Here is a 140,270-nt window from a genome sequence, read left to right on the forward strand (position 1 = left end):
GTAGAATTTATTTTGTATTAAGAGTTTAAGTTGTTGATTCAAGATTCCATCATTTTATTAGTTTAATTTTTACTTTGTTTCTTCTTCTCAAATAGTTTGGCTTCTGTTATTGACGTCGAGCTATGCCACTCATGGTTTCGTGAAACCGAAGTACAAATTTATCTACATTAGGTATCAATTAGTATAAATTGAGCACTATAGTACATTAATCGAGTATTTGAATGTACGAAACCATTTTTTGGATGCAAAAAGATCGGTCTAGAAAGCCCCAAATTTCCATGACGATGTAAAATAATGCCTATTTATATAAATGTGTACTTTAAATTGGATATTTTATATCTAATACAGTTTGTTTTTCAGATTGAATTTTTTTGATTATTTATTAATGTTGATTATATTTTTTTAGTTAATATATGGTTGGTAATATTATGATTATAATGGCGGCGTTAATTTGTTATATAAAATCTAATGGTGGTTAGGTATGTTTTTGTTGGTATTTGTTGATGTAATACTAATATAAATTAACACAACGTCGTTGATTATAAATAATTTAAAACATGAAAAAAAAAATAGTTACAAAGAGTCCAAGATTGAATATAACTATTAGTTATAATAACTTGGGCTACTTTGGAATGTGCACTCATTCATTTTTTGGAGTTTAAAATGTGAAGAAAACCAAGTACAAATAATTCAAGTTTGGGTATAACTATTAGAACTTGTAGCACATTTTCCATTATTTTGAATATACTCTATAATTAATTGAGCACTAAATACAATAGATCGAGTATTATTTTAGAAGTGCTCCATTTATGCTAGTATATGCTCAATTTATTATAAAAATACTCATTTTCAGGCATAAATGTATCTAGTTCTAGGGGTGGAGCATATGTAGGATTGTTCACCATGGCACGAGCATTATTTGACATTTTTATTATGAAATCTTTACGACAAAATGCATGGTGCATTGTAGATTAATGCCTATTTGTGAAGTTCATACTGGGAAAGTTTAAAATGATGTTGGGGTTTTTAGGAGAATTGACCTTTGTTTTTATCTATCAAAAAAAAACCGCTACATGAATTATTATCGACACAAAATTATGTTAATTTCGGCATAATATATCGTAAATTCAGTATAATTTGTCCACAATTAAGTACATAACTTTGATATTTGAGCATAAATTATTAGGAGTACCCAAGTCGTTTGGATTTAAAATCCCATGAAAACTTGAAAAATGAGATTTAGGAAAACAACATCTTACAATGATTATATTTATTAGATAAAATGAACTACATATACTATTATTGACACAAATATGTTATTCAAGCATAATATATCGCAACTGCATTATTATTTGTTTGAACTTGGACAAATTACTTGGATATTTGAGCATTAAATCGGAATCACATCCAAGTCATCTTGATCCAACAAAAATAAGATGATTTTTTGGTTATCCAGCATAAAATCGGAGTCACATCTAAGTCATCTCGTTTCAACATTATTTTTGGTTATAAAATATGAAGAGACCATATCAATAAATAAGATCAATGACGTCACAACATTGATTGACCAATAATCACAAGTGCTTCAATCTTATAGTTTTGAGACATTTCTCAAGCAATTTATCAATAATGAATTGACGAATATAGTTCAGATTCCAGAAGAAAAAACCAACTAAACTTGATCTTTTTTTTTTTCAAGTTTCAATTTAATGATCGACATGGAGCAAATACATTAATGAAACATATCTAGTACTATTTCCAAATTTTTAAAAACCAATACCGCAATCTACGCAACTTATTGAATAATTAAAAATATATAACTCGTAGCTCTAATACAGATGTATAAATGCAATTTGTTCAACCATGCTTTAGTTATTAACTAAAATAATTAATACATATAGCAATCTTGTGAATTTAAAGGATGAAACCCACAACCAATTAAGATAATTATCGAATCAACAAATTCTCACAAGCTTATAAATCCCAAAACCTCATATGTTATTTTAATGGTTATAATTCACATAAAGTTAGAAATCAGCTATTTATTTTTATTTTTTATTTTTTGCGAGCTTAAGCTCCACTCAATTCAAGCTGGCTCAAATTCCACACGAATATGTATAGCTGAGACAAGCTAACTACCTCCATTATCATACATGTCTGAAAAAAATAACCTAACAAGGGAAATTAAACCAACAAAAAAATCTGAAGTTCTAGAGGTGCAATAAGTGGGAAAAAATGAAAATGAAACTTGAGTGAAGATGGAAAAAATATTGGCAAGTGGAGATGACTGTGGCGGAGAAGCGCCTGTAATTTTTTTTGACCTTTGTACAACGAGCTTGAAGAATAAAGAGGACAAGAAATATAAATTGTTTAATTTAATTTGAAAAATGGAAAAAGGGCATTTTAAACTTCTAACATAGGGACTGTAAACGAAGTTCAATTTGGATTTAGGTATTTTAGAACAATTCACCCTTAAAAAAATATCTAAATAAGTTCAATTTTTTAAAGTGTTATTATTTAAAATAATAAAATTTTATCAAAAAGACAAAAGTGGTTTAGTTTTAGATAAATGATGAAAATTAATTTTGTCTCAATTTTTTAATAATAGTAGAAGCAGCAACCTAAAATTTAGGAAGTCTAGCTTTTGAAACAAATACTTATTAAAACATTTTGTGTAATAATTTTTAAGAAAAACTCTTCATTTTTTTAAAAAAAAAATATTTTTAGTTTATTGTCTTATTCAACTAAACAGACTCTACTTTCCACAATTTTTATATCATATTCAAAAATTTGTTTTTTCCATAATCTTGTGTGAAACAAACAAGACTATATATATTGTACGGAAAGTCTAATTGTTTTTTATATGAACATATATCATAGATGATAAATAAAGAGAATAAAAAATACACTAGACATACCCAGGGATCACAAAATCAGTGTTCAAAAACCATAATCGAAGAAAATGGTTATATAAAAAAATAGATATATCCGAAGAATGAAATCCAAATATTGGGAGACAAAATATGAACATCATCCAGCAGCAAGCGTTCGATGAACATGAATCAAAATCTTCCGAAAGCATAAAATGAGAAAAAATGACTTCTTTAATCAAACGTTGTGGGTCTCGATTTGGTCGTACATAACAACTCATTCGAAATGACTCAAAACAAAAGCATAAAATTAGAAAAAAAATGATGAAATTACAGAAAGAATCCATTAACAACATCAAATTTAATTATGTTGCTATGAACTTGATTTACGTTTTTTACAATGAAGATTGATGAACATATGGAATATGTCGAGGACTTGGCTACTGGAACTTAGAATTGAAATAAAGAGACTTCAAATTGACATAAAATTCTGCAGAGTTTTGCTGTATTTTTTTGTTGTCTCATTTTGTCGATCTTCTTTCCTCTTTTTTGTCACTTTCTGCATGTCAGTTTTAAGTATTTTACAATACTATTAATTATTTTGGATATCTATATAATTTTAAAAAAAAAAATTGAGGTGGGCTATAGTCCATCACAGCTCTACTGTAGATCCGTTTTTTGACCCAATTCAATTCATGAAAAAAATATTATTTTACATGTTAAAGTATTATTTTCTGTTTTAAATATGGATCACTTTCATCGGCCTCGTGAAAATATATTCGTGAGATCCTCTAAGAAGAGACTTACTCAATGTAAAATAACTATTGCTTTCTTTTTATGGTTTATTAATCAATCCAATCATTTGAAGAAATTTTCCCAAACATAAAGATAATAGAACTTCGATTGATCCTTCTTGTTTGTTTTTTATATTCTAGCATTCAAATTGATCCCAACACAAAAAATGGTAAACCTCAAAGGAATAGATTAAACTACCTGAATTTTAATTCTTGGCCATAAATTTATAGCATATCTAATCCCTCTCATCTAAATAAATTCTTTTACAAATAAGAACAAAAACTAAATAACCTGTAGTTATAAGACAAAATGTATTTTCACGATGATTTAAAAAAAAAAAAGAAGTAAAAACTAGAATCAAATCATTATCAACCTTTTTATATAAACATGTCATAATAATGGATTCACTCACGAAATTAAGCAACAAAAACAAAAATTTTGTAACCAAGTACTGAATCTTCAAATTAATTATGTGCAACTGGAATAGATGTTCAATCTGATACCAAATCTACTGTGTATTAACCAAACTATATATGTATCCTAGATGAAATCTTGATGCAGAGGATGCTGACGAAGTAGAGAAAATTCAAATCTTCCATCTGTTTCTTCCCACCGGAGCCCAATCTCATCGTTCTTGCGCAACACACGCCTCCTAACAAAATCCTTCATCCAGCCATTCACGAGGACGTAACTATCCGTTATCCAGGTTTTCAGCAACAGAGTGTGCACGGTTCGTGTATCCACATCATACACGGTGATCTCCACCCCCCTCTTCTCATCGAAGTCCTCAATTTTCGGCAAAATATGATCCTTGACTAACTGTTTTCCGAGGAGAAGCCTCGACGAACCGTCCACGTCACTTTTCTTCAAGGTTTTCTTGATTCTCCAATAACCCTCATGATGATTAACGGGAAGATTGACGTGCGGCTGAACCACACTTCCTTGGGTATGTGGTGATATCACCGCTGGGATTGTCTCGTCCACCGCTATAGAATCAAGAGAAACAGATCCAGTCTCTCCTGTCGTCGTCGTCGTCGACGTCGTCTCGGTCATCCGAGTATCGATGGATACTCCGAATATTCTAATTGTTTTGTACTCTTGACCGGTGGAGGAAGAAGCAAAAAAGGGTCCGTAAGGTGTTGCTGAAGGAGTAGGTGACGACGAAGAGCCAGGGAAGAACGCCATGCACGCGCAAGTACTGTATTCACCAGTAATTAATATATCGTATATTATGTGTGCATATGGAGCATATATATAGAAGTGTATCCTGATCAATGTAGTTTGATAACTATCTGGAATAGGATTCATAAAAATTTCATTAATAATCCATTCGTTTCCTACTTTGAAATAAACCGATTATGATAATTTCGATCGAGAAGAGTGTCAGCCAATCAAGATTTTTTTTCCTACATAGATTTCTTTTGTGAATTTTAAATTGATTTTGAAAGTGTAAAAATGTTTGTATGTTTATATTTAATTGATTGGTTCCAAATTCTCTATGGTGTATTCAAAACGATATGGTAATAAATAATAAATCTCAATACTTATCAACTTGAGATTTTCATATCTAGAGAAGATTAATAAAATAAAACTCTTTTTTCCCTCCTTGATCACCCTTGATTAATATTCTTCAAAAAATAAAATCTAACTTTTGATTAAAACCATGTTAGTACGTTCGATTGACAAATTTTTAAATTTTAAATTTAAATTTTAAATTATATGATGATTATTGTAGAACTATTTTCAAATATGTGTATAAACTTCTAGTAAAAAGAATATTAAACTAAACTTCATTTTTCAAGATTGAAAAAAAAATGTTATGCATCCAATCCACCCCAACTTCAATGACCTTATCCTAATTCGATTATATTATAATATAGTTTATCGAAAGATCTAATTAATTATTTTACAAAATTAAACAAAAGATAGTAGATTTACAAATACGAACACATCAAAATATGAGAAATTAAATTACCTATAATTCCATCGGCCAAACTTGAGGCTGTATTTTAATGATCAGATCACATAGGCAAACCACAATTGAATTGATTGATCACTAAACTACAGCACCACAGGACGTTCAAAAATAGCAAGTAAAGCAGAGAATTTACAAGCATCTACTTCAATTCTTACCATCTTGGATGGCTTTATGGATAGCGCTGCCGAGCTTTTTGTGCTCGAGTTTCTTGGGTTGAACAGCCAAGTCCTCCGGTGTCACAGGTCGCCTATTGCCGAAGATAGCAAACACAAATAACACAACAACGGCACCAAGTGCTCCACGTCCACCGCCGAAGATTAATACAGCTAGTATTTTCATAGCACAATCACTTCTTGTCTTGTGAACTTTCATATCTTCTTCTCCCTTCTCCGTGAATGTCTCCGGATTCATCGGCTCTGAATGCATCCAATGGGGCATAGTTCTCGAAACAAAGCTCCACGAATATATATTACACTTTTGCGACGAATTCCCGCTCGACGAGCTTAATCCCAGAAGAACGTCCTCGTTTTTCCACATTCTTGACAAGTCAATATGATGGGAAAGCAAAGGGTCAACTGGCTTCTTGCCTCCCAATATTCTTCCCAATCGAACCTCTAATATTTTAGAACTTGCTTCGTGATCAATCCAAGATTGTAATTTTTATCCACTATTTAACTCCAACTCGATGGCTGAAACATTGCTCACTTTCACAGATGCAAAACTGTCAACATCAATCCCAACATGGTCATTATTCAAATCACCATACTTCTCATCCTTAAACGTATCGAATTCAACTGCAAGAAACTTCATTTTTTTCCTCCTCAAACATTCCCATTGAGCCACCATTAAAGACATTCAAAGGAAACCAAATTGGAACCATAATAAAAGCCAATCCATCCCCATATCCTCCAGACATGGAAAACTCAAAAGAAATTGAGAATGACACCATTTTTTAGGGTATCCCTCAACAAGATTAATGGGTTTTCGACAAATCATTCTACCTGCACTAAAAGCACCTGAACCAGAAATTTGAACCGACCTACCACCACTAACAGCCTTAGCATCACCATAAACAGCAATTAGTCGAGAGAAGTTTGTATCCGGACCAAAAATGTTTGCATCAAACGATTTATTTTGCTCTGTCGGAAAGGCTTTCCAGCAAAAATCCAATAAGAAGAAAGCCAACAAGTACCTAGACGAAGAAAATGAGGTCATTTCCAGTCAGATTCTTCAGTATAGCCTCTTTTTTTCCTTGATTTTACCTCGTGTCCTCTGAAGAACCCATGTACCCAGAAGTAAACTATATATTGCTGAAATGATTGATGAATTCTTCTGGACGGATTTAAGAGCATAGATTAAATCATGGGGAAATGGGTAAGCGAAGAAGGCGTGGTGCCGGTGGTGCTGCCTGGGAATGGCGAGAAAGTCGTGAAAATTAATACGAGTAGTATAATGTTTCTGCTGCACTTTGATTTGCTTTCTTCTGTGGTTGCTGACCGAGGGAATATAAAATGGGATTCTTTTGGATATGTCCTTTGTTTTCCGAATTTGCACTAATATTGTGTGTTTTAATTTCTGTAAAATAAGAAGTAAAACACATTGATTGCCAATGTCAATATCTTCCCAATATTTCATATTTTTTACTATTTTTTTGTGTGGCTAAGTAGAATTTATGATAAAAACAAGAAGAAACAGTGAGTTTAAAAAATGCAAGAGTTGCAGAAAAAGCACCAGATTCCTTGTTGGAATGACGCCCATGTCTTTGAACAGCGACCGTTTGGTGGCAGGAAACTTTGTGCGGACAAGGCAGCTGGACATGTGGCCTTTTTTCTTTCATTTTTATCCTTCGGCCTCAAACACAAAAATACTACATTTTTTTAGTTAAATATTTAAATAATTTTTGCAAATATTATTTTGATTTTTAAATATTATTTTGATTTTTCTTTTACAAAATTGTAACGAAGTTATATCTATAAACTATCATATCTCATTTACGTTGTGTCAGTCTCTTTCTGAGTTTCATGTTCAAACGATGAGAGAGTGGTAGATTTGATGCTACATGTGAAGCACTGTCCTCATATGATCTGGATGGACAAGATTCACACACATATGTGATTTAAAAAAAATTAGTGGACCTCATGTATGTGTGGCTAAATTTGAGCCCTTGATTCTATCATGGAGTAATATCCCTACATGTAAGATGGAATCAACTCGAGTTTAGATTTAAAAATTGTAACTTAAAAAAGGGTAAATTAACTTTAAATCCCCAAAAGATTTTATAACTTTGTCATCGGTCTTTATGTTAGGAAACTTGTGTTCCAACTCTCCGACATAATTGATTTATTCTTTTACACTTCCTAATGCTTATAAAAATACTATAATATCCTTCTTTATTTGTGTAAACCCAAGATAACGCCTTCTTTATTTTTTTTTTTTTTTTACTTTCCCTCCATTTTTAATGTATGCCTATAATATCTTCTTTTATCAAACACATTTATGTTGCTGGTTTTTTATAAATCAATCGAAAGAATTGTAAAATATATTAAAGTGGGAAGAAATATGACAATGATCAATGAAAAAATAAGAAAACTTGTTTGCATATTACATTTTGATTTTTGTTTAATTTGTAAAATAATTTGCGTTGTTATTTTGTCGCTTGAATGATGTTTGAATGATTTTTTTTCTTTTCCATTTTATGGGCATTTGTTTTTAAAACAGACAATAAATGAATTTGGTTCAATTTACTTTATTTTTATATAAAGTTTGAAAATTTACTTCTATATTGAAAAAATAATCATCGATGTGTTGTTCGGCTTTTCAGTTTGAGCTTCTTGATGAAATATTCTCTCTGATGAATTGACGATTTGTTCTTTTCGTTATTGGGCAAGCAAGCTTTTACCTTTTGGAAAAATGAAATTATGTTTCTAAATCTCGGATTTCTTCGTTCTTATATGTTCTTGATTAGTTCTTTGATCATATATCGTGGGATTTATCTATACTATACAGGGAGTTTTTCTTCCTCTATTCTAATAGTATTAGATCACGTCAGTCTCTAACATTTTCATGAAAGTTGACATATATGTTGATGATCCAATGGTTAATATTTGAACATATCATAATGAGAGAAATATTGTAGGTGTAGCATAGAATAATTTTATATAATAGTGTTATGAAATCTTGTTATCATTGTTGAGTTATCACAACAAAAGAAAATTCTTTTTAGATAGTGCTTGTAAAACCGATTTTCTTTTAACTTTGTTTTATTTTATATTAAGAGTTTAAGGTGTTGATTCAAGATTCCATCATTTTATTAGTTTAATAATTTTTACTTTGTTTATTCTTCTCAAATAGTTTGGATTCTGTTATTGACGTCGAGCTATGCCACTCATGGTTTCGTGAAACCGAAGTACAAATTTATCTACATTAGGTATCAATTACTATAAATTGAGCACTATAATACATTAATTGAGTATTTGAATGTACGAAACCATTTTATTGCAAATTCAATTAAAAACGGAGTATTGTTTTGTAAAATCAAATTACAAAATATCTAATTTAGATATCCATTAAAATGAACTGAGCAATAGTACACATAAATTAGGTATTTTAATGCATGAGCCCATTTGATTTCAATATTCAGTACAAAAAATATGGGTATTGTTTCATGGAATCAAAATATAAAAATATTTAATTTTGGTAATAATTAGAGTATATGAGGATTAGAACAAGTAAACTAGATATTCGAATTGATGAGATCGTATTTTACGCCAAGGTTCATCGAAATAGTTCCAAGAATGTATATAAATATATCTAATTAATTGGAGCTAATCATGTCTGGTTTTTTGGATGCAACAAGATCGGTCTAGATAGCCCCAAATTTCCATGATGATGTAAAATAATGCCTATTTATATAAATGTGTACTTTAAATTGGATATTTTATACCGAATACAGTTTGTTTTTCAGATTGATTGTTGATTGTATTTTTTAGTTAATATATGGTTGGTAATATTATGAATATAATGGTAGCGTTAATTTGTTATATAAAATCTAATAGTGGTTAGGTATGTTTTTGTTGGTATTTGTTGATGTAATACTAATATATATTTACACAACGTCATTGATTATAAATAATTTAAAACATGAAAAAAAAAATTAGTTACAAAGAATCCAAGATTGAGTATAACTATTAGTTATAATAACTTGGGCTACTTTGGATGTGCACATATTCATTTTTTGGAGTTTAAAATGTGAAGAAAACCAAGTACAAATAATTCAAGATTGGGTATAACTATTAGAACTTGTAGCACATTTTCCATTATTTTGAATATACTCTATAATTAATTGAGCACTAAAAACAATAGATCGAGTATTATTTTAAAAGTGCTCCATTTATGCTAGTATATGCTCAATTTATTATAAAAATACTCATTTTCAGGCATAAATGTATCTAGTTCTAGGGGTGGAGCATATGTAGGATTGTTCACCGTGGCACGAGCATTATTTGACATTTTTATTATGAAATCTTACGACAAAATGCATGGTGCATTGTAGATTAATGCCTATTTGTGAAGTTTATACTGGGGAAAGTTTAAAATGATGTTGGGGTTTTTAGGAGAATTGACCCTTAGCTTGTTTTTATATATCAAACAAAAAACGCTACATGAATTATTATCGACACAAAATTATGTTAATTTCGGCATAATATATCGTAAATTCAGTATAATTTGTCCACAATTAAGTACATAACTTTGATATTTGAGCATAAATTATTAGGAGTACCCAAGTCGTTTGGATTTAAAATCCCATGAAAACTTGAAAAATGAGATTTAGGAAAACAACATCTTACAATGATTATATTTATTAGATAAAATGAACTACATATACTATTATTGACACAAATATGTTATTCAAGCATAATATATCGCAACTGCATTATTATTTGTTTGAACTTGGACAAATTACTTGGATATTTGAGCATTAAATCGGAATCACATCCAAGTCATCTTGATCCAACAAAAATAAGATGATTTTTTGGTTATCCAGCATAAAATCGGAGTCACATCTAAGTCATCTCGTTTCAACATTATTTTTGGTTATAAAATATGAAGAGACCATATCAATAAATAAGATCAATGACGTCACAACATTGATTGACCAATAATCACAAGTGCTTCAATCTTATAGTTTTGAGACATTTCTCAAGCAATTTATCAATAATGAATTGACGAATATAGTTCAGATTCCAGAAGAAAAAACCAACTAAACTTGATCTTTTTTTTTTTCAAGTTTCAATTTAATGATCGACATGGAGCAAATACATTAATGAAACATATCTAGTACTATTTCCAAATTTTTAAAAACCAATACCGCAATCTACGCAACTTATTGAATAATTAAAAATATATAACTCGTAGCTCTAATACAGATGTATAAATGCAATTTGTTCAACCATGCTTTAGTTATTAACTAAAATAATTAATACATATAGCAATCTTGTGAATTTAAAGGATGAAACCCACAACCAATTAAGATAATTATCGAATCAACAAATTCTCACAAGCTTATAAATCCCAAAACCTCATATGTTATTTTAATGGTTATAATTCACATAAAGTTAGAAATCAGCTATTTATTTTTATTTTTTATTTTTTGCGAGCTTAAGCTCCACTCAATTCAAGCTGGCTCAAATTCCACACGAATATGTATAGCTGAGACAAGCTAACTACCTCCATTATCATACATGTCTGAAAAAAATAACCTAACAAGGGAAATTAAACCAACAAAAAAATCTGAAGTTCTAGAGGTGCAATAAGTGGGAAAAAATGAAAATGAAACTTGAGTGAAGATGGAAAAAATATTGGCAAGTGGAGATGACTGTGGCGGAGAAGCGCCTGTAATTTTTTTTGACCTTTGTACAACGAGCTTGAAGAATAAAGAGGACAAGAAATATAAATTGTTTAATTTAATTTGAAAAATGGAAAAAGGGCATTTTAAACTTCTAACATAGGGACTGTAAACGAAGTTCAATTTGGATTTAGGTATTTTAGAACAATTCACCCTTAAAAAAATATCTAAATAAGTTCAATTTTTTAAAGTGTTATTATTTAAAATAATAAAATTTTATCAAAAAGACAAAAGTGGTTTAGTTTTAGATAAATGATGAAAATTAATTTTGTCTCAATTTTTTAATAATAGTAGAAGCAGCAACCTAAAATTTAGGAAGTCTAGCTTTTGAAACAAATACTTATTAAAACATTTTGTGTAATAATTTTTAAGAAAAACTCTTCATTTTTTTAAAAAAAAAATATTTTTAGTTTATTGTCTTATTCAACTAAACAGACTCTACTTTCCACAATTTTTATATCATATTCAAAAATTTGTTTTTTCCATAATCTTGTGTGAAACAAACAAGACTATATATATTGTACGGAAAGTCTAATTGTTTTTTATATGAACATATATCATAGATGATAAATAAAGAGAATAAAAAATACACTAGACATACCCAGGGATCACAAAATCAGTGTTCAAAAACCATAATCGAAGAAAATGGTTATATAAAAAAATAGATATATCCGAAGAATGAAATCCAAATATTGGGAGACAAAATATGAACATCATCCAGCAGCAAGCGTTCGATGAACATGAATCAAAATCTTCCGAAAGCATAAAATGAGAAAAAATGACTTCTTTAATCAAACGTTGTGGGTCTCGATTTGGTCGTACATAACAACTCATTCGAAATGACTCAAAACAAAAGCATAAAATTAGAAAAAAAATGATGAAATTACAGAAAGAATCCATTAACAACATCAAATTTAATTATGTTGCTATGAACTTGATTTACGTTTTTTACAATGAAGATTGATGAACATATGGAATATGTCGAGGACTTGGCTACTGGAACTTAGAATTGAAATAAAGAGACTTCAAATTGACATAAAATTCTGCAGAGTTTTGCTGTATTTTTTTGTTGTCTCATTTTGTCGATCTTCTTTCCTCTTTTTTGTCACTTTCTGCATGTCAGTTTTAAGTATTTTACAATACTATTAATTATTTTGGATATCTATATAATTTAAAAAAAAAAAATTGAGGTGGGCTATAGTCCATCACAGCTCTACTGTAGATCCGTTTTTTGACCCAATTCAATTCATGAAAAAAATATTATTTTACATGTTAAAGTATTATTTTCTGTTTTAAATATGGATCACTTTCATCGGCCTCGTGAAAATATATTCGTGAGATCCTCTAAGAAGAGACTTACTCAATGTAAAATAACTATTGCTTTCTTTTTATGGTTTATTAATCAATCCAATCATTTGAAGAAATTTTCCCAAACATAAAGATAATAGAACTTCGATTGATCCTTCTTGTTTGTTTTTTATATTCTAGCATTCAAATTGATCCCAACACAAAAAATGGTAAACCTCAAAGGAATAGATTAAACTACCTGAATTTTAATTCTTGGCCATAAATTTATAGCATATCTAATCCCTCTCATCTAAATAAATTCTTTTACAAATAAGAACAAAAACTAAATAACCTGTAGTTATAAGACAAAATGTATTTTCACGATGATTTAAAAAAAAAAAAGAAGTAAAAACTAGAATCAAATCATTATCAACCTTTTTATATAAACATGTCATAATAATGGATTCACTCACGAAATTAAGCAACAAAAACAAAAATTTTGTAACCAAGTACTGAATCTTCAAATTAATTATGTGCAACTGGAATAGATGTTCAATCTGATACCAAATCTACTGTGTATTAACCAAACTATATATGTATCCTAGATGAAATCTTGATGCAGAGGATGCTGACGAAGTAGAGAAAATTCAAATCTTCCATCTGTTTCTTCCCACCGGAGCCCAATCTCATCGTTCTTGCGCAACACACGCCTCCTAACAAAATCCTTCATCCAGCCATTCACGAGGACGTAACTATCCGTTATCCAGGTTTTCAGCAACAGAGTGTGCACGGTTCGTGTATCCACATCATACACGGTGATCTCCACCCCCCTCTTCTCATCGAAGTCCTCAATATTCGGCAAAATATGATCCTTGACTAACTGTTTTCCGAGGAGAAGCCTCGACGAACCGTCCACGTCACTTTTCTTCAAGGTTTTCTTGATTCTCCAATAACCCTCATGATGATTAACGGGAAGATTGACGTGCGGCTGAACCACACTTCCTTGGGTATGTGGTGATATCACCGCGGGGATTGTCTCGTCCACCGCTATAGAATCAAGAGAAACAGATCCAGTCTCTCCTGTCGTCGTCGTCGTCGACGTCGTCTCGGTCATCCGAGTATCGATGGATACTCCGAATATTCTAATTGTTTTGTACTCTTGACCGGTGGAGGAAGAAGCAAAAAAGGGTCCGTAAGGTGTTGCTGAAGGAGTAGGTGACGACGAAGAGCCAGGGAAGAACGCCATGCACGCGCAAGTACTGTATTCACCAGTAATTAATATATCGTATATTATGTGTGCATATGGAGCATATATATAGAAGTGTATCCTGATCAATGTAGTTTGATAACTATCTAGAATAGGATTCATAAAAATTTCATTAATAATCCATTCGTTTCCTACTTTGAAATAAACCGATTATGATAATTTCGATCGAGAAGAGTGTCAGCCAATCAAGATTTTTTTCCTACATAGATTTCTTTTGTGAATTTTAAATTGATTTTGAAAGTGTAAAAATGTTTGTATGTTTATATTTAATTGATTGGTTCCAAATTCTCTATGGTGTATTCAAAACGATATGGTAATAAATAATAAATCTCAATACTTATCAACTTGAGATTTTCATATCTAGAGAAGATTAATAAAATAAAACCTTTTTTTCCTCCTTGATCACCCTTGATTAATATTCTTCAAAAAATAAAATCTAACTTTTGATTAAAACCATGTTAGTACGTTCGATTGACAAATATTTTAAATTTTAAATTTTAAATTTTAAATTTTATGATGATTATTGTAGAACTATTTTCAAATATGTGTATAAACTTCTAGTAAAAAGAATATTAAATAAACTTCATTTTTCAAGATTGAAAAAACAATGTTATGCATCCAATCCACCCCAACTTCAATGACCTTATCCTAATTCGATTATATTATAATATAGTTTATCGAAAGATCTAATTAATTATTTTACAAAATTAAACAAAAGATAGTAGATTTACAAATACGAACACATCAAAATATGAGAAATTAAATTACCTATAATTCCATCGGCCAAACTTGAGGCTGTATTTTAATGATCAGATCACATAGGCAAACCACAATTGAATTGATTGATCACTAAACTACAGCACCACAGGACGTTCAAAAATAGCAAGTAAAGCAGAGAATTTACAAGCATCTACTTCCATTCTTACCATCTTGGATGGCTTTATGGATAGCGCTGCCGAGCTTTTTGTGCTCGAGTTTCTTGGGTTGAACAGCCAAGTCCTCCGGTGTCACAGGTCGCCTATTGCCGAAGATAGCAAACACAAATAACACAACAACGGCACCAAGTGCTCCACATCCACCGCCGAAGATTAATGCAGCTAGTATTTTCATAGCACAATCACTTCTTGTCTTGTGAACTTTCATATCTTCTTCTCCCTTCTCCGTGAATGTCTCCGGATTCATCGGCTCTGAATGCATCCAATGGGGCATAGTTCTCGAAACAAAGCTCCACGAATATATATTACACTTTTGCGACGAATTCCCGCTCGACGAGCTTAATCCCAGAAGAACGTCCTCGTTTTTCCACATTCTTGACAAGTCAATATGATGGGAAAGCAAAGGGTCAACTGGCTTCTTGCCACCCAATATTCTTCCCAATGGAACCTCAAATATTTTAGAACTTGCTTCATAATCAATCCAAGATTGTAATTTTTCTCCACTATTTAACCCCAACTGGATGAGTGAAATTAGGGGTGTCAAAACCAAACCCAATCCACCAATTCGACACAGTTCAACCCGAAAAAATCAAGTTTGGGTTTGAGATTTTCCGGTTCGGGTCAAATCTGGTTGGACCCGATAACAGACTCGAAAAAAGATCAAATTGGGTGGGTTGACTTGAAAATTTTAATTTTTTTAAATATAATTATTAAATTTTGTTTATATTTTTATATATTATATTTTTGAAAAATATTTATTGCATATTTATATCATAAATTTTCATAATTTAATATTTATTTTGTAATTTTTTTTATTTTTTATACAATTGTTTATTTAATTCAGTAAAGATATTTTATTTTTTTACGATTAGAATTTTAAATTTAAATCATATATATAAGAGAAATTTTATTTTTTTGTTTAAATTAAAATATATTTTTTTTTGTTTTATTTAATTTAAAAAAAAATTGGGCTAGTTAAGTTGATCGGATTTGTCGAGTTCGTGTTCGAGTTGGGAGTTTTTGGGTTGGATCGGGATCGGGTTCGAGTTCGGGTCGTGTTGATCAATTTTTAGATAGTACTATGCATCAACCGATCATACTCACTCGAATTGACACTCGTTAAGATAAATATTGAAAAATAATTTTGTTTTCAATTTTTAAATAATAATAGAAACAGCCACCTAAAATTCAGGAAGTCTAGCTTTTGAAACAAATACTTTTTAAACAATTTTTGTAATAATTTTTTAGAAAAACTCTTTTTTTAAATATATATATATATATATAGACTCTACTTTCCACAATGTTTATATCATATTCAAAAATTTGTTTTTCCAATAATTTTGTGTGAAAACAAATAAGACTGGAATGTTGATATTTAAAATTTCTTATTATAATTTTTTTAAAAGTACAAATATGGTATTGTTCCATATTATAAAGATATAACCCTGCCTGACATCATCACGAATAAGCCTCCCTTTCTTTCTTTTATTCAATCACGTTTGATAATTGTTTATTTTTGTCTGTATTATTAATAAGATTTGAGCGGGGACTCGAGACTTACTTATCTAGAGCAAAAAAGAATACAAAAGAACAACTAAATCTACTTAAATAAATTAAAAAACTAAATTTCTTATTATAATTATGATTTCACATAGAAAAAGTAAAATTTTAGGAACTATAAAAAAAAAAGATAATTAGGAAGTGGACCAGTGGTCCGTGTGATATATGGCAATTCTCGTGATACCTTGGGAAAATCAGCGGAATGTTGGTCCCCGGCTTGTTATCTTTTTTTCGGATTGTTTCACCCTGCCCGTGCAGGCAGTGCACGGCCCGGATCACCCCACATGAGTGATCCGAGCCCACCTCCATGTAAAAAAAAATTTTTTTTGACTCGGAAAAATCCGAGCCGTTGGATCGATCATTGCGGGCACTGCCAACATGGGTAGGGTCGAGTAAATCCTTTTTTGAAAAGAAAAAAGTCATGTACATGGACATATCTCAGATAGCTTTTAATTCAAACTAGGCACTACCCTTAAAAATAAAAATAAAAATAAATATAGGTATTATCGATTTTTTAACGACAATAAAACCCATTGTCGTTAACTTTCAGTAAAATATCGAACTATTGTAATAGTCTGAAAATTATGATAATCAGATAAAATACGACGATCTCGTCTAATAATATGTTGACTGGGAATCAAACTTTCTGATTGGTTTGATTGATTTGGTAAGAGGTCAACATAACTTACCTTAATTAACGTGCTACATTTTTGTGTTTTACATGGAATTTTTTAGTTTTGTAAAAATCAGATTTAAATTATTATAATTATTATTTATAATTTATCATTTGCACGTGTAGATGGAAAGCGTCGGAAAAAAGATATTGGTGGACTCGGAGTAACAAGGCTACCGCTGTTGGGCCTTTTGGGCTTGAGATAATAGGGCAGGGGCCCTAATACCATCGTCGACTTATGTTTCTTGAATTCCTCTCGCACTTTTTTTTTTTTCCTAATCCTATCATATAACGTGTAAGTCGCTTAATAATCACCTAAATATTATATGTATTTTTTATTTTTATTTTTACAATTTTTATAATATTTTTTAGTTTCTGAAATAAGAATCTTTCCAATATTAGTAAATGTGAAGTTTTAAAGCTGTATTTCATATGTATAATGTATATATTTTTAATTTTTTGGTAATTGTAATTTATTTATTTAGAATATATTTTTAATAAACCGTGAGGAAAAAAAAAAAGAAAAAAAAGGACATACATGCCATGTTGTAGCCAATGTGGATTGGGTAAAAATGGGGCCTACTTTTGAATAAAATACTGACAGCCCATGTGAAAGCAGAAAGACACAGGTGGATAGGAGCACTGTTGGTAAAATATCCCCAAAATATGACTTTATCCGGTTTAACTATTTTTATTGTTTTATTAATTTGAAATATCATATAATGACTATGTTTTTTTTTGAAACGGATCTCGTGAATCTTTATCTGTGAGATAAGTCAATCATATAGATATTCACAATAAAAAGTAATACTCTTAACATAAAAAATAATATTTTTTGATGGATGACTCAAATAAGATATCTGTCTCACAAAATACGACCGTGAGATTGTCTTGAATAAATAAGTGATTTTAGCATTGATTTTCTATCATGAATGACCCAAATAAGATATTCGTCTCACAAAATACGACTCGTGAGACCGTCTCACACAAGTTTTTGTCTCACATAACTATGAATGATAAAGAGGGAAAAAAATGGTAGAATAAACTTGCTCATCGTTTTCAATTTTCACATAACATGGTATTTTCTATTATTTGTAATATATATACTATTATATAACAGTTGTACATTTCCTAATTACTCTTGAAGTAGGTCTTTGTTGAAACATTCACGTATCTAAACGTGTCAATTCGATCTATACTTAAAGTAAAATTAATATTTTTTAATGAATTGCATCGGATAAGAGATATGTCACATAAGATTGTACGGTGAGACAGTCTCATAGTATAGTCATTTTGGCAAAGACAAAAACTTGTGTGAGACGGTCTCACGGGTCGTATTTTGTGAAACAGATACCTTATTTGGGTTATCCATGAAAAAATATTATTTTTTATTGTGAATATCGGTAGGGTTAAACTGTCTCACAGATAAAGATTCGTGAGACCGTCTCACAAGATATCTATACTTCGGCAAAAACTTGTGTGTGACGGTCTCACTGGTCGTATTTTGTGAAACATATATCTTATTTGGATCATCCATGAAAAAATATTACTTTTTATGCTAAGAGTATTACTTTTTTTGTGAATATCGGTAGGGTTGACCCGTCTCACAAATAAATATTCGTGAGACCGTCTCACAAGATACATATTCAACCATTTTTGTGTGCCAATCACATCAAAATTTGTTCCTCTTCTTCCTCAAATTTTAACTCACATATTTTTTAAGTTAGTTCTCAAATGATAAAAATATCATCATTTTTTCTTTAACCTCCGTATCATTTTTTTTCCTAACTTCTTTCTCAAATTTCATTGATTATCAATTCTTATTTTAAATTATCTGACAATTTTTGTCACTTCATTTTTTAACTACCTAGAGAAAAAGACATAAAATTAAGCATTTTAAAAAAGTTTAAAAAATAACATCATCACCTCGCTTACATAAATTATGGTGATTATTTTACACGTATTCGAAATTCACTATTTATATTTAGTCAGCCCCCAACGAAAGGGGCATCATAATTCTTAATTATGACTTCCACCCACACAAAAGGTAGAAAAATCTCCCTCTGTTTTTTTTTTTTAAAAAAAATAAAAATAGAATGCCACATGACCACCAACTACGACATTGTTGCATCAATATTTATACATAGTATTTGGCGTGAAAATCAAAAGCACGCACAACTTTCTCAGTGCCTAATCTCACACTAATTACCTTATTGCATAAAGGCCTTTTTTATTTTCGGCATTGATTGCTCAAAGATTCACTATATGTGTTACCTCACATGTTTATCACTTAATAATTAGTAATTTATAATCTGTAAATACAAATTTGAAATTGCTCCTTCTATCCACACTTCATTCACTGACTCATTTATCAGTAGTAGGAGCTGGGTAATGTTACGCGAGACTTCACTAGGCTGGGTCGTTAGGTCTTCTCAAAGTTCTAACGTCAACGTAGGGTCGATCCTACCAATATTTGGGCCTGAGTCTAACTTTTAAAAAGAGACATCTGAATCATAATGTGTGTTCATGTTTTTTTTAGTTCCATATCAATTTTTAAATTAAATCAATACGATAAAGACAATATAAAAAATTAAATGAATAAAAATATCAAACATGTCCAGAATGATCACTAAAAAAAACAACCCGCCTAACAATTTTAGAGCTAAAAATACTAATCAAGTTGTTCAATAATTTCTTTTTCAATCGATAACATAGCCAATTCATTCAATCTTTCTTGTGACTTGGTTGATCGGAGAAAAGTTTTGATGAGCTTTAATTTTGAGAAACTTCGCTCTGCACTTGCTATTGTGATCGGGATAGTCAAAGATTTTATAAGCAATATGAGCATTTGAGATTCTAAATGCAATCATTATTCATATGAGTATCACATGAAAAGACGGTGATGATCAAGCGCAAACAATCTTTAGCCACATTAATAGCTTGCATGAATCTCTCACTTTTTACACAACTAAATAAGTGAGAAAGGCCATCTTACTCACCAACCGAATTCAACATCAAATATACATATCAGTTACAGCCAATCACCACACATTCTTGATACGCCGCCCCACATACACATTTTCAATCTTTCACTTTTGAATTTTGATCTTAGCTGGACCTGATATGGTGAAAGAATGGACTGATTCCATGGGGCCTTTAGGGTTTTCAATTTTTCATCTCGTTATACTTTATATATATTGATATTTGAAATTTTGAATACATATTTTAAGAAATAATTGGGATTTTCTATGTCTCAAGCAAAGTTTCATAGCAGGAGTTTTCATGATTTGAAAACTTCCTCGTGTATATATTACAAAATCAAAAACAAAACGAAATTCTCAAATCTTGAATCCCTGCCTCATAAAGAGTGAATTAATCATTAATTCGAAGGTAATTTATGATTGATTCTCTTTTTCTGATTTGTTCTGATTTTTATACTTGTCCTTAATCCGCCATGCTTCCCACCATTACTCCACCCCGATAAGAAAACTAGACTGGTTTGGTAAATCATACCAACAACTTATTGCCAGCTAGATTAATTCATCAACTCCTGACTTTGATTTCGAAGATGACCGATAATTTCTTAAAATTTTACGAGTGATTTTTTTAATAATAAAATTCATGTTTCGGCCACACTAATTATTCACAAACTGGATTTTTCCTTTCGCTTCCATAGATGTATATGTGGGGGCTATCTAGTATTATATATAATAATTTTTTTAAAAAATTTTGGGCCCCAAAAAAGGGCTGGACCTGAGTCATTTGACTCATTTGACTCCAAATAAGCACGGCCTGCGTCAACGTCGAAGGAACGAAAATATCTGTTCAACAAACAAGTTATGCACCTTTGAGTTCTGGGGGTGATCAATCCAAAATCATAATATTTAAAATCCAAAACTTGATGTCCTTTTAGTAAGTGAATTTGGCACGACTTACTTACACCAAACTAAATTTAGAGATATGACACCATTTTTATTTTTTTTAAGAAAATGATATTTATTTTAAATACACTTGAGAAATTTTATATTTTTTAAAAAATAATTAAGCAATGTTTTTTTACAAATTTTCAATCAGTTAATCGACAGTAGATCTCACGATGCGCAGAGTCTACTAGCAATGATAATATCTCAAGATAAGCGAGGAAATGATAATGGCAGTGTAACAGTAGATAAGAGCTCTCAAGACCAACGAAGAAAGATGAAACAAAAGAAAGGAAAACAGCCATTGAAAGTTGTAATTTCTCTGGTTTGTACATATAATCATGCATCTCTCTCTCTCACACAAACACACACACTGACACACACATCGATTAACGAACATGCCATGAACTAGTAACTAGTGTGTTCTTTCCTTGTTCAATCATTATTCTTCTTTTTCCCTTCTCAAATCCATCTCAGTTTTCAGCAGTTCCTCACATCACGACTGCTGTACTGTAACACTCTGTTTTTCCTCAGAAGATTCATTGGTTTTTTGGAAGGGAGTTCATTAATTCCAAGCAGAGAGACCGAATCTTGTTGAAAAGCATCCATGGGGGGTTTAAAGATTCAATCTTGGAGGCATTGATGCGGTACTTGAGTCTCTCAACACACACTCTTGCTACTAGGTTTGCAGAATTGCTAGTTTCGAGATGTCCCACTTGGATTTGGAATGCGGCGGTGGTGGAGTCGGTGCAAGAGGCGAAGCGGCGGAGGAAGAAGAGGGTGGCAGCATGTGTTTCTCCGACGCTGATGAAGAATCTTGCGACTCCCAATTCTATTCAACTGCAGACGGTGAAGGGTCATACGATGATTTTAGCATTGCGTGTGGCTCAGAATCGGGTGAGATTCTGAATGAAGATGATGGTTTGGAGAATGGGAGAAGTTCTGATTGTTCGGTGATTGTAGAAGATGGTGGGGTAAAGGAAATTAAAGTGCGTTTGGGGATGATCGATAGAGATTGTAGAATTTGCCATTTGAGCTTAGTGAGCAGCAGCCCTGGCTCTGGGGTCGCCATTGAGTTGGGTTGTTCTTGTAAGGATGATTTGGCTGCTGCTCATAAAAATTGCGCTGAAACTTGGTTCAAAATCAAAGGAAACAAGTGAGTAATCAATCCCATTCGCGCAATCTGTTTTTTTCTTTGCCTTTTATTTTGTTGACGTTTCTCCCATGTTTCTTTGATTCAAAGATTTGTGATTCTTGAAAAGAACCTATGAGATACTTTTTTTTTTTGTATTTTCTTGTAGAAACTTTCATCTAGAATTCGAATCATATCTTTATAATCCCGTTCATAATTTTCAGGACTTGCGAAATATGTAATTCAGTAGCTTGCAACGTCGTCGGGTTGAATGAGATCGAGGCAGCAGCAAATGAGAACATTGGCTCAGTTTTCGCAAGCATGGCCGCAGCAGCTCCAGCACCACCATCTGCCGGTGCTATAGAAACTCGGAGTTGCTTAAACGGCCACCGGTTCTTGAATTTTCTTCTCGCTTGTATGGTATTCGCATTTGTCATTTCTTGGCTCTTCCACTTTAACATTCCATCGTAGCCGCAGATTTTGTTCAAGATATGTGACTGTGATATGAATTTTAGAATGATACTTGATAAATACGTGCCACGATTTTTATTCCCGTAACACAAAATGTGAATTAAAATTTATGATTTATTGTTAATGGGTTAACTCAAAGCCACTTTTAACTTTAAGCACTCGGAGAAAGAGAATAAAAATGTCAAAAGTTATTTAGACACTCATGCTTGGTTTACTAATCAATCTTGTTTTTGTCACAACTTTCCTCGAAAAGATGTTTGTTTTGAAACCGTGGTCCGTGTTTGGATTGAAAACTGTGTGCTACACGAAATTAAAATCGATTATCTCAATAAATCGTGTATGTTTGATAACAAACGCAGCATTACATCCTTGTGCAACTGAAATCAACTAAATAAATGTCGTGTTCCTTTAAAATAAATACATAAATGTCGTGTGACCATTTCTTCACGTTAGATAGTAAATTTTATGTTTGATGTATTTGGGTCTGCAAAGGATCTGTTTGTTATTATATAGCTTTTTAAAACTAAAAAAGTTACGAGTTCGGATTGATAGAATTAAGAAATCGATAGCCTGGTAGCTTCTGCAAAGCATGTGATAAATCATATAGCACATATATGCATAACAAAAAGCAGTTCCAAAAAACGAGATTAAATGGTACTTAAATGATACAAAAAAAAGCAGCCGAGGCTTTTTATAACCTTGAACAAAAAAAGATGTTTCCAGCTTAAAAGGGTCTCTTTCATCTCCAATACAGAACTATAATGACTCGGGAGCCTATTCGAGGAGAGATCTAAAATTCAATTGATATAGCCACAGTTAAAAAAGAATATCAATGACATAAAATGCATTTCATTTCAAACATTATTCTCTCCCTGAATTTGTGATTCACATTCCACAGAAGATATGTTCCACACTGTCTATCATGTGACAAGATGAAGGTAGGACATGGTGCATGTGACTCTATAAATGCAATGAAATAGGATAATATAAGTAAGAGACAAGAAAAACAAATGAATACAAGGGTGATTACATGATTCATTAGCTTTCACCAATTTGGAATTGAAAGCATGACTTAACACAGACGATGAAGAAGAAAGTGATTGCCACCTAATAAAATAATTCTGAAACGTTATCAGACAAGGCAGAGAGGCAAGCTTTGAACCCTGCATGATCTAAAACACAGATCATTCAGAAATCGAGAAGAAATAACTACTGATTTCTGCATCACCAAATATCCATCTATACAAAAATACGATATTACTCAAAAAAAAAAAAAGATACCAAGGATAATAACTTATGCAAGTCCAGACGATTTTCCTTCAAATAAACTTGATATTAACTGTGAGAAAAAGTGTAGTTCCAAAAACGATAATAATGGGTTTGATCACTTGAACAATTGTCTATATTATGTGATCCCTTGTTTCATTCTTTAGATTCTTCCAACTGGTGAAGAGGGGCGGCATGTGGCATATTTTGCAGGGACTTGTCGTGAGAATGGGATAGTGGTGGTAGTGGTTGTGATATTTGGTTTACAGCTTCCAATAATGGCTTCTAGAATGTGTCCCGGGATATTTGTGTCTAAAATTTCAGAAAATTTTTGGCTTGTTAGCAGTGCTACACATGTAGCGAATGCCTCTAACAAAGGAATTGAGGAATCCAACTCAAGTGAGTAAAATCCATCGCTGAATGCTTCCAGGTTGAAAACAGGTTTGCTGTTTTGCTCTCTGCCCTGTAATAGCATAAGATCGGATAATTATGAATTGATATTTCATATTTGAAATATAAGAGGAAATTAGCAAAGCGAAGCATTAAAACGTTACCTGAACAAAAGGATTGACACGATCCGTGGTGGAACAAGACAATGATGATTCGAGAATCTTGCAGCCTTTTTTGTTGTGGATCGTAAGGACTCGTAGCTTGCAACCAACATCCCACCCTCCACAATCACAAGATCCACCAGATCTCCACCGACTAATTAAAGAAGATGGTGCACCTTTATCCGGCATTCCATGGACACCACCATGAAGGATGACTACTGCACTGTCAGTGTTTTCATCTTGGTACAATTTTTTGTTGTCATTTAACTCTCTGTCGTTAAGCTTTTGACATGAGTTTTGCAAAACAACAGCTGCCCTCTCTTTTCCAGGTAAAAATTTAGGTTCTTCCTCATCCACCTGCTCTTTGTCAACACCATATAGCACGCATTCTCTCACAGCACATACATCTGAACTCTTATCACGTGATTTAGGAAGATGAGTGCTTGAAATTTTCATGTGGCCGAGAATATTACATCCTAGGTTACATCTTTTACTCTTCGATCCTTGAATCCAAGTCATGTTCTTTTTTCTCATCTCATGAATAGAATAGAATGTATATACCATGCTGTGATCACTCTTTCCAAATGCTGGCAACTTCTTCACGACGGCAGCAAGCATGTTGTTGCTGCTATTCTCAACTACAAGTTTAAAGAAAGGGAGGCCATTCTTCAACGAGAGCTGCAGAAGACCCTTAGAAGATAACCCCTCGGACTTTCTATCCTGACACAATCCCCTTGTGGCCATAGTTCCATTTGGTGGCTGAACAATATTGGTAGGTTGAGATTCTTTTTTCTTTAGCAATGGGTCTAGCAACCTCCTCAAAGGGCTTGACCTACCCTTACTACTTGAATTTGCCTTATCTTTATCAATGCTATCTGCACCAGTGGTAACTTCCATCACCGGACCAGATATGACAGCAGTATACGTAGAACTCAGTCCTGGAACTGCAGAGTTCACCTTAAAACTAGAACTCCTGCTCATTTTTCCAAGTCCAAAGATGAACCGCGAAGTAGGGGACAGATGTCTTGCTTTAACAGTAGGCAGCTTAGCATCTGGTCTCTTTCGAGCCTCGAGTAAAAGCGAATGTTTTGCAGTTTTTTCATGTGTTATCAAAGCTTTAGCTCCAGATGGTATTGGGATGACAATTTCAGAAAATTCTCCAGGTTCCTGAGGAGAAAAGCAATTAGAAATTCTGTTTCCTATTGCTTCAGACAATTTTCCATCAAGAGACATCCTTGGTTCTGAAAACTGAAAACTTTCTGAGCAAGTCCTCTTCAGAAAATGTTTGGATACTAAGAGAAAATTTTGCATCTCCGCAGGGGAACCCATATAAGTATAGTTCGCTCCATCATCCATACTCTTCTCACTCATTTTCCACTGACCATTGATTGTATCATTTGATAAGAGTGAAATCCTATGTTTTCCCTGCTCTGAGGACCGAAGTTTCCGAAGTGTCCTTTCGGGAATAGTTTCTCTATTCATATCCTTCATCTTGACTTTGTCCAAATTTGGTTCCCAACAACTGTCATAACTCTCTACGTTATGATGAAATTTTTGGGGCCTATCAACAGAGCTCCTTTGGACACCTTGAAATTCTTGGCTAGGCATTTCCAGGTTTCCTGGCTGTCTGATGCCTTCAAAAGACTCTTCCCTACAACATGTGTCTTTTCTTTCCATCTTGAATGGATTGAGATGAGGACTTTGTGCTGGAAGCTGTTTTCTCTGTGGTGAACCAAAACGTGAATCGGTATCTAAACCAAGTGATGAGGGTTGCCTTCTAAGATTGGGACTCATTTTAGGTGGTCCACTTCCCATACAAATAGAGCCTGTGCTAGATGATGATGTTTTCTTGTGAATTCTTACAGGCATGCGTTCGTTGTACTTCCATTTCTCCAACCTTTTCCAGTCAAGAACGCCAAAATTTAATGCCTTCTCTTGAATGTTTTTCTCTTTCCCCACTTGCTGCAGAAAGCAAGGCACATTCGACATGTGCATGACAAGCTCATCATCATCATTATGCACCTTACTCCCAAGCATTGATTTTCGGTTATGAAACGGCTGACTAAATTTATGTTTGGCCTCCGGTGTGTCTTGAAAAGGTGAACCTTTTTCAGTCAAGCATGATGAAATCTTTCTATTAACAGCAATTATAGATTGTTCACGCGTTAAACTTCTCTGCTCTAAGCTTTGTGCCATTCGTATAAATGTTTCTACACTTCAAGGACTTCGTTTCCTGACATATTGCACCATATTACATCTCCACCGAGTTCCTAATAGTCCTTTCTGAAACTTGCAATCTTACCAGTGCTGTAGGAGTGATTGCTGATAAAGACAAATAATCAGTTCAGCAGTATAAAGCATGCAAAATCTATGCTAAATAAAAGTTACAAGATTTGATTTCCCAACGATCAAAGCCTTCAAGTTTCATGTAGGCTTGCCCATTTTAAAAACATGCTAATTACAACATGTCATTTCATCATAGAGAAGTGAAAAAAACAAACATCCAAATCTGTAATTTATTTATTGGATATGCTCTACACAATGTAGCAAATTCCTTCTTACTTTCATGAATTATCAGAAAGAACGCAGATTTTTTGACATTCAACCAAAGGGACTTTGCCATAGGCGTAGAAAAAGAAACCCACAATAAAAATTACATTTGAGATGCCGTATGGCCGGGAGGAGACTTCAATTGAATGTAGCCGTAAATCAATTTTCACTTTTTGTATAAAAGTACACCTTCCAACTACAGTAAGCAATCTAGAAACTTAATTGGCAGTAATCTTGTGCGTGTTACCATTTCTATGACTTACATTAGGAAATGGAAGAGAAGGGGGGGAGCCGACAATTTCCGTTTCCTTTACAAACATCAGTATCTAGGTCAGATATGGCTCAAGCTAAGCAGAGAAAGGAATCAACAAAATAATCGCACATCCACTTGATTTTATGAGTATTTCAAAGAGGGAAACAACTACCGACATTACCCACTTGATTCCATGAGCGCTTCAGAAAGCAAGGATCTTTAAAGAAAGATTTACATAACCTTGAGCAGGAATTTATGAGTTCCACGTTATATGTTGTGGCAGCAATTTAAGGATTATTCCAAAATCTAACTCAACAACCAAGTCGGCAAGCGTTTCGTGTCCAGAACAATAAAATCAAAGATCCAAACAGGCTGAGCCTCAAGAAGAGCAAAAAAGCACCAGAATGACCATGCATCAAAGCTACAATCGAGAGCAAGAATTGAAAATAACTTTAACGAAATCAAGAAGGATCGGTAAAACCAGTTCCAAAATCCTACCACGATGAACATCAACTTCCCCAAACAAGATTTCAAGATAAAGCGTTTCCGCAGTCGGTCGAAAAATACATATAAATGGGACTTACACTATAAGCAAAGAGAGGAATAGCAGAGTGAGAAAGCAAGAAATCCACTTGGGACTGCCTTGTATCCCCGCGAAATGATGTCTCACCGCAGCCAACATGAGAGACATTTCTTTTAATGAACAAATAAATAATGCTAATTATACAATTATATATATATTTAAAATTATTATCTATATTATATTATTGAGTATGAGATTTTTAAAATAACTATATTAGAAGACACAAAAATATTTAATTTCATAATTATATTTTTTATCCAATTAAAAATATTATCAAGTCACTCTATTACTTATTCAATATTATTTGAACAACTCTTCTAAAATAAAAATAATTCAGTATTAATAGTTCAGTATTATTCGATCAAATTAAAAATAATAATAATACATAGAAAGTCGTTTGCATATTTTATTAGTTATCATGATTATTTTAATAACCATATTCAGTAGCACCTATCAATAACCTTATATTTGATTTTCAAAATTTCACAAATTGTTTCCTATATTTTTCGCACCTAGCTTCATATACAACAAATCCTAACCTTAACTAAACAAGTATTTAAAAAAAAAATTATTTCGTAAAAAATATAAAATAATTTAAAAATAATATTATATAAGGATACATATAATACAACTAAATATTTATTTAATTTGGTTAATACGAGGTTATTCTTGTAATACTGGTCCAAAAAATATATCGACATTTATTATTATTTGGTGTTCCGTAAATAAAGAAAATAAATGTTTATTATTAAATTAAAACTAACAAGATATATGAAACGAGGTGGCAATAGACGGGTGGTCAAGATCAGCTGGTTGGGTGGTGCTGATACGTTACACCGCGGGGCCCATGTTTATTAGGTGGGCCGTTGGGTATTTGCTAGTGAGCCCATTCAGAGTATTAATACAGACTTTTTGTTGTTTCTACTGTGGACCTCGTTCTTTTGTCATTTCATATTTATCATCAATTTAAGAAATAAAACTAGAATTTCATTTTTTTTTCTCAAATAATATTTATTATCTTACTTTCTATACTAAAATAATTTTAATTTTTTCTATACTTGTAGAATTTATATAAAAAAATTGAATTTGATTCACATGAACACAAAATTACGCAATCCGTATTGTTTTATAGATGTATTTTTTAAAAAAATTAACCTCACGGTCGAAATTCTCAATCCGCTGCTGTATATTGTTACATTAACATTAAAAAAAATTGGTCTCTCATACCTTATTAGTTAATTTAATCATGATATACTTTTTAAAAAAAAAATTAAAAAAAAAGAGAGAAAAGAAAACCATTGATTAATTAGGGCATGTCCAACCTGCACCAAAAGGTGCAAGGGCATCTCTCCAACAGAAAAATAGCGCAGCTCCATGTCCCGGAGCTCTGCGCCAATTTGGCGCACAGTTCTATCTTTTTTTTATTTTTTTTAAATTATAAATATTAATATTAAAAATTATAAATATTATTTATATAATAATAACATATTATTTTAATAATTATATATTTTAAATAATAATATATTCAATAATATATTTAAAATAATTAAATAAATCAAATTAAAAAAATATTTTGAGAATATACTAGGAATATACTTTTTAGTGTAAGATTTGAAGTATATGAGTTGGAGATGAATGTTATATTTGGTGCAGAAATTACACTGTCTGCACCAAAATAGATTTATGGATTAGAGATACCTGATACTGATAGGAACTATAAATTTTGCGAATTTTTGTCCGAAGACGTTGGGTTCGAACATAAGGTGTACTCAATTATTGTAGCAAAATATTATTACATATTGCTATATTCAATGCTGGCCTCATATCTCATTAATGATGCTCATATATTAATACATCCCATTGAAGATTGTTGATATGATATGTGTTGTCAACTTTTCCATTCCATTTTCGTTTGCATATTAAAAACAAGTCATTTTCACATATAATTAATATTGTTTTTCAAATTTTATTATTTTATTCTTTTTAAACCGATGGAACTCATCCGATAACCATATAGTTAATACAATATGTTACAAACTATGCTAGTAAGATAAATTATATCGGATAAACTCTGTATAATAGAATTAGTCGAGAAAGTATTGAGATGAGGAATTGAACCCAGAGTTTTATTTTATTTGATAATATGTTTATCTAAGTTTGAATCCTTTTGTTTAGTGAAATATCTCTTAACCCATTATGCCTCATGCTTAAGAATAATGGATTCTTTTAATATTCGAGACAAATCTTAATTCATATGAAATTACCAATCTTAAATTTTTATAATAGAAGATGGATTAAAATTCGTTTTTCATAAAGGAAAAGGTTCAATATAATATATTTGGAACAAAAACATGAGTAGGAGTGACTGTGTGTTCTCATCTTTGTGCATGCACCCACTCGAGACATCGTATTAAAATTTAAATTTGTAAAAAATAAATTGCAAAGACTTCGTATTTATTTATGTATTTATTTTAAAATATTTAATATTACATATAAGTAAATTAATAATGATAAATTATTTTTATAACATATTAATTTTTACACAAATTTACTAATTTTTACATACCATTTAGAAAATGAGATTTAATAAATTGTTCAAAGTGAAGGATAAATAATATTGAAACACCAACTCAACATTATCTTTTGTCACGTCCATTCGAATAGATGGAAGTCTATCAAAAACTCTTTAATATGACAATAGATTAAAAGTGATGAGATTAGACAAATGGTAAATATATAAAACCACTTTCTTGCATACTCTCACATTCATGCTATAAATTTTCGATTAGTCGTCAAAAAAATAATAATATTTCTTTTAGCAAATTACATTTTACATTTCGATATACATTCTTAATCACATTTATATATATATATATATAAAATCACCAAATACTTTGGGTGGCTCCACCCTAAAAAAGAAGCAAAATTGGTCCAAAAGTCATCAATTGAGAGAGGCAAAAAGAAATAATAATAATAATAATAAATGGCAAAAACTTGTGTGAGACGGCGGATCTCTTATTTGGGTCATCCATGAAAAAATATTATTTTTATGCTAAGAGTATTATTTTTATTGTGAATATCGGTAGGGTTGACCTGTTTCACAGATAAAGATTTATGAAATCGTCTCACAAAAGACCTACTCATAATAAATTGTAGCACGCCTTGTTGCATGAAATGTGGCAATTATCACTTCACTTTACTTTTGAGGTTTTGTCCTTACTACAAACATATTCCAAACTTGCCATGATGCGTTCGTGTCTCATCACAACTTTTACTTTACTAGCAAAGTTTTTGGGCGATCTCTCACATATTTGCTAACGAATTTTGGGCATAAATTATAATGACACAATGGTATATCCAAAAAGTTAAAGGTTCTCGATGTGTATTACTTTATATTGATTAATGAAGGATGGGTTCATTATCGTTTTACTTTTATATAATATTTTTCTTTTAACAATTAGATATTGATCCGGTTAGTAATTATGGCATATAGCATTAGGTAAATGCAACATAATTCCAAAATAATTTATATTTATCACACACTTTCATCTTGTATTTACTGACCCAAACATCTATCGTCAATTCGTCGTAAATGAAAGTTCATATTTTCTCATAAAACTAATATCAGATACATTTAATGATTTCCTCGCGGAAAATCCAAAACGTAACTAATTCGTACTCTTGTTTGATTTGATATGGTTATACAATAACTATTAGGTTAGCTATGGATTTTATTTCCTTAAAAAACGATCGAGTCCCATTGTCGAAACCGTACCGTGTAATCTTCGAGCTCGATGAAGGCTGGACGTAGTTGTCTTGTTGCCTCCTTGAATAGTGGTCAGGCTTTTCTTTGGGCTTAATTTTATTATGGGCCTTGGTCGGGTGAGGCCCAATATTCCTGAAACAGGGGTGAATAATTTATGTGAATATATGCTCGTTATCTCAAAAAACAAACATATTGTACATCAAAACTTTAACGTGAGTCTCCCAGCACTTTCGGGAGATGTAGTCTTATATGGTTTGGCTCAATACTTTTTACCTAACTAGCGTTAATTGTAGGTTATTATATTAGCTCGAAGGTTTACACAATACGTACTGAAAAATACTATACAACAAGTTTCATCGTCATAAAAAATCAATACATGTTTACAGTTCAATATTATTAATACGTGTTTATAATCAGAAGAAGCATCACAGAGTCTGGATTCTAAGAATCTTCCTCCACCTTAAATTCCTCTCCCTATTAAACTAGACCTGTCTGAAAAAAAGAAGAAGATTATTCTTTCGCAGCAAAATACATGCAGAAATTCCAATTCTCGTCCCTTCAAAACCCAACTAAAGGTGAATAAAGTGGAGCATCGATTTGAGTTTTGTTCAGTGGCATCCCTTCATTCGTTCCTTTTCATTACCGATCCAACAAGTGCCTTCATAAAAGACACTTTGGGAGTCTTGTGAAACCGCCTTTTCTCATAAGCTTCATATTCTTGGAAACACGGAAGGAGAAATATGAGGATTTTGCACCCTTCTGAGTTCAGTTTCATTCGGGGGAGAATGGCGTACTTGCTGTCACAAATGACTCTTATGCTGAGAAATTTCATTCAAGAACATTTATGTGCTATCAATGAACTACGGTTCTGTATAATCTTGGAATTTTGGAGGCATAATTAACTCAGAAAATGAGGTGTCTTCCTGCGGTCTAAGTATCCGCTGGACCGAAACATGTACAAATTGGTCCACCTAATATTTTCGTTTCTAGTCTTGGCTGAAGAGAAATGGATAACATATGGTGCATTGAAGTTTAGATATGTGGTAAATCTTCTATTATTTTATCCATATAAAATTTGGTTATATATAATATTATTATTGAAATGCAGGTGAAGTTTGCTCACTTTTTTCAATTAATATTTGACAAGGGAAATAATACAAAACAAGTGACATTCCACCAAGCATTCATCGCCCATCTTTATTCGCATTCTAGTGCCATCAGCAGATGGCAGGCAAGCAGCCACTCGTACCCTTAAAACTTGTACCTTTGCTCCCATAATACCACCCGATTCCCAGACAAGATTCTTATCCTATCAAGTATCAGTACCAACCACACCACGTTCCCCAAATGATTCAAAAGAAACATTCTCATTCTTGTCACTCACTGTTTTCGTGGTTGGGATTCTCCCAAGAGGAAGATATTTGGTTGGTAGTCAGAATAGTCAGAATTCGGACAACGCATTCCAAGTTACATGTATAAAACACGCAACTTTGTCACCGTTGCTTTCAAATACACTTTTCAAACAATCTGATGCCACATAGTACCCAACCTACCTAACATTGGTCAAAAGTCATTGTACTCAAAAGGCATCAATTCTGGAATCTTTTACCAATCTCTGACAGAGCGTTTAAAGACTGGACACCATATGGAAGCATAGTCTTATAACTACGTCGGATTGGTGCAAGGCCCCCGCAAAATATTTGGCCCCACACCTTTTTTTTTTTGGCTAACAAAATGCCGGATTGCCCACGGGGTGTAGCACATCGTGGAGCATATCCAGTTATCCACATTCCACAATACCTTGAATGGAGAAGTAAAGGTTCATAGTAAGATACAGCTCAACGGGCTCGAAAAGCATGAAGTTACATATCTTTTACATTATATAGCACCCAAAAAAAAAGATACTAGCTACAATTACATAGGCTAATAATAGTGATGCCAAGGCATCACAAATGGAGGTAACAAAAGGCAGTCCTTAGCTACGGTCACTTTTTTCGTCTATAAATTAAACTGCTATGCTGCTGTGCTCGATGCCCTGCGTTTGTATCTCCCTACAAATAAATGGGGAATAAAGATTCTTAAACATATAATAAACGAAAAAAACTATTGATGATCTTCGAATGAACTAAATTGATTCACAATCTACACCAAAAGCACTAAGTCTGCTTGTACCTAAGTATATGTAAATTCACTTGTAATGGGACGAGCTCCTAGTAATAAAGAGAACCTGCCAAAAGAAAACAAATCTTAAAACATACTCATTGTTTGGTACCATATATAATTTAACGACGATGGATAACATACCCTGCCACCAGTTTCCTCTTGAAGCACCATCCGAGTCATCTTCTCCTCCATCTTTATTGAACTGAAAAAATGCCAAGGTATCATCAGTTCAATTCCAATTCATAAATCCAGACTCACGATAAATAAAACTGGAAATAAAATGTTAGCAGATGTTGTTCTATGTTATGACGCATAGAATAAAAGTTCTGATATCCAGTACTGATACATTGTATAAATAAGCTTCTTAAATGCCCATCAACAATTTTCCACCCTTTCCTGGGGAATTTGCATATCAACTTTACCTAAAGTAAAGTATTTATCCTGCTAGTAAATAGTGGTATAAGAAAAATGTTGATGGAAAGAGTCTCCTAAAGGAGGCCGCATAATTGTCCAATTTGCTGCAAAAACTATGAATGTGATGTTTCTTCGAATGAACTTTAAGCCTACTCACAGTAGTGAACACAGTGCTCTGGGCAGTCTGAGGTCGAGAATAAAGGTCTTGACCTCCATAGTAAATTGACGAGCTATAATGACAAGGATGCACATTTTCTCCCGGATAAAACGGACCCATATCCTTGCCTTCCGACCTCTGGAAGTTGCCTTCACCTTTTACAGCACTGCTTTCTGCAAAAGAAGCCCATGGTCATGCATAATACAAACTTGGATACACACTCACAACCGTCACGGAAGAATTACACCAAAGATTAAAGATTTAACTGTTTTTTCAGCATTCATGCAATATGTCAGATACAATTGACTCGAATTCAGCAGGGCCTAAAAGAATCTTGCCGCAACTACTAGACATATGCTGACTACAACTAAATATTCGACAAGATTCCAAATCGGATGGATGATACACATTTGGTATTCTAACGGTTTAACTCAAAACTCTTTAAAAAAAAAGCTTTATATCCCGGATGATACATACGTGGTATTCTAACGGTTTAACTCGCGATTCATTAAAAAAAATGCATCATATGCTTAACACAAATACAATCGGCTGTCGACAAATGGGAGCATAACAATGAAGCAATCACACATTCTATGTTGAAAAGCTATAATCTTCAAGAAATGAGGATCTTGGTTGAAACATACCAGAAACAGCAGTCTTGCTATTCCAACTCTGACTTCCAGAATCATGCTTCTTCTCTTTCTCCGGCATATGCAGAGAATCATTGCCTACGGCCTGAGGACACTATAAAAATTCAAAACAGATCTCAGTCACAACTTACAAGCACCGAGTTTGGAAAATTCCATATCACGAGGTGAGATACGCGTGTTTGTCATTGAAATATACATTGAACAACTATAATTTACAATTTTATATAGAATACATACACGGTAACTAGCACATGAATGATTGTCACCTGCCATAAAAGATTAATCCTCTATGGAGAACTCATTAAATTTTTTAGAAATTAAACACAAGATTACTTCAAGAGTCTAACGATCATGATTACGTTGAGATTTATGGCAATAAGAGGCAGCTTGATTGTTGCAGTTAAAACTTTCAATTCTGCTCTCTCTGAGTAAGAAAAGCTGAAATATATCAAATTTCTTCACACCCCTTCATGTCATCTACCGCAAAAACTGAATTTCGCTGCTCACAAAATTTCTTCGACATCCTAATAACCAGAAGAATCGATGCAACAACGTACGTATTTATCTTTCACAAACCAAAAAATGCTTCGACCAGCCGACACCGCAAGTGGAAATGTTATAATAACAGTCTACCACAGTACTAAACAACAAATCAAGAAATCCAATTACCTAAAACACAAGAACCCATATATTTATTGCAAATTATTCTCATTCTTTTCAAAAAAAAAGTCTTTTCTACCTTAGAGGCTGGCGCAAAAATTGACCCAAAAATCCCAGAAGATGAAGCAGCGACGTCAGAATCCTTCGACCCGAAAAGGTCAGAGGTGAATGAAGAACCCGATTTCTTCCCTCCCTCCATTTTTCACACTCTATAATCTCTCCGTCTCTTTCGCAATTAAATTTGCAGAACGAAAGTCTTGGGCTGGAACAGAGCCCTCTATGCGCGTATATATGCAAAACCCACCGTCAAAAAGTCCCGTAATCGAACGTAACCGCCGAATATTTCCCACAAACAAACAGAATCCTCGAAGTAAGAAAGCGAAATCAGATGGGGAAAAACGAAAAAAGAAAAACAAAACAGAGTAATTTACAGAACAATACCACGTGAATGAATTATCTCTGACGTCCGTATGGATTATCTCTGACGTAAATACACATACATTATAGTTTATATATCTCGGAGAGGAAACACAAATCGAAGTCGTAACCCATAATATTATTATCATAATCAAATATTACAATCGATATAAATATATTCTATAAATAATAAATATATACAATTATACATACAGCGTATTGTGTGTATCTTCTTGGTCGACGATCTCCATTCTTTCTCACACTTGCCAAGTGTTTTTTTCCTTAATTTTACCTCATTTTTTTTTAAAAAAACTAATCTTTTATCTGTCATCTTAAATATCTAACCCGATATTGGCAACAAATATCCATCTAATTTTTCGAATTTTAAAAAAGCTTCTTTTTTTTTTCGGTGGTTGTTTCGGTTAGTCGGCGCGATTTGGTGAGAGAGGCAACGTACAGAGAAATGCCACGTGGTAGAAAGGAGAGTATGTGTATGCGTAGGGCCCAGGATTTCAATCTCCAAGCCTTTCACTGCCACGAATACCTTAGTGGATAATACAACCCCCGTCGCTTTCTTTGAATACGGAAACCCTAATTTTGACCTTTGAATTCATCCCCCAACCCGATTTGGGAACTTGTTTGGATAAATAATCAGCTTGGGGTAACCACAAGCTGCTGCTGCTCCTATTACTATTACTTCCGGTGGGACCAAGTGTTCAACATTATAATCAAGAAAAATGGGGCTAATATTTTTACTTCAGCCCAACTCAATCTCGAATTCTACCTAAACTTTCGAAATACCTCAAGATTTTGAGAACCAAAAATAATTAACAGATCTCTAAACGCAGATTGATCATGAAGTGACTCGAACTAGTTTATGATCACGATCTCTTTCAACCGAAATCAATGAAGTCCCACATATATAGTCCTGATCCCTATCCATGTCTAATGTTGTCTTCCAAACAAAGCCTTAAGTAAACAATCACGTAGTATGTACAGAAGCTATTTAGTACTCTGACCATTTACTTGTTTGGCAGTTTATGTTTCGAAGGAAAAGGTCATCTTATCTTTTTATCCTGTCGGCCCAAACTCTTCGTCCTCAAACCAATTTAATTTTTATAATCATTCATCGAATCAAAATTATCATCAATTTTATATTAGATATATTTATGAGACCATCTCGTAAATCTTTATTTGTGAGACGGGTCAATCCTACCGATATTCACAATAAAAAGTAATATTCTTAGCATAAATAGTAATATTTTTTCATGTATGACACAAATACGAGATCCGTCTCATAAAATACGATCTGTGAGACCATCTCACACAAGTTTTTGTTAATTAATAAAGAGAGGATAAGAACCTTATCCTTTAGTTTGATATATCACTATTATTCATTTATGCAAGTAGCTAGACAATGTGTGAGGTTTTAAAAGTATACAAATTCTGACTTGACAACAAATATGGGCTTTGGATCGATTTCAAGAATTAAATTCCCATACGCTAAATTATGTAATCATACGCTAGACTAGAATTTGAATTCGGTTCACTGATTCATGATTTGTAAATCTATCATCAAACTATCTTCCGACGCACTAGATTATAGTTAATTTGGGTCTGTGACGACCCAAATTATATCAGTATTTGTATGATGTTCAATTTTTATTAAATAGTCGAGGATTACTATCGGATTAAACATGAATAGAAGGCTATGCAGGTCAAACTCGAATGTCGATTTCTTCCATCCGTTGCAATAGGTTCACCAAGTTGTCTTCCATACATATGTGCTCGAATCCCACAGATGAATAAAGAAAATGAAACATGGACACAGTGGCTGTTTGCCATGCATGTTGAGTACCAAAAACTTTCAAAGTTTCCGTTTAGTAATTTGTCATAAAATTTAAGTTTTGTTCTAGATTCGGGCAAGCGTTTGACTAAGAATTTCGGGAAAATTATATACGGATCGATGCCAAAAAATATGTATACATATTTTAAAAATTAAATTGAAGTCGTATTAATTTCATGATATATATATATATAAGATAAACTTTTTTTATAATAAAAAGAGAGAAATAATTAGAACGAAAATATGGAAGATTAATATGTATATATACATACATCATATATGAAATATTCATAAAGAGTAATTAGTGGTTTGGAAGAGGTTCCATCATCCCGTGGATAGGATTCAAAGGATGGATAATACAAGAGATTGGTCCTGTTCCTACAAATCATAGGGTAAGGCTATAGTTTCTTTCCTTTGATTCGATATATACATTCGGAAATTAAAAATTATCTTGGCAAGAAGAAACATATACCATAATCTATTCTCCACATACAAGACGTTTTCTTTACTCACATCATTTCATGTTGGAATGGAATTATATATTAATCGAATCGCGATTTATATATATGTATATATGTATGTATAATAACAAATATTACGATTAATATAATTATGCGACAATTATAAAAATGTTTGACGAGGTATTATTTTATCGTTTAATATATTTTCAATAATTCAATGTTTAATTTTTTGTTAGTTTGTTGATAGATAGATATATATCCGATGAGCCATGTTCAATGTATGGCAACGAAAGAGACCTCAAGATTGGATGGTAATATCAACTTGGTTCCAAAAAATGAATGTTGAAAATTCAAATTATATAAGATGCATCAACGTGTGGAAAACATCGTTAGAAGATTTTGGGAAATATGAGTTAGTCATTTAGGTTGTTTGGATAAATTTATTTGTCATATCACAAAAAGAAACATAACAAATTTTAGTTATTATAGTTTTTTTGTAATATATGCAACGGATGATGATCAAGCTGCATATATGTATCAAACTCAATTCTATTTTAAACAAAAGTTTTATCATTATTGATGATATCCCGGGATAGCCTGGGTTGTGCCTGGGTCATGGACGACCCTGGATACTGAATGGATGGCCAAAACTGGGGGGAATCAGCAGGAAGGGTTCATCATAAACCGGACAGGTGAACGCCCGAGACATCTCCTCCCCGGGATATCAGATGCCGGGGCTTTCATGAAAGTTCCCGTGAAATTTATACCCGAGGCTACTTCGATGAGAGCACCGCACTCGAGTGTACTAGTAAGATAGGATGAGGACGGCTGTTCCATCTCTGATACATATCCAAATGGTTGACAAAATCAGACAGGGAGGATGTGACTAGTGTGTGACTTGATGTGTCAGAATATAGGATGTGATCAGCCACCATGTTATAATTAGTAGGTAGTGCACAGAACGAGGTCATCATCATTTCTCATACAATAAATATCAGATTCCCTCTTTTCATTTAATTCATTCATAGATTAAATACACTAGCATTCATTACTCATTTATTGTTAACTCTTTCATTCATACTAAAAACACGACCATCATCTCGTTACATTGGTCATTGGTTGAATCTTTCCCTGACTTAAGCATAGGAGTGGTCACGCGGGACACACCTCCGGTGCCCATTCACTTGATTATCTTCTTATGCGCAGGTCATCATAGCTACTCGGGAAAGAAGTTTCCGGTTCGGACGCACGCTACTCACATTTCCTTCATTATCTTGATAGCAAATCCGATGGAGCAGCCGACTCAGCCCATCTATTTTACCCGGATTGCATCAATTATAATCTACAATAATTAACAAATCTTAAGTTGATAAATCTAAACTCAAGAGCGCCAATAGTATAAATATATAAAATATAGATATATATATTATTTATAGAGTTTTTAGTACCAAACTCTCTTATCCAAATATCGAAAATGCATAGTTTTCATGTGAAAATTAAATAGTATAGATAACTTTCGAAATAGTCTAAATGATCTGAAATATGACATATAAAAAATTAAGTTTTCTTTCCAACAAGTTAAGTAGGCAGGTCTCTGTGCATGGAGCCGGCGCGGGTGAGCAGTTGGCTTACGTCTCTGCATCTCTTTTTCAATCTTTCACAACCATTATGATAACGATACATGGATTTTATAAAATTTAATTTAATTATATTAAAATTTTATATAAAATAATATCTATTGATAAATATTAATATTAATTGAAAGGTAAAAATATAATCGAGAAATTTATGTTTGGAATGAATTAAATAATTATCAAGTAGAAAAAAGAGGAGATCGCGTGACGGAAATTTTTGACAAATAGAATGAGTTATCTAGACTGCGTACTCTTGAGTATGTAATACAAGTTTATAATTAATATGGATAATTTGTGTACATAAAAACATCATTTTACAAAAATCATAGCTTTACCAAAATATAAAATTTCAACTACAAATTCAGTATGTATATTTTATTTTTAGAATAATTTGATTCTGATTTATATATACAAATATTTTTGTATGTTATTTCTAGACACCACTAAATTTATTTTTGAAATATTTAGCTTAGTCTACGCGAATTAAATACAGAAAATGTGTCTCATAATTAATACAATAAAAATCGACATAATATTTCGACGACAATTCTTCACATGTTCTGTCAACGTTCAATTTGCGGCGTGTCTAAATGATATCTTCTTGTTTTGTCTTTTCTAAATTTTTTTATTATTATTTTTACGATTTTTTCTTTGACAAAAACTTGTGTGAGACGGTCTCACATGTGTATTTTGTGAGACAAATCTCTTATTTGGGTCATCCATGAAAAATTATTACTTTTTATATTAAGAGTAATACTTTTTACTGTGCATATCGGTAGAGTTGACCCGTCTTAAAGATAAAGATTCGTGAAACCATCTCACAAGAAACTTACTCTTTTTCTTTTGTTCACGAAATTAATATATACAAATGTGGAACGACCCAAATAAATACTTCATCTATTATTTAGTACTCCCGATGCGTATATATTTTCTAATTTGGATGCTAAAATAAATTTTTCGAAGAAAGCTTTCGTACGGGTCGTGATTTTTCTAAATATTATTTGAAAGAAAAATCCACAAATTCTATTTAAAATCACATCCACATTAAAATTATAAATAGGACTGCTATTTTTAAATATTTATCTATTCATACTACTTATTTTATTATTTTCACTTAAATACAGGGCTAAGTTGCCACAATACAGCCGGTGAGCTTACTTGATAAATGATGGAACTACTTATTTTTTTAAAAAAGGGATAAATTAACGCATACAGCTCGAATGTAGCATAAAACCACAATCAAGAATGTGGTGGTATCAGCACCAAGAATGACTTGATCTGGAGTAACATAATCTCGTGATATAGAAACTTTACTTCTCAATTAAATTATGAACTGACTGCATAAACGAACACAGCACAAGTTTACTGCATTTCTCATGCTATATCAATACACAACAGACGGTTTACAACCAAAAAGCGATAAAGACAAAGAAACGGAAAAGAAGAGAACACGGTGAGATATTCCCATGTAACAGGAAAAATCACTCAGTCAGAGCCTCAGGATCGAACAAGGGGCCCGTCATGCTGGAACTAGCATTACACAATCATATCAGAAGCTTCTCGATGGCATCCTGCATTATGCAATATCAATTAAGAAAATCACCATAGATGGGGTCTATTAGCAAACAGAAATTTAAAAAATATGGGAGTCGCTCACAAATTACATTACCGTTATTAATGCAAATTCTGAATATATCATATCAATAATCTATTAATAAACAGGAAAAAATAACCTTCAGTTGCTGTATTTGAGATTTCAATTGGCTGCCTTCGTTGCTGGTCACTGAACAAGCTATAACTGGTCTGGTAACTCCACATGCCCTACCAAGAGCTTGCTTTGATGGAACAAAAACATAAGGCACATTCTGCACTCAAAGACAAAAGATCAGATAACTTGTTTAGCCTCTGAAATACCACTCAACAAAACCAAAAAATATCAAACTTGGAGCAACACTCGAGGAGTATTTTTGTACTCAAACCCATCCCAAGTAACTCATACCTCATGCTAATTAAGTTTTGAAAGTTCCATTTAGTTATTTAATTTACATAATTAAGCATGCCAATCCATGTGATGCCTGCAGAATGATTTTTTATTCTTCAGATTTTCCATCAGAATTGACTTCAACTCATTAAATAGACCTGTGACCACATTAAAAGTAAACACTACGTTCCGATCCTTAGTTCCTTCAGTTTTAACTGCAATTGCATGGTTTTGGAAATGATTAACAAGTTTGAGAGATTGCTCACACAAAAAGGCTATGCTCGGGCTTCACGGGAGAACGGTAACTGTCAAGTCAAACTAACAGGTCCATTTTCAAAGTATATTCAAACAAAACTTTCAAAGTAGAAAAGTAACCTTGTCTTCAGCAAGAAGCGGAAGGTGAAGAAGAATTTCGAGAGGCTCAGTGTCAGCTGCCATAACAATGAACTCTGAAATTCCTCTGTTGAGAGTCTTAGTTGCTGCAACAAACACACACACATGCATTTCAGCATCGACATTATATCAACAAACAGAGCAATCAAATAACGATAGCATAAACAACCGTTTGGTGCACATTGGATTCCGCGAAGGACCCCGATGCGACTTAATGGGTCGTAGGAGTAAAAAATAACTTTTTAGATGGAATTAGAATAAGATTTGCTTTTCCCCTCCCCATAGAGAGGCCAGGTCTCTTCTTCTGAAGAAAATATTATTGCAGAAACACAGGGAAAACGTGTAAATTTCACCTTCATTAGCACCCTTCTTAAGTTGTTTGTAATTTGCAGCTTGTTGAACGAGGTCCATGATTGTGATGGTTAGCTGGGCATCTGCCAACGGATACGCTTTTGGATTCACAGCTTCTCCAGTCTAGACACACGCATAATAAATCAAATAGAAAAAAAAAATATTAACAACGAATAAGAAGTATAAATGAGTTCGGGAAAAATCAAAACTCTGGAGATGAGAGAGGAAATCACGAAAGAATTACCATGGTTGCTGAGTATTCTAAAGGGAAGGTTGCGGGAAGACACTGCACCAAAGAAATTAGGGCTTGTGGGGGCACTAATATGGGGATGGATTAGGGTTTAAATGGAGTGGCAACAAGATTGAAAATATTACAAATCCAACCCATGAGTTTACTCTAAGTAATTTGCATATTCCCCCAAGATATTTTTTCCTTCGTTTTAGTCCAAAAGCTTGCTTGTGCTTGTATTATGTACTTGAATTTGATTTTTCATTTATCAAAGTATTTATTTTAATAACATTTAATAAGTGGGTTTGGGTTATTTTTTTGGTACCAAGAAAAGTCAATAAAAATATATAAAATGATAAAATTATGATTAATTTGAGCGATAAAATATTGACATTAGACGATAGTTGATAAATAATTGACACCAAAATCCGATATTTAAAATAAAATATCATATTCAAAATTCAATTATAACAAAATTATTTTGTATTTCAAATAAAAAGGACTGAATTAGACATCGACATTTGTAGACGGAAGGTTGGGAAAGTTTCAAATGGACAAAGGGCATGGACTCAAAATTGTCAGATCCCGTTTAAGAAATGGAAATTAGAGCCCAAACTATTAAAACCCAACCTAGATCATAGGCCCATATTGTAAAAATCAAAGCCCAAATTAGACACGCCTCTAATTTTCAGCCAATCCCATCTCCATCTCCATCTCGGATTCTCAATGTACCTTGCAGGCTGGCACATACAGAGAGGAAGCTTTATTTCAGAGGTTTTGTGGTAGTTTACGGAAAAAATGTCAATTCTTCATCTTTATGGCTCCGTTTCAACACCGCTTCAATCTCTCTCATCTGCTAATTCGGTGGCGGGCGGATCGATGTCGGTACACGTGTTGTTCCTCAACACAAAAATCTCAAAACTTTCCCTCACTAGCCCGAGTAATATTCCATCGGAAATGATGACGATTAGGATGGGAGGTGGGCCAAGAACGTATCCAGGAGGGGTCACGAAGTGGCAGTGGAAGAGAATGCAGGCCAAGAAAGCCAAACAGCTGCTTCAGGCCCGTTTAGCCCGAGAGCGACAAATCTATGACATGAGAAAACGGGCAGAGCTGAAGGCGGCGGTTTCCGAACTCGAAAGACCGTGGGAGAGGATTGAGAAGCCTCCATCTTTGTTTTCCATCAGTGCTGACGAGCAGTTGAAGGTGCTGGCGGATAGGTTTCAGAAGCCTGGTGGGTTCGACTTGTGGTCTGACAGAGACGGCCCGGAATTGTTCAGGCCCGATAATGGGCTTCCGTCAACAAGGTTTTTCCCGAAAGGGGTTGTTCATAGTGTAAAACCTTACGGTAGAGTTGGGAAAAAAGGTGATGGGTTTGATGAATTAGGGAGCTTGAGCACAGAAGAAGATACAGGGACGAGTGGAGCTGATGGAAAGGCGAGTTTGCAGAGAAAAGGGATTTACAGGAATCCCAAGAGGAGGTCGCAAAGTGAATTCGAGAAAGGAAGCAATGGGGTTGATTTTGGGTCGCATTCTGAGAATGTTACACAAGAATATCAAAATACCAAAGTTTCGAAGGAAAGATATGGAAAGAAGGGCTATAGTAGAGAGCCTTTGCATGATTCAAAAATGAGATTTCAATCTAGCAGGCGCAGTGGTAGGCTGGATGCTAGTTCTGGTGATCCCCGCTGAAGATATATACACGGAAAGCGTGAAGATTCGAATTCAGGAGTGTATGGTACGAGCAAGCAAAATGACGGGAGCCATGGGTTTGAATTGGATGTCTAAGGTTGTGATAAATGTTTACTTGTGAAAAATGAAATCTTGATGCTGTAATTGAACTATGGTATATAAAAATTGGCTTTACGGGGATGGCAATTTCACCTTGCTCTAGATATCATTCGCCAATTTGTCGCCCCATTGTGTTAAGTATGTAATTTTTTTTACTGTTTTTCTTGGGATTCATGAACTGTAAAACGTTAGAGGTTGAGTGTGGAAGAAATATACCACTTGCAGGAGATATATGACTAAATAATTCCCATTTTCGTTGGATTGTTAAAACTTTGGCTGTCTCTAAGTTAATGCTGTAATGAATCCTTGTGCTGTGAATTGCCATTTTCTTTTAAGTTATTTAATTCTATTGGTTTAGTCTATTTAGTTGCTGCTTCTCATGACAACTGCAGATTTGGTCATTAGTATGGGTTGACAATCTTGGTCACGGTTTGGATCTCTCTCTTCGTTCTTGTTCTTTTCATTGTGTTGTATTCGGAAATCTTTTCACTCTGACCTCTCGTAGCGAGATAAACATAATGATTTATTGGTGTGCTATTCAAGCAGCAGAGACATAACTATGTTACAGTACTTGAACAATTTGCTGTGCTTTTGGTTCATCATTTTTTTGATTAATTTCGGAAAGGTCCTCAGCTTCAGAATTCTGCCAATTAAGGTCATAAGGTTCACCACAATCTGCTAAATGGTCATAGTTAAGAAATGGTGCGAAAATGCTCTTGTTAAGTTGGATGTTGTGAAGTCATGTTACTTTGTCATACCTTTTTAATCCATGTCTATGATATTCATTAGAACAAGAATTGATGCACCTATTTTCTCGCACTTACTCCGACGTGGTGAGGATGCTATTGTGCTTTCCTTTGGTAGAATCGACACATTTTATGAAATCTGTCATCTAAAACTTTTCATCTTGATGGTATTCCAGCTGGTTGCGGTTTGTAGTTTTACTTTTAATTTTTCGTGCGGCTTTGTTTGATTAATATAGGAAATCTGAGGCTGGAGTCAAAGATATATTTACGCTGGAATTAGCATGTCACATTTACATGAGTGGTGGCAGCACAAATGCATTTTTGTGGTTGATGGCACAAGAAGAGTCGAATACTATTATTCTCCTCTAAACTAAAATAAAGTTTATGTTCTTAATTTTGAAAATTATAAGTTTTATCCTCCTATCCTAGTGCATAAGGTGGGCGCGTAGATCGTATCATGGAAATAAAAGTCAATGGCTTCTGCACATGTGCCAAGTTGCATGACCAATGTCCATTTTCTTTGATAATGGCAGCATATATCATTTCTACGCATGCACATGCCTTTTATTTTGCAGGAATGGTTTCTTTCTTACGACGCTGTTGACTCTAGCTGATTTGAGACCTTGGTATCAGCATACCTTGTTTCTTGGATGTGATGGAATTCACTTTATCCCCATGCCCATCGTCCAAGAATAATGACAATACGAACCACATTTATACAACTCCACTCCAAGCTACTGGGTTCAAGGTAAATCAGCGCAGGTAAGAGATTGAAATACAAGGTCACGTCAAGCTAATGAATAGAAATTTTACATGAAGGGAAACAAGCCTCTTACTTTATCTAGGGTGTCCTTACCAGTACTTAATGTTTGACACTTGACAGAGAGTGAACAGACATCCTCACGGTAAACTGAATCCTCGTTGTGCTGATGATAGAAATACATGGTAATGGGAGGAGTTTAAGTACATTTTGAACGAGGAAATACTAGGGAAGTTTTTGCAATTAAGCCTACTTTAAGTGAAATTATCCTTTTCTGAATACTTTAATTCGGCTTTTGGTTAAACTATCAAGTTTAGGCTGTCTTCAGATTCTCTCTTCTATCTTATCTCGGAAAGATGGCATGCTCTATCTTGGGAGATCGAATTTACCCTATATAGATATCGATTGAATCAGATGTAAAGAAACCTGAAACGGGTCTGAGTTATCTTTCATTATTTGAGAGTTTTCCTATCGCTATATTATCTAAGAACTAAACACATAGGATCAGTTTCAGGGATGGCTCCACTCCAATTGAGACAAGGGACTGATCCACCCCGATATTAGTTTTGTATCGAAGAATCATTTGATCTTGCAAAAACCAGTTAGATCAATTTGACAAGTAGGGATAATCATCTTTAGTGTGAAATAAGAAATCTTGTACATTTTCCTCGAGCTCAAGTGCTTAACATTTGGATCATAGTTTTTAGGGAAAATACTAGTGTGAAGAAAAGACTTAAAAGTTGATTTTACAATAGGCAGGCAACAATTATTTGTCTTCATGTTCATACCCTTTGGCCAAAATCAGAAATTTGATATTTCGTGGGAAACGCCACCACTTTGGGTCGAAAGCTAGCACTATTTTAATCTTTATTGATATAGATTTTACCATTATAATTTTTAAATACATTACAAATCAAATCATCTACATGAAAAAACAAAAATCAATTTCATTTCAAAAATCAAATTATCTACATGAGAAAACAAAAATTTATCGAATTTCATTGAGTTAATTTAATATAGCTTGTTCTTTCCTATTAATTGTAGGAACTTCTCTATGATCCAAATTCAAAAAAAAAAAAAAAAATTATTACTAATATCCGATTCGAATCGACTCGCATGTATCTCCATTTACATGCAATATTATCTTTCTACTTAACTCGGTGCGTGATCGTGAAAAGTGATTTAACCCAAAGTGGAGATATTGAACGAACAAATTCTTTGACTTTTAATCGAAGAATCATGTTGAAACAATTATGAAAGTAGAATCTGAGGAATTCTACACTATCTCCTCAAATTTGCATTTATCACCCCTCTGAATAAGTTCAATTAGTATTTTAATAAATGGGATTCCTATGATCTTTGGGATCTTTTGGCAATTTAAGCAAATATCCACCACTAATCACTTACCAAAATAATTGGCCAATCACCAATTTATTATTAAATGGCATGAGAAGTAATAAGTTCTTTTAGGGTGGGATTACTTATATGATAAAATTTACAATTTTATGTGAAATTAAACGTGATGATTATCAATCAATCAGTGATTTGTAACTCGTTTAATACTAAGATCTCCAGTTTGGAACGTAAGGTCTAGACCCAAGTCTCTTATGTTTAAGATTTTTGTATACATGGAACAACTCAAGAAAAGTTTACTCCTACAATTTATGCGTAATAATTCATATTGGTCTTTTTTGTATATATATGCCAGTAATATAATATAATTCAACAAATATAATAATATTCAAGGGGGAAAAAATTTGACATGATGGTCCAACTATGCTTATATAGTGGAGTTGAATTGGTATCTACACGGACTTGTGAGGCCGAATTGGTGCCATATCACTGACTGAAACAAAGATATTCCATACTCTTAATAATCAACTCACCGACCATCCAGGGTTTTTTAAGTTTATTTATTTTTTTCAAACATAAAAAGTTTGCCATCTCGATTTGCTTTGAAATCACACAAGAGAATAATGCCGTTTGATTGAATTAACTTCTTAAAACTTCTATGATTCCATCGTCTTGATACTGTACGTCTCTCACCATCTCATGTCACAAGTCAAACGATATTTAATATGATTGTAAATCATATTTATCGACGAGACTAAAAATAGAAAACCAACATCATTTGACTTGGATTTTCCAAGTTCGTATGAGAAATAAGAATGCTTAGAACATGGATATGTACGAGTCACGAACTCTTGAGTACAAAGGTTACGAGCCAGCATCGCATCTTTGTGCTCATGATCTAGATTCTAGGGACGTGCTCCTCATCAAGGCCACTGTTAACGGTTTTATTTAAGGATTTTTAATTGTTGAACATACAAAAAATTACATGATTAGAATCACATCTTGAAGGGGTAAAAGGAAATGGGATGCTATTCCACGAGCAATCACTCTAGTGAAAGTGGAAGGAATCAAATAATTGACAAAAAGTTTTTTTTTTTTTTTTTTACAGTTTACCATCTTCTTAATCGTCATCACCTAACAACATTTCATGGCAATAATCCATAGAGCTAATAAAGAATGGTGGATTCTATTCGAACCCGACCCAATTTTACAAGGAAATAATTGTCCATTTTTCCTGAAACTCAAAATTAGAAAAATTTAAATCCTATATTATTTATCTAAAAAAAAAGTACTTTTAACTAGTTCTACGTGAATCAAGTCATTGTATTGATTAAATTTTTGGTATGCGGATGATTCTATGCATGTGTTGTAGCACCTTTATATATCAGAAAAACCAAGCCAAGTTGCCAACCCACCAAGAGCTAAGTTGGAGCACCAACTTGTGAAAACTAGACAAAAGAACTTCGATGGAGCAAGTAAAGAAACGGGGAACACAAAGAATGGATGAGGACAAATGGGTTCGTGATTCTTCAGTTGATCATAAAGGAAGAGCTCCTCTTCGAGCCTTCACCGGTTCGTGGACAGCTGCCCTTTTCATCATAGGTAAACAAATGAATCATGCGCATCAGACGCGTGTGACGTGCTGAATTTCTTGCTAATGAATATGTTTTCAACTCGACGAAACTAGAATGCTGATTACAGTACTTCAGTTTAACTTTATTTTCTGATGATTATGGAAAAAAATACGAGCAGGATATCTGTCATACTTCATGTTCGAAAATAATCGAGCTGCTATTATGCAATGTGGAGTGTTATCAACTCGTTTGCCACAAAGTAAATATTTATGAAGTGGGAAATTAGATCAAGTTAGAATCAGTGCTCCAATTTACCAAAAATATTACTAGCATTTTTCTGCATCACGCTTCAAGAATTAGTCCTTTTGTAACGTGATCCATGATTCTCCACTAACTCCATATTAGGCCAGAAGTAAAAATAACTTATTCTTGCATCCCTTACTGAGTTCCAGAAAACTTAAAAAATAAAGTTTGTGGAATTAGAATTCAGATATTGTGGAAATGTTAAAACGGAATCAGGTCAATAAATAATTAAAAAAAATAGATGAAAACCTTACCCATAAAATTATCGACAATCTTCATTTCATTAATGAAATTTCTGAGAAGATTTAGGGAAAATATGGACAAGGGCTACCAGTGTCTCATGTGCATACGCAGTAGCTTACAAGAAGCCCTTTGGAATTTCCTTTGCAGCCATCGAGTTTGGCGAAAGGTTGAGTTATTTTGGAATAGCAACAAGTTTAATCATGTACCTCACAAAAGTGATTCATCAAGACCTGAAAACAGCAGCAAAAAGTGTCAACTACTGGTCTGGTGTAACAACTATGATGCCTTTACTCGGAGGATTTTTAGCCGATGCTTACCTTGGCCGATTCTACACAGTTCTAGCCTCATCCATTGTCTATCTCCTGGTAACATGATCTTTTTTTCCTTCCAATACTATCGGAACAAAGTCTTTAAACATCTGATTTTCATTCAAAGAAACCTTGTATATATAGTATTGCCACTTTTTATGTAAAAGCAGGGGCTGCTTCTGTTGATGATGTCTCGAATAGTCCCCGATTTGAAGCCATGTGGAAAAGGATATTGTCAGAATCCTCGAAGAATCCACGAGGTGTTCTTCTTCCTAGCAATCTATTTGATCTCGATAGGCACTGGAGGACATAAGCCAGCATTGGAGAGCTTTGGAGCTGACCAGTTTGATGATGATCATCCTGAAGAAAGAAGGAAGAAAATGTCTTTTTTTAATTGGTGGAACATTGGCCTTTGTTGTGGTCTCCTATTAGGTGTAACAATTATAGTTTACATCCAAGATCACATGAGCTATGCTGCAGCTGATATAATTCTTACAGCTGTGTTGGCTTCCTCCACTGTTATATTTTGTACAGGCAGGCCATTTTATCGTTTTAGAAAGCCGACCGGAAGTCCCTTAACACCAATGCTACAAGTACTTGTAGCAGCCATCGGCAAGAGAAATCTTGCATATCCAGCAGAACCTGATCAACTGTACGAAGTTCCAAGATCAGAAAAGACACAAGGGAGGCTTCTTTTTCACACCAAAAAGCTCCAGTAAGAAATCTTATTCCAAAATCAATGAATTTAATAAAGGGGGTACGTTACTGAATATATAAGATCATAATCTTTACCAGGTTTCTTGATAGAGCTGCAATAATCGAACTCGTGCAAAATCCTGCAGAGAGTGAGCTAAAACCTTGGAGACTCGCAACTGTAACCAAAGTAGAGGAAATGAAGCTCATAGTCAACATGATCCCGATTTGGTTCACTACTCTGCCATTTGGTATCTGTGTAGCGCAAGCTGCTACATTCTTTATCAAACAAGGTTCAACATTGAATCGCAAAGTCACCCACAATTTTATGATCCCATCAGCCTCGATATATTCAATGACAGCGGTTGGGATGATGGTCTCTGTTGCAATCTACGACAAAATCCTAGTGCCCTTCTTGAGAAAATTAACGGGAAACGAGAGAGGGATTAGTATTCTCCAAAGGATTGGTTTTGGGATGATTTTCTCGGTTGTCACTATGGTGGTGGCGGCCTTGGTTGAGAGAAAGAGACTACACATAGTGGAGAAAAATCCACTCGAGGGTTCAGTTTCAATGAGCATTTTCTGGCTAGCACCGCAATTTCTTATAATCGGAATAGGTGATGGATACACCCTAGTGGGATTATAAGAGTACTTCTACGACCAAGTGCCTGATTCTATGAGAAGCTTAGGCATTGCATTTTACCTCAGCGTCATTGGTGTAGGAAACATTCTTAGCAGTCTTCTAATAACTTTAGTGGATCATTTAACAGACAAGGGTGGAAAAAGTTGGTTTGGCAAAGATTTGAATAGTAGCCGACTCGACTATTTTTACTGGTTTTTAGCCTGTGTTACGACTGTCAATCTAGGAGCCTATGCCTTTATTGCAAGACGGTATTCTTACAAGAATGCACAAAAAACAACAGCAGCCTCTGCTGATGGTCCTGTGGGTGATTACATGGTAACATAGGATTGAATTACATCTGTCTGATTATATCCCAAGTTTCATATCTACTACTTGAGAGTGCATCTAGATTGGTAGGTACTCTGGCTTGCACGATCTGCAAAACTGGTTCCTTTTTCCAACTGGGCCTGATTATCAATGTTCCCTGAAGATTTAAAATAACTACAACTCTCAAGAGTTCATGTTCCAATGTCCAAGATTTCAAGAGCAAATTCTACAGCAAAACATGTGAGTTTTATGACATTTCTTGAATTCAAAATATTGAATATGTAATTCAAAAAAAAAATTGAATATGCATGACTTAATGATCTGGAGATTAAAAGGACCGACTACAAGTTAATTAAATTGTAATCTAATTAAAGTAGGCCTAAGAAATATAAACCTAAATTAAATTCTTGTCTTCCTCTTTGTTAATTTTTCAAGATGATTTTTTCCCTATAAAAATATAATAGGAGGAATTTTGCTTGTATAAAAAATTGATTAATTTTCACACAGTTTTATATACGATCGATACATTAAATTTGAATAAGGACTTGTGGTGGACTGGTGCTTTGGCGGGCGTCGACTCATCAGATTAAATATTAATTAATTTTTTTAAAAACAAAATATTAAAGAACATGTCAATTTGTTTGAGAAATAACAATAGATTTATTTTTGTTTTAAACTGCATAAAATTAAAATAACAGGACAATTTTCTATACTGTCTCATAATACTATTTTTAAATTTTGATCCCTGAAAAGCCAAAAAAACTTGAAGAAAAAGGTGGCAGTTATTGCTAGTTCTAGATTTGAATTTCCATCTCATTTTCACTTTCCAATAGAGTTTGCACCACAGAAGCCATTGTTGGCCTCTTGTTTCTATCTTCGTCCACACAACGAACTCCTGTTTGAATCAGAATTGCTGCTTGTTTTCTGCTAAATTTGCCCTCCAATCTTGAATCCACGATGTTTTCGATCCAAGATGAGCTTCCTATCTCAATCTTTTTCCTTGTTACCCATGCAAAATTTGCGAGGGTGGATTCATTTTCATGTCCACCTTCATCTTCCACGATCCAATTTGACAGCCTGATCCCCCTGACCATTTCCAAGATCACCACTCCATATCCGAAGACGTCTACTTTTGCAGTGATGGGATGGTTCAGTGCCCATTCAGGAGCCATGTAGCCTTTTGTCCCCCGGATTCTGGTGAATTCTGAGCCAGGTCCTCCTCGTTGTGAGAGTTTTGCCAGGCCAAAATCTGCAATCTTTGGTAAAAATTCGGCGTCAAGAAGTATATTTTCAGGCTTCACGTCACAGTGTATGACCCATTCTAAACACTCGTGGTGGAGATAGGCCAACCCTTTTGCAGTGCCTAATGCCACTGCATATCTTTGTTTCCATCCGAGGAAATTCGAGTCGAAAAGATGCCTGTCGAGTGAGAGGTTTTCGACATATTCATAGACTAAAAGGCGTCGTCTCCTTTCAGAACAAAACCCCAGAGTTCTTACAAGATTCATGTGATTGATCTTTCCAATGGTGCTGATCTCTGCCCAGTATTCTTCTTGTCCTTGAAATACATCCCCTAACCTCTTTACTGCCACGACTCTTTCGTCTGATAGAACGCCCTTAAAAACAACTCCCGAGCCTCCTCTTCCCAACTCCTCCTTGAAATTTCCTGTTGCTTTCTTCAGCTCACTGTATCTGTAACATCTAAACTGACTGGATATCATGCGATATCCAGCCTCAACTGAGGCTGGAATCCCGTGTTTTCTGAATAAGAACCACCATCCTAGTACAACGAAAATTAGTTCAATTGTTCCAATAGCTATAGCAAAAGAGTAAATATACACCCATCTCACCCTTCTGTTGGCAAAATCATACATAGAGGGCGAACCCTCGAGAACAACTGCGTCACTAGACCCACAAGTCGTACTTGAGGCATGAAAAATATTGGGGTTTTTCGTCTGCAGTTTTCCAGGGATCTTGATGTATATACTTGCTGGGAAATCGGGAGAAGCGTATCCATTCAAAAGTGCACTCTTCACATAACAGTACCCTTGTCCCAATAGCCGATAACTGAACCCTAGACACCGAAAATCCTCTGAACAGAGTTGACTACACTGCTCAAATGTGACTGGAAATGTGGCATTCAAATCATAACCGTAGAAATCTGTATGAGGGATCTCCAAGAATTTCACCATTCGAGAATTCAACAGGCCTTCATCAAACATGGCCTTGCATCCGAAATTCCAATCTCTCGGATCTACCACCTTGAACCCGGGAGGACACACACACTTAGGTTCCGGTGCATAAACACATATGGCGTTTCTCCCACACACGCCTCTTACATTACAAGGTTCTATAAGAGCCTGCCATGTCACATCCCACAAGCCGGTCGAATTAACCAAGCTATAAACTCTTAAATTCCCATCATAATCCATTGTCAGCCTCCTTTTTACTCCATAACCAATATCAGAAGCATTAAACTGTAAAAGATCACTCGACAAAAACCTGCCCATATCATCTAAAACCACGATTCTGCTTCCGTTATAGTTAGTTCTACCGTTTGCGTAAATACTATTGTCAGGATTTGGCCAATAAGAGATAGATGTGTCAGGGACTATCATATATCAACCTCAAAACGTTATCGCTACCAAAATACAGATTAAAATAGCCCGTTTCATAACTACCATTTCTTAAAAGAGATGTTAATTTTGTAGTCTTGGTGAATCTTTGATACGGTAAAAGCGTATCAGTGGGAGAATCAAAACTTTGCCAGAGGATATCACCTTTAGGATTTGTCAAAACAAGATTCCCTGAATCAAGAAGCTGAGCTGCAGCAACATCAGTAGAAGTTGTATTGGTCTGCCACACGATGGTGTCATCGATGTCCGTCAAAACCATCGCCCCGTCTCGCCGAAACGTCACCCTTGAGCCTTTGCGGTTGACTGGTCTGTCCCGATTAGCCACCCAAATAACAGTTTTGTCCCTGGAGTTTGTGAACCAGATTGCAAGCCAGTAGGCATTGGTTCCGAGGCCGTAAAATCCACAAGTGAAGGAGTTGTCGGGGGAGGTGATAAAGTCTGATTCTTTTCCGACGGAAAGGGAATCACCTCTTTCCAAATATACATGCGATCTTGAAGTTGCAGAATGAATAAAGAGCAAGAAAAAGAGTAGGAATGGAAGACAGAGAGATTCAAGAATTGGGCCCTCCATTTTTCTGAAATGTGAAAATGGACGAGGGAAACAAGCGTAGAATAAGTCGTAGGTCGGCTCCATATTTGAGCATGTATTTAGAGAAGACGTTTGAATCCTTGCGGACCTGGACGATGGACCCGGCGGCTACCCAACCTGGTCTTGTATTAAATGATAGTGTAATTTTATGAAATATTATTTAATTTACTTCTAATATAATTTGCATGTTATTATATTTACTAAAGTTACAATGTTGACTATTATTGTATGATTATAAATATAATAGTTATTACAATCTCGTATAAATAAATGTAATAAAAAAATGTTGTAGGACAGTATTATTATTTTAATCGCCCAATAATTCCTTTCAGAGATATGACGGATACAAAAGTTGACTTGTAATGACAGTTATTTGATAGTAACTGAAAATTTTGACTACTACACTAAATTGAATATTTTAATTTTCTGTAAATTAAACACTCCGTTGACCCGATTAATCAATCACAGTTATCATCAAGAATATGACCGATCCGTCAATCGGGAATTATGCTCGATTGTTGTTCGCTAATAATCAATGATATAGTTGTGAGACATACACAAAAAACAAATACACCAATTTAAGTTTCTCCGGTACAAATTAAAATCTTGTTTTCAACACTTTTCGTGAAAGTATGATCCAAGAAAGCACTCGATAAAATACGAAAAACATCAGCATAATCCCAACATTAATCCACCTTGTATCCATATCCAGTCCTCTGCTCTTCAACACATCTCTGCCGGTGAGCAAACAATCCAACTTATCTCGATTACCTGTCCCAATTTTTGTCAAGAAACATGTGTTTCTTTTACTCCAATACTCATTAACAACAAGAGAATCCAAAGGGTAACGATAAAGGGAAACATAATACATAAACAACCAATACTTTGGAATGAACTCTTTAGGAATAAAATACCCAGAAAATAGAAAAAATGCACCAAGAACAGTGCCGATTAAAGAATTACCAGATATGAAATCTGGCGAAACAACACTTAGAAACAGCACAAGAGAGCTTGCCATGAGAACAATAAGCCAAACGGTGAACGTGAAAAACGCGAAAGCAGAAGCTGAAGGATTTAATCCCACAATCCAGTATAAAGGAACAGAAAACAGAATAGAAACTAAGAATAAAAAAGGGCAGAAAACTATTGTGTTGGCTATCAAGTATGATGAGATTTTGTATGCACCTCGAGATGCTTCTTTCATTAAAACATGCTGTTCTTGAAGGTAAATGGGTAAAGCTTCTATTGTGGAAGAAAGGAGAAAGCTGAGACTAAATGCAAAAAGGCCCAATACTTCTGCAACCCCTCCCCCTTCATTTTTCCTCACTTTTATATAAACACTGCCCAACCCAAACCCCCCTACAAGCGCTTGCATTGTGCGTGCCAACAGTAGTTGCTTTGTTCGGAAAATGATCTTCCAAAACCGTAGGCAGAGGACCGATATTTCTAATAACCACGAAAAAACAGACTCATTGACAGTCTGTTCGTTGGCAAGTTTTAGTTGCAACATTGAACAAGTGGAACGTTGTACAACTCTCTCTACTTGAGATGGAAGCTTTTTTGAGCATGATTCCTCAAGACTGGAGATGATTTCCATGGAGAACTCGAGAGGGTTTATCTGTGGTGGGATTTTGTATCCTAATCTTGTAATGGCTTGTTCAAGTTTCTCGAGGGAGCCGTTATGCACGACAGAACCATGTGAAAGAATCAAGAAATTAGGAATGAATTGCAAAATCCTGTAGCTTGGTTGATGAATAGCCAAGATTATGGTTCTTTGTTTGAACCTAGCTATCGAAGAAAGCAGCTCGATTACTTGAAGTGCCGAGCTGCTGTCCAGCCCTGAAGTTGGCTCATCCAGAAGTAATACAGGTGGATCATGGATCATGTCCACTCCAATGGACACCCTTTTCCTCTCCCCACCTGAAATCCCTCTATTTTCTTCATCTCCAACAAAACTATCTGCAACATGCATCAGCCCCAGTTCTTGTATCAGGCCTTCGATCCTCTCATTTCTCTCTCCAACACTCATTTCTTTGAGCCTAAACTTGGCGCTGAAAACAAGTGTTTCTTTGACCGTTAAAAGAGGGAGCAGAGTATCCTCTTGTGCCACAAATCCACATATTTTCCTCAGCTGGACTTGGCTCGTTATTGCATGATCATTTAGTGTAATGCTCTTAGGATCAAAATCTATGTTGTTTACTCTGCCAGAAACTATTCTTAGCAGTGTAGACTTACCAGTGCCACTAGGACCAACAATGGCTAGGATCTCAGAGCTTCTGGCTGTGAAAGAGACAGATTTAAGAATATGGAGTCTCTTCTCCTTCTTCACACCGTAAAAACGAAGACGAGAAATCGATGCATCTCTTGTTATAGCGTAGGATAGATTAGTTACATTGAGTGCGTAGACCATTGTGGATTGGTGGTGTTGGAACGGGGAGTAATTACAGGAGGAAGATTGGCTATTGGACTCGTCTGGTGATTCAGATGTTGAGAAGAGTACCACAGAGTCATTTTCAAGGCTCGACCTTGGAGCTTGAAAGCATTCTGCCATTTTCAGCGCAGTCAAGGTTTTGGATGCTGTCAGTTGGTCTACTTGATGGGAGTCTGGATCTATAAGGAAGACGCGGTTGAACTAACCTCGCTGGTTGGTGAAAAAACTTCCCGTTGTGGGTGAACAAAATTAGGTGAGAATGGAATTTGATTTATTTAAATCATAAAACATGGTGCAGATCGACCTAACTCACCAAATAGATGAACGATCCATTCTATATTACAAGATCTAGCGAACATAGGCCAAGGCTTTGCCGTTTAACTAGTCCGAAATATTTCAGCGAATATTGCTACCATCTTAATAAACCCAATATCAAGAATTTACGTCCGCAGCATATATTTCTAAGAGGCACCATATTTAAAAGTGTGCATCTCGCAAACTGTTGAATTACACGTGAATATTAACAACATTTACCCCCACATGTAAAATAATTCATCTAACGGAACCAAAGAATTACAAGATATAATTACAAAATAAAAAAAAAAAATCATGTATCATCACCAGTTTCCAATAGGTGTGGCTGATTCTCGGACTTGAAAAGTACCAATTTTTGAGACTGTGAAATGCTATGCCTGTGGTTGAGGACAGCAATGTAACTTTGTATACGATATCTATCTGTGTTTGTGAGAGAAAATGGAGGATTCATAATGAGGCAAGGTGCTTCTGCTACAAGAAATACAAGTAAATCCACTGCTTTTGAATAGATAGCCACAGCATTCTCTGTATTGCCCATATACTCCTCAACCTGCAAAACATGCACAGGGAAAATGATTTTGATTTTCGTCATGAATGGGTTTCAAATACTTTTAAGGAAAAGTTTCAAATCTCCGGAGAAATACTTTTCTTATGTCAAGAAGAAGAAACCTATGCAAAGGAAGACAAAATTGAACTTACTGCTCCACGTTTGCCCAAGGCAAGGGCAGACTGATAAATGAGCTCCATTGCATCTGGCATCTCCATATTACCTGAAATAAAGAAACGTTCATAGATACCACTGCACAATATACAACCATATGAAGCGATTACATATAAATATTTGCATGTAGAATAGGAAAATGTTGATGAAATAAAACCAAGTGTTGCATTTTAAACATGATTTCTAGAGGTTGACATCTTTGAGAATCAATCTGCAACTGTGAGCACAAGTACATGTCCAGCTTCATGTTCATAAAAAAAGAGTGCAGTGTCACTCTCTTTCACTTCCTTTTCGCATTACTTTTATTTCTAATATGAATACTTTTATTTTGGTAAGGGTGGTGTTCCTTTTTTTAAGTGTCCTTATAGTACTTGAAAATGTGGGTTGGCATCATTGTCATACCAGGCTTAACCACTTCTGCAAGTTCCTCGGCCATCCGAAGTTCCCCAAGAAATGCTTGCTCTATCTGAGCACAGATATCATCTGGCCTGTTACTGTTACTCATATCGAGACACTCTTGCGTATCTGGACTATGCCGCATCTTAGAGATGTCTTTGAGTTTTTTGGTCTCTTTGCTTGGACTTCCTTCAATAGCAGAAGCTGCATGAGTATGACAAACATGCAATGCTTGCTTCCATATGGCAAGAATTACAAGCTGAATTGAAAATGCTTCCAACTTCTTCCCTCCTCCAATCTGGAAAAAGACAAAGGCAGCATCAAGTAGGATAAATATCATATTAGGAACCCCCTGCTAAAGGAATCTCAAACTTCGACTGTTCATACAGTGCACATAATAGATTCATACCAATATTTGAACACTGGCAACAAGAGTTCAATAGGATTAAATCCAAGCTTTATCACCGAAGGGCATTTACAAGAATGAAATTCAACCAAACAAAGATAAAATAAGAAATATACAGCATACATTGGCAGCCGCCCAAGACACATTGACCACTACGTTTGTTATTTTGAATACCATTATTCTGAGAATGACAAATTTTCTAATCAAAGTAGCCCTATAAATGGATTATCGAGCTAAATCAAGTGACTAATTTCAGCAGCTAAACAAGTCAACACATCATTATTACTCACATACCATGGGTGTAAATACAACCTTCAGCTAATTATTATGTACTACCTTTTCAAAATTATTTCATTTCTTCGTGATCAACCATTTGGGGTTCAATGTTATGCAGCTAATGAAGCAATTAGCATCATGTAATGTTGTAGTACCTTTTTATTTGTCAGAAAAAATTAATAAAGAAGGATCCATCGAGAACCGAGGCATAGTCCAGATGACAAGAAAATTCCACTAGGTTTTAACAAATGGTTTGATTTTGAAAGACCAGGAATCGTTTTGAAAAAGAATTAGAGTGTGTAGTACAACAAAGTTAAACAGGATTAAGATACTAATTCTGGTAAAATGTTGAGGAACAATAAAAAAGAGCTGAGGCGAACCTCGTAGTAATGTTGCTTATGTGGAAAGCCCATAAAACCAGAAAAAGACTACCAAAATTATCGTTAGACAATCATACTAAAATATAAAAGCCTAAAAAGGTTGTTGAAGAGAAATTAGAAAAAACAAATCATGGAGCATCAAAGAAGGAATCAACATTTTAATCTGTGATGGGTCCATTGTTCATCTACAATCCATTGCAGAATTATCCAAGATCCTAAATGTTACCTTCTCATTTACTAACTCGGTGATGGCAGATGCACAACATTTCAATGACTTGATCCTAGTTGTGCAATGAGTTGACGACTGCTCTGAAGTGTCTGCTACATCCATTGATCCTTGTGAAGTGCCAGCAGTGGACATCCGATTATCTAGATTTCTGATGTACCCAACTCTACCAATTTCTGTAGCATTTATTGGCACTGGAGCACTTGTTGAGGAAGTCACATTTCCAGATTCAGGAGACGGACCCTCAGTTTTAAATGGTCGCTGAGTTGGCATGGAAGCACGTCCTGAAGACGATAGGTCCATTGGAGGGCCCGACACAAATACATAATCCCGGTCGATTGACTCCAATGAATCCATGACTGTTCCGTCAATTCAGATTAGATCACAACAATAAACATTTCCAAGCAAGACAAACATCGATCTAAGTACAAAAATGAAAGAAGAGGCACCTTTTGGATGGTTATCTAGTAATCCAAGATCTAGAGATTCTTTCAAGTTTCCTTCTGAAAGTCGCTGGCTGCCAAGACTGGAACTCAAAATTTCTGTTTGTTGTGGGACACTGCTATACTTGGAAGGCAAATCTGTTCTATTTTGGAGATTAGAAATTTCCCTCTGACCAGGTTTTGAATTGAGAGAAAACCCATGTATGGGTTTTATGGAAGGTCTCGTAAACGATGGACCTTGATCAGGGCCACTGGAATCACCATCTAAACTGAAGGGCAAGCAATCTTCTAGTGTGTTTCCTTCCGTATTCCTCTCAGCAACAGGGAGACCAGCAGTTACTCTTTGTGGTTGACTATTCATGCACACAACAAAGAAGAGCATTGTTTTAAACAAAAAAAGAACCACAATTTGCAGGATAATGAAATCTCTGTTCACCTGAACGATTCATCAGTCTCCCTTTGAGAAAGATAGTGATGGTTGAAAAATTCTTCAAATGTCAATCTCTCCACTGTGAGTAGAAATAGCAAACATTATTTTTAGTAGAGAACGATGGCTAAAAGAATCAAAGTTGCAGATCTGTTTAAAAAGAGGGTAAACAGACGGACAAATGTTAAAGGCGCATGAAGCAACATATGTTTTCGCGACAACCGTGACCACTATCATTATTTAAGGCACTACATCAAAGCAACTGTCTAGAACATGTTCTGAAGTTAAACAGCAAACTCATTAGAGCTTAATACAATTCGGTAGCTACTTATTTGATGTGACCCAAGAATAGCACCTGGATTTCGCCTCAGCAGTTTCCTGCACAAATCAATGCAGTGAGGATTCAAATTCTTTGCCTCAGGGGGAAATTGCAATTCAGTTGATTTTATGATGTTCTGGAGCAGCTGAAAATGCATATTATTTTAACGAGGAATAAATTTTCACGAGAAAAAATAGTATTAAACACGGAGATAAACTGAAATTATATAACAACATCAAGACAAATTTACCTGTATCTGATTGGTTCCCGTGAAAGGAGTTTTCCCAGTGACAAGTTGAAATAGAATTGCACCAACACTCCAGAGATCTGCCTGCATTATTAGCCCATACTTTGCAATGAATTCAGACAGTGAATGACTAATTAATCAGCAAAGAACGGATCTCACCTTGGCATCATACTTCTGAAGCTGCATTATCTCTGGAGCCATGTATAAAGGTGAACCGCACAGGGTTTCCGCAAGACCTCTAGGTTGAAGAGATCTGGTAGAAGAAAACAAAAATGACAGTTGAAAAGTTGAAGGTATCGCAAACAATCATTGTATTATAAACCATGCCAATAAAGCAAGTAAAAGAACTTTAAGCATCACAAACTTTGAACAAAAGGTCGCGAACATGTGTTGTAGAGACGAATCTGAAAACAATCAGAAAACATTTAAGGCAGAAAACACCCTAAACATACGTTTAAAACTGAGCCAAAAATTACTGTCTAATCCATATGGTATCATATAAGATAATGACGCAATGCGCCCTTATTTAATTATATCATCAATCAATGGGTATTTTGCAGCTTCTGGTCCACATTCATCATGGATAAGCAAAGATTAGGAATCTACATAAGGCCAGAGGATCATTCTTCATCTGGGAGAATGATTTTGGTTGTGAAATACACAACATTAAAAATAGAGTAGTGTAATCAGAAACCTAGACTGGATGATGGTCTCAATAAATATGTTTGATTGAAAAACTTAGCTGTGCAAGGACCTACAATGCAGAACCAATATATGATTGAGTCTTGTAAACAGTTTTGCCATGCTAAAATGCATGTGGACCATGGTACAAAACATCGGTATATACACAAGCAAGAACATCTGAGTAGAACCCTTACATACAAGGATCTAAAACAAAATTTTAAGTTTTAACCATGCATACGTGACATTGACTTCCAGAAAATGTCAAGAATGAGGTTCAAAAGCTGTAAACAAAATTACTCATGTTACAGCCAGTGAATATACCTTGCAAAGCCAAAATCAGCAATCTTCAAGACACTGTTGTCTTCATTTGTGGACAAGAGGAGATTCTGTCCCAGGAATGTAATGCAAAAGGAATGTGTCAGTTCAATATGAACATTTGGCTCTAGAGCAATTATAAATGTGAAACCCAGTGTGCCAATACTACTAAAGTTATTTTAGCAATGACTAAAGCTTTTACTTGAAACAATGGAAATTGATGATAGAACAAACGATTTGTAGTGAACAACACCCGCAAAAAAGGGCCAGAAAAATGTATGAGTTCAATCAAGTGAATTAAACATCCAGGAGGTCCATGTTGATTAAAACATAAATAAATATCTGTAATGAAGAAACCTAATCAAACTTATACACGGACAAATAGAAGTGCTCAAAGGGAAACTATAGTATAAATAAATATTTAATCGCCTTCCAGAAGTTGATATTTGAATTATGAAAATATAAAGGTTTATGATTACCATAATTAATAGAAGCGCAAGACAATAAGGCAAATAGATATCATAGATCCTGGGTGCAAACAGCTAGGTCAGGGATGCAATTAATTCAAGTGGACTGAATGATATGCTACAATCTAAGTATCTAAAAAGAGTTTATTCATGTTTAATCCAACATATACTTTACAATCTATTAAATGAAAATAAACAAATAGTCATTCTATATAGCAAATGAATTACTATTGCTATGTACTTCAGTTTTGTTTTACGATCCCCAAATGTGAAGCGTGCAGATAAAGCGTCTTGCACGTCAAAAACTCAGAAAGATGGAGCTTATCATTAAGGCACGTTCTTCATTGAAGGATTGCACCTTAGCTTGAGTCTTATGCACAAAGGTTAAGCCTTGCACTTAGACACAGACCTCATGGGGTTTTACAAGCATGTTAATTACTATCTTTTGAGAAAATATTTCTTTGGGAACTCTTTGAATCCATATAAACCATCAAAAGCTTTCCTGGTATTGAAAAATACCAAGCACCCTTCACAAAATGTAAACTGAAATGAAAACTAGAATAAAAACAACTTTTCCGACATTAAATAACTGAATCATTGAAAATTTTGATGATAAAATAGCCACGAAGTGCAAACTCTTCCCATAGAAGTTTTCAAGAATAACATCACATTACAACAAATTTCATTGCAGAAAGATTGCAAGTGGAAAATTAGGGACAAAAAAGTGAAACTTTGAAGAACTTAGATGGCGCTTGTGGAAATATCGAGATAAATGAAAATACGAAAATGATACCATGATTTTACATATCAAGGGACAATTAGTTATTAATATAATGAATTATATGTGCGGTACAAGTGCCCAATGTTCTTTTAAAGAAAAAAAGGGTATCAATATACAAAGGAAGTGAAAGACTGGCATTCGATGCAAACCTGGGGTTTTAAATCCCGATGTATGAGGCTGAATTTACGAAGAACTTTCAGACCCTCCGCTGTAGTATGTAGTACACAATTTAGTATATGAATTATCCAACACCTAGAACAGAAAAATGAAGAAGAGATACCTAGTTGCTGCATAAAGTGCTTTGCAGTTGCTTCAGGGATCCTTCCTTGGCGTCTTTGAATAAACATTGAAAGGTCTCCTCCTTTGCAGTACTCCAAAATAATATACATCTTTCCGGATTCCTAAAAACATACATTATAAGATCTCTGATCTAAAACAAGCACAAACCATACTATAAAGTATAAACTACAAAGGAAAAAAAGAAGAAGAAGAAGAAAAGAACAAGGTCTTCATGGTTCCCGAAAGCTTTATTGGAACAGATGCATGAGTCATGAGAGTAACATTACATTTATGTGATGCACAAAACAAGGTACTAGATGTTGAGCCCCGAATAACATTATGCTTTGACACTCTTCAAAAAACACCAAAAGCCATTAAGTTACAATCTAAGGTACTCAAGGGAGCTAGATTTCTCAGAACGCGGAATACCCCACAAAGCAGTGGCTAAAAAATACAATCTACAGAAAATCAACTCATGTGAATTTTTCATGTAGTGTTGGAGGCTCCAACCACCTATCTACACTAACGCAATCATGACAAAATACACAAATCACATGAAAGCATAAACAGGCAAAGTGGGAAACAACATTTGCCCGTTACAAAGACGGCATAATGCCAACATTAATTGTTATTTGCCTTCCAGCTGATCGTTGGAACCTCTTAAAATCTAATAATCTATATTTAAGTTTGTTCTTTCCTTGTTCAATCTCTAAGTCGAGATCTCTATTGTATTTGCACAGTAAAAGAGTGCTAAATAAGAACAAACACAAGAAAACCAAATGACATGATTAAAGCTAAAAACCATCCTAGAATTAACTGCTTAGTTTCCGTTACTCAGCTATTTTGTCCTGTAGTGGTTATGGCAAGACTAATCCCAACATGCCCAAAACCGACCGCATTATACTCTAACAAGATGCACATCAGTCTCGAAGTTCATTAAAGCCAGAAAGGAAATAACCAACTCTCTTAACTTCAATTCAACTCCTTGCGAACAAACTGTTTCGAGGAACGGAAACAAAAGGTTCGTACGTACCTCGATCATGTCGTGTAAGTGGATGATGTTAGGGTGATTAATCCCCTTGAGGATGAAAATCTCGGACTTGAGGCTCTCCTGAAGTTTGGAGTTCAATCTAGCGGTGATGATTTCTTTAATCGCGACTTCAGTCCCGTGCACCCGGTGGCGAGCGTGCCACACCGTGGAGAACGACCCCGCGCCTATCTGTTTCCCAACCTGGTAATCCCCTACCGTGTAATACCTCCCAGCGCCACCCCTCGCCGATTGAGCCATTGGGATCGGTGACTATCCAAACACGCGCGCACCCAGCCGGTTGAGCTTAGAACAAGACGAAAAAAAGCATGAACAAATTGGAAATTCAGGAGTGGACCCTTTGCTGGTCTTAGTTTTGGGGATTTGTAGGGTTTCTTTTATCTTCGATTTAGCTGTGAAGAAGAAGGTGATGGCGATTGACTTGCAGAATTTAAAGGATTAGTTTAACTCGACTGATGATTCCAATTAAGATTTAATTCGATGATTAATCATGTAGGCGCAGGTTAAGGACTTTGCTTGACGCTACGTTGTGCCGTGTGCGTGCTGCGCACCACCCACGGTAACACACACAATTGAAACGTCGCGAGATTTATTGGATTTTTATTTTTTTACTTTAATTTCATTATTAAAATATTATTAATAGCTAAAATATCTTGATATATAGTATATAAATAAAGATTTTAAAAAGTTTTGTTCTTATCTAGAAAAATGTGCAATTACTGGGGAAAAAAAAGTTTAGGTTCCAATCGTTAAAAAACTAATACGTTCAAAAGTTTTGAGGTTAAATTCAAATTTAAATTTAAAATATAAAAAGTTTAAACAAATGCACAAGAAACCTACAAAATTGATCACTACTTGGCATTTGTTAGAGCATTAATTGACGAAATTCATTTCTACACTCTTGTCAAGACGTAAACCAACTGAATGAAGTTGGATATAATAAAAAATTTAAGATTTGAATTAGTTTTATTCGAGTTCGATTCAAAAATCGGAAATTTTAGAACTTTTAGTTCGAATTCGATTCGAATTAATGCTCGAGTTTGAGATCAGATGAAAATATTCAAACATGTTTGCGAACTATTTGAACTATTGATCGAATATTGATATTCGAAAGACTTGAACTTTATTTATTTAACATATCTGATATGATGTTGTTGGGCCACCAAACTTAAATTCTTACTTTCAAATATAACGAGTGTAATGACGAGTATGATCGAATCCACGACAAATGGGGAATTTATATTTTTCGAGGAAAAACAAATAAAATGAGGGATAAGAGATATGAGCTAAATAGAATATTGAGATTAAAGTTAGCATGCTAAGAGAAATAATAAATTAAAAATAATCAATTAAGACGAGTGGAATGAGATGAAGAATTCATTATTAATAGATTCTGATTCAAGATGGTTTCAATATTCAATTATATCATTGGTCATCGACTAACATATTATTTATTCATGCAGTTTCAAGTAATTAACTTTAGAATTATAAGGATAGTCGCTAAAATCCTCGTATTTTTCTAATTTAATTTATCAAACTCAGCATCCAGTCCAAACTTATCATTAATCAACTTGGCACGATAGCGTTCCATATTGATTAAAAATAGCATTTACACTTTGTGAAAACAGTTAATCTTGAAATATAACAATCGAGATCACTGCAATTGATAAATTTAGTTTCGCCAATTTATTTAAAAATTGATAAATCCAGTTTCGTCGATTTATTTAGGTTAAATATGCTATGATAACACAACATACTTAATCTATTACTCGCATACCAATTTTTCGTAATAACTATGAATTACTGGATTCATTGATAATATTAGAAAATTATATCAAATTAGATTATCAGATTAATCAACATATAACTTTTATATAAATAATTATAAATCAACAAATACTTAATAAATAAAAATTAAATTAAACTGCAAAAACTAAAACTGAATTTATAAATATTGCTTGAATTAAAAATAAAAACTTAGTCTATAATTTTTGGGGAAAGATGAAAAATTATTGTGTCTTTCTCCGCTTTCTTTCACAAAAAGTTGGCATGGAGTAAAGAAAAGTTTAAAAATAAATCCAAAAAAGTTAATAAAATCTAATAATACTAAGAAGATATTAGATTTATAAATAAGGAAACTAAAGTTTTTTAGAATAAAACTCTATCAAATCTTTTCCTTATATCAATCACATATATGTCTCTCCAAAAGTCTTTAATAAACTAAATACCAAGATTAAGACTTCTAAACTATAGCAATATTATCATAATTTCGAATTTCACTCCTTGCAATTCTCGCCACTTTAGTTTTTACAGGCATCTGAAAACGAGTCACAAGGTATGCCCACGCATTGTGGAAAATTCGTTTCTGAATTTTTCTGCTTCATGTCATCTACAAAATTCATATTTGAAACTTCAAATGTGATATAAATATCACATTTTTAGCCCAAATTTATCATAATAGTATAAAAATTCTCCTTATAACAAAATAACACAAAAGCGTATCCATTAAGCATATCGGAAGTGATTTAATAACAAAAATACAAAATATTGTGATCTTATCAATATAATTGTATTATATTAATAAAATATTAAGTCTCGTAAGCGGTTCGTGAACTATCAAACAAAACTAAATTGGGCTCGAGTTCGGCTCGAAAAAAATTCGAATATGTTCAAATTTGACTCGAATTCAGTAAACTAAGATACAAATAAATATTTAGATCGACTCGAAAATCTCGCAAACTCGACTCAGTTCATTTGTACCTCTACGTACTCAGACATCTCCCGTGGCTTGGATCCCACAGTTTTGTTCTAAATCTATATGGTCTTTGAATTTTTTCAAGTCAAAATCAAATCACAAATGTATTTAAATCAATCCAAAAACGATATCCATACTACGGTTATATCCGTTTAGTCTGAGCTACAGCCAATTTTTTTTAAAAATAATTAGATAATATGACTCATTTAATATCATAAAAGAAAATGAAGATATATACTGTGAATATATAAAGGTGCATGAGATCTTACCCTTAGTGTAGTATTTCATTCGTTTATCTAATAGTTCATATTTCAACACAAGAGAGTAATATCAATGTAATTTGTTAATGTAATTAAAACATGAATAATTAGATAATCTGTTATGATAATTGTAACATTTTAAAATCAACTTTAAATAAGACCAAAACGTTAATTATAAAACTTATATTAACATGATCGCTAAAGATCAATTTTTACATCGATCTAGCTTAACTAATCCAAATACTTTAAACGTAAAATTCACAAAATCTATGTAATATAATATACTTCCCGCAGGTAATTAACACGTTAGCTTTCTTCGGAGATTGATAGAAGTTTGACCCGTAAAGCTGTCGGTATCGGCTTTAATTAGGAAAAATGATTTCTTTACTTCGGTATGCATTTTTAAGTTGGATCCGCAAATCATTATATATCCCCTGAAAGTGACATTGAATTGAACTCAGCTGAGAATTGCATATTTTAGGATTCAGCGCTTTTAAACCGCCGTGCGAATCTTTCTTATACACATACACGATCGAGAAAGTACTAGCTACATGACATTGAGTTGCTGCATTTCGGGGAGGTTGGGATTGGACTAAGATTAACAATATCCTATGGGAGGTGGATAGGACAGAAAGGAACCGCATTCCAGTGGGTTTCGGACATGGACGTGGTAGACTGGTATGACATTACACTTCAAATGGTGGGTATTCGGTTAAGTCTGGATACTATATATCTAACTCATGATATAGCGAATTCAACAAGTAATGCATTGCAGCGTGGGCTCACTAAGGGGCTATGGGTGCAAAGAAACCAACTGATCTTCGATGAATCTGTTCAGACACCAGAAGATGTTCTGGCTCGGGCTGAGTTAATCCGGTAAATCGAACACGCGATGTACTCTACATCAACGATCGGGTTCTCGGATATTTTATTATTATTCTTATTTGCATTAACATTTGTAAAGTATGAATTTATGCAAATTTCTATGCATCTTCGTAAGGTATAATTCAAAAGTCTAGCAAGTGTTATGAGGGTTGACTTCAATATGACAGTGACTTTTTTGTCATATTTGTTGATGATGATAATAATTCCAAAGTTTTAATATGAGACTTGGCGCTTGGGTTATCACAATGATTTCAAAAGCGAAAAGAAAAACCAAGTGTTATGAATTATAAATATTATTATTATTATTTTACTAAAAATAGAAAAACATATTATTTAAAGTAACAAATATAACTTTTGGAAAAAAAAAAAAAAACTGTGTCGGTTTGTCTACCTGCCCATGTCATGTAAGAACTGTGGTTGCTGGGCAAAGATTTTACCAGAAAAGCGGGCACTGTCTTCTTCTCGGCGGTGCTACTGCGCCAGTGCCGCTAATTCTGTCTATTCGGAATTTAACTCATATTATCACAAATTCATTGAATATTCAACAATTCTAGTTCTGGGTATCGTACTTCATCTGAAATATGGAAACATCTGAAGAAAAATCATTAACCAGAGAAAGTGATCAGGGGTTTTCACGCCAGGTATTTTCTTTTTTCCATTTATTGATTTTGCCCATTATCTTTTCTCTGCTGTATGCTTCTGCCATCGTTTTCTTGTTAGTGGGATCTCTGAAGGTTTTTGGTGGGTTTTTCTGGGTCGAGATTTTGAGTTCGTGATGTTCTTGAATTGCAATTAAATATTTGAAATTCTTGGAGATTGTGCTCTAAATGTTTACTGAAATTCGTCTGTTCTGTTTGTTTTTCTTAATACCATTGAATTCGATGGCATTTTTTGTTTGTGATTCCAGATAGTTGTCAAGATCCCCACTCTCTCTTTTTTTTTTCTATTTGGTATTTGGTATTTGGTTTCTACTCTTTCTTTTCTTTCTGTATTTGGTGTTATGTGTTTTATTAACAGTAATAATTTAAAGTAGTTTATACTATATATAAACAATAGACAAAAGTCGTATTTGTTGGCATCAATATTGGTTTCTAATTTTAATTCACTGAGTGGGATTGTGCAAGATTGTGATTTTTGTGGTTCTTTTGACAACTTTTATTCTTTTTATCAGTTCTATCAGGTTGAGGCGTCGAGTGAAATAGTAGTCGAGGAACCGGTAATTGGGCAGGAAGGGCAAAATCTTTTTGCGCAGATTCCCAAGACAACAGTAGAGGGATTGGCCGAGGATTCTGTGACCATAAACATGCCAATTTCGTCGATCCAAACACCCAAGAAAGTAAGTTTTTCACCGCTACCAAGCCCCAGTCAAGCAAAAGTTTTTGGATCTCCAGGTCCTTCATCGTCCTTAGGAAATTCAGATGTAAAGAATTTCCTTCCAAAGCTAAGCTTCAAATTTCGTAATTCCAGTTCAGAGACGGAAAAGGCTGCCATGCTAATGCTCGGAGCTTCCCCTGACACACGTGGGAAGCCATCCATTACCAGGGCTTTTTCTCTGACAAAGATTTTTACTCCAAAAATGAAGAGAACGTCGTCTTTACCAACTTCACCTGTTTTACACTCGAATCCTGAGTCTGTCCATGGAGGAATTAGAAATTTTGTAGTTGACGAAGCTGTAAGTCCCATCACATCGTAGCTGAAGAGATGAGATTTTTCTCAGTCTTATTGTTTAAAAAAGATGGGTATCATTAATCTGATCATCTCGTTCTACTAGTCCTTGTGAAAGTCATGTTGCAAAATGTACATTAATTATGATATAACACTATGGATTGTGAAGATTTTGATCAACTGACTCCAATTTCTTCTGCCCTTTTTATGTTTGTTACACTATCCCCACGCATACAATAGATGATCACTACTATGCTCTATTCAAATCTTACAGAATCCATCATCTTGCAGAAAGGTGGATCCTTGCTATCCATACATCGTTCTCGATCAGTACCAGTGTTGAATAAACATGGAAGCACAAAGCAACTGGACTATTTAGACAGTGTATTTCGTGTGATTCCATCCACTCCACATGTCCCAGAACAAACCTCTGCAACTGCAACGGCTAGTTCAACATTTGATCCAGGTAAAAAATTATTAGTGTACCAAGTACTTGGCCTAAATAGGATTGCAGTTATTGAGACTTCGAGCTCACAGTTTTAAGTCTGAATCTGATGTTTCTTATGAAAAAAACAGTTGAATACAACGTTGTTCCCAAATGCTTGATGTCTGGTGACAAAAGTAATAATGGACTGGTTTTAATACATTTCTTTCCATTTTTACTTTGTCCCCTCGTCTGATGATGAACCTTACCTTACCTTTGTCATTCAGATGCGAATAAAAACTACTCAGAAGACATCCCTCAGGAAGAAGCTGTGTGCCGAATCTGCTTAGTGGAACTCGGTGAGGGAACAGACACTATGAAAATGGAATGCAGCTGTAAAGGCGAACTCGCCATAGCCCACCAGGAATGTGCGATTAAATGGTTTAGCATAAAAGGGAACAAGACTTGTGAAGTCTGTAAGCAAGAGGTTCAGAACTTACCTGTCACACTTTTACGAATCCAAAACATTCAGTCCAGAGGCTCTGCAACTCGTCCAAATGAAATAAGCCGATACAGGCGAGTGAATATCCTTTTCTCGGCTGAAACAATGGGGAAAACTCAAAATAAACCAGTTGAAAATTGCAAAAAATTGCAGGGTTTGGCAGGATGTTCCTGTTCTTGTGATTGTCAGCATGCTTGCGTATTTTTGTTTTCTCGAACAACTTCTGGTAAGTCGAAATTTGAGAAACTTTACACTATATCTTTCTCGAGATGAACTCTAGACTCTTAAAGTTTAGGTTAACAAAATGGAATCTAGTGCAATTGCCATATCATTGCCGTTTGCCAGCATATTGGGTCTCCTAGCATCCATGATATCGACCACCATGGGTATGCCGCATCTCTTTCTAGTCATTTTAAGCGTTAATTTGTCAATTTTTTTCCTTAGTTTTTCCTTTTCCCCTTCTGTAGTTAGGAGAAGATATTCCTGGATGTATGCCACTGGTCAGTTTGCGTTGGTGGTGATTTTCTCACACTTCTTTTACTCTCTGGTAAAGACATTCTTCAACTGAGATATCGGTCGGCTACCTTCAAATTTCTATTGTATGAAAACCGGTTTTTCTTTGGTTTAATAACATGTAGGATTGATCCAAAATCCGAGAAGTTACCCACAATTCTTGGTTTTTTATATTCGATTTTCTTGACCAGCATCATGTTGAAATTCCTGAAGCTTTTTGTAAAACCTTAAACCTTTTGTTGATGTTGATGTCAAATGTCAAGTAATGTGCATAGATTATTTCTCACGCAAAACTATTTGATATGGCGATTCTACAGCTTGGCGTGCAAGCGGTTCTCTCTGTTCTTCTTGCCACAGTAGTTGGTTTTGGAGGGGCAATGTGTGGAACTTATATTCTTTTCGAGATTCTAAAGCGGAGGAGAAATCGGAATTCATTGTCGAATTCCCAACGTGACTCGGCACCAGAAAATCATTCCTCGGATGCTGGGGATATGGCTCAAATGGACACACAACAAAATGGAGCTGTGAATCAAGGGAACAACCTTGGCAGTTAAGCTCAAGCCAAGGAGCCAAGACGAAAACTGTAACATCAAGCGGGAAAAATCATAGTTAAAAGATAGGAATGCTTTTGAAGTTTTTTCCATGTGGATGTGAGTTTTTACTATTGTCATCTTAGATATTTGTTAACGTTAGGCTGTAGTAATTATCTCTGCTGAGCAAAATAATCGAAATGTAGTTTGTGAGTTATTGGAACAATTCAAAAGATTTGAATTATATTGTTACCATCAGTTATAGTTTTTGATAAAAATGATTTCGGTTACACAATTAGTATCAGAGTAAAGATCACGAGTTCGTTAGTTCGTTCTAATAATTTATTGTAAGGAGTGCAATTAATGACTGAGAGATTGTTGGGGTGCAATAATTGTTCATGTTGAGTATAACAATCGAAACTTGATATTTGCATTTGCAGTTATACATTTTGGTAAAACAACAAGTGTTCGATTATACATTTATTATTATTCAGAAATAATAATAACTGATGCAATTCAAATCAATATTATATATAAAGTTAAAATATGTGTGTGCCTTTATAGATGGTCTACTCAGATTATTAAAATTTGTTGTGGTCAAATAACTATGATACAAGTCAATAAGGAGTATTATCCATACCCCAAAAACTAATAAGAAATTGTTATTTTATTTCAATTCGCAATTTCGACGACCATAGTGAGCTAATTAACGTTTTACCACAGATTATGCTAAAAAACTCTCTAATTTTTCAAACAATACCAACTTCTAATTTTTTCTCGTTCCTTCGCTATCTATAAATTTAATCACTTCTATAAAATCATAATATTTTGCAAATATGATGTGATTTTCACGTTTTTTCTATGCTAATGGGATGAATGACAAAATTCTAACCATCAGATTTCAAGAAAAGGATTGGGTCTCCATGACAATATGTGAACCCTTGAAGGTCAATGCTTTGAAGATGCATATTTGGAACACAAATTAATTGGCTAAGTCGGATACGTTATATGCTTAATTTTGCATTAAATTCAACGTAGTGTAATTATTTTGAAACAATTGTAAGAAAGAATATGTAAATTAAAAAAGTGTATATATGTATATTATACCTACTAATTTTTTTTTTTTAAAAAAATTATAAATATAGTATGTGGCAGAATTGGATGGGTTGGTTTTTGCTTTGATAAGTTGGCATGAAGGTGATGTAACCTTTGATTTAATGTGGAAACCCAAGGGGATAAGGTTGTCCCGTACCTCTTACCACCGGCAGTCGAACACACGCAATGAATTTATATTTTCTACTATAAAATATTTTAATAATTTGTGTTAAATTAGAAACTCAAAATAAATCATATTATTAAATTTTGGATATTTTTTGTGGTTGGTTTATATTATTTCCAATTTTTTTTATGAAAACGTGAAGTAGGGAAAATCTTATAATTATGAAAATGACTTCACCCGAAATATTATTCATAGTAACCCTTGTTTTACTATTATTATTATTATAACTTATGTTTGCTATATCCTCATAGAAAACGTCATGCTTTGCTTGTAGAACACTAAAATGTATTTTCAATTTTGTTCATGCATGAAATTTGTTATGACTTCTCCAGTTCTCCCAGCTTTTCTTGAACTTCTTCTGAAAGACAAAAACTTGTGTGAGACGGTCTCACGGGTCGTATTTTGTGAGACGGATCTCTTGTTTGGGTCATCCATGAAAGAATATTACTTTTTATGCTAAGAGTATTACTTTTTTTTATGAATATCGGTAAGGTTGACATGTCTCACAGATAAAGATTCGTGAGACCGTCTCATAAGAAACCAACTCCTCATGAAAATATTGGGTGTACACTTTAGGTTACACGCATGCTTATATTTGTATGATAAATTACAAAAATAATTGTAAAATCCAATTAGATCTCTTTTATTTATTTTATCTATATTATCTTTAAAAGGAAAAATATATCATGCGTGTCAATCTATATATTGTATGAGCATGTGGAAATTGTGTGTAATAATCACTAATAAACATAGAGAGATTTGTTCATGGTATCATATAGATAGTGTCATCTCTTGAAAAGAAAATACATGTTACTGATTATTATCAGTGGAGTGGTTCATCCCCATACCTGATTTTATGGAAGCAAATTTGGCCAGTTCTTGCGGCAGGAACGGCACGACATCGCCGCCATATCCGCCCACTCCAAGAAAATCCCTCGTCAAACTACGGCTCACGCCATGCAAATGGTCTGAATGCAAGATTCGTGAACTCGTTCCTTGTGTCTGAATCATCGATGGTTCTGAGTTATTGATCGTATTACTTTCCGTGGAGGCGTTGAAATTCATGGCTGAACCAGCCAGTCCATTTTCCTGTTGTTTGCTGAAAACCCGATGTAATTCACTTCTGTTTTGAGACGGGGGAGGAGAAGAAGAAGAATTAAGCATCACTCCAGTTGTGCTGCCGAAGAACTGAGAATTGCTTTTAGTTGAGCCCATTTGAGCTGCTTTTTGTAGAAGTGCAGTTGCAGACATTGATCCTGATGAGGATGAATAATTTGAGTGATTGATCTGCTTTTGATCAGAGTATAGTGAATGTAATGAATTGGCCACCATCGTCTTCGAGTTCCCATTGCTTATAATCGCTGGCTCCTCCTTGAGGCTTGGTTGGGGCGGCAACGGCGATAAGGAGAGATTTGCGTAATATCCCATCGATGAGTTTAATCCGTAAATGTCACTGGAAGTTATCGACATCATTTCAGGAAAGTTGGTTGAACTTGAAGGCATGAAGAGATCGGGATTATGATCAAACGTCCAAAGAGAAGATCTAGGCTTCTGCTGATCTTGATCCATGAAGAGAGAATTTCCAGTAGTGGTAAATTCTGGCCTAAATCCGCCCGCGGAGGTGGTGAAACCAGTTGGCAGATGAGATTGAATATTAATCAGATTTGGATTTTTGAGGTCATTTCTGAAGTTGTGATCATTAACTCCACAACCAATTGAAATTCTTGAATTTTCCTCAGCTAAGGCATCACAGAAAGCTCGGTGCGTGATGAAACTATCTTTCCTGTATTAAAAATATATTATATGAAAAAAGAAATTAAAAAATACAATCAAAGAATCTACCAATTTAAATACATGTACACACTACATGTGCAGAGACAATATTTATTACCCAATCATTTGCTGAAAAGAAATCAAAAACTTGAAGGGCAGCGTACATTTAATTCAATTCAACATACTATATGTTCATGTTCCCAAATTACCAAATGTTGTGAGTAAATTTAATACCTGGAAAAGAGTGTGCCACAGTCACACTTGTACTCCCTAGTGCCACAAGTTTTCGAATGAGCTTTCCAGTCGGATTGAACCGCATATTTCTTGGAACATTTCTCACACTTCCACTTCTTTTCACCATGTTTTCGGCTGAAATGCTTCTTAATTCCGGTAAGATCACCAAGGGCTCTGGCCGGGTCGTGGTGGACGCAGGTATTTTCAGGGCATATGTAAACCTTTTTCTTGATTTGATCTTTGTTGGCTCTTTGCTTGAGCTTCCATGGAAGATTGTGGCCTCTTCTATGAAGCTGTAGATTTTGGTCTCTTCGAAAACCCTTGTTGCAGATTTCACAGAAGAATCTGTCGGTAGCCATAAGTGTCTTTGGTGAAAGAGCAATAACTTCTGCATCTGGATCTGTTAAAACCCGAGAAAAATAAAATGAATATGAAGCTTAATTAGAAGGAAGTTAAACTAAAAATATCATCAGCATAATCTAGATGAACAAATATTAATATAGACATGAAACTTAATTAATTACCTGGTGTTCCGGGTAGATTTCTTCTCTTCTTGGCAACAATAGGTTTGGAGATATTGGAGCTAGGGTTAGGGCTTAGTACTTCAGGTTCTTGATGAAAGAATTTCGCAGAAGCTGGATTAAGAGAAGAAAACACGTCACCAGACATCATTGCAAAAAGGTTGAAGCTCAAGAAATCAAAGATTTTGAATTATCTTTCAATCTGGAAGCTTTGAAACGGTGCAAAAAACAAAAGAAACAAGCTGATCAGTCCAACAACTTCTTCAAATACAATCAGATTAATTCTTTGGTGTTATTCAAATCCTTCTCATATCTTATCAGACTGAGCCTAAAGAAGAAGAAAGAACCCAAAAAACCAGACACAAAGTGATAGAAGTTTGCATCCAAAAAGAATTATACAAACATAAAAATTAGTATTTGTAAATTGGTGAGTGTTGCTATTGAGGAGAGATTTGTTTGATTTGGAGAGAAAACACCAAAAATAATTGAAAGCTAAAGAGAATATTTCCTCTCTTTTTTTCTAACCACCAAACAGTACTCCTTTTCTCTCTATCTATTGCAACCTTTCTTATCTCTCTTTTTATCTCTTATTTCCAAAGTCGGTCAGCCATAGATTTAGCTTGCTGTACCTACTGGAGTGGGCCCCTTCTGTATCCCTCTCGACTGAATAATTCTTTTTAAAATATAAAATTTTGCTGCTTTTTTTAATATTAGTTTTTTTTTTTTAGCAAATAAACCGTTGATTTTAGTTCTTCATTGTATAAGGTATATATATATACACATTGGCTGTATGCTGCTTCTTATGCGTAAGACTGTTTATTTTTTTATTTATTTAAATATAAAGTTAGAAAATAAAAGTCCATTTTTTATTATAATTACTTTTACAGAAATGCGGAATCAGTTTTTCCTTTCAGTCATATTTGATGAATTAATGTAAAAAGAAGCATCCAAATTGAGTAGATTGTAACTTCGGAGGTCTTCTTATTACCCACTTACATAAACAATGACCAAAAATGTAAGATAACTATAAAATGAAATAATCAGAGCCTTGTCTTGGTTGCCTTAAAACTAATCGATGACATTACCGACGACTTATAGTTTATCCGACACAAAAATCTCAAGTTCGAAACAATATCAAATTTGAGATCCAATTGTTAAAAAAACAAGATACACTGTTATTTTGATTTTTCGCACATAAATCATCGGCACATATACTTTGATAGTCGATCTCTGAAATATATAAGTCAACAACATAAAATGTATGTGCATTGTGCGTATATATAATTCAAAAAAAAATAAATCAAATCGCAATTCCAACTATAGACAATACAAAAAGGTGTGCCCAGATGAAATCCTAGTGAAGTCAAAAAATATTAGGGATGTGAATAATATCAAAGATTTAACTTTTTGACAAACGTGGGGTACTTCTAATTTTTTATGTTATATTAATATTATAAAATATATTAATTTATTTTGTTTCCAAAGTTTAATCAGCATTTCTTTTTCCAACTTTTTTGCCTAACACGTTATATTAATTAAATATAAAAAAAGGAAACTCTAAGAAAGTAGTCATAATTACTATTTATACATTGAAAAAGTAAAAAAGTAAATTACCTTTTATAAGTCCTGCAATCAGAGAATAAAATGATTACACCATAATTAAAAGTTAGACCCTTTTCGTGTATTATTATTATAATAATAATAGTTATTATTATGTGGGAATCTACAAAAGTAAATACTACCTGTCAGCAAACGTGTCATCTATATATATATATATATATATATATATAACATGATGTTTGTTTTGAATTTTTGGCATCATAAAGAAATTAAATTCACGTGCATTCGAAGTACATTTAATAAAAAAAATATTTAGGTTATCATTTTATATAAAAATGTATTCGATACGATAGTAATTATCGATTTTTATTATAATTTTTTTAAAGACATCACTTGTCTTGTATGATAAATTTTTAAAAAAATTACATAATTATTATTTAACTCAAATTATTATAAAATTGAGTCAAACAAAGTATGTAACAACGTGACTGTTCTATATTATATGTATACAGTGTGTGGAATATAAATTTTGAAATTCCCAAGGAAGTTGCCTGAGCAACCCGTGAACCTCTTCTCTTGGCTCTCTCCCTGTCACGAATGGGGCTGACTTTTGGGTCCCACTGTCTTTATATATTAAAAAAAATTGATATTTTAATTATAAACCAATGAAACTTATGAAAAATTAATGATTCAATACTTATAAAATAATATTTTAAAAGAAAAGATTCGATATTTACCAAATAATTAGAAGTGATCCATTTCTAGTATGTGAAATTGGAATTATAAATTTCGGACAAAGAATATTTGACATTTGTGCTCATCGTGTAACTGTTTTTGGCTGCATGCACTTGGATTTTACCACGAACCGAATTTCAAAATCAAAATTTGGGGGAAAAAAATCATTTAGTAATGAAGGCTAACGTAGATACACAATTATTTTTATAAAATATAACAATCATATTTGATATCCCATGGATGAGCACACTATCCTTGGCTCATTCATAGCCCAAATGGAAGACAAACTCATCAAAGGTCCATGTATTCTTCTATAAATATTAGGTTTGAGCGTATGATTTTTCATTCACTATATTGTTTTCAGCAGTATCCTTAGCTGCTCCCCTCATATATCCCTCAGTCTCTGACTTGACCGTCGGAGGGGCTACGCCAAGACACTCTCTCGGCCCCCTTCTAACGATCTTATTCGTGATTTCAGGCTCAGGGCAATTTCGAAACATGCGTCTAGACTAGTGACACTTGATGTAACCGGATCCTAAATTTTCCGTGAGTATCAATATTAAAATATATCATATCATTTCTGATTAATTTATCATTTAATCGCGACAAATTATTATAATATAGTCAATGACAGAGTCAGAATTGTTAATCTATAAAGAAAAAAAAGTTAAAAAAAAATGAAATCTTTAAATTTTAAAATGAAACACTGAACTAATATTAAATTAATCGAAAATTATATATATATATATATATATATATATATATGTTACACTGGACTTTATGTTAACTCCGCCATTGATTCTTATATATATTTAAAAATAAATAATTTATAATCACAGTCTCGCGTGTAATCAAATTGGTAATAGCCGCGCACATGCACACGTAGGGTACATGCACATGGTGACCTAGGCTTTAGTCTCAAAATAATTATTCTACAGCCACTATTTATTTTATGATTATTAGAAAAAAATTATATTAAATACCAGTTAACGAATTCAAGGAAAATTAGTAAATTGTAAAATAAAATGAGTAGGTCTCTTGTGAAATAGTTTACGAATTTTTATCTTTGAGACGGGTCAACCCTGCCAATATTCACTATAAAAGCAATACTCTTAGCACAAAAAAAACAATATTTTTTCATGTATGACTTAAATAAGAGAGCTCTCTCACAAAATACGATCCACGAGACCCTCTCACACAAATTTTTGCCAAATAAAAATATTTTACACACGTTCACACACTACTGTTACTGTTATCGTTATAATTGTTATTAGATATCGTCGGTCTGTCAGTCAAAATCCCAAGTTTAAAATTGACTGAGTATAAGTTACCATCATTGGGTGGTATATGTATTTCAGGTCAAAAAGTTGGCTAAGTTTTGTAAAGTAGACAGAGATCATCATTTAATTACTTCATGTAGGGAAAAATTGCATTCGCGGAATTAATCGATAGTTGGTCCTGATTTTATTGGTTCAATTCTTTATCATATAAAATATGTGTGGAGAGAATGAAATTGTAATAGAGACAGCAAGTTGAATCAATGCAGGTCTAATTTACTTGTGGTCATCGTACACGATTCCGTTTCCATTTTTTTGGGGCTAACCACACATGCTCGTGTCTATTTATAGAATAAATAAATATATAAATTTATAATCAATACAGGAGTATCCAATGCAACTAGTTTATCTCAATAAAATGAGTTATTTTCAATTAATATGAATTTTTTTTAAAATATGAGATTGGCCTTAATTGTAAATTTTAAACTTTTTAATTTGCGTAAAAACTAATGTTCTACGCATTATGGACATTTAATCAGAGGACAACTCGTGGGATAAATATCTCCAACCAATTAACTTGCAGTCACATGTTTATGAGACTGGTCAACCCTACCGATATTCACATTAAAAAGTAATATTTTTAACATAAAAAGTAATATTTTTTCATAGATGACCCAATAAGATATCCGTCTCACAAAATACGACCCCTGAAATCGTCTGATATAAGTTTTTGCCTTTGTTTGTGTATGCTTGTTTGTTTTTTAAAGTGGAACTTATAATCATTATTTTCCCTTGCGCACTGGTTAAATCACGAGGTTCACATACTCGTCCATGAAATATTGTTAAGAAGAATCGAACACTTAATCACTAGCCAAACATTCACGTAATCTATCAATTCAAATATACGTCCATTTGTTTTATTGGTTCTAGGAGACAAGAGTCAAAAAAGAGGCATTTATTTAATTTATCTGCATCTGTTTAGATTTAAATTCTACAATCAGTCAATAATTCAGAACAGTGGCTGTCAGAATTTTCACGACAGAAAAAATACGCTAATGTATGAATATTTTCTTCAAAAAAAAATTTTTGACAATATTTTATTACATTTTAATATTGAACAATTCTTGAATTCGGATTAAATAAATGTACACTCTCTGATGCAACCAACGTAACATGGCTATGATTGTGTCTTTGCCTAGACTTGTCTGCTGATATAAAATCCCTCTTGCATCTGTCCTACTTTTTATTTAATTGAGGAAATTAACGAACATATCTTAAATTTTATAGCTCATATTTTTATTTTTTTAAGACATTATAAATATTTTTTTTTTAATTTGAGATAACGGACTGGATATAATCTAATCGATAACCACTTTCGATTGATTAAATAGAAGTTGGAAAAATACATATTATATATATATATATATATATATGATTTAAAAATTAATGTGAAGGAAAATGAGTTTTCTTAATGGATTCGCGTGGCCTTTCTCGGCCCAAGGTAAACTACAATCGAGCCCATGTTTTTCTGTACCAGGCAGATTCAATTAAGTGGCCCACTGAAAGTAAAAAGAACAGAGATATAGTGTAATAGGGGCACGTCACGTTATTAATTCTATAAATTAAAATATTATAAAATGATATCAAAAATTTTATTTCATAAAAGATAACATAAATTTTCGATCCTCGTAGATCATATCTCATTTCATTTTAATATATTAGGAGCTCTCACAATCAATACATATATATATTTTATATATATACTTGTTCCTTAAAAAACAAACGAAACATGCATCACTACTTGTAATACTTGCAATTGTTCTGTGGCAATTTCACAATTCAGTGGAAAAGGAAGACAAATTAACAACATATTTCGCACACGCTTATAAAATCTTTTTGTCTTTACGGATAAGCTTGTGATTGAGCATGTGAAAGATGTGAATAACAACGGGCTTGTACTCTGGTTTCACCGAATAATGATCCTGATTCCACGACCCTATTCATTCCTTCTCTAGGAAATCCCCAAAACATACATGCAGCCCCACACAAAATCACCCGATTATTCAACCAAAAACACCTCCCACACTTGTGTTATCTCATATGAAGAGACTTCACCTGTATCGTCTGCGGTAATATTGAATACTGCTCAGCAGGTAAGTGATACGATATTTCTGGATAAGAAACAAATTAAGCACGGATGTTTTTGTGTGTGCTTTTTTTATTCTTTTGCTCATCATCTGAAGAGAAAATCTCCAGCATTCAAAGAAGTCATGGCGGTGAAGATTTTACACAGGAAACAAGATTGGGTCAAAAAGAATCAAGAAACACCGTATACCCCGATTTATCGACGAAAAAATTGCAGAAGACGATGAGTTGCAAGAGCTTGGGGGAGCTTGAGCTTGAAGAAGAGAAGGGTTTCATGTATTTGGGCTTCACTTTCAACAGAGCAAACCTAGGAAGACGCATAATGAGCTTAATCTCAGGATCAGAGAGAATCAAAGGTTCGGAGATAAAATAAACTAATGATTAGTACGTAAATGATAAAGAAAATGATTATCGTAGAAATATAACATATGGTATAAAATAGTATTCTGTTTGGTAAGATTTTTAAATGTAGGATAATTTTGAATTTTTTTTGAAATGACAAAATTGTCCTTTCTTCTTTCTTTTTCTTCTTCCACTCCGGCGGCGGTGGTCCGGCATTCCGACGGTGGTCCGGCGATGGAGTTGGTCGGCAGCCGAGGTGGCGGCGATGGTCCGGCGACGGTCCGGCAGTGGTACGTTGACGGCGGTGCGATGGTGTCCGACGACAGCGGTCCGACGGTGGTACGGCGGCGGCGGTTCGGCGGCGGTCCGGTAGCCGAGGTGGTTCAACAGCGGTGAAGGAGGGAAGGGTAAAATTGAAAAGAGAGTAGAGATAGAGGAAGGATTAATAATCATACATAGGAAGGAGGTATTATTTAATCACACGTAATACAACCTAATCAGTTATAGAAGGGATTGAGTTGGTTAAATAAAAATCATACCAAACGTTGGATAAAGTATGATAAAATAATCTATCCTACTTAATCTCATTAACCAAACGCAGCCGCGTACAAAAAACGAGCTTAAAAAATTGAAATTATTGATGAATGATTATGACGCTAAACAAGATGAAGAAGGTAGGATGCTACAATTTCCTGCATGGACTGTTGGATCAATGGCATTGGAGGAGTCCGCAAGGCGTGTGAATTCTTTATAAATAGAGTTGGTAAATGGCCTTGGAAACCTCTGGTGGCACAATCTTTCCTACTCTCTGAGCACCGTTTTGTCTTTGGGTTATTTGCGCATGCTAAATTCATCACTCGAAATCGGCTTGATTTTGTTGAAGAAAAATCGTGTGCTTTGCAAAGGTGAGTTTGAATCTATGACCCATTTATTTTTTCATGCCCTTTAGCTAAAAAAATCTTGGATGCAACTCGTGATTGGGTTGGTAGGAAGAAATTGATGGGTTTGGCTACTGCAATCCTTCGTGCCTTCAGAGACGTCTACCGTGGGAAGGCTATGCTTAACAAGTTGTGGATATTGTTGTGTGCTGCTACTATTTATCATATTTGGAACGCGCGAAACCGGGCAATATTCGAGAATGAGAATACTTGCGTTGAAGATACTATTCAGAAGATTAAAATTGTATGTCTTCGCTGCTACCGAAGGCGATTAATGTGCTACAATAATTTAGAGAGGTAAATGATTTTAGTTATGTATTTTGTATCCCTTCTAAGATGCTCAATGTAATTATTCTTGTATTAACTTTTTATCCATTTAATAAAAACTTTTTTCATTAAGAAAAATGAGGAACTGATGAGGACAAATTTATCGAGCTTTTAAAAAGGCCTGGGCTTGAAATAATTACGGGTCAGTATGAAGAGGGCCAGACTTCAAGTACGCAATATGGGCTAATAGTTAACAGGCTCGTCTTCGTCATTTATAAGAGAGGCCCAAGGTTTTGGAGCACTCACTGGCCCACCTCTTTGCTAGGCTCATTTGGCTTGGACTTAGCAAGGCATAATTTCAAATTAAAAAAGAAATTCTATAATTACTTTAACTAAAATTAGTTAAGGCTAATTTTCGATCGCATAATATAATTTTTGGGAATAAAATCATCAAGGTCTCACATTATAAAAATATGGAGAAGATAAAGAAGTAATAAGATGAAAATATATATTCATTAATGTAAAAAACTATTATTTATAATATATTTTGAATGTAGTAGTTCTGACGGTCTCACGAATCTTTATCCGCGAGACGAGTCAGCTCTGCTCATATTTACAATAATAAGTAATACTTTTGACATAAAAAATAATATTTTTCATTATCTGTCTCACAAAATTTATCCGTAAGACTGTTTCACGATTTTTTTGTGTTTTTAATTACAAGAATTGAAATGAATTGATTTAACTCTAATACAGTATTTGACTAAATTTATTTAAAACAAATTATAAGCTCTTACATCTTATAAGCTGTTTTAAAAAATTATAAGCTCTTAGATATTATTTTAAAAATAACTTGTTGAAATATTTGGATAAAATAAAATAATGAATCTTAAATTTGTTAATGTGTACCAAAAAGATCACAAGACTATAAAAATAATATAATAGTTAATTTTTGTAAATAATCACAATAATAACATTAATTGACATGATATATTATGTGAGGATATATTTGATATCCGATAAATTTTATAAATATAATTTGATCTTTAAAGTTGTTAACATTTTCAAATGAAATTAGGGTACCCAAAATTTTTCTAAATTAACAACTTAAAAAGTTTCAGCGAAGAAAAGGTAATGGAGAATGGGTGGATAAAACTTATGCTTTACTTCACATATACTCACTTTTGTTGTTTATTTAACCAACCGCCAACATAAAATTTGTCAAATTGTACATCATAGCTCCATTAAGGAAATATTCCAAATAACCACTCACTTTTTTTGTGCGCACGACTTTGCAATATTTACAAAATTTTGTAACCATAAATTGTTGTGTTTAACATGTACAAAGGTATAAAAGTTGGATGAAAAATGGAACCGAATAAATCCAAAGAAATGAAGTTTGTAACTCGACGACTTATTCTGTCAATTGTTAGTTGTCTCACATCGGTTGGATAAAATACCTGGAAGTTATATATATGGTCTTGGACAATCCTCCCTACTTGAGCTAGTTTTTGGGGTTGAGTTAGGTCCTAGATTATCAATTGTCAACGATTGATATTAATGCACCATGAAAAAACTACGAATTTTTGGTTGTCATCTGAAACCATTTGATTTTGTATACTGCTCTACTAAATTACTAATCAATATTTTGGCTAGGGCAAGTGACTGTGATGACAAACTACATTTCTGGTTATATATATATATGGTTCATGCTATGTTGGTTGTATCGACCCCATTTGATGAGTGTTTTTAGCTAGTGATACTCGTCCTTTTATAATTTCCCCCACTCTAGACAAGTTTGAGAATGAACAAAGGGCTGGTGCCCGCCATGCATGGCTAGTTTTTCTGATCTTACTCCGTGGCAATTACTTTGTTTTCCGTGTCAAGAGATGTTTCCTTGTAGTTTGGCTTACATTTTGCCAAGAAGATAATCTTGTTTATGAAAAATAAAAGACTGATTTAATATTCAGTTTGTTTTTGTACTCGAGAATTAGTGCTTGAAGATATGGCAGTGGTGGGTGCCCATAAACTAAGGTTTGGCTAGTTTTTTTTAAAAAAAATAAAAATAAAAATAGCCGAAAGGTCAGACTAGGTGGCTGAGTGGAACAGCCTCTCACCCCACCAAAAAACAATGCCTATATATACACATACACGCACAATAACCTTCGTAACTTATCTATATCATAAATAAATTAAACCAACATGGCCTCCCATTGCAACTGTAATTTTAGTTCAACTGTCATCCTTCTCCTGTTACCGTTACTCTTCCAGTTTTGTTCTGGTAATTTGTCTCCGTTTCTTATTTTATTCACATTAATTAATCCCTTGTTTACACTAACTGATATATATGTTACTTTTATACTAAATCGTTTTTAAAATAAGGCGAAGGCGAGCTGCAGTTGAATTACTACTCGGAGAGTTGCCCCAAGGCGGAACAAATCATAAAGGAAGAAGTCACCAAATTGTACCATAAGCATGGAAACACAGCTGTTTCGTGGATTAGAAATCTATTCCATGATTGCATGGTTAAGGTCATCGTTTCGTTTGGTTTTATAATTTTATTAGTGCTAGCTAGATCCAACGACCACAATGTATTTGGGGTTGTGGTTGAATATATGGACCTCGTGATCCTAGCCAGGGTCGTTGTATCTGGCAAATAGATATTACCCTCTATAGGCCATGATCGACTTAACCGCTTGTTGTTTATGTAGTCGTGCGATGCGTCGCTGTTATTGGACACTGCAAATGGTATAGAATCGGAGAAGACTTCATCAAGAAACTTTGGGATGAGGAATTTTAAGTACATCAAAACAATCAAAGATGCACTTGAAACCCAATGCCCCCTCACTGTTTCTTGTGCTGATATTGTGGCTCTTTCAGCGAGAGATGGTGTCGTTTTGGTAAGCTTTATTAAGACATTTCCACTGATTGTGATCACTTTCCAAGTGATATAAAAAATAAAATTTCTGTATGAGAGTTTTCAATTTATTTTCTATTTAAGTATGCTTTTTAGTTGATTCTTTTTTTTATTATTATATATGATATGGGCCATAACTTCTTTTTTGTTTTGGAATAATATATTATAGCTGGGAGGGCCACATGTTGAGATGAAGACTGGGAGAAAAGATAGCAAGATAAGCTATGTGGAAGAAACTGAAAACTTTGTCCCTAATCACAACGATACTATGTCTTTGGTTCTTTCAAGATTCCAATCAATTGGAGTTGACACGGAAGGAACAGTCGCTCTTTTAGGTAAATTAATGAAATAAGGATATATCGATAGTTGATGTGATTATTTATTCTTGTTGGTTAATTTAATCAATGTCTTGATAGGTGCACACTCGATAGGACGAGTTCACTGCACAAACATCGTCCATCGACTTTACCCAACCATTGACCCGACATTGGATCCAAACTATGCCGTATACCTCAAAGGGCGATGCCCATCTCCCGATCCGGATCCGAGGGCTGTGGAGTATGCAAGAAATGATCGTATAACCCCAATGACCCTTGATAACATGTACTACAAGAATGTTCTGAATCACAAAGGATTATTGATCATTGACCAACAATTGGTTTCGGATCCTAATACGTATCCCTTCGTGGAGAAGATGGCTTCAGATAATGGCTACTTCCACGAGCATTTTTCAAGGGCTCTACTTGTTTTGTCGGAAAATAATCCCATCACAGGGGATGAAGGAGATATTAGAGTTGATTGTCGATATGTTAATCGTAAATGAAAACTTTGGTTTTTCTTTTTGGTCCTTTTTCCATTTGATATCAAAACCTATATTAATGTTATTGGGCCACTAATGAATGGTGATGGCTTACATGTCGGGCCGAAAGGTCCATTGTATTTTATTTGGGGATTTTAAATTAAATATATAAACGTTTATCCTAGTATCTACTATCTACTACTATTATAAATATATGAGTTTGAATTGTGAGGTTACTTTTTTGTCCTTTTATTTATTTTATATTTTGTCATGTTCATTTGGTTTTTTAATTAATTTTTTATGTTAGTTTAATATGTTAATTAATAGTGTAATTAACTTTCAATTGTGATTTTTCTTTTTTACCCTTTCATTTGTTTATATTTTGTCATGTTCATGGGGTTCTTTAAGTCAGTTTTTATGTTAGTTTAATATGATAATTAATATTGTACTTAACTCAATCAAATTAATTATTATTTTGAATTTACTTATAAATTTATCATAATGTTATACATTTAAAAAAATTGCTAATATTACTACCATTTATTTTATTTTATTTTATTATTATAAATATGTTACTTTTATTTGTAAACTTACTATTTTATCCGTTTTGTTTATTGTCATTTTTCATATTAGATTAATTTGATAATTAATAGTGTACTTAACTCAATAAAATTAATTATTATTTTGATTTTACTTTGCAAACTTACTATTTTACTTTTTTTTGTTTTATAATTTGTATAATGATCATGATGTTCTTTAAGTTATTTTCTACGTTAGTTTAATATGATTATTAATAAAGCACTTAACTCAATCAAACTATTTATTATTTTAATTTTACTTTTATTTTTAAATTTAAATTTAATTACTTTAATTTATACAATGAAATCAAATTAATAGAAAATCACTCTCATAATATTTTACATTAGAAAATTATTAATATTACGAACATTAAAGTAATAATAGGAAGACGAATGTAGATGAGTGACATTGAAAAAAATTATTAAATAATTAAAAATATTAAAGTCATATAAAACATCTTCTTTCCATTTACAATATAGATATTTTAAGACTACTTATGTATCAACAAATATATGTGATTGAGAGAAAATATTTGTATGTAAGTGATTTCAATATAAACATTTAAGTTATTTAGTCAATTTTCGATATATGAGGTTAAATAAATATTATCTATTAAATATATGATTTTCATTTGTAACCTTACCATTTTACCATTTTTTTTTTTTTACAATTTGTCATGTTCATGATGTTATTTAAGCCATTTTTTATGTTAGTTTTATAAGATCATTAATAGTGTACTTAATTCAATCAAACTGATTATTGTTTTAATTTAATTTAAATTTAATTTTAATTACAAAATTTATACATTTCGATCAAATTCATGAAAATTATCTACCATATTGATGGTAGGTAATAACGGACAAATGAAGGGAGATGAGTCGGATTGAATAAAAATACATTATTAATAAATATTAAGGTTATATAAAATTTCTTTCTCTCATTTAGAATAAATATATTTTCAAACTCTTTATGTGTCAATAGAGATATTTGATTGAATGAAATGTTTGTATGTAAGTTATTCCAAACACTGTTTTTAAGCTATTTAGTCAATTTTTTATATATGCTGCTAAATAAATATTATTAAATAATATGCTTCATTTGATCATTTTGTGTTCTTGCATGAGATATGTTTTTTAACACAACATTACATATTTTGGTGTTATATGTCGTTTGTATTGATCATGTTGTATTTGGATTCCTTATGTGATTTGATTATTCACCGAAAGAAAATATAAAACAAAACCATATATCCCACAATAATGGTTATTTTTAATTTTTTTCCTTGGGATATTTTGTTAATTCTTAAACACATAATGCATTTTTTCAGTTTGCTTAAATTACTTAGTTTGAAATGACTTAGAAAATATTAAAAACGATGAAATGTTTCTTCATTTTTAGCTTATATCTCAAAATATAAAGAGATGATATTTTTTTATTTATTGTGATAAATGTATTTCCAGACTTCTGTCTATAAATCAGCATGCAAAATTTTACAACATTATTATATTCTCTATTCAAAATTTTTTATTTAAATTGATTGAAGATATTTGAATTTGAGTTTTTATGTGCTTGATTATATTATTTTTGTAGTATTATTTATTGTGAAATTAATAGGTGGACTAAAAAAATTAGGGATCTATGAGCCCTCTGGTGGACGACAAACATAGATAAATTGTTAAAAGATACAATATCAAGTAAATTTTTTGCATACGATTTTGTTCTAATTAAATGATTAAATTTTAATTGTATCACAAGTTAACATATGTTTTGTCGTTGCCATATATATTTTGTCAACGGTCTAATATTTTACTTTGCTTTAAGGAAAATTGTGTGGCTTCGTATTATATTTTTATTTCTTAAGGTTTTATTAAAGGATTTTCATGATGATTTTGAGGCACCATTTTTTCCTTTGTGTGTTTTTTTAAAAAGTAAAATATTTATGAAACCATGACATTAATAAGGGGCCTTCTCTTTATTTGAAAAAAATATTGAAAAATTTATAAAAATTTTGAATAATATGAGTTAGTATTTAATTTGAGAGTGATTTATGCTTTTTGTTGCTCGTATATACTTCAATTTCTTTGTTATTGTACTAAATAAATTATTTTTGAACTTTGAGTTGTTTTTTTTTATAGAGGTTGTTTGTGTCATGAATTTCTTAAATTCGTTTTGTTTAATATTGTTGGCGGCAATTGATTTTTCTGATATTCTATTATTTGTCTTGTTGTCTATATGAAAATATGTATGAGAGTACACCAATCAAAGCCACATATTTTGGGTCTTATGTTTTATGAAGAGGGTAATATATGATTTCTGTGAATTAATTAATTTATTGGTTCTTCATACATGTAGTTAAGAAATGAATTAAATTTTGAACAAAAAATTATGACAAACATAATGGATGAAAAAACATATTAAAAAAATAATGTTGCGTATTACTATGTCCCTATTTCTATATGATATAATTCAAACATATTTTTTTAGATATTTGAAATTATATTTAACTAAGTGACATGAAACATATACATATATATGTGAAGGCGTATTTAAAGCAAAATATTAATATCAAGAATGATTCATATTTAAATTTGAACGCAGCACAATGAAGAATAAATTAAAAAAGTGTATGTGTAAATCTTTAAGGGTTATATAGTGATTATGTTGCTACTTCATGGTTTGCAACATATTGATGCCTTATAAAATATCAATATTTCTCAAAGAATAAACAAAAAGAAAAAATTCTTCATTCAGAAAAAGAAATACATGAAAAAAATGTGTATAATTCTCATTCTATTTTAATGGTATGAGAACAATTCTAAAGTTTTGTGGACACAATAGATCAATTTTGTACGTTTTTAGTAAATTGGGACATTGAGCCGTTTGCACTTTATTTCTTCCAATATTATCTCGATAGATTTCGAGGTGGCTAACAAACTAATTCATGAGATATATGATGGTAACATAGAGAACTACTCGCCAAAGAAAATTCACTTAGTCGAATAGTGAAATTCAATTTGAATTATACAATATTTCATCAAATTAATTTTGTCTATTATAAGATGCTCATGAAATCTAAACAATTGTATTATTAGATGAGATATTGAATAAGACAAATATTTTGATATATATATTTGAATGATATCTCATATACATATCTTAATTACGTTATTCGCGTCCTTCTCGAGATTTTTAAAATACAATAATTAATTTTGTATGTCGTTCCACAATATATGTTGAATGCAATAATTGTCCCTGCTTGGTAGAGCGATCGAACAGTGGTGCTTGAGCTGCTGTGCGGTTTAAAAGATTTGAGTTGCAACATTACTACCAGCTATAGCTTTTGGTAAAACGATTGCAATTGGTAACAGAGCAAAGGTCACTGGTTCGATTCTCATTGATTGCAAGGAGTGCAATTATTGGGAGGAAGATTGTTGGGTGCAATAATTGTCCCTGCTTGGTAGAGCGATTGAACCGTGGTGCTTGAGCTGCTGTGCGGTTTAAAAGATTTGAGTTGCACCATTACTACTAGCTATAGCTTTTGGTAAAGCGGCAAGCGCTCGGTCCTACAATATATAAAATATTATAAAATAAAATGTAAACTTGATAGAATAAAATTTGTTTTGTTTATGAGATTGAAAATATATCATCCCCATGATATGATGCACGCAATAATTGTTCCAAATCTTCTAAAAAATGACGAACGAAATGACTTTCCTGAATTGCGTCAAATTAAACGATGACACTGTTCTAAGATATAGTCATTTGAAAAGATTTTCAATTTTTTCTCACACTAATTGTGTCACGTCCCGTGCCCGGGCTCGTACCTACGTGACTGCATAATTGGCCTCTATAGCAACTACTTCGTATTCGTCCTCGCTTTACGAAAATGATTAACTCAAGTTGTTATAGAAGTCCATTGTAGGCAATTATAAACTCATTTTAAATCTCTCATTTTTAAGATGTGGGACAAAGGTATCACAATCACCCCCCCTTCAGAACGCGACGTCCTCGTCGCGGCCTGATCCCTCGATCCATCAGCGCCGAGAATCTAGAGGTGGCTCCTACAGGTTCAAGAGGTGGCTCCCGTCATGTAGCACTTTGCCCCGCATGTTCAAGAGGTGGCTCCGATGCACATAGCACTTTGCCTTTCATAACACTTATTTCCCGGTGTTCCATGCCGATGACCGGCTCTGATACCATTCTGTCATGCCCCGAGCCCGGGTTCGTACATGCGTGACTGCACAATGAGCCCCTATAGCAACTACTTCGTATTCGTCCTTGCTTTACAAAAATGATTAACCAAGTTGCTATAGAAGTCCATTGTCAGCCATTATAAACTCATTTTAAATCTCTCATTTTTTTAAGATGTTGGACAAAAGTATCACAAGATTGAGAAATAATTGTTTAAAATTTATTAAAATTATAGTTATATGTTGATAATATTGATACTAAATATATAAAAATGATATTACAAATATCACGATGTTTGAAGAAATTACAGCACCATTCATTGGTTATGTTGTTGAAGAATATATATGTTATACATACTTTTAATCACAAGTAAAAACCAATCACAACTAAAAATAATATTTATTCTTATGAGTTATAGTTAATGATTGTCAAAAACTGAAAAATCATTCAACAATAATATAAATATTTGGAAAATAAGATTACTGGATAAAAACAATGTAGAAACCGAAAAAACGTCCTGATATGGAAGTAAACTACGAGCATGTCATATCCCAGATGAGAATTTTAAATAACATAATAGATGTTAAAGACGATCATATATATACTTACTGAGTATACCAAAATGGTTATGTGTATATTATAACAAACTACGACAAAGAGTTTTTAAGTTATCAAAATCAACCAAGAAATATATTGAAAAGTGTTTCACGTGGATAAGATAACTTATTCGATTCATATATCATCTATGGTCATGATTTTCGATTTTGTAGTTAGGTTCGTTTCAATTAATTAATGTTATTAGTTATATTCTAATTTATTTAAATATTATTAAAATTTCGTAATTATATTTCCAGCCATCAAGTTGCTCACTCATGTCCACATTGTCTGTCTGTACTTGCTACTCAATATTTGATAATTTAGTCAATATGAATGCGTTTTACTCTTAAAAAAACCGAGGTCTCTTGTCTTTCTTTTGTAATATTATAAAAACGAATGCTTGCATATTGATTTTCTTGCAAGTGACATGATAGCTGTGTTGCTGTTGGCAGTCACCGACATGCGACCGCTACGTCACACACTTCTCTTTCTTTCTTTCTTTCTTATTCTTAAGTGGACAATAACTGAATGGATAGAAGGAGGGATGATACGCTTGGATGTTCACTCCATTTGGTTCCATCCAAATAATAATGAAACGTTATTTCCCTTTCCAATCACATGATGTAAACCAAGGAATTTTTCTCAATTGGTGTTGGGATTATGAAAGAGGGTGTAAGTCCACATATCTAAATCATTTCCACGTATAATTTGAGGTAGAAAAGATCTTTGTAATTTCAGTGAATGTTTTTTTTTTACGGTTATTAAAAAATTCGGGAGATTAAATTGGGATCAAAATCGAATGTATGATATATTTCCAAGAACCCAAAAAAGTACAACCTCGTAATCTAGGGAGCTCAGATTCCATGTCACAAAAAACATTGAAAACGCTGGAACACTTCCTATACTAAAGGAATTTTGTTCATTTTTTCCACGACTACGCAATTGTAGGCAGGGGGGAGGGGCGGAAATATTACCGTTGGAATCCGACACGTGGCATCCACATGTCTTCTTCTATCCTTCTTTGGATTCCCTTTCTCCTCCCACAATCGTCCACACTCGCCACTGTTCCTTTGTTTCTTTCCTTGTACATTGTTGTTTCGTTAAGTTTCCATAAGATCTCCGACTTTATTGCTTCCTTGATTTAATACTCTCCTCCTTATTATCCTCTAATTCTGTCTGCTTCGAGGCCAAGAATTGTTTGATGGAGTTGTCCTGAAATCTAGCCATGTCGGTTCTTTCATATGGGTTTTGTCCCATTGTTGCAAAGATTTTGCTTTTGTATCTCTTTCTCGCCGGAAATTCCTTCTCGGATACACAATTTGACTTCGGGACGCTGACTCTCACCAGCTTGAAGCTCCTCGGTGACGCGCATTTGAGCAATGGGAGCGTGAGGCTCACTCGAGATCTCACCGTCCCCAACTCCGGCGCGGGGAAAGTGTTATACTCCAATCCCGTCAAATTTCGTCGTCCCGGAACTCAGAACCTGGCTAGCTTTTCCTCTTTCTTTTCTTTCTCTATTACCAATCTGAACCCCTCCTCCATCGGCGGTGGGTTGGCTTTCGTCATTTCGCCTGATGATCAGTTCGTGGGGGATGCCGGCGGGTTTCTCGGTGTCATGGACCGGGAGAACACCCAAAACGGCGTCGTGGCGGTGGAATTCGACACCCTAATGGACATTCAATTCAAGGACATCAGCGGGAATCATGTGGGTCTGGATTTGAACTCTATGATTTCAACCCGAGTTGGTGATTTGGAAAAAATCGGCGTCGATCTCAAGAGCGGCGATCTAGTCAACTCGTGGGTCGAGTATTCCGGGTCAAACCGGATTATCAATGTGTACGTATCGTATTCCAACATGAAGCCTAAAGAACCAATCATATCCTCCACTTTTGATCTAAACGAGTACATACTGAACGATTTCATGTTTGTCGGGTTTTCCGGGTCGACCCAGGGAAGCACGGAGATCCACTGCATTGAGTGGTGGAGTTTCAGTTCTTTTTTCGATGACAATACCGGTTACAACTCAGTGTTTCCGACTGGGAGATCACCCCCTCCGCCGGCTAATTTAATGAATCCAACGGCTGACACAGTCAAACCGCCGCCACCTTCTTTGGCGCCTGTGGAATCAGACCATAATGACACGGCAGCGGTACAAGAAAAGGAAAAGAATAGTGGGAAATGCCACAACCAGCTATGTAAGGATGGGCCAGGGGCAGTAGTCGGAGTTGTCACCGCCGGGGCATTCTTCCTGGTATTTTGTGCGTTAGCATTGATATGGGTTTATTCCAAGAAAATCAAGGGTGTCAAAACACCCGAGATATTGGCTTCGGATGTGATCAAAATGCCGAGGGAATTTAGCTACAAGGAGCTAAAACTTGCTACGAAAGGGTTCGATTCTAATAAGGTTATTGGACATGGTGCATTTGGGACTGTTTACAGAGGTATATTGCCTGCCACTGGTGACATTGTGGCAGTCAAGAGATGTAGCCACATGGGACAGGGGAAGACCGAGTTTTTATCCGAGTTGTCGATCATTGGCACACTTAGGCATAGAAATCTTGTTAGGCTTCAAGGTTGGTGCCACGAGAAGGGTGAAATTTTGTTGGTTTATGATTTGATGGCAAATGGGAGTCTGGACAAGGCATTGTTTGAGTCGAGAATGGTTTTACCTTGGCCTTATAGACATAAGATTTTACTCGGTGTGGCTTCGGCTTTGGCCTATTTGCACCAAGAATGTGAGAATCAAGTGATTCACAGGGATATCAAGGCCAGTAACATCATGTTGGATGAAGGGTTCAATGCAAGATTAGGAGACTTTGGGTTGGCTAGGCAGATTGAGCATGACAAGTCTCCGGATGCAACCGTGGCTGCAGGCACAATGGGATACTTGGCTCCGGAGTACTTGTTAACTGGCAGAGCAACCGAGAAAACTGACGTTTTTAGCTATGGAGCGGTTGTCCTAGAGGTGGCAAGTGGGCGAAGGCCTATTGAAAAAGAGGTTATAGGGGTAGGAAAAGTTGGGGTCAGCAGTAATTTGGTGGAATGGGTGTGGAGTTTGCACAGAGAAGGAAGGTTGATGGTGGCATTAGATCCAAGGCTTGGGAACGAGTACGATGAGGAGGTGATGAGACGAGTGCTAATGGTAGGGCTTGCATGTTCCCACCCGGACCCAATGGCTCGACCTACGATGAGGGTTGTGGTTCAAATGCTGGTGGGTGAAGCCGAGGTCCCCATTGTACCAAGAACGAAGCCAACTTTGAGTTTTAGCACATCCGACCTTTTGATGACCTTGCAAGATAGCGTGACTGATTTGAATGAGGTGATCACCATTTCCACGTCCTCATCTGAAACTAGTTTCACCGGTGGTGGAAGCAGTCATGGCCTAGACTTGGTATGAACACCGATAACTCCGACGGGGTAGATGGATTCGGTTTCAGCTTTCTATTCATTAACTTATATACATTAATTAACTTAAACTTTTTATCTAACATTATTGACTTCATTTTTATCCTATGTACGTACTATGTTCTGAGAATTGAAGGTTCAAGTGTTCCATCGTTTCCAACTAATATCAGGCCAGGAAAGAAGAAACTAAAATGGTAGTCATTTTCTTGCATAGGGTTTTATTTTGTGTGTTTGTAGGTTGGTTGGTGGTTGCTTTCACAAATCAAAACCCAACTCTTGCCAAAAGCGAACAAAAGAGCTTTTTGAGTTATTGTAAAGTGCAACTGTGCAAGTGATATGATTTGCAGAAGAAAGGTACAATAATATCTTTTTGGAAAATTCCTTGTTTGAATTATTTAATTAAATATCAAAAAGGTCCACTAATCTTTGTGCCTTACGACATATATATAAATACGATCAATTTTTGTTCTTAGAATCCTATCAATCACAAAACTTCTGTAAAATCCATATTCTTACTCTTAACCTGACTTTTTCTGCTGTAACAAAGGAGAAAGTCATCATATTAGATCAAAGAAAGCAAGATGAAATCTTTCACAACATAATTAATTGTGTTGTTATATAGCTATAATCTTTTTATTATTATTGATTATTGCATTATATTTATAAATAGTGAGGGGGAAAAGGATAATATAATTTTCTTGTGGATAAAAACTCCTTCTTTGTTCATTCATGTATCTTAATATTTGTGATCCGAATTTACTTTGGACAAATGATAAAGCAAGCATACCCAACAAATTTAATCAAATTGATATTTGGGCTTGGGCCTACAATTTCCAGTCTTAATTTGGGCTTAAATCAGATGGACTTGCTTGAGAAGCAGTATATTTAATATCATCACCGGCTCTCGCTTAATCCGAGAGCTTTCCCCACGCAGCTCTCCGATTGTGTGAAATTGATTACGATTAACGACGCAGACTTTCAAGCTCATTTTTTTTAAAAAAATAAAATAAAATTGCTTTCTCAAAAATATAAATTTACAATGTAATAAACGACAGTTTGATGTTGATGATAAAAATATAATTATTTACATTCTCACGCTCAATATATACATCATATAATTAATTACAATATATAAGTTATTTATCATAGGACTAATTTATTTTTCATCTCTCATATTACACATCAGTATTTTTTTTATCATCTCCAAAACAGTATTAATCGGTTCCCGGATCAAGCAGTTCTCGCTGGTCCTGATTTACATCTTTTGAGCAGTAAAGGATGGGCTGTTGCAACTCCAAAAATTCCATTCAAATCTTCAACGACACTTTTTGTATTTCCCAGTTCTTTGCAACTTTCGTGACTAATTTCAGGATTGAAATTTGTAAATATTTCCTGAAAATTTTGCAGAGTTTTCGGCTCATTTTCAGTTTTAAGCTCTCCTAGTTCACATGATTCCGATGTAGACTCGCAAATTCTACCTCCCAAATATGATGATCTGCGAGGAACAGGCCTATACCTAGTCAATGATAAAGCATTTACAGGCACAATTTCTCGAACCTTAGCTTCAAAATACTCATTCTTATCAGAATTCGGATTCGATTCAACCACGAAAGAATCCTCTCTTGCATCCACTTTCTTGCCGTAACCAGCCCTACTACAGCACAGAAACCACCTGAAAAGGAGCCCGCGAAAGGTCTTATACCTGCGAAATCTGCAAGGGAGTTTGTAACCAAACAAGGGTTTCTTCAACCACCACCAGCGGCGGCGGTTTCCGGTGGTGTGGCGTGGATTTAAGGCTGACTCGGAGGTAGCGCTGCGGGCCCTGACTTGGCCAATGCAAGTAACTTTTGGAGAAGATGGTTCTCGAGTGGTTTCATCAATCAATCCAGCAGCATTCTTCTTGCCGAAAATTGGGATCGCACGCGACCTGGCTCTGCTTCTGCTCACCACATTACCGGTCAAGAATCTCATCAACGGCTGAGGAGGCGTAAACTTCTCCACCCTGCTTGGACTGGATATTGGCAATGATAAAGCTTTCATCTTTATCATCTGGATCAATACAAGACATGCAATTGTACAGTCTCCAATGCCCAGAATTCGTTCTTGGTTATTTTGCTTACTCTGTCTCTCCAAGATTATATATTGTGATCACTATTCTCTTGGTTCAAGCGCCGACTCAGCTCCAACCTTTGAAAGTTTTAGTCTGTACCCGGTGGTTGAGTTATTACTATTTTAATATAACGACAACCAAAATGTGTTCAAAAAGATAAATGCGTTGTCTGATGGTTAAAAATTTGATTATCATAATCGAGCGACTTTGTTATATCGAGATTGTCTAACGTAATTTATTTAACCAAATTTTTTTATAAATTATTGCGTTAGTTCGAGCTTTGCCCAACGTACATTAAAAAAAAATTTACAATTGTGAACTCAAATGTCGTAAAAAATTAGATATAAAGACCATATTACTGTATATATCGAGACATATATAACCAATGTTACTTAACATACATTGATTCAAGCAACAAAATTCTAAATCAGTTCGGTTAGTATGAACTATCAAGTAAGTTGTTGAACATATTTTATTTAGTAATTTTGTACTTTGTTTTTTTCGATAAATCAATATTAAATATTAATTTTAAATCATTTATACCCTAAAGTTGTCAACCCATACGTTTGATTAATAAAAGAGATTTGCATATTTATACTTTAGAAAAAATATATATTTATTAATCAAAATTCAAAAGTAACATTTGTTTTTAAAAACTAGTTCGCAAACATCAATTAATAAAATACATTTTTTTTTCCTTTTCTCAGGTTAATGCAGCACAGGTACGCTTTATATTACGTGCTACCATGTTTGGTCATTTATTGGGTCGACTTTCTCGTACGTGACCCCATGTTATTCATTTATTTTCCCTTCAGCTTTTTCCCCCACTAATTAATATATTAATTAATTTTTCGATAATTATAACTTATTTTTTTATTAAAAAAAATAGCTATTAGTATTTATAATTTCTCTTTTACTTGCACCCTGATGTGCTATTTTATATTAATTTGTATGTTGTAGTGAAAATTTTGACCGTTAATTTATTAAATTGGTTAATTCATGAAATTATCGGTGATTGAGGAGAGTTAATATCTATAATATACAGAAAGACTGAAATATTTGTTGGTATGAATCTGTGACATCAATTATTTTTTACTAAAATATTATATTCATTTAGATAAATAATTATTTTCATATAATTTAATGATAACAACAATATCTGATATGTTGTAAAAATTCAAAAATTCTATTTATCTCTACAGACTACATATTTAATATAATTACATGATCGTAATTCAAATAATAATTAAAAACTATAATAAAATTTTATGAATCGACTTTATGATTAATATATGTAATAGTCGTTGTTTTATATACGTGTCACGTGTGCTTTTTTTGTTAGTACTAAATTAATATTTGATGTATTTTTTGTCTTGGGTTGCAGGTCAATAAAATATTTGTACTAAAAATACAACATGAGCAAAAGCCCAAATGGGCCTGCACTTTGAAGTTTGTTGATTTTTCGACCGAGTAATTGGGCCACTGTACGGATACTGACCCACATCTTCAAATGTATACAGCGGGGGAACTCTTTCTAACTTCTAGGGAGCACAACAAAGGAGAAGAAAATGATACAATCAATAATCATCAGCTTGATTGGATATGATGATTCAAATCGTTTGATTTTATAAGTTTCAACTTTAGCACTTTTTTGCATTTAATTGGCAAATTTTGTGAAGGGATACCCAAAAATATGATTATTTGTATCATATAATTTTCGATTTAGTTTCTTTTTAAATGTTTTTGACTCTACGTATATAATGGAGGAGATCTCTTGTGAGGATGGTCTCACGAATCTTTATTTGTGAGACAGGTCAACCCTACCGATATTCACAATAAAAAGTAATACTCTTAGCATAAAAAATAATATTTTTTCATGGATGACCCAAGTAAGAGATCCGTCTCACAAAATACGACCTATGAGACCGTCTCACACAAGTTTTTGTCTATATAATGTGCTAAATGTTATGTGCCATTATACGTTTGTTAAGAGAAAATATAAATGTGATAATATCTTTTGGTTGTGTTTGACTTGAAAGATTTGAATTTGATGAGATATTTGAGTGGGGAATTTGAAATTATGTCATGATAGATATGAAATCCACCATGATGACTAGGGATGACGATTTTCAATGTGTTCAGGGTTCCGCAGGAAAAACCCAAAACGAGAACATAGATCTTTGATTTTTTCGAGTTCGGGTTCGAGATTTAATAAATCTCCGAAATAGTTCGGGGTTGATATGATGATATTATTCTCATCCCCGAACTCTCCTCGAAATAATATTATTAAATAATCTTGATACAAATAATAATATTTATATTAAATAACAATATAATACGTGTTTGAGAATTTCACGAACTCGAAAAAGTGGAGACCAGTGCGACGATGGAATTTGGGGCAAACCCGTTCCTGCTCACCTCGTTGTCATCCTTAACAATGATGCAAAAAATAATTATTTGAGATTTGAAATTATTTGTCGAATAAATCTGTTCAGACAAACCAATAGATTTTAAATCCTTGGTTACAAATACATTGGTTCAAATGCAACTTTTTAAAAATTTATAATCATCATTTATTATATTTCTCGATAAAATATGCTTTTACCGGACATTTTTGTCACCGTATGAGCTATAAACTAAATCCAAAGTAATAAATAGTTTGACTTAATCACCTTATGTTTCCTAAAATGTAGCGTGGACACAAATTTCTTTTAAAACATTTTAGTTGAATTTTTTTTAAAAAAATCAAATTTTATAAGTTCTAAAACAATTTACAAGTTGTTTGCGTGAACTTATAACTTTCGCAAAACACTGAACACTCTCTTTGGTATGTATGTTTGTAAATTTTCAAAAAAAGTAATTATGAATTTGTTTTTCAAATTTACTAAATCTTGTAAAGAAAAATATCATAATCGCGTTTTTTAAATTATAAGCTAATACTAACTTAATCTAATCGCGTCGATTCAAATATAACTTCCCATAATTGTATTTGAACATGATGTATGTAAATAGTATTTTATGATTTTTTTTAAAAAAAATATGTACAAAATCAAGTTTTAAATTATTGAATTACTTAATTAAATATAAAAAACCAAACATTTTTTCATACCATCTTTATTTAATTTTAATGAAAAAATCGAAAATTACTATCGAGCTCCACCAGCCGCCGTAAACCGGACATGGACAGCAAATTTGTTACTACTGTGAAGCCAAACAAGGATCGGGCATTTCTGTCGTCAAATTGAACGCGGGGTCCGACGATTATCCCAATTTTCTGATGCAAAAGCACAATTGAAGCCTCCGTGATTTTTTTCGAGCAACCATGCGTTCTCTCCTTGGATACGCAGAAAATTACCAAGTCATAGGCTGATAGTTGTGATTTGTGAGTAGCGAAAATGGCAGATGAAGCCTTCAAGCCTCATAAAAGGGATCCTATGAAGGGATCAGGTGAACCCTCTCCCTCTTTTCTCTGGCAGCATGTGTGTCCTTTGTGCTAATATGCGAAGTATTTCGGGATTTATTTTGTTTGGAAGTTGGGCTTTCTTTTGGTGTTGGAGGAATATGGTGCGCAATTCCACATGAGGGAATCCAGTTGATGTTTTACTGCTTATGTAGTCACTTCAAAAATATGAGAAACAGGCTGGAAATGCTCTAGTTTATATGATATTAAGCTTTGAAGATGTATTGGCTTGTTCTTTTAACCAAATGTAGTGGGTTGGAGAGAGTTTTACTGTGTATTCTTTTCCTTGAGTTTTTTTGTAGCCCGAAGTTCGCAAGATTATGACTTCCTTGGTTTTGTCAAGTTTATTTTTAATATCACGTGTACATTGTTTTGTTATATGCACTTGTATCTGCTGGTTGTTATAGTGGGAAGTGTTGCGGCACAGAAGAGACGGGATCAAGCGATTATTGTGGGAAAGGAGAGAAGAGAAGCATTGATGCGTGCAAAACGTTTATGCAGAATCGGAGTTAGTGATGGTGATAATGATGTTCCTGTCGATGACAACATGATGATGGATGGAGAACAATCGCTTCTGGAAGCTCAGACTCTAAAAGCGGTAGAAGATTTGAAGCACGCTGTTACGTATCAGTAAGCCTAGTTAACTGTATTCGCCTTTAGAATGTGTCTACATTCTTTCTTACTGCTCTGGAATAGCGTCAAAAGTGAGACAGAATTGTGTCAAAAAACAAAGAATCATGCTTTACGTAGTGTCGTCTGCCTGTTAGGGGAAAAGGTGCCACACAGAAAAGAGTTAATGCACTTCGTGAGTTGAGACGGTTGTTGTCAAGATCTGAATTTCCTCCGGTTAAAGCTTCTCTTGAAGCTGGAGCTTTGCCTACTCTGGTTCAGTGCGTTTCATTTGGCTCAGCTGATGAACAGGTTCGATGAGTGTATACATATCGGCTTTTTTTTTTTGCTGCGAAGGATTCTGCTTGTTTCTTCTTCGTGCCTGATGTTTACTGGAATCCAACTCAATATCTTTCTTATTTGTGTAATGGACTTCAATATCTTAGCTGCTCGAGGCTGCTTGGTGTCTGACAAATATAGCAGCTGGAAAACCAGAAGAAACAAAAGCCCTGTTGCCTGCATTACCATTACTTATTGCCCACTTGGGAGGTTAGTGGTCTTGGATGTTTATATTATTTGTCAGCATATTTTCTTTAAGTTCTTTCTTTGAGTGGTGTTCTATAAATTGTTTAATAGAACTTTACAGGACCACTATTAACAATTTACTGCCTGAAACAGTCTCAGTGTTGGTAAATAGTCATTTTTTCTGGATCATTATGATCCTTGATCTTACTAATCCAAGAAGAGGAGAAAGTGGAAATTGGATTACATTACTTGACCTCTTCCTCACCATCGCATATTAATCAGCCCATAAAAGGAAATTGTGGTATCTGATATGGTTTCCTTAAACTATTTTTTTTAAATAACTCGATAACTGTGGGAAATTGTGATAAGTCACGTAAAACTGAAGTAATTTGAATTTTCATTTCGCAGAAAAGAGTGCACTGGCTGTTGCAGAGCAATGTGCCTGGGCATTGGGAAATGTTGCGGGGGAAGGAGAGGAGCTGAGAAATGTATTGCTTTCACAAGGAGCTTTACCACCTCTTGCAAGAATGATGCTATCAAACAAGGGATCAACTGTGAGAACGGCTGCATGGGCGTTATCTAACTTAATCAAGGTAGTGAATGTGTGTACTGATCAAAGGGGATATTAAAGCATTTGCTTTTTATATTCATGGGTTGTTATCATTCAACTGATTCCTTTTTCCAAGAGTTTGTGCTGCATAATTTCTTACGGAATGCACTTATTTGTTTGTGCATCTTATGGACCTCTAATAATTCTCGAATCATATAATCACACAATAGTAAATTTTTTTCAATCAAATATTCTTTCTGGGATGTGGTATTTATGGATGCAGGGACCTGATTCTAAAGCTGCCACGGAGACGATAAGAATTGATGGGGTACTTGGCTCAATTCTTCGGCACTTGAAGAAGGCGTAAGTAATTTCTCAGTATTCAAAGTACTCTTAATCAATGCATAGAGCTAAATATGAAAATGTCCTGGTGCCTTAATTTGAGTACTGGGACGTTGGTTTGTAAAATCGATGTTGCATAATTTCTGAGTAGTTTACTTTGAGCAGAAAGGTAAATTATTGAAAATGATGGATGAGAACTATAGTTGATACTTTAATGCACTATGGAGAAGCAAATATCATACACATTTCTGATTATATGATTTTATAAATCTCACAATCTTCTGCTTGTTAAATCTTTATTTGTGGTCGAGACTTAAACAACACAGTCACATAATTGTCTCAATTTTGTGTATCCAACTTGATTTTTTTATTAGGGACGAAGAACTGGCGACCGAAGTGGCATGGGTTGTCGTGTATCTCACTGCCCTCTCTAATGTTGCGACCAATATTTTAACAAAGAGCGATCTGCTACAAATTCTTGTGGATAGACTGGCATCGTCAAATAGTTTGCAACTTCTTATCCCGGTAACAAGCATTATAAATTGTTGATTATAGTTTTATAAGACTTGATAAATAATATCCTTGATAACTAAGTCCAAGAAGCTTTTATCTGCTAAATATTGCACGATTGGTGGTAAATCAACTCCTATTAGTCATTTGGGTTTCATTTCTCGGGAGTTTATTTGTGGATATTAGAGTTGAACATAGTATAACTTTTCTGTGTTAGAGGAATGCAATAATATTTTATTTTCCACCATGTATTATTATTATCCTAAAAAGTGGTAGTACGTTGTAGATTAAGGCTTGTCTAATGCAGTGAAAATTGTATTGTTTTTGTCACCATCATCTTGTCATGACTTCTGTCTGTGTAGGTTCTGCGGAGTTTTGGAAATCTAGTGGCTGCTGATTCATGCTTAACCAATAATGTCCTTTTTGCTAACCATGAGACCACAGGTTAAAGTTACATGTATTTTTTCAATGCTATTTGTTGTGATCCATATGGCAAACGCCATTTGGCATAAGTTTGTTAATATTTTTCAATGTTTTGCAGTAAATGCAATTCAAGCACTGGTCAAATGTTTGAGAAGCGAACACAGAGTCCTGAAAAAGGCATGATATTTGATGTCTTTTACTTGTTATATTATTTTATATCGTTGTATTGTTCTACCATTTTGTTACACACTCCATAATATGTAGGAATCTTCTTGGGCACTTTCTAATATAGCTGCTGGCTCTGTCGAGCATAAGAAATTAATACATTCAAGTGAAGCTGTTCCTTTATTGATTCATCTTCTGTCAACTGCACCATTTGACATAAGAAAGGAAGCGGCATATGTTCTAGGCAACCTCTGTGTTGCCCCTGCAGAAGGATCAGCAAGGCCTTCACTGATTCTTGACCATTTAGTTTCTCTTGTCAGAAGAGGAATAGTCCCTGGTTTCGTGGACTTGGTAAGATCTGCAGATATCGAAGCTGCAAGAGTCGGCCTTCAGTTCATGGAACTGGTAAGCAAATCTTTCAAACAAGAAGACTGATATTGTTGCACAGAATTACCGTACTAAAAATTATTCCATTAAACAAGAAAGAAGGTCTGGCTAGTAACTGGCGAGTAGGGAACATTACGTCCCAAAACAAAATGGACTCTTCATTAATCATTTTAGTGGCTTCATTCCTACAGGTTCTAAGAGGAATGCCAAATGGCGAAGGTCCGAAACTTGTTGAAGCAGAAGATGGTATTGATGCCATGGAGAGATACCAGTTTCACGAGAACGAAGATATAAGAAACATGGCGAACGAGCTAGTTGATAAGTACTTCGGCGAGGACTACGGGCTCGATGATTAATAAACGGTTTTTCCAGAACAAATCGATAGCATTTTGCTCTAATTTTTTTGGTCCCCCGTCTTTTATATTGTTGTAATTGTAATGTTTAGATACGTGAGTTGGATATGTTGGTCTACCTTATTTGTTTGTAATGTTTTAATTTAGAGTTTCTGGAAAAGTCAACAACAAAAAAACACTTATTATTTTTTTAAAAAAATATTGTTCGGTTTGAAAACTGTTTTAAAAAGAATTTTGTTTAAAAACAAGAATTTCTGGTTTTTTTTTTAATTTTATTTCTATTTAAAATTTTTTTTAACATTTATCCGGAATGTCAAAACTCCTTCTGAAATTCACCCTTAAATGTTTAAGATTTTAAAATTTAACTTATCGTTATTTATAACATAGAAAATTGCTCGTACTTGTATACTCGTGTATCTTCAATAATTTTACTGTTAAAAGTAAACATAAAAACAATAATATTTAATCAAAGGTTCTACTTAAAAACCCGAAAAAAAAATTGTCAAAAAAGGAAAATCTGTGTTATCGAGAGAGCCAAAGAATTTTGAAAAATGAAATTAAATTAATGTACAGGGTGAAAAAATGAAAATTGATGGAGTTTTTGCTACAAATTAATACACCGTTGGACTGGAGTAATGGATCCAAGTTGCTGGGCTACCAAAGTGAGCCGGGTTCCGTGATCCGAAATAAACGAAGCGCTCACCCGATTCCCACATTTTAAAAACATATAAATTCTAATGTCTTTATATATGGTTTGCTAGTGGATATAGTTCGTCCCTTCGGGGACATCCGATAAAATTGGAACGATACAGAGAAGATTAGCATGGCCCCTGCGCAAGGATGACACGCATAAATCGAGAAATGGTCCAAATTTTTTTTCCCCAATTTTCCATAAGAAATTAGCCCTAATTCCTTATGTTACTGTCTCTTTCTTCATCTGCCGTGTTAATATCCCTGTTGTCTGCGAACTTTAACATTTTCTCTGCTGTTCAAAGTCCTGAGGCGAAGAGATTTATTTGATTATATCACCATTGCAATGAATGATTATAGCATTTTCAGATCTTATTGCCATTTTCGGACGTTGTTGTTGCTTTGTTCTGTGCTGCTGATTATCTCGTTTGTTCAATGTGCTTGTCAGATCCACGAAATCTTTAGCACTCACGCGTTTCCTGAAAATTAATACACTCCATGAACTATGTGATACGAGTTATCTACTTTTTTTCAGTCAAGTCTGTTACTTTGTAATATCAGAGCTACTCCGACAAACTATTTTACTATCGAGAAGATGGATAAAGAAGTTTGATAAATGATTCTTCTTGGGACTCTTAATAGATAATATGATAAAACATCGATTCCCTTTTGTAATTTGATGGTCGTAGGTGATGTAGAGAATGATAGGAAGATCGGATATGGGAGAGAGTGGTTCCGATCACCGAATGGATTGAATTCAATAACACAATTGAGCTTCTAATCAGTAGTTCTGAGAATGAAGGTATGTTATGTCCTATAGTTTGTTGATATGTGTTTAGTGGTTCGATGGTCAGGTTCTTTTTGTTAACATATATATTTTATAATGCTATTTTATAAGAACACTTGGAGAGAGTATTTACGTTATCGGTAGTTAAATCTAAAAGCGCAAAAATAATTGAAATCATATTTTTACATCGTCATCAAACAAGAGCCCATATATACTGAACGATGGCGACCCGTGAAAATACAACGGTTAATTACTCATGCAAAAGAACTATTTCTCGGAAATTTGGACAAATAGCTGAGATGCCGTTAAGATTATTATAGTCATATTCTTAACATTACCGACAAAATGACGTGGAGTTCAATCTCAATTCTCATCTTATCTTATCTATCATTCGTGTATTAAAGCAGATCATGTCCTATGCTAAAATGCTAATACGGGAAATGCCGACATCTCATATGAGAAGGAAGAGTCTTGAGGCTTTGTCCTTGATAAAGTCTTAGAATTAGAGCAAGAGAAAGTTGCGGTTTTTGTCCTACAATTTGTAATATTTTCACTTTTAGTCGGTACATTTAATTACAATTTTAGTGCGATTACGGTGAATTTTCTGTTTTAATTTTTAATCATGTAATTTGTGTATATTTTTTTTCGCTTTTGGTCTTATTTTTACCCGAGTTTCGATAGTCGTGTCTGTGAGTAAAAAAAGACAAAAAATGAACAAAATACAAATTAGAAGATAAAAAGTGAACAAAAATATAAGTTAAATGACTAAAAATAATAATTCACCATGATAAGATGAAAAATTAAAAAAACATCTCAGTTATGAAATAAAAAATAAAAAAATATACAAATTATAAGAAAAAAAATATGAATACCTAACTAAGATCTCTTATTAGTTGATTGAAACCTCAAATGTATACAAATTAATAATTTTGCACACAGTTTTTCTATGCATAAAAAAATAAAAAAAAAATCGAGAAAATTATCATGAAAACCACTCTTGAAATTTCCTGCTCAAAATTCCATGACATAAAATGTTTATTTAAAAGAATGAGTAGAGAAAAAATATTATATTATAAATCTAAAAAAGACCAAATTGATTATGAACAGGTTTTTTTTATTATTATTACAAAAACTACTCCATACTAAAATTAAAAATATGTAATTGGATATTATTTGTAGTGTACATGTGCATGTTTATAATTTAAGTTTGAGTTTATTTCTGAGATCATACATTTAGAGACTGAAAATTTATTTTTATGAAATACTATCCCTTAATAAATATAGAAATCTGGGGAGATTCTGTCCTTCCCATCAAATTAGTTTTTTAAACTCAGAACTAAGATTAATTTTAAATAAACAAATTTAGAGTTCCAGATTGCTCTCTTTAGCATCCAAAGGAAGATATATAAAAAAACTATCTTATTTTTTAAAATAATCACTTATATTTATAAAAATAATATTTTAAAAACATTAAACAATATATATAAAATTGGTAATGTTACTAATAAATGAAGATTGCTTTTTCCAATTGGCCAGCTTCCCTCCCCTGCCCCTCTCCAGCATTTGGTCTCCAGAGACAGTGTCTCATTTTTTTCCTTCACAGTGAATGCAAAACAGGAGCTGTTGGAAATAACATTGTAAGAATACAACCTTTTTTGAGGCGATCTTGGGCACTTGGCCTTCTTCTTCTTTTCTTCATCTCCACGCACACCGGACTCACAATTCTCCACCATTCTGCTTGGTATGTTTGCAGCAACCGCCAAGGAGTTGGTTTCATTTCTTTTTCCTTTGTTAAAGGAATTAATTATTAGTTTTTCTGATCAAAATCCGTGTCTTATAGGGGAGTTAGTCAGGACTTAAATATCCGAGGCTCCAACATGGGAGTTTGATGTGTGTGTGTGATTTCCGCGAGGCTCATTTTGTCTAATGGGTTTTTGTGGGAGTATTTTGATTTTTGTACTTACTTTTTCTTGTGTAGATCTATTTGTTTCAGAAGTAAAATGATTTGGTGGTAATCTTTTTTTTTTTTCATATATTTTGTAGCATGTCGTTGTGATATTATGTGGGATCAGTATATTCGGTTGGTTTGATGATACCGACATACCGTCTGGATATCAGTATTGTAATTTAAGTATTCCTTTATACAGTGTAATTCCATGAGTAAAAATGAAGTAAAAGCATGGAAAGAAATAATTTATTGCACGATAATATTTATTTATGCTTCGAAAGCTACTAGCTTTGCTCTCCTATCAAATGTTTCTCGAAATGCATTTTCCTTGTATTGTGGGTTTGGTTGGTGGAAGTGGAAGTTGTTTCTGTGGTGTTGCTTTGAAGGAATTTTTTTGCATGATTTAAAGATTAGACTTTGGGTTTCCTCCGTTGAAGCTTTATTTGTGTGTTTCAAAGTTTCCTTCCAGAAAAGAACTGTCTGAAAATTGCAGGGTTGTGGGTCAGAGGTGGGCCGTTGAAGATATTTAGTTTGCTTCATCTTCATTACTACTGAGCGATAGAAAATGCAGACCCCTACATCAAGGTAGCTTCAATTCATGATACTGCACTCTCTCTTTTTCTAGTTTGACAAGTACTTTTTGCTCTGTTGTTTTCAATACAAGTTTAATATTTTGGATCATTGGGTTTTCATGATTTAATCACAGACCGGCAAGCCTCAAAGTGCCTAAAAATCCGTCTCCTGCGACATCTGTTGCATCCTGGAAGCTTAAAACTTTGGGATCAGATTCTGGTTTGGTTTCATCTCCAAATACAGTTAGCAAAACAACCAAAGACAAAAGTTCTAAAGTTTCGGCATCTGAGGTGTGTATGTGTGAGATCCTTTCAGACATGAATACTTACGAAACTGATATTAGACCGAAATCAGTTGTCTCTGAGTTATATGTGCTAGTAAATAGTAGTGCTGTGTAGCTCCTTCCCATACATGATGGCTAATGTGAATGTGTTATTCATGATTAAAAAATCTTTTGTTTTTTATGTTTCCTAATGCTTTTCACAGTGAAACCTTGTTGGTGGAGGTGCCTCGGGGTTTCAATGTGACTTGCATTTGTTTCCTATCCATGTAATTTGGTGTCAATTCATGCTTTTCCACACACAAATGCCGTGACTTGAACCAAGACCGAATGAGCAAAGCTTCTTTGCTAGAGCTCGGCTAATTGGTTTACCGCTGCTGCTAGCTCAAAATTCTTTGAATAAAGCTAGTCTTAATCAATTTGACATATTTTCACCCAACATTACAGAAGAGAAGGTCAAGCCGAGAGTCTGAATTAGAACCCCAACTTTCCCAGCTTCAAGATGATCTGAAGAAGGCCAAAGACCAGTTGAACTCATCCGAGTCATTGAAGATAAAGGCTCGACAAGAAGCTGAAGAAGCGAAGAGACGACTCGCTGCCATGTCTTCTGAACTCGAGGAGACTCGAAAGGAACTGAACGAGCTTTCTGATTCTGAGGAAGCTCGATTCCAAGAGCTACGCAAGATCTCTCAGGATCGGGATAGAGAGTGGCAATCTGAACTAGAGGCTGTACATAAGCAGCACTTGATGGACTCCGCTGCTTTGGCTTCTGCTATGAATGAGATACATAGGCTCAATCTTCAGCTGGACAGGGTTTCAGAGTTGGAAGCTTCTCGAGCAAGGCACGTGGAATCAGCTCATACCGAGATTCAAAGCTTGAGATTCGAACTCACAGAAACTCTTGATTTGGTCGAGACGTTAAAGAACCAGTTAAATGACAGCAGAGAATCAGAAGCTCTAGCACTGGAAGAAGTTAGTCAGGTACAAATGCAATTGGATGTTATTAAATCTGCTGAGGAAACACTGCAATCTGAGCATGCTAATACCATGGAATCGTATAAAGCCTTGCTACTGGAGTTGGAGCAGTCGAAGGATAGAGAGAATTCTTTTGAGGGAATTGTGAGCAACCTCCAGGCTGATCTAAGCAACAGATGCAAAATCTCAGCAGACTCTTTAGATGACATCAAAATCTCTTCGGGTCTCAGGGAAGATGATGAATCGGAACTGCTAAAGGCTGAACTCATTGATACGAAACATGAAGTCAGTCAATTAAGAGCTGCCCTGGAGGCTGCTGACAGCATGTACCGAGATGAATATGTTCGAAGCACACTGCAGATAAGGGACGCTTATGAACTCGTGGAGCGTACAAAATCAGACTCGTGTAAAAGAGAAGCTGAATTGGAGGAAAAACTAAAAGCATCCATGGCTGAAGTTGAAGAATTGAGGGGAAAGCTTATTCAAAATGAAAATGAATTGCACAGTGCTTCATGTGAGAACAAGGGACTGAATATGAAGATGGAAGAAACCGAACTTGAAATCGAGCTCAAGAACTCAGAATCAATTATACAAAATCTGACGTCAAACATATTGGATAAAGAAACATGGCTGCAGAACCTCACAGAAGAAAATGAAACGCTGAAATTCGAAATCTTGAAGAGGGAAAAGGAGAAAAACAAAGCGAACGATGAAGCTCTTGCTTCAGCCGAATCGGCAAGAGCTGCGGAACAAGAGGCCCTGAGGAGACTTGCTTATTTGACGGAAGAAGAGGAAAAAAGTCGTAGAAAAGCAGCACGTGTAACCGAGCAGCTCGATGCAGCACAAGCCGCTTGCTCGGAGATGGAAGCTGACTTAAGAAGATTGAAGGTGCAGTCAGACCAATGGAGGAAGGCTGCTGAGGTAGCTGCTGCAATACTCTCAAATGGAGACAGAGACAAATATATCGAACGAACAGGATCTCTCGAGTACAATATGATCGGTGGGAAGTGGGGTTCTCCATGCTCCGAAGATACGGATGACGATTCACCAAAGAAGAAGAACGGTAACATGCTGAAGATGATTGGAGTGCTGTTGAAGAAAGTCCAGAAATAGACATTACAACGTTGGGGGTTCATTTCCTTTGCATGAAGTTCTAGCATTCAGTTTTTGTAATTGGCTGTTAAATTACAATGTCATTGTTTTACATCGATGTTGGAGAAAATTCAGTTCGGATACATTGGAATTTTTATTTTATGTATGTATAATGTATTGCTATCTTGAAGGTGATAATCATCCTGTTATCTTACTAAATGTTTGGTGAAATCTTTTCAGACTTTTCCTAAATAATCTCCCCTTTTTGTTAGCTTATATAATTTTTTTTTTAAAAGAGATATGATTAATGAAGATTTTTGAACTCATAGAAGACAAAATCTGACATTTTTCAACAATTTCTATTTAATTGATATTATTTTCTTCCACTCATTAGTTTTCGCATTGATTTAAATTTAAAAATATTATATTAAAGTATAAAATGATCATACATGATAACATGAATTTATATATGCACGTGAAATGCGAGTAGGTCTCTTGTGAGACGGTCTCACGAATCTTTATCTGTGAGACGGGTCAACCCTATCGATATTCACAATAAAAAGTAATACTCTTAGAATAAAAAGTAATATTTTTCATGGATGACTCAAATAAAAGATCCGTCTTATAGAATACGACCCGTGAGACCGTCTCACACAAATTTTTGCATATATATATATAACTAACATGGTGATTATGAGCGGAAGCAAGAAATTTGTAGATAGGTAGGATACTTTGAGTTGAGAAATTTTGTTTTTAAAATGCCATATATAAATGACACTAAAAAAATTACATACATAAAATTTTAAATATATATATACACACACACACACACACATTTTATTCGTAATGAATATGACAACCGTATTTGAAATTGGTAAAAAAAAATTAATAGAAAGATCATTTGGGCCATTTGGACCAGTTTAATGGGCCTATCGATCCACGAACATTGCAACTAGACTACCCACATAATTGGCCCAGTTCCAACATTACGCCTCAAGAAGGCCCAAAATGCTAGCGTATATAAATAAGAAGCTCACTACCGTCGTCATATTCTCTCGTGAGGGTTTTAAGAGCTCAAATCGGCGGCTCCGATTACGCAGTTCAACCGGCAAACAAAAGCCTCCCTATTGTTCTCTCTACTCTGCCATCATGGGGTATGCTACTTTTTTTCATCATCTCTGTTTCCAAGTGTGTTTTGTTGTGTGGTCGCGAAAACTATTTGCACTCTGTTTTTATTGAAATTTTACCGATTTGCATTGTCTTGTTTTCAAATGTCTTTGTTAGTTTTGTATCGCGGGTTTTCTGTGGTATTCGATGTGATTGGGTGGGTGCCTGTCAAATGATTGAAGACCGGGATTCTATTTTGATTGCTGTTAGTACATTTCCAGTGAACGAAATGTATTTTAGATCTTATTGTAGCTGACGCTTCTTGTTGAGTTGTGGTAATTTTAAAAGTGGGTGATTCTGTAGAAGGTTGGCCTGTATTTCGCTAGAAACCTATATGTTACGTAAATGCAATCTTTATCAAGTCACTAGTTTTAAGATTTTGGATGGCCTCAAGGTATTGTTTTGACTACTCAGGTGGATGTGGCGGTATCTTGTTTTTGTGTTTTACCTTGTATAAGCTAATATACAAATGTTGAGAAGTCCAATCAAGAAAATTTTGAACCTTGTGCAGAAAAGGAAACAACTACTTGTAGAATTGTTAGAGACTTTATTGGTGATATAGTCCCTTTTGCAGTAGCTAGTATTCTTGAAGTAGGCCGAGACTGTTGAATGGGCACTATATCTCGGGCAGGAATCGCCATTGAAGCAATAATACCTGACAGTATATTGCGTTTTTTACCCAGCTATATATGCAGTTGCATGATGTGGGTAATGGTGGAGGCCTCTGTGATTTCAATTCTAATGATATATTAGTCATCTTGCTAAACCAGCTATATATGCAATTGCATGATGTGGGTAACCGTGGAGGCCTCTGTGATTTCAATTCTAATTATATATTAATCATCTTGCTATTCCATTAATAAAGATCATTTGTGTGGTAACAAATATTTGGCATGACTAGCATATCCATTTTACTCCTCACAAAGCTGGCCTCGAACATTAATTTTAGTGCTCTGCATCTATTGAGTGGATCCAGATTCTCATTTATCATTTCACAGGAAGACACGTGGTATGGGAGCTGGTCGTAAACTCAAGTCCCACCGTCGAAGGCAAAGATGGGCTGACAAGGCCTACAAGAAATCTCACCTTGGTAATGAATGGAAGAAACCTTTTGCTGGGTCTTCTCATGCCAAAGGCATAGTTCTCGAGAAGATGTGAGAATCTACGTTTTCTGCCTAGTTTTCATTCTCTCTTTCATGGTAATTTGGCAAATTATATTGTTGTATTTAAACATGCAGAGGTATTGAAGCCAAACAGCCAAACTCTGCTATCCGTAAATGTGCTAGAGTTCAACTCATCAAGAATGGCAAGAAGATTGCAGCTTTTGTTCCCAATGATGGTTGCTTAAACTATATCGAGGAAAATGTGAGTTCCCAATTCCCGTTACTTGTTGTCATTATGACGCTTTATTTAATGATGAAAAATTCGCAAATTTGATTGTACAGGATGAAGTATTGATCGCTGGATTTGGGCGTAAAGGCCATGCTGTGGGAGATATCCCTGGTGTTAGATTTAAGGTGGTGAAGGTGTCTGGCGTCTCTCTCTTGGCCCTCTTCAAGGAGAAAAAAGAAAAGCCTAGGTCTTAGTCATCTGGCCTGGCTACTGAGTCTGCACAAGTTTTTGATGATTCATTCGAGTGTTGAGTGAATTCTAGTTTGTTTCTATTATTTTCCCATTAATTTACTGTGTGACAGCTTCACCCACTTTAAACTTCATTATATTAGTTCCTTTGGAATTTGATGAACTCATTAGTTCAATTTAGTTGATGTTGTTCACACCTTTCCGGTAGCATTCATGACCATCTCCAACTTTTCATCCGTTTTATAATTTATTCCAGGCTTCTTGATTTTCTTCAAAGTCTTACTAAAAATATTCCTTTATTAATATTTAGTTTTACAATAAACAAACTACATATTATGATCTAAAGTTGAATGAGAACATTTTAGTAACGAAATTCTGGTTCGTATCCGAAATTCTAGAAATCTCTCTTTTGCTCATCTTTGTCCGTATTTTGTGAATTGAACCAGAATTTTGGATACCTTCTAGCTTCCCCAGCGTGCAAACCAGATTGAGATTACAGGGTTCGACCAGAGATGTATGAAACGAAGACTTGAATGCAGTTTCACAAAAGCGATAATTGACACTTAATTAACAAAAATTTCAAAACAATATGTATTCGTCCGAGACAAGATCTATACATCAAAAAAATTTCATTTCTTCAAAATAAAAAAAATTTGCTTCATCCAGTGGGACAACGATAAAAAAATCAATCGACAAAATGTTTACATCAATCAAGAAATGGGAAGAAGACTATCACTACTTTGAACACATTTGTTCTATCGAGCAGTTGGCTGCGTGACTGAGTCGTCAATAGACAGGAAGTGTTCACCAATTCCAAAATCAGCTGAACCCGCCCTGTTAGCCGAAGAATGAACAGAAAGCTTCGATACTTCACCCGAACTACCGTCTCTAGTTGCTTCTATAGATATTGCATCTTGAATCTCTTTAACAACTTCTGAGATTGATGGCCTCATGCTCCCATGAGGTTGAATGCACATCAACGCCTTTTCAGCTATCTTCCACATTGACTGAATGTCGTATTCACGCAATGAAGGGTCAATTATCCCTTGTATGTCACCGCTCTCTATATGCAGCTTCGCCTACAAGAGTACAACCAAGATGACCAATGACAAGTGATGTTATTTTCTTTAAACGTCGAGATTCTAAAATATCTTTATGTACTGGCAAGCTTACCCATTGGACGATATTTCTGCAGTTAGGTCCAAAGTTATTTGAAATCGCTTCTTGACCTGATATTAACTCCAAGAGTATTACCCCAAAACTATAGACATCGCTTTTGTCTGTTAACTGCTGGGAGATATAATATCTGCATTGCATGATATCAACTTTATATTTCTTGCCACAACTTTTATTGTTTTAACTCACATTGCGTCACAAGACTTTCTTGCGATTATTGATAGCTAATCAATAGATAGTGTTTGCTAACCCACATTTTGTGAGCTAGAAACTTGGAACAAATGAGGAAAAAAACGCTTACTCAGGATCCAGATAACCAACAGTTCCTCGAACCATGCTCGAGACATGAGAAGCTCCATCTACTGCTAGTTTTGAAAGACCAAAATCTGACACCTTCGCTCTCATGTTCTTATCAAGAAGAATATTGCTTGTTTTCAAATCCCGATGGATGATTGACGGAACACAACCAGTATGCAGGTACTCAATTCCTGAAACGAAAATTAGAAAATGCCTTGCATATTTTGATTATCATATTCTCGACTATTTTTCCTTTTTATTTATTTCCTTGTAAAACTAAACCAACCAGTCTAGTGAACCAACCTTTTCCGGCGTCTTCAGCAATCTCGAGTCGCTTAATCCAACTAATACCATTTTCATGCATTAAAGGTCCTAGGAAAATATAAATAAAGTTAACACATCGTCTGCAATTTTTTCATTTAAAAAATGTATGCGTACCATATAAATGTTCCTTAAGAGTTCCATTGTGCATGAACTCGTACACAAGTATATTTTTCCCACCTTCTTGGCAGTATCCGAGAAACTGTAATAGATTCCTATGGTGTATCCTTGAAAGAAGAGCCACCTGTTTTAATTGAATAATTTAGCGTCAACAAGAGGGCATGGTAAATCATGTTGAGTGACACAGATCGGTAGTTGTAATAAATGCAAAAAATTACTTTCCATAAAATTAACTGTCTTGAGTGGTTCAAACCACGACAGGATTGTAAAAAGATTTCACGATTGCTAAGTTACAACATTCAAAGTAAATCAACTATTGACCACTAGTCTAAAATACAGGTCCACAGAGAAGATCTGTGTTTTTATATCATCCTAATTTATTGGTCAAGATGATAATTTCATCCGAAATTTTCACTTCTTTTTTATGGAGAGATTATTTTTGTGCTTAACAGCTAAAACATCCAAATTGAAGTGGAAGTAATCACTTCCATCCAAAACAAACAAACCATTTTGAATAGTAAAATAAACCTCGTTCGAGAATTCTCGTTTTCCCTGGAAGGAATCGTTTGTCAAAACTTTGACTGCAATTTCTTTTCCATCCTTCAGTTTCCCATAATAGACCACCCCAAAGCCTCCAAATCCAACTTGTCTCTCAAAGTTCTTCGTCGCATCTGCAATCTCAGATAAAGTGAAGTAATGTGCAGCTTCTGCTGCACCGTCTCCCGCAGAAGAGGAAAACTTGTGAGCGGCCAAATCATGTCGAACTTGATCTGTGAAGAAAAATATGAACTTTTAATTGTTGATTCAATTGAATCATTCGTTAATTATACCAAATATAGTACTAGAGCATACTATTCAATTTCTAATTCTTTCTAAATCATAATGGCAGACTTGAGAAGAAAATATTTCATCTGAACTGACCTTGCTTCGGAGACTTCTTGTTTCTTTTGGAAATCAGGACATAGCAAGTAATACCAGCGATGAGCAAAACAGTAGCAGTTCCTACGGATGATCCTATGATAATATTTGGTTTATGGCTCCCTTTACTTCCCTCATGAAGATGTACATTTCCCGTGTAGCTGAAACATATGTAAAGTATAAATTAGGTAAAGACGAATTTTTTAATGGCTCCTTCCATTCCCCTCGTCCTGAGGTATGCAACTATCAGCCCGACAATTTCTTAACAAGTAAACTTTGATTTTCGCCTCATCAATGAGAAGTAAGTAAACGCACTTCAAAATGAGATCTTTGTTGAGAAGACCTGATGGCACTCTTCCTGACAACATATTGTTCTGAATATACCTGCATCATTATCATTAATCATCAATAATTAAAAGAAACATCACTAAACAATCCTTTGAAAAATGAAGTTCAACGGAGCTTAGTGTAATGGTTAAAAAATTCATAATACAGACTGATATTTTGCCTTTTCAAACTTACAGTTCTCTCAAATTTGGTAGACTCGCAAGCGAAGAAGGCAGCTCACCAGTCAGCTGATTATCTTCAATATGTCTGGTGATTCCAAATTGCAACTCATCTAAATATTTAATTAAATTTAGTAATATACAAAAACAACAAGATAGGCCCAAACTTTACATTGTTTTCAAGTTCCGGCAACGGGAAAAATCAGGAATAGAACCACTCAGTGAATTATTATCAAGCCATCTGCAAACAAAATGAATATTTTTGTTGACAAAATACATTTATGAATTTTTCTCCTAGGAAAAAATAAAGAAAACAAAAGGCTGACCCCGCGACTTACAACTCAACAAGGCCATCCAAGTTTGTGAACTCTGACGGAATTTCTCCTGTCAAGTTCTTCCCGGACAATTTACTGCCCATTACAAACGACACCATATAAAAGAAATCAAGAATTAGATTAAATTTAAGCAAGGATTGTAACTCAAAGATAGAGTTTTAAAGCATATGCGTGTATGTTATGAAACCGGGTTCTAACGTAGTATCTATCCTTATAAATCTTAATGATTTAAAAAGATGAAACGGGCATAGTTTTACATGGATATTATTTTTGGTTGGGGATCTGAACTACACTGAACCCATGACCAGGTAACAGGGAGGCATGGATCACCGCCCTCTTTGGCCCATTCAGCCGACGCATAAGTTGTGATTACACCAGAAAAAATTGCTCCTGCAACTCACGTGAAAATGTATCAGAAAATTTTGAAGCTTCAAGGAAAAACAGAGAATGATGTAAAACTCTTTCTAAACATTCAGTTTCTATAAGTTTTCTGTAAATAAGAGAAATCATGGGATATAGAGATTAATTATGATTCATTCATAATGCAGGTAATTTAACAGCAGCAACTGTAACTTATACTCAAGTTTCTGCAACGGTAAGAGTGCATTCTTCACATGTTAAAGAAATTAACTTTATCTTACCATCTGCAGAACCGTCACTCTTTTTCAAATACTTGTTAATTTCCATTGCATTTATGAGAGGGCCCATAGTAGAATCAGAAGTTTTCTCAAATCCGAAAGATAACACAAATGGGAGAGAGATGTTGAAGTATCCAGGCTCATACAGACGATATTTTCCTTGTGCATTCTCTTGGATATTTACAACGGGCTTGCTAACTTCAGAGTCGCCAGGGAGCACAAACTTAAATTTTCTACTATCACTTGCACCAAAATTTTCAACCTCAGCAAAGTATGAGAACGCCCAACCAAAACCAGGAAAACCATTAAGATTTAAGCGGTATGTTAATGTTCCATTCCTGCCAACTACAGCTGTCTGCATCACTTTCTGAGGCGGTCTTTCATCATTGCTAACATCAATGGGCATTCGAGTAGATATTTTTTCGGTTCCGGGAGCGACATCAACAAGGTAGTTGGGCTTTTTCAGAGAGTCGGACTCCCATAATCGATCAAATGGATCATCTGGATACCTGTGGAGAAAGAATGTGGCTAAAATCAGATTACAAGATTCTAATTAGGACATCATACAACTTCACAAGTTCAATATTTCATGCATATACCTCACGGGATCAACACTATCTGCACCGAAGTTTATTCTTGCTGACACGCTGAGAAAGAACTGATTCTCATATTGGTTAAGATAGATGGAACCATTAAACTTTCTGAGCTCAAGGGTAGATATAAACGGCTGTCCTGTAGTAGCATTGGACAAGCAAATTCCAACGGTGGTATCTATAGCTAGAAATATCAACTCTTCTACCTCTATCGTGCTTGCATCAGAAATCACTATGGTAGCCCAACGAGTTGGCCCAAACGAAATATCAAACTTGGGATACACGTTGCTGTTATCAAAGTTACCATATAAGAATGTTGCTCTGATAAGGTACCTGTTCCTGGGAACCACATCAAGAGTGTAACAATATTTGTTATCATCCGCTGGAAAGTATTTCAGTGTTGTATACTGTTTTCTATTCTCATTTGATACAGATATCTTAGTGGTTTCCCCTCTGGTCATCTGGTTATCGGGAGTCCATATAAGGCCTAGATCATCTGTGAAACTAGTGTTACCACCACAGTCCAAACTTACGAAGCCTGCATCATATGGTTATCGATGTTAGAAGAGCAAGAAGATAGTTGCCATCCGCAAAATTATTTCTTCTTTATAACATATTTGCCTACTCTAAGATCGGAAAAACCTTCTAATCAGAAGAGGTTCAAGTGGTTCCTCAATTCCCTCGTAATCTCAAATGCATTGCAGCGAGGGATTATAACATGAACTAAGTGAAGTTCATAGACGTTTCCCCTCCACAGTTTCAATGCTCTCAAATTAAACTCTAGCTTTTTACCTCCGTATTTATTTCAACAACTCCGTTTTTTCCCAACAAATATCCTCACAAAAAATTCCTTGTTCCACGCATCACAGAAAGTATTTCTTATATTCTTATACCCATTCCTCATACCTACAACTACCTTAAAGGAATCTGTGGCTAGTAATTTCTCCTTCACCAACAACGACGATTAGCCAAAATCAAGAACCTAATCCATCATAAGCAGTAGCAGTTCGGAATATAAATTAATGACTGAAGTAAATTATTGTTCAAAGATCAGCCCAACTCAGAAAATAGCTAAAAAAACTGAATACCAATACAAACAAAGATACAAAATATACATATAGCAACGAAGAGAGATACCCGGCATCTGGGCTGAGGCAGCATCCATAAGAAGAAGGGCAGAAAAAGTGAGAAAAACTAAGAAAATTTCAACGGCCCCCATCACTTGTTTCTGCACTAATATGATGAAAAAGATGCCCCCTTACCAAGAAGATGAAGCCATAAACATGATTAAAAAGGAGAAAAAAGGGGTCTGCCAAAAAAGTAATGCATATGCAGGGAAAAAGATTACGGAAAATTTGAATTGCGTAAATGGGAAAATGAATTGGCGAACTTTCAGTGATTTGGTAAAGAAGATTAGTGAAGATAAAAAAGTCATCTAAAAATTTATCTTTGAATGATCGTTTTTAAATGATCGACTACTACTAATTTAAGTATCAAGTTGCGGTGAGAGAGACTGTTCTTGAGCGTGGGAAGGAGTCTTGATGACAGCAGCAACAGGAATTCAACCATGCCTGAAACAATTTAATATATATATTATTTTTAAATTGATCAAATAATATTAAATAATTAATATAAAATTATTTTAAATTTTAAAAAAAAAGTTTGATTTAAAAAAAAGTTTTGTTTAAATTTTTTCTGTATAAAATATAGAGTGAATTCGAGAAGATTTTAGTAAGATAAGATGGATAATTATGAAATTAAATATTTTGATGTCTTCTAAAATAGTTATTTTTATTGTCTATGTTTGAATATTTGTTCAATTGTTTGTTTATCTATTTAGTTATTTTCTTTTATACTAAAATAAGATCGATAATAACATATTTTTATTTGAGAGTAAATATCAATTTCTATTCATAAAACAAAGTCATGTCTATAGCATCAATGGCTTCTCATACTTTTAAACACAAGTTGGATAAAATTTCAGCATTATTGTCATTTAATTAACTAACCAAAATTGATACAATTAATATATCTCATTAATAGATTGATCGTTTTCGAATATATCGGCTGTCATAATATAAAATAATAATAATACGGATCAGTGGGTCCAAATAGCGACGTGGCAGTGGATGATTGGATATCTGGAATGCGAGTACGAGATCTCTAAACACGGGATTGCTGTCCTTGTCCTACGTAACTGGACCTGTCCGCGATGCAATGGGCTGTAGTGGGCTAGTTAAAGGATGTACGGGGCCAGATCTCCCAAAGAAACTGTAACGGACCTCCGATAGTATACAGTAGTGGGCTGCTTATTTTGTAGCACATCATCTCAAAAATATGAAATACTTTTATCATAATTTTTGTAGACAAAAACAAATCATACATGGGTCCCGACAAATGAAAGTTCTTTTCCAACTATTGAATTGAATGAAAGATTATCTGGACTAAACCTTCTCCTACAAGTCGCTTTGCTTTCCATCTCTCACAAACATAATAGATGAAAATAGTCTTTCCTTAAATTGATAACATTTTTCCCTTGTACTTTTTTCAATACAGAATAAAAGAATTTTTGAGCATCCCTCTTTGTCCCTCGAAAAGAGTTCGGAACCTAGCTCAAGAGATAAAAGCGTGCATTATAAGTACTGCCCAGATCTTCTGAATACAAGAAGAAGGAACTCTGCTTTATTACTTACACAAGTCATATTTAAGGCAAAGCCAAGTAATATCATCAACACATGCAACACAGTTGTCAGGTGAAATCAATCTTTTTCTTTACGCACTTTTTTGTTGCACCTTGTACCATCTATTATGTCTACTCTATAATTTTGAAGCATCATATATATATATATATATATATATATATATATATACACATATACATATTATTGAAAATATGATTTAACAAAATCCAATTGGTGTAAAAAACACGTATTTTACAAAATGTTTGGATACATGCATGTCCTTGAAATGAATAAGTTGAACAGAAAATCGAGCCAATTTCAGATCACGGTCGGCAAAAGTCTCACGGCCATTGGAGTTTCTTGTGTTCAATATTCAATAAACAGAGAATTTATTGTTCATGTTATTTCGTCGTTCCTTCCTTGGCTATGGCCTAAATTGCTTAATAGATAGAAGTGGTCATTCCAAGTATTGCCTGGAACAGTAAAACTTAAGAAATGGGATATAACTGTTGTTTACGGAAAATATTTGGATGCCAATCTAGGAATTACCTTCAAATAAGCAAAACATATCTTAAGTCCAATTCTTGGCATATACCAATATCAAAATATCTTATCCTAGCTCCCATTTTTGTTATGACTCGATACATTTTAAATCTGGAACATATCACATATCCTACATATAGAAAACATTTGAAGTGCTTGGTTAGGAGGAATAGTTTTTTAAAAAAATAAAATAAAATAAAATTTGAATTATTAATATGCTTAATTTATGTGCATGTCCCAAAAAACATGATGATACGTGAAGGACCAGCCAAATACAGTGGATTTCCTGTTTTAAGCAACACCACGGTCAAATTGAAGAACTAAAATGATTAATATGACAAGATATCACGTTGGAATTTTACAGCAGAGGCCAGCCTGTGTACCCAAAGGACAAAACATAGGATGCAGTACTAGGATGCTCTTAGTCTTTGCAGATAAAACTACAGTACTACTTAAAAAATATTGTCCTACGCTGTCCCCCGCTTAGTACAAGAATTCGTGACCATTTACTACTCAACATGTTGATCAAAGTTTCATCAACATCGTACAAAAGCTGTTTTAAACCCCATACACGTAGAATCGACTACATCAAACATATTCACGATTCATATATAAAAAGCAAGAGCATATATAGGTAAATAAGTCACATAGCAATGAAGCATTGCAACCATGTATATTATTACCCAAAGTAGCGGTTAATCAGACCAAATATGGTAAAGTTTAGACTACTTTGCACCACCAAGGCAAAGATCAGACACATTTTTGGGAAATTAAATTCTTTGAAATACAGTTCTTAAATTGTTTAGCTAACTTCGGTAACATTAAGTAGTTCAGATGGTTATTGAAAATAGAAATCTGCATGCTGCTGGTTTCAGGTTGTGAAGTAAAAACGAGATGCGTCATTAATGCACGTGACAGATGGGAGGTGAGAGTTTTGAGATTTAGCGGCAAATGGTGATTGGTGGACAGCAGCAAAGGAATTAGGGAAAGTTGATTTAGCGAATCCTGATGATGCTGCAGTAGACAAGAGTGGTGTTGGAGGAACCACATTTGGATGGCTTCTCCCGGTCAAATTTGTTGATGAATCAACTTCCATACTCTTCTCTAGAGCTGATCCCTGCAGAAAGAAAAATCAGATCTCAAAATGCTTGAATACCAAAAGGTTATGTTCACGTTCCACGACCGACTACTTTCAGCTACTGAATATATGGTGTTAGGTGAACTTTGTGGATTTGTTTAAATGCAAAGCGCTGGCACATTTAAATTTCAAACTATATCATTGATGTGGCCGACCATGGAGTAAAAATCGGTTTCCAAAGATTTAACTCAGATCCCGAGTCACGCCATGGCCCGGTGCTTGTTCAAGATGCTACAACAATGAGTGTTAATAGAAGAAGTCAAGTGCAACTGATGAAAAACAAGAAAGAACCTGTACGATATTCACCTGAAAAATGTGTACCTGATAAATGGGATCATAACTGGAACTCATTCCACTCTGGAAAAAAGGTTCAGATGCATTTAGATATCCATGTGGTAGCTGAGATCTCCTAAGGGCTAAAGACAAGGTCTGCATCTGCAATGAAATGGGATAACAGCTAAGCAAGCTTCCAAAGAATTTGAAGTGTTTGAGTAGACAAAAATTATTCCAAACAACTATTAAAAATCTCCATCTATTATAGAGAACAAAGTAGTCGAAACTTCATATCTGAAATTTCACGGTACCCTTTGTCCATTTTCAGTAGTTTTGTCTGAGTCGTATTGAAGCTGAGAGTGTCCCACGCCCATACTCTGGGTTAGGCAACTGGCGCCATGTGGTGGAGCTATCCCCAAGTTTAAATCTAGACTATGATTTTGGCCAGCTAGAAATGTCAAAGAAAAATTTAAATTGTGAATCAAGTAAAAGACAAAGCAACTTAGGAGAAAGACTGAATGACAGTTCATTCTTGATCACGTTTTCATGTTTACCTCCAACATCGGCCTCAAAGCTAACTTCATCTTCATATGCGCTGGGGTCAAAATTGGTAACTGCTTCCCTTCCATTGCATTTTAGTGCAGCTTTGTCGTATGCTCTAAAAAACATCAACAAAGTCAATCAAGACAAACAAACAAGCTTTACAAGAAAAGAGAAAAAGAATGCAAAATATTTAGACCTCGCAGCTTCTATCTCACTGTCAAACAATCCAAGATATATGTACCTGCAGGGAAACATAGAATGTTTAATGCCATGAAATTATGAATCGATCACTTCCCAAATGTTCAGAAAATAGTGATATTTGGCATCTTACTTCTTGCCAAGTAACTGACCCATCCGAGCTTCCCATTTTCCACATTTGTGGAGTGTAACTCCCCGGTACTTTGAACTCCCTCTTGAAAACCCGGTACTCCGGCGACGAAGAATGTGCACAAATTCTTCCTTGGTTAGATCCTTTATCTGTGTAGAAAACCAAGCAAGAAAAATCAGAAGCACTTCAGGAACAAAAAAATACAAGAAAAGCATAAATAAGTCTGTAACACGAACCTCGTTAAGATCTTCATAGTCACTGATGTTAAAATTTATGTCAGCATCCGGTCCACGAAATTTTAATGCAGCTCGATCATATGCCCTAGAATTAACATTGACATGTATTTCCTATTTTATCAATCTCAAGAACTTCAACCCATAAAATTGATGTCGAATCACAACAATTAAAAATTTCTTACCTAGCCGCAGCATGAGCAGTGTCAAATCCCCCTTTGAATTGACAAATAGAATTTCAGAAAAGTCAAAATAAATTGAACCAAGTCAAAACGTACTCAAAATGAAGTCGTTAACACTGTAAAAGTTACTTACCTAAGTAAACTTGCTTACCACAGTCCCTGCAGAAACAATTTATGAAAAATCCATCTTAATAGTAGACAACAATGTACGAAAAAGTTGGGGAAATTAAACTTCAAATTCAACAAATAATGGCAATCAAAACCATAGATTCTAGATTATTTTTTTTAAAACGTACTCCATAAAGAGTTTACAAATTGAACGTAGATTTACACAATCAATACAAATCGACAGATGAAAAACACCGTACACAACGATTTTAATTATGTACTCGTTGCTGTGGTTTTTATTTTTAGATGCATAACAGCGATCAGAATCGAATATCCCACCATAACAGCACGGCAGGTTTCGCACGCGTACTTGAAAACAGATAATTAAATAAATAACTCGTCGATATCGGAACCCTAACAATTGCCACTTACCAAATGTGAGATTCCCAACGGCCTGTGCGGCGATAAAACGTGACTCCACGGTACTGAGAGCTGCGAGGCCTCGGCCCTCTTCGACTTTTCTTCACCTGCCGCCTTTGCTGCTGAGTAATTACCCTCTGCCCCGCCAGCTCCGGGTAATTCTCCGAGAGATCCAATAACTGACACCGAGGCGCCCCTTTCGCCGGGAAAAAATCCTTCATCACATAACCGCCAGTCCGATTCTCTGCTTCCTCATCCTCACCGTTAGTCTTCCATATATCAAAACCGCAAAGGTTGTTCGAGCTCGAGTCCTCATCACCGGCGGCGCTGGAGGTCTCCACATTCACAACAGATGAATTCGAGCTACCGGAATACTCCAGATGATCACCGGACACAATTAATTGTTTCTCCGATAACTTTTCAGCTCGATCAAAGATCGTATCGATTGTCAAATTGAGGTTTAGCATCTGGAAAAAATCCTCGAAACCCAATTCCAGAACAAAAATACGTCACAAACTTACACAAAAGATGATAATGCGTCTGTCAGCTAAAATTGCAGTTCCATGACCCAAATAAGAGAGAGAAAACGAGAGCAGAGTGGTGGCGAAGAAAGGAATTTATATAGCATATATAGATGAGAAATAGTGTGTATAGATAAAAACAGAAAATTACACATTACTTTTTTTTATGAGCTGAGAATTCTACGGTCTTTCTACTTTGCTTTGTAGTCCACGGAGAAAAATCAAAGAGGAGTTTTCGAGAAAACGAAGCCGTGATTTATTTATTTAGAAAGGATTTAGCGCGTGTACTATACTATTTATGCTTTTTTTCTCATATTTATATAACATATATATAAAAGGACAGATAGTCAGTAAATACTTAAATCCTAGTTTTATTTATGTTTTACCCTTTTAAATGGCTAGTATTTTCATAAAATAAATTAATCTGTTTATTTTTTGACCGAAATATCGTCGAGTTGTATTATTCATGTTCTACATATTGTTCCTCACAGCCTAACTACGTAGTCGCAAGAGATGGTTTCTGACGTAAATTATTTCAACAACACCTGACACAACCATGTTTCGTTTCCTACCTCGGGTATAGTAAAATAATTCAATTTGAAAATAATACATGAGATGAGGAATAAGCATTGATCTTTTTTTATTCAAATATACCAACTATTATTACAAAATAATCTTCTGTAGAGGAATATTAACTTGCTTACCTACTTATAGCAGCTAATAATACACATATATACTAGAAAGAGAAATATTACTATTTGTTTGAAAGAAAATGAAAATGTTGAATGATGTCTTCATCTTCTTCCCGCCTTGATGTTTGTAGAATTCTTGATGGATTTGAAATCCTGACTTCAACTCTTGTGAATTATTCTGTCAGTTGTGACCGATGACATCTTGTAAGTGGTGATCATTTCAACCGCTAGTTAGCGGCTTTTCAATATGGGTGGTTGAGTGGTCCATCTTCTGCTATTTAGTATAATTGTCTTTTAGTGGTGGTCTATCATCCATTAATAGAGTGGTTGGATCACATATTTACTTTAACTTTGTCGGGATATCTTCTAATTTTTGTATGGTCCACGAGGAAATTGGTTTTTTTTGTGTTTGTTCACTCATCTCTTGGTCCCATTTTTGCATGATGCTATCAATCTGTTATGGATCGAAAGACTTTACCGAATTCTGGCTCTTTTTGGTTCGAGCATTTTGGGCAGATGCTTTCTGATCATTTACTCATATGAGTCATGTAACATAATTTTTGGCTAGTTTATTTGCTCTCCAGCATCTTGCTTTCTGCATAAGATTTCTTTTCTTTTAAAATAGGTTTTCTGCAAAACTTGTTGTTTTCCCTGTCATATTGTTTAACATAAAAAAATCATTTACAGAATTCTGTTAAAACTTAAATGTAAACTTGATTTTGTCAATCTCAATTAGATCACAATCCTTATTCTCTTCTGGTAAAGATGACATATTCAGTTAATGAAGCAGCAAATGGTATTTCTTCGGTTGGAGGTTCTTTGTTAAATTTTTGAATATTTGTATCTAGCCTCCTTAGCTTGATAAACTAAAAGACTTCATGTGAGCCATTTTCTACTGGTTTTGGTGTTGTACTGAAAAGTATAGTTCCAGAACATCTGGATAAATAATAATTGTTTGTCCATGTCTTGTGCACTGCTTCTTGAATCCACTTATATAATCCTGAAATTTTTGAGAAGTTGGGTGATGTAGTATAAGTTGAGGCAAAAGATCTGAATTCATATTATGTCTTGACCTCATTTGGATATGAATTTATTTTCATCCATATCATGTGATATTTTTCCTGCTACATCAACCATGATTGTGACTGAGTTAATACATATTCTTGTCTTCAATTTCTCTCAGTTCTATTGACATACCTGAAATGGAGAAACTTCATATTCATCAGTATCAACGTTAGATTTACTCTTGTCTATAAGGTTGATCTCTCTCTTCAATCCCCGAGGTGGAAGGTTGACTTAAAGACTCGAGATATGGATCTAGAGTCTCAATTTTTGTGATCGACTCATTTGGAGATGATCCAAAATTAACACTTATGATTGAGGTATTTGAATGCGCTGCTACAGGTATAGAGTCTTGTACTCAAAACTCTCTATTTGAAAAACCCGTGGCTTCTCAATGCTATGAAGGATAGAACTTTGTATTATAAATCATAACTGGGTATAAGCATGGTAACATCATGTAATTCGATCAGAGAAAATTCTCTTATCGGCTTGTTGTAGCATAACCGCAACTTCTGTATTTAGGGAGAGTTTGTTAAACTCGTTTCGAAGCATTTCAAGGTGTTATCTCAAATGTCTCTATATTTTTATGATGACACTGATTCCACTGTTGTGAAAAAATATTTGCATGAGATCTAATGATCACAATATCATAAATATAATTTTGACACAAAGTTTTCCTCCTTAATAATATAATTTTCTCAGGTTTATATTCAATTTTATTTTTAAGAAAGCTTTTGCCCTTGTATCAACCTTCAAAATAAATTTATTTGATATTAAAAATATTTGTCATTTTTCAAATCTTTTTTTATTACATAATATTCTTTTTCATTGATATGACATCTTATGGCTTCTGCTTATGAAAATAGACCATTACAATATCTACAGAATTATTTTCTTTCTAGTGTGAGCTTTGTTAAAACCGCTACCCACCAATGATCATTGACATCTGTGTACAGTATCATATCATTTTCAACTTGAGCAATAGTCATTTTTGGAAGATTTTTACAAATCTATTTTAGTTTGTTTAGTCATTTTGTGTGTTCTTCTGTCCATAAAAATATTGCATTTTTTTCAATAATGGACTAAAAAATTTTCTATGTTTTGTTAGGTTCTTAATAAATATATCAACAGAATTAACAACTCCTAAAAAATTTTGTAGTCGTTTCTTTTCTTTAAGGTTTTCTGGAAAATTATGTATTTTTCCACTATGTATTCTTGCATAATTATTCCGCACTCATCGATTTCTATTCCGATGAATTCAATCTTTCTTGTAACAATGACTGTTTTTTTTTCCGGATAAAATTAGTCATTCTTCCTTACAAACTTTAGAGAATATATTTAAGCTATTTCATACGTTTTTTCATATTTTTAAATGTCATTAAGACGTTATCAATATAGACAAACATGAATTTGAAATAATCCTTAAATAAATAATCCACATTTCTTTGAAACTCATTGGTTAGACTTCTCAAATATAGTGACCTTGTGGTGTAGAGAAAATAGTGAATTTCTTATTTTCTTACTCCATCCGAATTTGGTAGAGTACAAACCTACAATGAAATTTAGAAAATATCTTGGTGTTACATATATAATTAATCAAATATTCTTTACTAGATATAAATACCCAGCAAACTCCAAGATTTTATTAATTTTTTGATAATTAATAACCAACCTGAGTTTGTTTCTTTTGATCTCACTATGATTTCTTACCAGAAAATCTGAAATGTTGTAAGATGATATTCCTGCTTTGATTAGTCTAAGATTCAGATGTTCTTTGATAATAATATACATACCTTTTTATCCTTTATGTTCATCGTGATAGACATGTATTGAACAGATTCATAGTTTTAGTCTTCCTTGATTTCAAGGCTGACTTTGAGTTGATTTTTATTCTACCATGCCCAAATGATCTTTATTGTAATTTCCTTCGATCCTTTCGTGACATCTTCTAGATATATTGTCGATTCAAACTCTACATCATTATGGTGTAGAGCTATCTTGACTAATTATATTTCTTCTGGTTGGAGGTCCTTATATGCTCTTAATTGGAGCATTTTTTTCCAAATCGTCCAGAATCTTTCAATTTTGTATTCAGAAATTTAATAATATTGAGTATTAAAATCGTAAAAAATCAAACATACATGATCAAAAATAATTATTTTTTTCTCATTTTTACCCTAGAATATGCATGTATGTACGTACTTTGTATATATTGCCGTGAACAGGAAATCTTATTTTAGATATATTTTGTGAAGTGGTATTAAACATATAAATAACAATTACTTGTACATAACTATTTTACTAAGGAATAGATTTTTCTATATATATAAATACAAACATATTTTGTGAAGTGATACTTGACATATATATATATATATATATATATATATATATATATATATATGAATTATGCAACAATTAATTTTCCCAACTCTACACCGAGGAATAGGTTGGAAATGCATGTTTGGAATTAACTGGGAATAAATGTGGTGGGGGTTGTGATATCTACTTACTTTTATTAGATGGACAAGAAAGCATAATTAAAATGCCATGAGAACGTCAATTTTGTTTATATTTAAAATAAAAAATATTTTTTTTCATACAAAATAATTTTTTTTCACGAATGACCCAAATATCAGAATCGTATCATACAATTGACTCATGAGATCGTCTCAAAAGAGTTCAACTCTTATTTCAATTTTTAGGTTTTTTGCTTTTGGTAAGAAATCATGGTGAGATCTCAAACTCTTATTGAACAATTTTCTCCTAATTTTTTATTTTATTTTTTGTGAAAGGTCCTAAAATTATATTTTAATAATAATTAAAAAAACCACTGATTTCAAATTAATACCAATTTATGTCATTTGACTAAAAGTACATACAAATATGAAAGAGATGATAAGGCTCCTCAACCACTCATTTATAGCTTAGTCCGAGTCACAGCGCAGTGATTTGGCATGGCAAGCTAATGAGTTATGTCATCGATCTATATTTGCTAAAATATTACAAATATATATATTTGGTGATATTGTTTTCCGAATTAAATTCATGCATATAAAATCAATTTCTAGCCAAATTAAAAAATTATTATAAATAAAAAATGGGTGAAGCCCTTTTTGAAAGGCTTATAATTTTCATCGTTATATTTAATTTCTCACCAAATATAAAAACCATATATTGCAAAATTAATGAATTTCTTTGTAGATATATGTCCCATCTGTTGGCAGCACTATCCTATGTTAATGTCGTCGTCCAATCACATCAAATATATAATTTACATTTGAATATAAAATTAATTGAAATTGCTAAAAATAAAATTTACCGACGAAGACAAAGCCTCGTGCCACTGAATCCTTAGCAACAACGTAGGAAGGTTTCGAGGAAAATTTGGATTCGCAAGTGATGCTTTGTGTCATCTTCTGTCAACAGTAATTTTAATATAGAAGAGCTGTTTTTTTTTTCTTTTTAAAATAGTAATATTGACGGTGACTTTGCAATTATAAAATAATTTTCAAAGAAAAAAAAAACAAATTTTACTTTTTTTCTAGGTGCCCTCGTCCGGATTTGGAGTTTCTTACATCAGCAGTGACGGAGCTAGGAATTCGATTCTACCCGAACTAGAATTTTAAAACTCTAAAATTTTTTAATATTTTAAATTTATCTACCCGAGCTAATATCATATTTATCCAAAATTATAAAAAAATTTACATATAAATTTTTTGGTCCACCCGGTGCTAAGCTGTGCCTCCGCCCCTGCATACAAAGAGATATAGAAGTTTTTGGCTCTTACATAATTGTCTTCGTTTATTAAATTAGTTCGAAACTCATCTAAGTTAGGAAGTTACCAAGGAATAATTTCCTTTATAAAATATGATTGGTGTAAACTTTTTCAACAAATATATAAAATATAAGACGAGCAATAATTGATTTAATTATCATTACATATAGATTTATATATAGAGTTGTAAATAAATCGAGTCAGTTCGCGAATGTTTCGAACCGAATTGATACATATTTGATTCGTATTCGAATTTATCGAACTCTTTTCTATTTTCGAGCCGAAATTATTTTGTTCGATAGTTCGCGAGCCTTAATATTTTATTATTACAATCTAATTATATATTAAGTATATATACAGTTTAGAGCTTTCGGACAATTCATATAGCTCATGAATAGGTTTGAAGATTTTGAACCGAACTCGAACATCCTTTTTATCCGAACTCAAGCTGAATTTTTTTAAAAAAAAAATTTGAAGATTGAATCGAACTCGAACTCGGACTCAAATATACTTGATTCAAGTCGAATTCAAAATTTAAATTTTTACCATATTCAATTCGATTAAGTTTGTTTATAACTCTATTTATATATACAATCAATTATTATTTTATGTAAAAAGCCGAAAAAAACAGTGCATATTCTACTTAGATGACAAACACGTGAATGTTGGTTGGTTTGATCTAAAATAAAATTTGTAAATTTGACTCAGGCAACTTGGTTTTTTGGGGGGGAAAAAATGTGCGTGAGTAATATTAATTTAAACGCGATGATACCAAAGTACAAGAAATAAATGTATCGACAATATTATATTTTTCTGCGTGCCTTTTATGGGTTAATTAATTAATTGTGAGAGTGGACATACTTTGCTTAGGGCAAGAGACTGCGATATAATTATTCTTGAAGTTTGGCACTCGATTTTGTTTTTTATTTAAAAAAACATTTAACTCAATCACAAGTCCATATAATCCACTAGCATTTATCTTTAATTATGTTCGGTGTGCAAAGACAGCAATATTAGATTTCACCGTTGGGTCCAGAAATCGACCCTAAAAACTTCAATCTTTTTTATACGAGGTTTTCTTGAAAAACATAAAATTGATCCTCTAGATAATTGAATCAACTCGTATCCTATATCTTCCTCTTGTTACAAATCCAAGGCCCGCCCCTACTCCAGCACATGTCTGTAACTTTTAAAATCTTCTTGCATCATCATCAGCCATGGGACATCTAACATTACAAAAAATTGATTTACCAACTAGGAAAAATGCCGACAACATATGCACACTACTAAGTGATTGGCATATTAGACGATTTCATTGGCTTAATAGTTGGAAACAAGTCAACAAAATAACAACTTACAAATTTCTACTCGCCCCTGGTCAAGTCCTTCACAAACTCTGGCTAATCAATCACTATCAGAGCTGCCAATGTCGCTGCTATAATCACTACTATCATCTTCAATGTCAAGCTGCACATGCCGGACTTGGATAGGCTCTGGTGCTTTTGTGAGCCCAGATAGAGGAATAGGCCTCGGTTGCTGTTCCTCAACCCTAGGTGGTCCAGGAAGAGAGTCCAATGGTGGCAACGTAATTGGGTCACCAGGCTTCCAACCAAGAGGAGGGAGAATTGGTAGATCAATTGGCAATTCCACGGGCATCCCGGGTTTCCATCCAGATGGAACGACAATATTTGGAGGAATCAAACCTGCTGACAGAGGGTTACTTTCTGAAGGTATCCCCGTAGGAGTTCCAATAAATGGCTCGAGTACTTTATCTTTGCCGCCGTCCATTTTAGGTAACCCAACATCGAGATCGGCAAAATTATATAACTGAGATGCTCGCATCTGCTCCTCCTGTGGGGCAGGAGGAAGAGCACCTCGAAGAGGAGCCTGACCAGCACCAAATTCAGGAGGTGCAAAGGTTGTGTAGCTTATCTTGTGCGCGTATGACAATATATCTGACACTTTTAGCTGAGTTTTAACAGTCGTCGTCGAGGAATCTTCGGCAGTACTGTCTGACTTTGTTCGTTTAGGGCGGTGATAATTAGAATAATCATCCACAAGAAAGTCAAGAACATGCTCAGCCTCTTTGAGTTTGTTGGCAAAAGCAAGAAGAGCAGAACCTTTGGACCGGATTTCACGTGCAAGCTTCTCGTTAACATCTTGAAGATCAAGAATTTCTTGGAGTTCTGCAACAGCTTCAATGAGTTGGGTCTGGAGAGCTGTGAATTGGGAAAGGATATCTTTGGTTGACAAAGGAGATGAGTCTGATGGAGCAGGCATCAGTGGCTGGGTTTGGGAAGACAAGAAGGAAGGAAGGGAGCCTCGAAAAGCACTAAGCCACTGGGAGCAATTTGGTGAAACCTCAAATAATTTTGTGGCAAGAGCTGCCATTTGAAGTAGAAGAGACTGTGCTCTAGGGAGAGGTGGGAGAAGAGGAAGAAGAGCTGGAGAAACAGCAGGCGCAGTCAACTGATTAGGGGATTGATGAGGATGGTGCGACTGTTGAGTTTGAGAGGAAAATTTCGGAGGGGTAGGGTTTTGAAGAGACGGTGAATTGGGGTTTGGCAGGCCTAGCCTGGCTGGGGATTGCACAATTTGATGGGGAATACTTTGTAACATTTTGAACTATTCTTTTTCTCGGGAGAAACCTGGAAAAGAAAAAAAAGAAAGAAGACATGGAAAATGTACCACCAAAAGTCTAAAACTATGGGTATCAATGTTTAAACATAGCATTGATACTAAAACAATCAAAAGCATTTTACCCTCAGTACTTCGACCATGAATTAGATCAAGATTGTAATCGGCTCTAAAAAGAACATAACAGACATTCGTTCAATGAACATGAACATGGGCGCAAGAAAAATTATAATTCAGCACAAGTACACAATAACACAAGAAAGTTCTTGCACCAATAACATCAAAATTGAAGAAGCCACACACTACAACAAATATGGTTTTTCGCGGCATGCATATATGCTATCCGCAGCGAACATTGCAACATGTACAATCACAAGCTGTTGAAAGTCTGCAGATACCCATAGCGTGCACCGTGTGCTGCAGTTAATAATACTTTTTGCGGCATTGATAGTATTTGCGGCGTTCACTGTAAGCTGCTGTTAGTATTGTTCTCGACGTGCGCTATGTGCTGCAATTCATATTTAGCACGGCGTGCAAGACACGCCGTATTAAGTATTATTCACAGCGTGAAAAGTGTGCAGTTAATAAAGTGTTTATATTCACATCATTCACAGCATGAAAGTGCGCGCTACGGTAAATGTTATTTACGGCAAACATTGTGCGCTGCTGATGAGGTGTTTGTATTAAGATTTTTCGCGACATGCGCACTATTGAGGTGTTTGTATTAAGATTATTCACGATGAGTGCTATACATTTCATTAAGGTTTATTCACGTGTAGATTTTTTTTGTTAATAAAGAATTAATATCATGAAGTAAAAGTAAAACGAAATATCTAAACTCGAACAATTATCATAACACATTCAACAATCAACACCACACTTACAGCAAAATAGTTAATGTTAATTATTCATTATCTAATAAGAGAAGAAAAATTTTAAAACGTAGCAAGAGTTCACTTCGTAACATGATTTTTATTCAACAAAATGTAAAACTTTCAAACCACTAGAATCTATATCAATCACACATGACTATAAGTTTAGATAGCCATGCGACTGTGCTTCCTATTGCATCGTCGAGATAAAGCATTTCATCGTTTGGTCGTATCAAGTCTACCTTCTCCACCAAAACTTTATTCACACATAATGTCCCATAACTCTTTCAAATCCTCCACTAGGGGTTCCAAGTATACATCTATATCATTTCCTGGTTGCTTCGGGCCTGGAATCAGTAATGTCAACATAAGATTTTCCTTCGCCATGCACATCAACGGAGGAAGGTTGTAATTGACCAAAATAACTGCCAACAACTATATTTAGAACTAAGATCGCCAAAAGGGTTGAATCTATCCGTTGCAAGACCAAGCCGAAGATTTCTAGGATCTGATGCAAAAGTTGGCCACTTATGATTTATTGTATCTCAAGCTACTGAATCAACTGGAGGACGCATCATATGATCTTGACTTTTATGGTTGGAGTGCCAAATCAAGTCTTCAGCCTTTTCTTCTGATTTAAAAATCCTTTTCAATCTTGGTATCACGGGAAAATACCGTAGCACCTTTTCAGAAACTCCTTTGCAAACTTTTGTGGTGACTTTGTCCACCTTCCATCTTGAAGAACCACACTTTGGACATGAGTCCAAATCTTTAAGCTCCTTTCTAAATAGACAACAATCGTTTGGGCATGCATGAATCTTCTCATATCCTAAATCAAATGGTTTTAAAAACTTTTCTCATTGAGTAAACATTTTCTGGAAGTGTATTTTTTCTTGGAAGCATGTCATCTAAGATCTTACGGAGCTCATTGAAACTATTGTTATGACCATTTGTATATTTGTAATTGTATAATGTAACAACTGCTGACAACATTGTGTAAGTTATACAACTAGAGAAGAGAGGAGTTTCTGTATCTACTAATAAATCAGCAAACTCATAACCTCTTGCCTCAGACATAGTGTTTCCAACCCCTTCATCCGAGACAAAGACATCTTTATATAAGTTATATGCCTCTTTATTTTCATCTTCCCTTTCCTGAAATCCTCCTGAGCTACTTTGACCTTGAAATTGTGGAGTATAAGTTTCACCATGGAAGACCCAAATCGTGTAGGAAGGATCAAACCCATTAATAATTAAGTGATCGTACACTTGATCAAATTTCATATACTTCTTATTTTAGCAATGTTTGCAAGGACATACGATTATTTCACGTGTTTTGGCATAGTTCCTAGCTTGTGCGATAAATTTTTGAACCCCTTCTTCATACTCGGGTACAAGCCTTGAAGGCAAATGAATCTATTCCTTATCCATTTCGTAAATAACCCGAACTCTAACATAGAAATATATGACTTCAAAATAAACGAATATGGTAATATTGACAAAGTAATACAATCTCACTCATACAAGATATTTACCTCTTCAATCTGACAAATAACTGAAGGTGCTAAAGATAGTTACGGCTGGGTAGAGGTCAATTTGCTGCCTGTACATCAAATAGGTTTTAATAAGCTCAGTTGAGATATGAAACCAGAATTAATTGTGGAATGAATTGCATAAATGGGTCATATTAACCTTTAAAAAAAAATCAAGGGTGGCATACAATATCACCGACTTCATATGAGGTTCTTATATAGGAGAAGGAGTTTTTATCAGAAGAAAGGCAACTATACGCAAGGAGAAAGGAACCGTAGTCGAGGCAACTTGAAGAATTCGGGATCTTTTGAGCAGCGTGTCTTCCGCTATTCGGCTACACTAGTGTTTTTAGTTTAAGAACATTCATTTAATTGTTGTATTATTTATTTCAACATGAATTCTAGTAGATAACTTTCTTTTTGTTGGGATTTAAAGGATCCTTCCCCGACCCATTGTTTGAATTAATTAAATACTCGACTTTTGCTTTATTCTTGATTATATTATTGTTTTCTTTGAGTTATTCAAGTCTAGCTAACTTTGATAATATTTTATGTTGCGAATGAGTTTGAGAGAATAATTTGCAATAACCTCAATTGCCTGCTATATAAACATACAATAGGCACACTTTCCATTAAAAACATAAGAAAAATATAACTGGAACAGTGTCTAGTATAAATTGAAATTGCACGTTTGTCATGCTCTTTCATTAGTTAATGCAACTCAAAAGGTCATTGAGCAGACACAGCATATAACAAAAAAAACAGAGTTTCAAAAGTTTAGCATGCATGCAAAAGTTAAATCTAAGAAATAATCCCAAGTGAGTAGTAAACAAAAAAAAACCTTGTCCGAACATTATAATTATTTTGTAACTCCACAAAGTGCAATAGAGCCAACACATAAATAGTATATCGAGTTTACATGGGCACTGAAGTATAGGCACCACAGCTAGACATGCATATTTAGATAAACAATTTCATATAAATCTAAGAGAAACTTTCATTTTTATCCAAGAAAAATTTCGATCCCTAAACCAATTCATTGAAAGCGTATATATTGGACTAAAAAGATCAGTAATCAAATCAGGCTGTGGTTTCTTACGTTGAAAAGTAAACTTGATTTTGGATCATTATCGTTAAGTAAGAAGAAAAATGAATTTGGATAATATTATTAAGCACATTATCTAAAATATGAATCTAGTAAAAATATCAGGATATATTTTGTGTGAAGAGTTTTAAAAACTCTAGATAATAGTTATTAGTTATCCAGAAAACTCTATTTAATAGTTTAGAAAAACCCTGGCATAAATAGGGATGTTGCTTCTCATTTTATATCAAGAAAAAAATTCAAGAAAGTTTGAGCCATAAAATTCGTGTTTCTTTGATTCCTCTTTCATTTAAATTTATTTCCCCTTCCATATAAATTTAATAAAACTTTCTCATTCCAACATCTGATTGCAGAATTAGCCTAGGTAATTAACATGGAAACACTTTAAATTTGTGGTGGATCATTAGGGCATGCATCTTGAGCAATCGAAATATTGGACCAACACAGGTAGAGTTTCCTCCTGATCAGGCTTTTAAATGAAAATGCATCCAATGCCAGGTATAAATTGAAGGTCGTGTATACTCGTCATTTATGAAAATTTAACCCATCAAACACCCCAAAAGCCTGGATTAATCATGCAATGAACCCATGACTAGTGAAACATCTAATATCCATGGTTTTACAAGCTTGATTTATGTAAGGACCGTGTATCGTATTATCGTAAATCCTATGTTGATTATCGATAATTCATGAAATTATCATGTGATTATGTATATGATGTATATCATGACAATGAAAGTGAGAAAATAAGTGTTGATAATGAAATATTGTATCAGATATTGATTGTGTTTGAATAATGTGCTGAACCGCAATCGAGAAGTGACACATTTTTCGGTTTTTAGCATAATTAATTGAGTATTAGTCCAGATGATATGAGACCAATTTCATTGGGAAGCTAATACATAGTATTAAAACTTCTATGTTGACCGTTGTTGCACATGAAGAATGTAGGAATGTTGGACAGAACTGTTGGCGCTCGAGCGCGATAATTGTACCGCCCGAGCGCAGCACAAACAGCACTCGGGGGCAGAACATCTCGCGCTCGGGCGCGAGAATTCTCCTGCCCGAGCGCGGCGCAAGTGACACTCGGGAACTGAATGTCTCGCACTCGGGCGCGAGAATTCTACCGCCCGAGCGCGAATGCGGTGGAGATAAGATTAAGTTCTTTGGTTCATTTCTTTCTTCATTTCCCTTCTCCCTCTTCGAAGAAACATAAGAAAATCGATTTCTATCGTCCGAAATCACTTCAAAACGTTATCCAAACGCGAAACAAATTAAATATTCGGAATCTTTGCGTTGAGAACTTCCTTTTGAGGTAAATTTCTTTTAGTTTCAGCAGCTCTAAATATGAAAGTTTTGGAATAGCATGTAATTGAAGTCGACATTCCTATATGTGGTAGAATAACCGACAAGAAACTCATATTCGAAGTCGGAATTGAATTATGTTATGATTTCGATTTGATATGAATTTTCAAAGTTTCAAAATATATTTGAAACTTATATTGATGATTTTGAATGATGTTATTGATTGGAATGAATATGTTATTGATGTAGATAGATTATTATACTGATATCTTCAAGTTACATCAACTGGAACGAAGAATTGAGGTATGTTGCGACCGGGTAACATACGACAGGTATCTGTATCATATGATATATGTTTGATTGATTTGATTGAGCAGATGTGTCTATATGCCTTATGTGATGACTTGATGTGGCATACATGACATTGTGATTGGAATATCGATGTATAAAATAAATATTTTGTTAACACACATCGTTTGATGCATACATCGAAACATGACATGCACGTTGAGCTATGATCCTTGGATACCTTGATATGATTTGATTTGATTCTGGGGTTTGTGAACACA

At 34.2% G+C, this 140,270-nt stretch overlaps 20 protein-coding genes and 1 non-coding gene across 36 annotated transcripts in view; 10 read left to right on the forward strand and 11 right to left on the reverse strand.

Annotated features, from left to right (window-relative positions):
- Nucleotides 1–21,361: 21,361 nt before the first annotated feature.
- LOC142551781 (uncharacterized) lies at nt 21,362–22,887 on the forward strand. 5 transcript variants are annotated; one of them, XM_075661178.1, is made up of 3 exons: nt 21,362–21,515; nt 21,725–22,346; nt 22,547–22,887. In XM_075661178.1, the coding sequence occupies exons 2-3, from the start codon at nt 21,898–21,900 to the stop codon at nt 22,791–22,793; spliced, it is 696 nt and encodes a 231-aa protein (XP_075517293.1). In that variant the 5' UTR covers nt 21,362–21,515; nt 21,725–21,897; the 3' UTR covers nt 22,794–22,887. The 5 variants fall into 5 exon arrangements, with proteins under 5 accessions (XP_075517293.1, XP_075517291.1, XP_075517290.1 ...); XM_075661176.1 differs by having other exon boundaries at nt 21,366–21,515; nt 21,675–22,346; XM_075661177.1 differs by having other exon boundaries at nt 21,368–21,519; nt 21,675–22,346.
- A 929-nt stretch (nt 22,888–23,816) lies between these two features.
- Nucleotides 23,817–28,076, reverse strand: LOC142551783 (uncharacterized). Of its 3 annotated transcripts, none has more exons than XM_075661180.1 (3): nt 27,998–28,076; nt 24,614–26,932; nt 23,817–24,522 (listed from the first exon to the last, which is right to left on the reverse strand). In XM_075661180.1, exons 2-3 carry the CDS (start codon nt 26,804–26,806, stop codon nt 24,223–24,225), a joined length of 2,493 nt encoding a protein of 830 aa, XP_075517295.1. In that variant the 5' UTR covers nt 26,807–26,932; nt 27,998–28,076; the 3' UTR covers nt 23,817–24,222. The 3 variants fall into 3 exon arrangements, with proteins under 3 accessions (XP_075517295.1, XP_075517297.1, XP_075517296.1); XM_075661182.1 differs by lacking the exon at nt 27,998–28,076 and adding an exon at nt 27,424–27,443; XM_075661181.1 differs by lacking the exon at nt 27,998–28,076 and adding an exon at nt 27,268–27,400.
- Nucleotides 28,077–33,582: 5,506 nt separating this feature from the next.
- Nucleotides 33,583–36,515, reverse strand: LOC142550968 (uncharacterized). 3 transcript variants are annotated; one of them, XM_075660022.1, is made up of 7 exons: nt 36,437–36,515; nt 35,886–36,083; nt 35,141–35,240; nt 34,497–34,669; nt 34,067–34,127; nt 33,935–33,989; nt 33,583–33,813 (listed from the first exon to the last, which is right to left on the reverse strand). In XM_075660022.1, exons 2-6 carry the CDS (start codon nt 36,003–36,005, stop codon nt 33,973–33,975), a joined length of 471 nt encoding a protein of 156 aa, XP_075516137.1. In that variant the 5' UTR covers nt 36,006–36,083; nt 36,437–36,515; the 3' UTR covers nt 33,583–33,813; nt 33,935–33,972. The 3 variants fall into 3 exon arrangements, with proteins under 3 accessions (XP_075516137.1, XP_075516139.1, XP_075516136.1); XM_075660024.1 differs by lacking the exon at nt 36,437–36,515 and adding an exon at nt 36,248–36,265; XM_075660021.1 differs by lacking the exon at nt 36,437–36,515 and having other exon boundaries at nt 35,886–36,348.
- A 4,949-nt stretch (nt 36,516–41,464) lies between these two features.
- LOC142551784 (uncharacterized) lies at nt 41,465–43,330 on the reverse strand. The gene is made up of 5 exons (XM_075661184.1): nt 43,134–43,330; nt 42,892–43,012; nt 42,521–42,624; nt 41,898–42,029; nt 41,465–41,735 (listed from the first exon to the last, which is right to left on the reverse strand). Exons 1-5 carry the CDS (start codon nt 43,134–43,136, stop codon nt 41,709–41,711), a joined length of 387 nt encoding a protein of 128 aa, XP_075517299.1. The 5' UTR covers nt 43,137–43,330; the 3' UTR covers nt 41,465–41,708.
- A 480-nt stretch (nt 43,331–43,810) lies between these two features.
- LOC142551785 (uncharacterized) lies at nt 43,811–45,271 on the forward strand. The gene has a single exon (XM_075661185.1). It carries the CDS (start codon nt 43,917–43,919, stop codon nt 44,808–44,810), a length of 894 nt encoding a protein of 297 aa, XP_075517300.1. The 5' UTR covers nt 43,811–43,916; the 3' UTR covers nt 44,811–45,271.
- Nucleotides 45,272–49,050: 3,779 nt separating this feature from the next.
- On the forward strand, nt 49,051–51,679 carry LOC142551787 (protein NRT1/ PTR FAMILY 5.6-like). The gene is made up of 4 exons (XM_075661187.1): nt 49,051–49,370; nt 50,036–50,253; nt 50,367–50,911; nt 50,992–51,679. Exons 1-4 carry the CDS (start codon nt 49,235–49,237, stop codon nt 51,533–51,535), a joined length of 1,443 nt encoding a protein of 480 aa, XP_075517302.1. The 5' UTR covers nt 49,051–49,234; the 3' UTR covers nt 51,536–51,679.
- A 795-nt stretch (nt 51,680–52,474) lies between these two features.
- LOC142551786 (putative receptor protein kinase ZmPK1) lies at nt 52,475–55,180 on the reverse strand. The gene is given in 2 exon segments (XM_075661186.1): nt 52,475–54,447; nt 54,449–55,180. Coding segments are annotated over 2 exon segments (2,475 nt in total). The 5' UTR covers nt 55,109–55,180; the 3' UTR covers nt 52,475–52,632.
- A 475-nt stretch (nt 55,181–55,655) lies between these two features.
- Nucleotides 55,656–57,716, reverse strand: LOC142550969 (ABC transporter G family member 23-like). Its single transcript, XM_075660025.1, has one exon. The coding sequence runs from the start codon at nt 57,612–57,614 to the stop codon at nt 55,662–55,664; it is 1,953 nt and encodes a 650-aa protein (XP_075516140.1). The 5' UTR covers nt 57,615–57,716; the 3' UTR covers nt 55,656–55,661.
- Nucleotides 57,717–57,878: 162 nt separating this feature from the next.
- LOC142551788 (serine/threonine-protein kinase ATG1c) lies at nt 57,879–65,676 on the reverse strand. Of its 2 annotated transcripts, none has more exons than XM_075661189.1 (13): nt 65,210–65,676; nt 64,178–64,298; nt 64,047–64,105; nt 62,656–62,720; nt 61,810–61,903; nt 61,654–61,734; nt 61,440–61,548; nt 61,094–61,166; nt 60,664–60,968; nt 60,215–60,573; nt 58,933–59,224; nt 58,509–58,579; nt 57,879–58,359 (listed from the first exon to the last, which is right to left on the reverse strand). In XM_075661189.1, exons 1-13 carry the CDS (start codon nt 65,462–65,464, stop codon nt 58,102–58,104), a joined length of 2,142 nt encoding a protein of 713 aa, XP_075517304.1. In that variant the 5' UTR covers nt 65,465–65,676; the 3' UTR covers nt 57,879–58,101. The 2 variants fall into 2 exon arrangements, with proteins under 2 accessions (XP_075517304.1, XP_075517303.1); XM_075661188.1 differs by having other exon boundaries at nt 60,664–61,010.
- Nucleotides 65,677–69,495: 3,819 nt separating this feature from the next.
- Nucleotides 69,496–73,027, forward strand: LOC142551789 (uncharacterized). Of its 3 annotated transcripts, none has more exons than XR_012821621.1 (8): nt 69,496–69,765; nt 70,296–70,796; nt 71,081–71,255; nt 71,501–71,789; nt 71,869–71,941; nt 72,031–72,101; nt 72,183–72,262; nt 72,546–72,696. XR_012821621.1 is itself a non-coding variant. In XM_075661190.1 (8 exons), the coding sequence occupies exons 1-8, from the start codon at nt 69,706–69,708 to the stop codon at nt 72,780–72,782; spliced, it is 1,506 nt and encodes a 501-aa protein (XP_075517305.1). In that variant the 5' UTR covers nt 69,496–69,705; the 3' UTR covers nt 72,783–73,025. The 3 variants fall into 3 exon arrangements, 2 of the variants coding, with proteins under 2 accessions (XP_075517305.1, XP_075517306.1); XM_075661190.1 differs by having other exon boundaries at nt 72,011–72,101; nt 72,546–73,025; XM_075661191.1 differs by lacking the exons at nt 72,031–72,101; nt 72,183–72,262 and having other exon boundaries at nt 72,546–73,027.
- A 1,690-nt stretch (nt 73,028–74,717) lies between these two features.
- LOC142551791 (zinc finger protein JACKDAW-like) lies at nt 74,718–77,140 on the reverse strand. Its single transcript, XM_075661192.1, has 3 exons — nt 76,569–77,140; nt 76,045–76,444; nt 74,718–75,820 (listed from the first exon to the last, which is right to left on the reverse strand). Exons 1-3 carry the CDS (start codon nt 76,714–76,716, stop codon nt 74,848–74,850), a joined length of 1,521 nt encoding a protein of 506 aa, XP_075517307.1. The 5' UTR covers nt 76,717–77,140; the 3' UTR covers nt 74,718–74,847.
- Nucleotides 77,141–85,977: 8,837 nt separating this feature from the next.
- On the forward strand, nt 85,978–87,736 carry LOC142550970 (peroxidase 21). The gene is made up of 5 exons (XM_075660026.1): nt 85,978–86,110; nt 86,212–86,360; nt 86,541–86,729; nt 86,916–87,081; nt 87,163–87,736. The coding sequence occupies exons 1-5, from the start codon at nt 86,032–86,034 to the stop codon at nt 87,567–87,569; spliced, it is 990 nt and encodes a 329-aa protein (XP_075516141.1). The 5' UTR covers nt 85,978–86,031; the 3' UTR covers nt 87,570–87,736.
- A 6,049-nt stretch (nt 87,737–93,785) lies between these two features.
- On the forward strand, nt 93,786–96,465 carry LOC142551792 (L-type lectin-domain containing receptor kinase VIII.1-like). Its single transcript, XM_075661193.1, has one exon. It carries the CDS (start codon nt 94,138–94,140, stop codon nt 96,307–96,309), a length of 2,172 nt encoding a protein of 723 aa, XP_075517308.1. The 5' UTR covers nt 93,786–94,137; the 3' UTR covers nt 96,310–96,465.
- A 1,082-nt stretch (nt 96,466–97,547) lies between these two features.
- LOC142550765 (uncharacterized) lies at nt 97,548–98,357 on the reverse strand. The gene has a single exon (XM_075659828.1). The coding sequence runs from the start codon at nt 98,355–98,357 to the stop codon at nt 97,548–97,550; it is 810 nt and encodes a 269-aa protein (XP_075515943.1).
- Nucleotides 98,358–101,565: 3,208 nt separating this feature from the next.
- LOC142551793 (importin subunit alpha-9-like) lies at nt 101,566–105,911 on the forward strand. The gene is made up of 11 exons (XM_075661194.1): nt 101,566–101,874; nt 102,295–102,517; nt 102,655–102,808; nt 102,943–103,045; nt 103,430–103,614; nt 103,855–103,934; nt 104,288–104,438; nt 104,786–104,867; nt 104,965–105,023; nt 105,111–105,416; nt 105,590–105,911. The coding sequence occupies exons 1-11, from the start codon at nt 101,823–101,825 to the stop codon at nt 105,752–105,754; spliced, it is 1,560 nt and encodes a 519-aa protein (XP_075517309.1). The 5' UTR covers nt 101,566–101,822; the 3' UTR covers nt 105,755–105,911.
- Nucleotides 105,912–106,524: 613 nt separating this feature from the next.
- Nucleotides 106,525–106,627, forward strand: LOC142552414 (U6 spliceosomal RNA). Its single transcript, XR_012821747.1, has one exon. It is a non-coding gene; the product is annotated as a U6 spliceosomal RNA (small nuclear RNA).
- A 2,131-nt stretch (nt 106,628–108,758) lies between these two features.
- On the forward strand, nt 108,759–112,315 carry LOC142551794 (interactor of constitutive active ROPs 2, chloroplastic-like). 3 transcript variants are annotated; one of them, XM_075661197.1, is made up of 4 exons: nt 108,759–108,969; nt 109,645–109,761; nt 109,883–110,039; nt 110,477–112,315. In XM_075661197.1, the coding sequence occupies exons 2-4, from the start codon at nt 109,742–109,744 to the stop codon at nt 112,115–112,117; spliced, it is 1,818 nt and encodes a 605-aa protein (XP_075517312.1). In that variant the 5' UTR covers nt 108,759–108,969; nt 109,645–109,741; the 3' UTR covers nt 112,118–112,315. The 3 variants fall into 3 exon arrangements, with proteins under 3 accessions (XP_075517312.1, XP_075517313.1, XP_075517311.1); XM_075661198.1 differs by having other exon boundaries at nt 109,670–109,761; XM_075661196.1 differs by having other exon boundaries at nt 108,759–109,761.
- A 790-nt stretch (nt 112,316–113,105) lies between these two features.
- On the forward strand, nt 113,106–115,033 carry LOC142551797 (small ribosomal subunit protein uS12). Its single transcript, XM_075661202.1, has 4 exons — nt 113,106–113,250; nt 114,262–114,417; nt 114,502–114,628; nt 114,709–115,033. The coding sequence occupies exons 1-4, from the start codon at nt 113,246–113,248 to the stop codon at nt 114,847–114,849; spliced, it is 429 nt and encodes a 142-aa protein (XP_075517317.1). The 5' UTR covers nt 113,106–113,245; the 3' UTR covers nt 114,850–115,033.
- Nucleotides 115,034–115,383: 350 nt separating this feature from the next.
- On the reverse strand, nt 115,384–121,283 carry LOC142551795 (putative LRR receptor-like serine/threonine-protein kinase At1g67720). The gene is made up of 15 exons (XM_075661199.1): nt 120,886–121,283; nt 119,755–120,286; nt 119,159–119,664; nt 118,775–118,907; nt 118,521–118,592; nt 118,355–118,423; nt 118,199–118,270; nt 117,992–118,060; nt 117,680–117,837; nt 117,287–117,528; nt 116,756–116,882; nt 116,621–116,689; nt 116,322–116,508; nt 116,018–116,150; nt 115,384–115,923 (listed from the first exon to the last, which is right to left on the reverse strand). The coding sequence occupies exons 1-15, from the start codon at nt 120,965–120,967 to the stop codon at nt 115,600–115,602; spliced, it is 2,775 nt and encodes a 924-aa protein (XP_075517314.1). The 5' UTR covers nt 120,968–121,283; the 3' UTR covers nt 115,384–115,599.
- A 2,337-nt stretch (nt 121,284–123,620) lies between these two features.
- Nucleotides 123,621–126,943, reverse strand: LOC142551796 (APETALA2-like protein 3). 2 transcript variants are annotated; one of them, XM_075661200.1, is made up of 10 exons: nt 126,210–126,943; nt 125,803–125,828; nt 125,673–125,703; nt 125,491–125,575; nt 125,258–125,403; nt 125,123–125,167; nt 124,938–125,041; nt 124,695–124,831; nt 124,417–124,545; nt 123,621–124,089 (listed from the first exon to the last, which is right to left on the reverse strand). In XM_075661200.1, exons 1-10 carry the CDS (start codon nt 126,662–126,664, stop codon nt 123,844–123,846), a joined length of 1,404 nt encoding a protein of 467 aa, XP_075517315.1. In that variant the 5' UTR covers nt 126,665–126,943; the 3' UTR covers nt 123,621–123,843. The 2 variants fall into 2 exon arrangements, with proteins under 2 accessions (XP_075517315.1, XP_075517316.1); XM_075661201.1 differs by having other exon boundaries at nt 124,432–124,545; nt 126,210–126,941.
- A 6,262-nt stretch (nt 126,944–133,205) lies between these two features.
- The window catches only part of LOC142551798 (mediator of RNA polymerase II transcription subunit 4), an 8,578-nt gene continuing 1,513 nt past the window's right edge, over nt 133,206–140,270 (reverse strand). Inside the window, exons 1-2 of one of the 2 annotated variants that reach the window (XM_075661204.1) lie at nt 133,609–135,213; nt 133,206–133,476 (exon numbers count right to left, since the gene is read on the reverse strand). In XM_075661204.1, coding sequence (XP_075517319.1) covers nt 133,655–134,869 — 1,215 coding nt within the window. In that variant the 5' untranslated portion in view covers nt 134,870–135,213 and the 3' untranslated portion in view covers nt 133,206–133,476; nt 133,609–133,654. Of the gene's footprint in view, nt 135,214–140,270 lie in introns of those variants that run through there. The other variant, XM_075661203.1, reaches the window with a different exon arrangement.

Source organism: Primulina tabacum, chromosome 7 (assembly GCF_025594145.1).
Source record: "Primulina tabacum isolate GXHZ01 chromosome 7, ASM2559414v2, whole genome shotgun sequence".
NCBI classification, from domain to species: domain Eukaryota; kingdom Viridiplantae; phylum Streptophyta; class Magnoliopsida; order Lamiales; family Gesneriaceae; genus Primulina; species Primulina tabacum.

Bases quoted from the DNA above. Each gene is read 5' to 3' on its own strand.
- LOC142551781 (XM_075661178.1), top strand. From the start codon at position 21,898: ATGTCCCACTTGGATTTGGAATGCGGCGGTGGTGGAGTCGGTGCAAGA. The intron at 22,347-22,546 runs GTGAGTAATCAA...CATAATTTTCAG, and splicing joins TTCAAAATCAAAGGAAACAA to GACTTGCGAAATATGTAATT.
- LOC142551783 (XM_075661180.1), bottom strand. From the start codon at position 26,806: ATGGCACAAAGCTTAGAGCAGAGAAGTTTAACGCGTGAACAATCTATA. The intron at 24,523-24,613 runs GTAACGTTTTAA...ATGCTATTACAG, and splicing joins GTGTCAATCCTTTTGTTCAG to GGCAGAGAGCAAAACAGCAA.
- LOC142550968 (XM_075660022.1), bottom strand. From the start codon at position 36,005: ATGGAGGGAGGGAAGAAATCGGGTTCTTCATTCACCTCTGACCTTTTC. The intron at 35,241-35,885 runs GTAGAAAAGACT...GAATTTTTATAG, and splicing joins TTTTTGCGCCAGCCTCTAAG to TGTCCTCAGGCCGTAGGCAA. The intron at 34,128-34,496 runs GTGAGTAGGCTT...GCATTTTTTCAG, and splicing joins AGAGCACTGTGTTCACTACT to TTCAATAAAGATGGAGGAGA.
- LOC142551784 (XM_075661184.1), bottom strand. The intron at 42,030-42,520 runs GTTACTTTTCTA...CTTTGAGTGCAG, and splicing joins CGCTTCTTGCTGAAGACAAG to AATGTGCCTTATGTTTTTGT. The intron at 41,736-41,897 runs GTTATTTTTTCC...TGCATAATGCAG, and splicing joins CTCAAATACAGCAACTGAAG to GATGCCATCGAGAAGCTTCT.
- LOC142551785 (XM_075661185.1), top strand. From the start codon at position 43,917: ATGTCAATTCTTCATCTTTATGGCTCCGTTTCAACACCGCTTCAATCT.
- LOC142551787 (XM_075661187.1), top strand. From the start codon at position 49,235: ATGGAGCAAGTAAAGAAACGGGGAACACAAAGAATGGATGAGGACAAA. The intron at 49,371-50,035 runs GTAAACAAATGA...TTTCCTTTGCAG, and splicing joins AGCTGCCCTTTTCATCATAG to CCATCGAGTTTGGCGAAAGG. The intron at 50,254-50,366 runs GTAACATGATCT...ATGTAAAAGCAG, and splicing joins CATCCATTGTCTATCTCCTG to GGGCTGCTTCTGTTGATGAT.
- LOC142550969 (XM_075660025.1), bottom strand. From the start codon at position 57,614: ATGGCAGAATGCTTTCAAGCTCCAAGGTCGAGCCTTGAAAATGACTCT.
- LOC142551788 (XM_075661188.1), bottom strand. From the start codon at position 65,464: ATGGCTCAATCGGCGAGGGGTGGCGCTGGGAGGTATTACACGGTAGGG. The intron at 61,735-61,809 runs GTGAGATCCGTT...CTAATAATGCAG, and splicing joins TTCAGAAGTATGATGCCAAG to GCAGATCTCTGGAGTGTTGG. The intron at 60,574-60,663 runs GTGCCTCTTCTT...TTGACGGAACAG, and splicing joins ACTAGATAACCATCCAAAAG to TCATGGATTCATTGGAGTCA.
- LOC142551789 (XM_075661190.1), top strand. From the start codon at position 69,706: ATGGAAACATCTGAAGAAAAATCATTAACCAGAGAAAGTGATCAGGGG. The intron at 69,766-70,295 runs GTATTTTCTTTT...TCTTTTTATCAG, and splicing joins ATCAGGGGTTTTCACGCCAG to TTCTATCAGGTTGAGGCGTC. The intron at 70,797-71,080 runs GTAAGTCCCATC...ATCATCTTGCAG, and splicing joins ATTTTGTAGTTGACGAAGCT to AAAGGTGGATCCTTGCTATC.
- LOC142551791 (XM_075661192.1), bottom strand. From the start codon at position 76,716: ATGATGTCTGGTGACGTGTTTTCTTCTCTTAATCCAGCTTCTGCGAAA. The intron at 76,445-76,568 runs GTAATTAATTAA...GGGTTTTAACAG, and splicing joins AAATCTACCCGGAACACCAG to ATCCAGATGCAGAAGTTATT. The intron at 75,821-76,044 runs GTATTAAATTTA...TTTTTAATACAG, and splicing joins TGTGGCACACTCTTTTCCAG to GAAAGATAGTTTCATCACGC.
- LOC142550970 (XM_075660026.1), top strand. From the start codon at position 86,032: ATGGCCTCCCATTGCAACTGTAATTTTAGTTCAACTGTCATCCTTCTC. The intron at 86,111-86,211 runs GTAATTTGTCTC...TTTTAAAATAAG, and splicing joins ACTCTTCCAGTTTTGTTCTG to GCGAAGGCGAGCTGCAGTTG. The intron at 86,730-86,915 runs GTAAGCTTTATT...AATATATTATAG, and splicing joins CGAGAGATGGTGTCGTTTTG to CTGGGAGGGCCACATGTTGA.
- LOC142551792 (XM_075661193.1), top strand. From the start codon at position 94,138: ATGTCGGTTCTTTCATATGGGTTTTGTCCCATTGTTGCAAAGATTTTG.
- LOC142550765 (XM_075659828.1), bottom strand. From the start codon at position 98,357: ATGAAAGCTTTATCATTGCCAATATCCAGTCCAAGCAGGGTGGAGAAG.
- LOC142551793 (XM_075661194.1), top strand. From the start codon at position 101,823: ATGGCAGATGAAGCCTTCAAGCCTCATAAAAGGGATCCTATGAAGGGA. The intron at 102,518-102,654 runs GTAAGCCTAGTT...TCTGCCTGTTAG, and splicing joins AAGCACGCTGTTACGTATCA to GGGAAAAGGTGCCACACAGA. The intron at 103,615-103,854 runs GTAGTGAATGTG...TTATGGATGCAG, and splicing joins CGTTATCTAACTTAATCAAG to GGACCTGATTCTAAAGCTGC.
- LOC142551794 (XM_075661196.1), top strand. From the start codon at position 109,742: ATGCAGACCCCTACATCAAG. The intron at 109,762-109,882 runs GTAGCTTCAATT...ATTTAATCACAG, and splicing joins ATGCAGACCCCTACATCAAG to ACCGGCAAGCCTCAAAGTGC. The intron at 110,040-110,476 runs GTGTGTATGTGT...CCAACATTACAG, and splicing joins CTAAAGTTTCGGCATCTGAG to AAGAGAAGGTCAAGCCGAGA.
- LOC142551797 (XM_075661202.1), top strand. The intron at 114,418-114,501 runs GTGAGAATCTAC...TTAAACATGCAG, and splicing joins GGCATAGTTCTCGAGAAGAT to AGGTATTGAAGCCAAACAGC. The intron at 114,629-114,708 runs GTGAGTTCCCAA...TTGATTGTACAG, and splicing joins TAAACTATATCGAGGAAAAT to GATGAAGTATTGATCGCTGG.
- LOC142551795 (XM_075661199.1), bottom strand. From the start codon at position 120,967: ATGGGGGCCGTTGAAATTTTCTTAGTTTTTCTCACTTTTTCTGCCCTT. The intron at 118,061-118,198 runs GTAAGTTTGAAA...ATAATGATGCAG, and splicing joins CTACCAAATTTGAGAGAACT to GTATATTCAGAACAATATGT. The intron at 116,690-116,755 runs GTACGCATACAT...ATATTTTCCTAG, and splicing joins TCTTAAGGAACATTTATATG to GACCTTTAATGCATGAAAAT.
- LOC142551796 (XM_075661200.1), bottom strand. From the start codon at position 126,664: ATGCTAAACCTCAATTTGACAATCGATACGATCTTTGATCGAGCTGAA. The intron at 125,704-125,802 runs GTAAGTAACTTT...GTCAATTCAAAG, and splicing joins TGGTAAGCAAGTTTACTTAG to GGGGATTTGACACTGCTCAT. The intron at 124,090-124,416 runs GTGAATATCGTA...TTCTTTCTGCAG, and splicing joins ATCAGGTACACATTTTTCAG to GGATCAGCTCTAGAGAAGAG.